The sequence below is a fragment of the Schistocerca gregaria genome, chromosome 6, assembly GCF_023897955.1.
Source record: "Schistocerca gregaria isolate iqSchGreg1 chromosome 6, iqSchGreg1.2, whole genome shotgun sequence".
Lineage (NCBI taxonomy): Eukaryota > Metazoa > Arthropoda > Insecta > Orthoptera > Acrididae > Schistocerca > Schistocerca gregaria.
In genome coordinates, this window is record NC_064925.1 from 251,133,731 (window position 1) to 251,260,725 (window position 126,995).

The 126,995-nt window shown below is 42.8% G+C and overlaps 1 protein-coding gene across 1 annotated transcript; it reads left to right on the plus strand.

Moving 5' to 3' along the window:
• Nucleotides 1–24,687: 24,687 nt before the first annotated feature.
• LOC126278817 (photoreceptor outer segment membrane glycoprotein 2-like) lies at nt 24,688–119,564 on the plus strand. Its single transcript, XM_049979091.1, has 4 exons — nt 24,688–24,878; nt 47,280–47,569; nt 57,702–57,841; nt 119,358–119,564. The coding sequence occupies exons 1-4, from the start codon at nt 24,688–24,690 to the stop codon at nt 119,433–119,435; spliced, it is 699 nt and encodes a 232-aa protein (XP_049835048.1). The 3' UTR covers nt 119,436–119,564.
• The last annotated feature ends 7,431 nt before the right edge of the window (nt 119,565–126,995 follow it).

A 126,995-nucleotide genomic window follows, 5' to 3' on the forward strand; every position in this document is an offset into this window, starting at 1 on the left:
TCCAATTTTTTAAGTAGTAAATTGTGGTCTGTCACATCAAAAGCTTTTGCAAGGTCCAGAAATATTGCTGATACATGCTCTTTCTGGTCTATTGCAGTCAAGGCTTTGTTAACAAAGTCAAAAATGGAAGTTACTGTTGATTTGAGTTTTCTGAACCTGTGTTGGGTATTTGACACAAAATTATTTTTTTCTATGAATGAAATCAGTCTATTGTAAAAATAAATAAATAAATAAAATAAAATAAAAATTTTAAAATTTTTTTCCAGTATTTTAGAAAATCAAACAGCAGAGCTATTGGTCTCTAGTTCCTTTCATTTGTCTTGCCTCTCTTCCTGGAAAGATGTTGAGGAAATAGGATACAGTTGCAGGTAAACAACTAGAATTCTCTCAGATACAGATTTATTAGCACTTTGCTTCCACACAGATACAAGTCCAGTGGCAAATTGCCGTTAGCGGCCAACATGAGTGGGAGAAATAAGGGCAGAATCAGGGAGGTTCACCTGAGGCTCAATGAAGGCTGGTTTCACTCGGTTGAGTGAGACCGTGGTTACAGACTCTTTTATGAGGAGATCCATGTTATTCTCGGAGCGTTTGACGACCTTCTAAGGACCTGTGTAGGGTGCCTGAAGCGGGTCTTTGATTGAGTCATCTCTGAGAAACAAGTACTCACAAGAGTCTAGCGTGCACGGTATGTACACACGCTGAAATGTATGAGTAGCCGGATGTGGCGGCTGAATTTTGCTGCAGTGCAAGCGCACTCACTCCAGAAGTGAAGGGAGTTCTGAGGGTCATGGAAGTGGGTGGGAGTGACTAATTCTCTGGGCAAAACCAGAGGTTGCCATACACAAACTCGGCTATGGAACCCTTGAGATCTTCCTTGAAAGTCGCACGAAGGCCAAGAGGCACGAAGGACAGTGCTTCTGTCCATAGTGAGTCATGGCAACGCAAGGCAGACTTTAAGATGCGATGCTATCGCTCGACAAGCCCATTGCCTTCGGGGTCCCCCAACATCAGTTCTGAAGTGTCTTATGGCCTTGTAAACTGCAAGTAATGCTCTGTTGAATGCTGAGTATTTCTTCTGCGTGTTGTTTAGCTTTTTTGAGAAAAACGGCAGAGGGTCGTAAATCATTGTATGTCTGACTCAGTACTGCGCCAACAGCATTGTCACTAGTGTCAGTAGTGATAAACATTGTGGCATCCGCACGTGGGTGAGGAATAGTGGCAGCGAAGGCCAACAGCTGTTTGAGTTTGTTAAATGCCTCGTCCACGTCTGGTGTCCATGGGACCTGGTGGATGCCAGAAGTTTGTGGGCTAACGAGAGCATCTATGAGAGGAGCCTGCACTGCAGAAGCGGCTGGCAAATGTTTATGGTAATAATTAACTGTTCCAATGAACCTGCATATTTCCCTATAGGTCTGGTGGTGTGGCAATCTCAAGAACAGGCTTGATCTTGTGCTGCGGTGGTGTCAGACTGTCCGACAACACAACATAACTTAGGAAAGTGACAGATGACTGGTGCAATTGAGTCCTTTTATTGTTCAGTTCAATACCAGCAGCTGCTAAAATATCTGCCACGACTTGAACATGCTCCTCATTCTGATCCAAAGTAGAAGCAAAAACCAATATGTCGTCCATGTATATGAAACAAAAGTCTAGATGGGATAAAGTTTGATTGATGAAATGCTGCCACATTTTGCGGGGCGTTTTTCAACCCAAACGGCATAAATTTGTATTGAAACAGCCCGAAGGGAGTGGTTATGGCAGTCTTTTCAATATCCTCTGGAGCCATAGGAATCTGATGAAATGCATGCTTACAATACAAAACAGAGAAGTACTTTGAACCTGCGAGCGCATGATTGAAGTCCGCAATGTATGGGACCGGGTATTTATCAATGATGGTGCGGGCATTTAAATGCCTATAGTGTTCGACCATATGCCAAGTACCATCTTTCTTTTGGTCAAACAGGATAGGACTAGCCCAGCAACTGGAAGAAGGTTCAGTTATTCCCTTTTGCATTAGATCATCTAATTGTTCTTTTGCAATTTTCATAAATTCCGGCTTGAGGCGGCGTGGGTGTTGCGATATGGGCGGCCCATCGGTTTGGCGTAACCAATGATCTGTGCTATTTGTGACTACTGCAATATGTGGTGTGGCACGACAGCCAGATGTTCATGAAGCAGAGCAGGCAGCACCAGACAAGCGTGTGGTGTCAGAAAGCTTCTTAGTTCAGTCACGTCCAGAATGCAGTGCATGGAGCTCACGTTGTCTGGGGGAGTATGCTCTGTCGGCGGCACATAAACGTTCATTTACTGGCCTATCTTCATATGCAGAGATTGCAGTCTGGACAGGCAAAGGCAGCTTTTCTGTCCAGATTTCTGTGAGCGTGTCATCAGGCATCATTTACTCATCGACGAGAAGATGGATGCACTGCCACAGCTGGGTCGGAGACCTGTCGCCAAGACGCTCTTCGTAGATGAGCTGTCACACATTTTTTCTCCTAGTTTTCAAGACGCGCTCCAGTATCGTCTGTTTTGCCACAGCATACTTCCCTGATAGGGGGGGTGCTTTGATCAGATCATAAATTAAACAGACACAGTCGTGAAAATGGTTCATGAGGCAGGCAAAGCATGCGTCGTCGTCCAAAGCACAGACATTGAATGTTTGCTCAACCATGTTAAACCACAACTCTGGGTGAGTGGGTTTGAAGTCTGGTAGTTTCTGCAGATCCGGCACTGCAGTCACTGCGGAGGTGCGCCTATTTCTTCAGACGGAAGGAGAGCATGCAGAAGATAGTGAGTCTGAATTATTGGCGTCCCATAATGCTGGTATCGCCAAATTCACTTGATGCTGGGGAGGCGACTGAGAAGTGACAGATGCTCGAAAAGTGTGAGGATCGTAGTCGAAATGTGCATTCTCATTGACGTGATAGCTCGGAGAGAAGCCACAAGTTCATAAGTACGGTGGTGAGTGTCCATTATGCACACTGTATTCACTCGACCGTAAGTGGTTGGGCTGGTTGTAAATGTCCGGGTAATTACTGTCCAGCATAGAATTGTTGACTTGATTAGAAGCAACACAAGGATCCCACACATGTCCACTAGGATGCACACTTGGTGTGATATTTGCTGTTTGGTGAGCATTGAGCACCTGTTGACTAGCCGGTTCGGAAGGATACACATGTGGCCGGAACTGATTTGAGTTTGAATTTACTACTGGATTTTCCAAAGTAGCAAAACTTTGCTGGACACCACGAACTGTATTGAATTGTGCGTTCGACACAGGAGTAGGAATGCTCTGAACAACACTCTGTGGAGAACATGTGGAAAGGTCTAGGCTAACAATGCCAGAGTCCGCGATCGTTGTCAGTTGCAAGAAACTGGCGGCACTCGATGAATTCCACTGCATGTTCGGACTGAAGGATTCCGAAGAGTCTTGCGACATGTCCACTACAATGGCAGGAGTGCTGGAGAGATGTTGCTGAAACCCGGGTGGCGGTGAGTGCTGAAAGGCCATTGTCTGAAGCTGAACAACGGCCCTCATGATCGCGAAGAAGCCTGACGCGGTAGGCGCATAAATAACCTTCGGGCAGTAACTCAGACATGTATTACACATCATTTTGTTGGACAAGACAGATGCAAGAAACAAACAAGGCAAGCAATAAAACTAAGTACAAAAGCAAATAAAATTTCTGCAATGCCCATCTGAAAACACTGATTAGCAAAAGTACTATAAGAGACACTATTAAAGCAAGTAAACACACCCCTGCAAAGGAAAGGCAATGTGGAATTAAGGGGCCAGCAAAACACAAAAACCCACGAAAAGGAAACAGAGAATCTGTGGTGGCTGTCGGCCCTGGGTTCTTTTAATACTCGTCACCAATGTTGTATCCTGCGTACTTGCCAAATATTGGGTGCCTAGGAAACCTGCTTTCTCAGATCACTAGACAACAATTCAAGCAAATTGTACTGATGAATTTTATTAGAGAAAATAAATGGCAATACTCAACTTTGAGAAGTTCATAGATGTGTCTCAAGCAAAGGGTGACATGTAATGTAATCAGTGTCCTTCAGTATAACAATGTCAATACAGTTGAAGTAATATAGTGGATGCCTCTATCCATGACACTGATCTTGACACTTCTGTAGAAGTAGACCATGACCAGTCGGGAGCGGCAATTATGTTCTCTTTGCCTAGATGCCACTGCTGTTGCATTGTCATCCTAGAGAAGAGTCGGTCAGCGTGCTATTGGTGACATCTTCTTCACAGCCCTCTCTGCTCTAATGTTCCCGACTGGCGCCCCAGCACTTGACTTTACGCCAGAACAAATACGCTCATATCTATGAGGGAATAATACATCTTAAAACTGATTTTGATCAGTCACCTACAGGACAGAAATCTTACTTCACATCTTGAAGTGGTGTCCACTGTTCCATAGCAATCATCTGTATGATGCAACTATGTGAAGACATCAATTACTGTTTTCCCCAAAACAACAATTGTCTAATGACAAGACCATCAAAAACAATTGCAATAACTGGCATTTATTGTGGTTTGGACTATATTATAAGTAAAAATGTAATACACAACAAAATAACAGACTCGAATCGAAATCATATATGTTTGACAACTGCTTCTACTCCATATAATTTTTTAAAAATGTGTACAATATGCATACATGGGCATATTTCACTGCAGTTCAGTGTAAATCACTTTGCATAAAAAAGAATTGCTGGTAACAAAGACAAGTGTAGAAGACTATCATAAAAATTGTCAGTGCTTTATCAAATTTTTGATGTCAGCAGGCATTCTGAGTTCAAACTAATTCGTTTGACTTTACAGTGGTAGAACATATTTATGATCCAATATAATGCTGACTGATAACATCAAAAACCACTGATATCTTGACAGGTAACCCTCCCTCTCATTTTAAGGCATATTCTAATTCATGTCTTGAAAATGACAGAGGTCTACTTGTCGAAATATTGGAGTTTTTGATGAGTTTAGCTGACTGCATTCTCGTGAGTAATTAGAACATACAAGACGCTGGGAAAAGCTTAACTTCTCCTTGGGCAATGTATTGAACATTATAGTTTGAATACTTCATATGCGACATATTCCTAATCAATAAAAGCTAAGAAGTACACAAGGAAGTACACAATTGATATGCTGACAAAAATGTTTATAAACTGTTGTTGTTGTTGTTGTTGTGTGGTGGTCTTCAGTCCTCAGACTGGTTTGATGCAGCTCTCCATGCTACTCTATCCTGTGCAAGCTTCTTCATCTCCCAGTACCTACTGCAACCTACATCCTTCTGAATCTGCTTAGTGTATTCATCTCTTGGTCTCCCTCTACGATTTTTACCCTCCACACTGCGCTCCAGTTCTAAATTGGTGATCCCTATATCCCTCAGAACATGTCCTAACAACCGATCTCTTCTTCTGGTCAAGTTGTGCCACAAACTTCTCTTTTCCCAAATCCTATTAAATACTTCCTCATCAGTTATGTGATCTACCCATCTAATCTTCAGCATTCTTCTGTAGCACCACATTTCGAAAGCTTCTATTCTCTTTTGTCCAAACTATTTATCGTCCATGTTTCACTTCCATACATGGCTACACTCCATACAAATACTTTCAAAAATGACTTCCTGACACTTAAATCTATACTCAATGTTAACAAATTTCTCTTCTTCAGAAACACTTTTTTTGCCATTGCCAGTCTACATTTTATATCCTCTCTACTTCGACGATCATCAGTTATTTTGCTCCCCAAATAGCAAAACTCCTTTACTACTTTAAGTGTCTCATTTCCTAATCTAATTCCCTCAGCATCACCCGACTTAATTCGTCTACATTCCATTATCCTTGTTTTGCTTTTGTTGATGTTCATCTTATATCTTCCTTTCAAGACGCTATCCATTCCATTCAACTGCTCTTCCAAGTCCTTTGCTGTCGCTGACAGAATTACAATGTCATCGGCGAACCTCAAAGTTCTTATTTCTTCTCCATGGATTTTAATACCTACTCTGAATTTTTCTTTTGTTTCCTTTACTGCTTGCTCAATATACAGATTGAATAACATCGGGGAGAGGCTACAACCTTGTCTTACTCCCTTCCCAACCAATGCTTCCCTTTCATGTCCCTAGACTCTTATAACTGCCATCTGGTTTCTGTACAAATTGTAAATAGCCTTTCGCTCCCTGTATTTTACCCCTGCCACCTTTAGAATTTGAAAGAGAGTATTCCAGTCAACATTGTCAAAAGCTTTCTCTAAGTCTACAAATGCTATAAACATAGGTTTGCCTTTCCTTATTCTTTCTTCTAACATAAGTCGGAAGGTTAGTATTGCCTCACGTGTTCCAACATTTCTGCGGAATCCAAACTGATCTTCCCCAAGGTCCGCTTCTACCAGTTTTTCCATTTGTCTGTAAAGAATTCGTGTTAGTATTTTGCAGCTGTGGCTTATTAAACTGATTGTTCAGTAATTTTCACATCTGTCAACACCTGCTTTCTTTGGGATTGGAGTTATTATATTCTTCTTGAAATCTGAGGGTATTTTGCCTGTTTCATACATCTTGCTCACCAGATGGTAGAGTGTTGTCAGGACTGGCTCTCCCAAGGCCATCAGTAGTTCCAATGGAATGTTGTCTACTCTTGGGGCCTTGTTTCAACTCAGGTCTTTCAGTACTCTGTCAAACTCTTCACGCAGTATCGTATCTCCCATTTCATCTTCATCTTCATCCTTTTCCATTTCCATAATATTGTCTTCAAGTACATCGCCCCTCTATAGAACGTCTATATACCCCTTCCACCTTTCTGCTTTCCCTTCTTTGCTTAGAACTGGGTTTCCATCTGAGCTCTTGATGTTCATACAAGTGGTTCTCTTATCTCCAAAGGTCTCTTTAATTTTCCTGTAAGCAGTATCTATCTTACCCCTCGTGAGATAAGCCTCTACATCCTTACATTTGTCCTCTTGCCATCCCTGCTTAGCCATTTTGCACTTCCTGTCGATCTCATTTTTGAGACGTTTGTATTCCTTTTTGCCTGCTTCATTTACTGCATTTTTATATTTTCTCCTTTCATCAATTAAATTCAATATTTCTTCTGTTACCCAAGGATTTCAACTAGCCCTCATCTTTTTACCTACTTGATTCTCTGCTGCCTTCACTACTTCATCCTTCAAAGCTACCCATTCTTCTTCTACTGTATTTCTTTCCCCCATTCCTGTCAATTGTTCCCTTATGCTCTCCCTGAAACTCTGTACAACCTCTGGTTTAGTCAGTTTGTCCAAGTTCCATCTGCTTAAATTCCCACCTTTTTGCATTTTCTTCAGTTTTAATCTACAGGTCATAACCAACAGATTGTGGTCAGAGTCCACATCTGCCCCTGGAAATGTCTTACTATTTAAAACCTGCTTCCTAAATCTCTGTTTTACCGTTATATAATCTGTCTGATTCTTCCATGTATGTTTATAAACTATGAGTATTTAAAACCAAGAAAGGTTTTATGTTACTTTGTTTCAGAGTCTACATCCTAATACCATCTGCTCTCCAAGTCCATATTTGAAACATCTGAGTGATTGTAAATTTAGGATGATATGTTCAACAATTTTATCCATCTTCACCTTCCTGTCAAAGTTTTATTTCTGGAACTTTTCAGCATGCAGTACACAATGTGGCCACGCTGATGGGGATGCTCTCTATTGCTTCATGCAGAGACATTTCTGTTATCGTGAATGTGCCCCCCCCCCCTCCCCCCCCCCCCCCCCCCCCCCCCCCCCCCACATAGCTTGTAACCTGTGCACAAATTAATTCTGTCAGATTATACTGACAATGATATGTGGATAGACACAAAACTGTATGACCACATTTACATGCAAGAAAGTCAAATTTGTTCATTCTGTTGTGACTTTTATGACATAACAAGCTGCAAACATTCAGCATGTGTCTGGCTTATATTGTCTAGAATATTTTTATTTTTCAGCCAGAGCACAATATCCTCTTTCCCAATGCTTGTACTTGGTATTTTCTCTGTAAAAGTTGAATGATAACTGGCTTGATAAATACAATGACTGACTCCAAAGCAAGATATGGTAGGAACTGTTCAGTTTACTCTCAGGAACCAAATCAGAAGAAGAGCCAGCATGCAGAATAAGTATCTGAGAACCTTCTCCTATGGGAATTTTGAATCCACTCATTTTCCAGCAGGTATTCAAGAAAAGATTCTGCTTCATCAATATAATACACGGTAAAACTACCTCCTCCTCTTGTACTGTTCATCTTTACAAGAGACATGGTTTGTGCTGCTTCCATATCACCTCTTCCAATTAAAAACTCTCTTTTTTCAACATTTTTGAAACCAATGTCTTTTAAAATTCTTTGCATTGATGAAGCACTACCTTGAAGCCAGTTTGCTCAGACATAATTGTAACAAGTTTTTGTGATGATGGGTATATCCTTTTCACATAAAATTTCAAACACAGAGCACTTTAAAATATAGTTGTCAAGACTATCTATGTGCGTAACAGTTGTCTTGTGATTTTGATGCTTTCCAGGTGGCACAAAAACAAATTTTCATGTTTTGTGCAGCTATGACACTTCTGTTTACTATTCTCTGTACAGTTCTCTTACTGACACGTGCTCCTGTAGTTTGTTCTTCATTCTTCATAATGTCAAAAATAGAAGTCTTGCTCTCAGATTCACATTTGAAAAAGTTATAAATGCAGGACATAAACCTCCACATCTATTAGTGAAGTATCTACATCTACATCTACACGATTACTCTGCAATTCACAATTAAATGCCTGGTGGAGTGTTCATCAAGCCACTTTCAAGCTATTTCTCTACTGTTCCACTCTCGAACAGTGCGCAGGAAATATAAGCACTTTAATCTTCCCATGTGAGCTCTAATTTATCTTATTTTAGTAAGATGATCATTCCTCTCTATGCAGGTGGACGCCAACAAAGTATTTTCTCAATGGGAGGAGAAAGTTGATGACTCAAATTTCATGAGAAGATCCTGACATAACGAAAAATGTCTTTGTTTTGATGATTTCCACCCCAATTCTCATATCATATCCATGGTAGTCTCTCCCCATTTCGCAACAATACAAAACAAGCTGCACTTTTTTGAACTTTTCTGATCAATCCTATCTCCTGCGGATCCCACACCAGGCAGTAATATTCTGGAAGAGGGCAGAAAAGCATGGTGCAAGTAGTCTCTTTAGTATACCTGTTGCATTTTCTAAGTGTTCTATGAATAAATCACAGTCTTTGATTTGCTTTCCACATAACATCCATGTGATTGACACATTTAAAGTTATCCATAATTGTAATCCCTAAGTATTTAATTGAATTTACAGTCTTTAAAATTGTGTGTTTTTCCTGTAAACTAAAATTTAGCAGATTTCTTTTAATACTCATCTGGATCACTTCAGACTTTTCATTAATTACTCAATTGCCACTTTTCTCACGATACACATATCTGGTCTAAATTTTTTGTAATTTGCTTTAATCATTTTATCTCTTTATAAGATGGTAAATCACAGCATCATCTGAAAACAGTCTAAGACAGCTGCTCAGATTGTCTCCTAAATTGTTTATCACATCAGGAACAGCAGAAAGCCTTCAACACTTTCTTGCAAACCCCGGAATAACTTCCGTTTTACTTATGAACTTATGATTTTTTGTTGATTACTATATACTGTGACCTTCCCTGATAGGGAACTGCAACTAAGACAATACTCCATAGGAACGCAATTTAATTAAAGTTCCTTGTGAAGAACTTCACATTTGTTGCTGTCACCTGACATATTTGTTTCGAAAACATACTAAAACGTTTACACATACACATTCATGGTTATACTGCTACAAAAAAGTAACATTGACATCTAAATGAATAATTTGGTTGCTCTGTGAATGAAACTGCATTGCCGTGAAATACGGCAACAGGGCAGCATGTGGGAGAGAGATTCTCACAGTCTAATTTGTAACTTGTGGCTAGCCACTCAGAGAGAGAATAAAACTTATTGGCTGCTAGCAGATAATGTGGGGGATGTACAGAACAGATGAAAATAGGGCCACCTTCCTACATGATGCGAACAATAGCATCACTGGCCACAGTCTTATCCGTGACTCGAGTATTGTTATATGTATCGAGTTCTTGTAAAATAAAGAGTGTTGTGTACTCCATACCACTGTGTCATATATCATTCACTGCCACTATATACCAGAGTCCTACATCTGCAAATTATGTGAGCTGCCATCGTACGAAATGGCAGTTACAACCTAAAAAATATGAGACTCTTTGAGTTGAATTTTTGTAGAAAGCAGAAGTCAACAGTCAATGCAATTGTGGCAGGGGATCCCCAACTGCAGATCTCACTGTCACATTTCTTGGAACTGACGCCAACAATCTATGGAACATGTTGTCTTTGCCAAAAATGCTGATTCATTGTCATTTGAATCCAATTGATCAATGAAATACATGTTTCAGTGTTATTAAGATAACTGAATTACCAGGACCTTTGAACTTTCAAAACTTCAATCAGAGTGTCACAAACTGCTGGAACTGTTCAAGATATGGCTTGCTTTGAAATTTGGAATAGCCTAAACATGTAATGCTTTGACAGAAATCTCTTGTTGTCAAAAACTGAAGAGTAACAGCAAGTCTCCACTTACTTTTATGAAATTCGTATATTTCTTTGAAAGACCTGGTACCATCATATTCATCTAAGTTTGAAAATTGGACTACTGGTGCATCATGGAGTACACATGGCATGTCATTCCCACCACATCTTCTCTAGTAGTATATCTTTGTCCATCAAGCATGATTACAAGAGGCAGTCGAAAAGTTTATTGTCGGATATAGTTACCGTGATGCTTCAAACACCACCACCTACTTATGTTGTTGCCCTTTGTGGATATGCAAGTCAACTTTTGCAGCTCCAGCTTTGTTAGTTTTGCCACTAGGATGCACTGTATTCCACAGTGTAAGCAAAATGGTGAATATTGAATCAAGAACTTGCTGTGATTGAATACCTTCATTTGAAGGAAATGATGTCCAAGGAAATTGTGGAGGACATGCAGAATACACTTAAGGACAGTGCTCCATCTTATGCAACAGTGAAAAACTGGATGTCCGACTTCAAACATGGAAGAACGAGTGTAGATTTGCCAAGGAGTGGAAGGCCTGTCACTGTTGCCATTGATGAAACAGTGACTGCAATTAATGAAACAATTCTGCAGGATTGTCAAAAAACATTGCAGCTCATTGAAACCACATTTGAAGTCTTCCATGAGTTGTTGTGAATTTTTTGGAAATGCAGAACGTTTTATCTGAATGTGGATCAGATATGAGAGTGTATGCAGTTTGTGAAGAAATCATCTGCCAATTTGAAGTGGATGAAGACAGCTCTCTTGCAAGGTATGTGACAATGGTTGAAATGTAGGTTCACCACTTTGATCCTGAGACAAAATAACAGTCACAACAATGGAAACATCCTTCATGCCCTACTCCAAAAAAATTCCGGATGCAAAAATCAGTCAATAAGTTGATGGCATTGGTCTTCTGGGATGCAGAAGGGCTAATTATAGTGGATTACTTGCAAAAGTGGGTAACTATCAATGTATCTTACTATTGTATCCTACTGCACCATGTGAGAGAAGAGATAAAGAAAAAAAGATGCAGAAAATTGGCCCACAGAGTTCTTTTGCATCAGGACAAGACACCAGTGTACAAAGCCCTCGCAGGGCTGCAAATTATGTGTGACTGTGGGTTCAGATTGTTACATAATCCTCTGCATTCTCCAGATTTGACTCCATCAGACATTTTTCCTTTCCCCAAACCTAAAAAAGACCTCAAAGGATGATGATCTGACAATGACGATGCTGTGAATTATGGTTGGACTCGAAATAGAAGACCTTTTTCTTGAATGGTTTACAGAAGTTATTTGAGTGTGCCCACAAGTGTATTAGTGCACAAGGGTGTTACATTGAAAAATAAATTGGTATTATGAAATTTCTGTCACTATTTGTGTGTTAGGCTAGAAACCTTATGCCCTACTTGTGCATCTCTTTCTTTGTCTGTTTACATTGTCAAGTATTATTAATAAAGCACCATATATCACTAATTTATCCTCTTCACTTGCCATTACATAGCTCTTAATGTGAATACAAATTGTGAAACATTTGCCAGTAGCTCAGCACACCAGTTGTTATGAACGTGTATGTAGAAATGTTTGTCACTAATGTAGATAGGAACATGAATAACAAACATAACAGCAAACATCTTGCAGACTTAGTTGGAAACAATGTTGCAAACAGAAATGTGTTTTTCAACTCAGTGTAAATGCAATTTAACACACACAAAATTACTTAGATAGATGGCATACACAACTTCCTTTACTTTAAGATTAACCACAGTTTTTAATTTAGCATAAATGGTTATTAATGACAAAATTAGATTGTGTTCTTGAGTTTGCCTATGTTTTCACTGAGTCAAAATATTTGAACATGTATGTTGCTGTAGTTGCTGAAGAACATTTTCAATATGGTTGATTACTACAGTGTTTCTGTCAATAAATTTAAACACTTTCTTGTAGTCTACAGCTAGGCAATAAAATATCTTATTTTTACCAGCACTATGGTATGAAGAATGAAATTACATGTGGCTTTCCCACTCGTTCTCCAATGGTGTGTCCTACAACTTCAATAACTGATGCAGGTGATGGGTAGAAATGCCAGGTTACAATTTTTGGCTCTCTTGACACTTATGCTCTTTATCTCACACTCTACACTGACCCCCCTGTGGGTCTGGTGGTTAGAATAGGCTCGAGGTATTCCTGCCTGTTGTATGAGGTGACTAAAAGGAGATCCCCTTTTTTTGGCATTTATGTGATGGTCTCCTGTAGGGCATTGACCTCCATTCTTCAAAATTTTCCCGAAGAGTGAGCCAACTGGGAAAGGGCACCTTACAAGGTGCATCGCATCCATCATGCATTGAGATCTTTAGCCCACTTTCTCATCGTCACATTGCAGTCCTCCCCTTTCTCCATCTCTTGGGGGAGGACACCTTCCTGGGTGCGTTTTCCACCATGCACTATGCAGTGTCGATTTCTGCGTTGACGATGACCATGGACTTCTTTGCACCTGATATTCAGCACGGTAGCCAGTCCATTGTGGTGGGGCGACCATGCACCCTGTTGGTTGTAGGCCCCTGACCACACAGGGCTTGCTCTGCTGATGCCTGCGCCTTTAACTCCCTATATATGCCAAGGGGTAGATGCCCATTCCCCTGGGGCATCAGGACTCCCAGTAATTGCCATCCTGCCAGGTGGCCTTTGCTGCAGTTGAGTGGCACCTGTGGGGAGGGCTCCTGGTCGGAGTGGGTGGCATCAGGGTGGATGACACATGATGAAGCATAGTCCATCATCTCTTGTTGGTGGTGAAACACCAGCAGTCTCTAAGTGATCACATGCTCAATTCAACGCACAGAAGTATCACCCCAAATCATTCTCCTCCCTGGCCACACCATGGGAGGAACATCAGGCTAAGGATGGCAGCAGATCTTATTCACCCCGGTACCTTGTATGTTCGAGAGCTGATGGGGAATCTTTCATGATGATGAAGCCTCAGTTTTTTGTTGAGCATTTAGAGTACAAGTTCAGGGAGGTGGAGGGCTCGTCCAAAATGAGATCTGTGTCAGTCTTGATCAAAATAGCATCCTCTGCCCAGTCACAGGAGTTACTCACTTGTGACAAGCTGGGGGATGTTTCTGTAAGCATCACGCTGCATAAGAGCTTAAATATGGTCCAGGGTATCATATTTCACAGAAACCTTCTTTCGCAGTCCTATGATGAGCTGCGCGCCAATTTAGAGCGGCGAGGTGTACATTTCATCCAGCGTGTCCACCGGGGTCCGAAGGATAATCAGGTTGCCATCGGTGCCTTCATCTTGGCCTTTGAGGGTGATACATTGCCCAAGAAGGTCAAGGTGATGGTCTACCGATATGATGTAAAGCCCTATATCCCTCCCCTATTGCAGAGCTTTAAGTGCTGGAAGTTCAGCTATATGTCTTCCCACTGTACTTCCAATGCCACATGCTGAGATTGCAGATGCCCATCACATCCCAATACTCCATGTGCCCCGCTCCCATCTGTGTCAACTTCGAAGAGCACCATTCACCTTGCTCGCCTGACTGCAGTATTCTCCAGAAAGAAAGGAAAATCATGGAGTACAATACCCCACCTACTTCAGGAGCAACACTCCCCCCTCCCCCCAATCATTGGGGACGTCCGTCCCCACTTCTAAGTTAGAGAACCATAAGTCTTCTTCGGATTCTCTCTCTAGGAAGGGGTCCCTTGGGTCACTCTCTTCCCAGGTTTCTTCATGTGGGAAAGACAACAACCGCCAGTGGCTGAAGAGCCCAAAAGCAACTGGTTGTAGGGCTTCATGCCTAACCTCAGTCCCAGAGACTGAGCCAGTGAAGTCCTCCCAGCCAGGGAAGCCTGAGGAGCGTTGAAAAAAATAAAAAAAGAAGACCCCCAAGACCATGGAAATTGTAGTGGCACCCACACTACCGATACCTACAAACTCTGCAGCTGAGGATGGGGTGGAGATTTTGGCGTCTGCTGAGGACCTAGATCTCGCCAGACCCTCAGACACAATGGATATAGACTGCTCAGGCAATAAATTGGTGGCAGCAGGTGATTCTGAGGTGTAAACTGCCTCATTTAATTTTACATGCTTTCCCAGTCTTACGATGTCATCCTCCAGTGGAATTGCAACGGTTTTTTCCACAGCCTGGCTGAGCTACGGCAACTGTTAAGCTTTACACCTACTAACTGCATTGCCCTCCAGGAAACCTGGTTCCCAGCAATGCGGACCCCTGCCCTCCGCAGCTATAAGGGATATTACAGGAACCTTAGCAACTATAATCAAGTGATAGATTGAGTTTATTTTTATGTCCTACACTCGGTCTGTAGTGAACATGTGCCCCTTCAAACCCCTCTTGAAACTGTGGCTACCAGAATAAGGACGACACAGGAAATAACTGTCTGCAATGTATATCTTCCTCCAGATGGTGCAGTACCCTTAATGTATTAGCTGTAAAGATTGATCAGCTCCCTAAACCTTTCCTACTTCTGGGAGATTTTAATGCTCATAACACCTTGTGGGGTGGTACCATGCTTACTGGCTGAGGCAGAGATGTCGAAACTTTACTGTTGCAATTTGACCTCTGCCTCTTAAATACGGGGGCTGCCACGCATTTCAGTGTGGCTCATGGTAGTTACTCTGCCATTGATTTATCAATTTGCAGCCCAGGACTTCTCCCACCTATCCACTGAAGAGCACATTACGACCTGTGTGGCAGTGACTACTTTCCCAACTTCCTGCCATTGCCCCAGATGGGCCTGCCTGCCTGCCTGCCCAGATGGACTTTGAACAAGGCAGACTGGGGAATTTTCACCTCTTCTGTCACTGCTGAATCTCCCCCACCCGGTAACATCGATGTGATGGTTGAGCAGGTAACTAGCACAATTGTTTGTGCTGCAGGAAATGCGATCCCTCACTCTTTAGGGTGACTGAGACGTAAGGCAGTCCCTTGGTTGTCGCCAGAAGTCGCTGAAGCAATTAAGGAGTGTCAGTGAGCTCTACAGCGGCATAAGCGGCACGCTTCCCTGGAGCACCTCATAGCTTTTAAACGGCTCCATGCCTGTGTTCGATACCTTATCAAACAGTGGAAGAAGGAGTGTTGGGAGAGATACATCTCCACCATTGGGTGCCACACATTACCTTCCCAAGTCTGGGCAAAGATCAAACGTCTTTTCGGGTACTAGGCGCCAACAGCTGTCTCTGGTGTTACCATAAATGGCAAGTTATGTACTGATGCAAACGCGACTGCTGAGCACTTTGCTCAGAACTCTTCATCGGAGAATTAACCCCTTGCCTTTCGCTCACTCAAAGGAAGGGAACATTCTCTCATTCACTACATGCCGCAGTGAATCCTATAACGCCCCAGTAGCAGAGTGGGAGCTCCTCAGTGCCCTTGCATATTGCCCCGACACAGCTCCTGGGTCTGATCGCATCCACAGTTAGATGATTAAACATCTCTCATCTGACTACAAGTGACATCTTCTCGTCATCTTCAACCGGATCCGGTGCGATGGTGTCGTTCCATCACAATGGCGGGAAAGCACCATCACTCTGGTGCTCAGACCCGGTAAAAACCCACTTGATGTGGATAGCTATCGGCCTGTCAGCCTCACCAATGTTCTTTGTAAGCTGCTGGAACATATGGTATGTTGGCGGTTGGAGTGGGTCTTGGAGTCACGTGGCTTGCAGGCTCCATGTCGCGGAGGCTTCCGCCAGGGTCACTCTACCACTGATAATCTTGTGTTCATCGAGTCTGCCATCCAAAAAGCCTTTTCCAGATGGCAACACCTGATTTCCTTCTTTTTTGACTTACATAAAGCATACAATATGATATGGCGTCGTCTTATCCTTGCCACATTGTATGAGTGGGATCTCCGGGGACCACTCCCGATTTTTATCCAAAACTTCCTGGTACTCCGTACTTTCTGTGTCAAATTATGGTGACTCCCATAGTTCCATCCATATCCAGGAGAGGGCTCTGTATTGAGTGTCTTTCTACTTTTAGTGGCCATTAACGGTCTAGCAGCAGCTGTCGGGCCCTCTGTCTCACCTTCTCTGTATGCAGACAACTTCTGCATTTCGTACTGCTGCTCTAGTGCTGTTGTTGCTGGACGGCACCTCCAGGGAGCCATCCACAAGGCACAATCATGGGCTCTTGCCCACAGCTTCCAGTTTTCAGCCGCAAAGTCGTGTGTCATGCACTTTTGTCGACATCATACCGTTCATTCGTAACCCACACTTTACCTTAATGATGATCCACTCACTGTAGTGGAGACATATCAATTCCTAGGACTGGATTTTGATGCTTGATTGACTTGGCTCCCTCATCTTCGTCAGCTTATGCAGAAGTGCTGGCAGCACCTCAGTGCCCTCTGTTGCCTGAGCAACACAAATTGGGGTGCAGATCGTTGTTTGCTGCTGCAGCCCTACAGAGCCCTTGTCCAATCCTGAACTGACTATGGGAGTGTGGTTTATGGTTTGGCAGTACCTACACCATTGCATTTACTCAACCCTGTGCATCACTGTGGTGTTCAATTAGCAACAGGAACTTCTAGGACGAGGCCGGTGACCAGCATACTAGTGGAGGATGGTGTCTCTCCACTGCAGATCAGATGTGTGCAATTGTTCACCAGTTATGCAGCACACATTCATAGTTCCCCTGAGCATCCAGACTACCGTCTTCTTTTCCCGCACCCACGGCATTCCATCTCCTGCATCGGCGGCCCAGATTAGGGCTAACGATTGCGGTTCATGTGTGGTCCCTTCCCTCAGAACTGGAGTCCTTCCCTTTACCATCTCTACTTGCGGTCCGTTCACGTATGCCTCCGTGGTGTACGCCTCAGCTGCAGCTTCATCTGGGCGCTTTGTATGGCCCTAAGGACTTTGTTAACCCTGCTGCTCTCCGCTGTCACTTTCTCTTGATTCTTGATGTGTTCCGGGGCTCTAAAGTGGTTTACACCGACAGCTCAATGACAGATGGTCAAGTAGGCTTTGCATATGTTCATGGAGGACATATTCAGCAGTGCGCCTTGCCAGTTGGCTGCAGTGTTTTCACAGCAGAGCTGGCTGTCATATCTCGTGCTCATGAGTACATCTGCTCACACCCTGGCACGTCATTTCTCTGGTGTATTGACTCATTGAGCAGCCTGCAAGCTATCAACCAATGCTACCCTGGCCACCATCTGGTAGTGTCCATTCAGGGGTCCGTCTATGTCCTGGAACAGTCCCACCATTCCATGGTGTTTTTGAGGACTCCAGGACATGTCAGAATCCCCAGCAATGAACTTGCCGACAGGCTGGCCAAACAGGTGATAGGCATCTCCAAAGCTGACCTTCATTCTGTCTTACACCTCAGGGTTTTCCAGCTTTGGGAGACGGAATGGCATAACAGCATGCACAACAAACTGTGTGTCATTAAGGAGACTATGAATGTGTGGAAGTCTTCCATGCAGGCCTCTCACAGGAAATCAGTTGCCCTCTGCTGGCTCTGCATGGTTACCTACTCGTCATGAGGACTGACCTCAGTGTCATTGTGGCTCCCAAATGACAGTCATCCACCTCTTGCTGGACCGCCCACTTTTAGCCGCTCAACTTTTAACTTTCCCAGCACCCTGCCTTCGGTGTTGGGCAACAATGCCTCCAAAGCAGCTTTAGTTTTATGTTTTATCTGTGATAGTGGGTTTTATACTTCTAAGTAGGTTTTAGCACATATCCATTGTCCCTCTGTGTCCTCCATCCTAGTGCTTTTAGGGTGGAGGTTTTAATGTGTTGCAGAGTGGCTGGCTTTCCCTTTTTATTCTTGTGGTTGACCAGCCACTGTAATCTGCTTTTATGTTTTACTCTCTTCTGTTTCTAGTGTCTCTCTGTTGTTTTCTTGTCCTCTTTTGTTCCTTTTAGTGTTCGTTGCCTTCTCTTCTTTCTTGTGGCTTTTCTTTTCTTTCTGTTTTGTGCATTTTATTCTCACACTTGTGGCATTGTTTTATTAGGAACAAGGGACCAATGACCTCGTAGTTTGGTCCCTTCTCCTGCCTTTAAACCAACCAACCAAACAACCAAGCAACCAACTCTAATGTGGGTTTAATCATTATGGATTACTGTGTGATATATGTCAATTAATATGCCTCCACCATTTATGTGCATACTATCTTTCTTTAATATGTTCCATCTGAAATTAAATATTTCTCTTCTGTTTATTTCCAGATTCACTCAATTTTTATTCAAAATATTATGAATACATTACTATGGTTAATAAGTGAGAGTAGTTTTCTTTCTCTGATTGTATGGCTATGTGTGCACTTATATAGCAAATACTGTAGATACAGATTTGTTTCTGGGTTGGTTCCAGCTTGAGCAATCACAAGGTTTTCTTCTTTTCTCCCAGACATGTTTTGCTGAAGTTGCATCATCATCAGAGTTGTATTCTTTGGCTGTAACTTCAGCAAAAAAATAAAACATTGTGTTTGTTCAAGGTGTAACCCATTCAAACCCAATTTTTATTTTTAAGCAAATGCAGCCACTGGAGTGAGCTTCTAACTCAAGATGAACAGTGGATATTCATCCATGCCTCTGTCATTTTGTATGTATAACTTGTAGGAAGAACTACAGAGGAGGTTCTCCAAATTTTTTAAAGAAAAAAACCTTTCATCTATATGCCACACCTGAAAAGTCCAAGAAAGAGGTTCCCAGTATTTTACATGAGACCACCTGCAAATATGCCAGGTGTACACCATAGTTTAAGTCTGATATGATTGGTATTTCCCAAGTGTCTCTTTTACTTTCTAATATTGGAACAGTCAGTAATAAGCAGTTCTTCCCTCTGTGCAAGCTATAAAGTAAATATGCCTTATCACATTAATTTATATTCCTATGTCATAACAACAAACATACCAGAACTCCTAACAAGTTGTGGACTTTACAAGAGACCACCTAAGTCCCAATGTGTGAAGCAAGTCATATTGGCTCAGGCTTTGTATCAGTAACAGTAAGCTTTTTATGTTTCTTGTTATGGAGCATGAAAAAGCATCTCAATGGCACACAAACACTTTAGATGTAGTGGACATAATTTTAAGTGAGCCATGAGCTTCAGTAAAACAGCTTGAAATTTATTAACTGTGGCCAACACAGCTTCCTTCTGTTTGTGATCATTTGCTACCAGATACAATTAAACAGGCATTTGAAAGAATTAAGAAACCTAAATTTTTTTGATCTTATCTTAGAATCTGAAAAGGTGAGATATGATCTGTCACTTATTAGTTGTTGTTGTTGTTGTTGTTGTTGTGGTCTTCAGTCCTGAGACTGGCTTGATGCAGCTCTCCATGCTAATCTATCCTGTGCAAGCTCCTTCATCTCCCAGTACCTACTGCAACCTACATCCTTCTGAATCTGCTTAGTGTATTCATCTCTTGGTCTCCCTCTACGATTTTTACCATCCACACTGCCCTCCAATGCTAAATTTGTGATCCCTTGATGCCTCAGGGCATGTCCTACCAACCGATCCCTTCTTCTAGTCAAGTTGTGCCACAAACTTCTCTTCTCCCCAATCCTATTCAATACCTCCTCATTACTTACGTGATCTACCCACCTAATCTTCAACATTCTTCTGTTGCACCACATTTCGAAAGCTTCTATTCTCTTCTTGTCCAAACTATTTATTGTCCATGTTTCATTTCCATACATGGCTACACTCCATACAAATACTTTCAGAAAGGACTTCCTGTCACTTAAATCGATACCCAATGTTAACAAATTTCTCTTCTTGAGAAACGCTTTCCTTGCCATTGCCAGTCTACATTTTATATCCTCTCTACTTCGACCATCATCAGTTATTTTGCTCCCCAAATAGCAAAACTCCTTTACTACTTTAAGGGTCTCATTTCCTAATCTAATTCCCTCAGCATCACCCGACTACATTGCATTATCCTTGTTTTGCTTTTGTTGATGTTCAACTTATACCCTCCTTTCAAGACACTGTCCATTCCTTTCAACTGCTCTTCCACATACTTTGCCGTCTCTGACAGAATTGTAATGCCATCGGCGAACCTCAAAGTTTTCATTTCTTCTCCGTGGATTTAAATATCTACTCCGAATTTTTCTTTTGCTTCTACTGCTTGCTCACTATACAGATTGAATAACATCGGGGAGAGGCTACAACCTTGTCTCACTCGCTTCCCAACCACTGCTTCCCTTTCATGTCTCTCGACTCTTATAACTGCCATCTGGTTTCTGTACAAATTGTAAATAGCCTTTCGCTCCCTGTATTTTACCCCTGCCACCTTTAAAATTTGAAAGAGAGTATTCCAGTCAACATTGTCAAAAGCTTTCTCTAAGTCTACAAGAAATGTAGGTTTGCCTTTTCTTAATCTTTCTTCTAAGATAAGTCGTAAGGTCAGTATTGCCTCACATGTTCCAACATTTCTACGGAATCCAAACTGATCTTGCCCGAGGTCAGCTTCTACCAGTTTTTCCATTTGTCTGTAAAGTGTTAGTATTTTGCAGCTGTGGCTTATTAAACTGATTGTTCAGTAATTTTCACATCTGTCAACACCTGCTTTCTTTGGGATTGGAGTTATTATATTCTTCTTGAAATCTGAGGGTATTTTGCCTGTTTCATACATCTTGCTCACCAGATGGTAGAGTGTTGTCAGGACTGGCTCTCCCAAGGCCGTCAGTAGTTCCAATGGAATGTTGTCTACTCTAGGGGCCTTGTTTCAACTCAGGTCTTTCAGTACTCTGTCAAACTCTTCACGCAGTATTGTATCTCCCATTTCATCTTCATCTTCATCCTTTTCCATTTCCATAAAATTGTCTTCAAGTACATCACCCCTCTATAGACCCTCTATATACCCCTTCCACCTTTCTGCTTTCCCTTCTTTGGTTAGAACTGGGTTTCCATCTGAGCTCTTGATGTTCATACAAGTGGTTCTCTTGTCTCCAAAGGTCTCTTTAATTTTCCTGTAGGCTGTATCTATCTTACCCCTAGTGAGATAAGCCTCTACATCCTTACGTTTGTCCTCTTGCCATGCCTGCTTAGCCATTTTGCACTTCCTATCGATCTCATTTTTGAGACGTTTGTATTCCTTTTTGCCTGCTTCATTTACTGCATTTTTATATTTTCTCCTTTCATCAATTAAATTCAATATTTCTTCTGTTACCCAAGGATTTCTACTAGCCCTCATCTTTTTACCTACTTGATCCTCTGCTACCTTCACTACTTCATCCTTCAGAGCTACCCATTCTTCTTCTACTGTATTTCTTTCCCACATTCCTATCAATTGTTCCCTTATGCTCTCCCTGAAACTCTGTACAACCTCTGGTTTAGTCAGTTTATCCAGGTCCCATCTCCTTAAGTTCCCACCTTTTTGCAATTTCTTCAGTTTTAATCTACAGTTCATAACCAATAGATTGTGGTCAGAGTCCACATTTGCCCCTGCAAATGCCCTACAATTTAAAACCTGGTTCCTAAATCTCTGTCTTACCATTATATAATCTATTTGATACCTTTTAGTATCTCCAGGATTCTTCCATGTATACAACCTTCTTTTATGATTCTTGAACCAAGTGTTAGCTATAATTAAGTTATGCTCTGTGCAAAATTCTACCAGACGGCTTCCTCTTTCGTTTCTTAGCCCCAATCCATATTCACCTACTATGTTTCCTTCTCTCCCTTTTCCTACAGTCAAATTCCAGTCACCCATGACTATCAATTTTTTGTCTCCCTTCACTACCTGATTAATTGCTTTTATTTCATCATACATTTCTTCAATTTCTTCATCATCTGCAGAGCTAGTTGGCATATAAACTTGTACTACTGTAGTAGGCATGGGCTTTGTGTATGTCTTGGCCACAATAATACGTTCACTATGCTGTTTGTAGTAGATTACCGGCACTCCTATTTTTTTTATTCATTATTAAACCTACTCCTGCATTACCCCTATTTGATTTTGTATTTATAACCCTGCCTGTATTCACCTGACCAGAAGTCTTGTTCCCCCTGCCACCGAACTTCATTAATTCCCACTATATCTAACTTTAACCTATCCATTTCCTTTTCTAAATTTTCTAACCTACCTGCCTGATTAAGGGATCTGACATTCAACGCTCCGACCCGTAGAATGCCAGTTTTCTTTCTCCTGATAACGACGTCCTCCTGAGTAGTCCCCACCCGGAGATCCGAATGGGGGACTATTTTACCTCCGGAATATTTTACCCAAGAGGATGCCATCATCATTTAATCATACAGTAAAGCTGCATGCCCTCGGGAAAAATTACGGCTGTAGTTTCCCCTTGCTTTCAGCCGTTCGCAGTACCAGCACAGCAAGGCCGTTTTGGTTAATGTTACAAGGCCAGATCAGTCAATCATCCAGACTGTTGCCCCTGCAACTACTGAAAAGGCTGCTGTCCCTCTTCAGGAACCACACGTTTGTTTGGCTTCTCAACAGATACCCCTCTGTTGTGGTTGCACCTATGGTGTGGCTATCTGTATCGTTGAGGCACGCAAGCCTCCCCACCAACGGCAAGGTCCATGGTTCATGGGGGGCACTAATTAGTATCAGGCAGTAAAGGAGACTAATGGTAGTTAAATTGGCTGTGCATTACTGAGATCTGAGCTTACTGAGCTCTCTCCCATAAATATTGCACTGGAGATCACAAACAGCAAAAGTAAATTAGAAAACACCATTGAATACTATACCTCCACTCATAAATCTGTAATAAAATAACACAAATAAATCCTCCTTTCAAAGTATTACAACTGTTGTAGGATGAGATTGCTGACTGTTGTCCATTTCGAAAGCACCTGCACTACAAGTTTGAATTCATTCTTGACTTTCACTTTGAACTAAATATAGATAAAAAAATTTAAATCTATCTGTAGTACCATGCCAGTGTTATGGCAGTGGACAGTATATAATAAAGTAAGGATTGGAAATTCTTTAATATAATGTTAGAGAGCTGGTTTATATTTTATTATTTAGAAATTCGGAATTTGATTTTGTTGCCATTTATTTTTCAAATTTTTATATAAATCCTTCGTGTGTCCCTGTTTAAACTACAGAGTACCTCAGGTTCGTTGTTAGTAATTCTGAGCCTTTGTCCAGAATCTTCCTGAGATTGGATTACAGCAGATATATTCTACAATTACAATGTGCATCACACAGTCACATTCTACGCATCCCTCTCTACTAATCCCATGTGGGTAATGGAGATGTAGTCTTCATCAAGATGCCTTGCCACAAACAATGAGGAACAACAATAAATGCTTGCCTCCAGACTGCATTATGGCCACACTTAAGTGACAGTGTAATTTTATTCATTGATGTCCATGTGTGTGTGTCGGTGTGCATGCAGAAGAGCCTTTTGATGTGGCACATGCTATAGCTCAATGCTTCCCCAGTAACCGTATCTTACAAAGTTTTTAAGATAGAAAAGCCATGAGCTGCTCTCTACATGTTGATATGCAGCCAACAAAGAAGACTAATATATTATCTTTAATTAATGTCACTGGGTAAGTATTGAGTGGAATTCAAGTAATGGAAGAAATAAAAGCAACCACTAGCCATACAATTGATTAGCAAGTCTATGGAAACAGTTGATAATTTCATTTGAAAACTTTGGACTGAAATTGATGGTAAGAGCATATTGTACATTGTAAACAAAAAATGGTACAATGAATGAATAAATATAAAGATACATAGAATGTTATTCTTAAAACGAGAATAAGATCAAGAACCTGAAGACCAAAACTTACTCTGAAGTTTTGTGTTTCTTGTTTTTTCTTCTTCTCCTCCTCCTCCTCCTCCTCCTCCTCCTCTTATCCTCTCTCCCATTTTAAAATTTTTTTATAAATTGATATCAGCAGTTGTAATATGTATGAAACCTTATATTGCTTTCAAAAGATCGTGTTTCTACACTAATAACGACATGTTAATACAGGCAGCATTGTGGCCGTGACATGATCCTTTGGTCATGTACATCTGCACTGCTGGCAGTCTTACAGATTACCATCTCTGTGGCAGCCCCAGCTTGCTCCTCAGAAATGCGCAATCAGTTGCCCAGCTCACTTCACAATGGTATGATGAATTATCTGAGTGATCTTGAGTGGAAACAAATACTGGATAGTTTGCAGCAAGGATTGTGTTGCTGTGGTGCTAACAAATATGCAGATTGGCTCCACACACCATGGATACATGTTGATTTTCTGCGTGAAAACTCGCATACTGTTCTAAGGTGAGAAATATGTTAAATAATCTGGTCACTAAAAGCAAAATTATTATTAAATATAGATAAATACTTAACAAGCACTAACAGAGGGAAACTTGTACACATGGTGGTCCATTGATCGTGACTGAGGCAAATATCTCGCAAAATAAGCGACAAACGAAAAAACTACAAAGAACAAAACTTGTCTAGCTTGAAGGGGAAAACCAGATGGTACTATGGTTAGCCCACTAGATGGTGCTGCCACTGGTCAAACGGATATCAACTGGGTTTTTTAAAAATAGGAACCCCCCTTTTTTATTACATATTCGTGTAGTATGTAGAGAAATGTTTTATGTGGACCACTTTTTTCGCTTTGTGATAGATGGTGCTGTAATAGTCACAAACATATAGCTCACAATTTTAGACGAACAGTTCGTAACAGGTAGGTTTTTTAAATTAAAATACAGAATGCAGGTACGTTTGAACATTTTATTTTGGTTGTTCCAATGTGGTACATGTACGTTTGTGAACTTATCATTTCTGAGAATGCATGCGGTTACAGTGTGATTACCTGTAAATACCACATTAATGCATTAAATGCTCAAAATGATGTCCATCAACCTCAATACATTTTTCAATATGTGTAACGACATTCCTCTCAACAGCGAGTAGTCCACCTTCCATAATGTTTGCACATGCATTCACAATGCGCTATCGCATGTTGTCAGACGTTGCCGGTGGATCACAATAGCAAATATCCTTCAACTTTCCCCACAGAAAGAAATCTGGGGACACCAGATCCAGTGAACATGCGAGCCATGGTATGGTGCTTCGACAATCAATCCACCTCATGTAATGTGCTATTCAATACCGCTTCAACCGCACATGATCTATGTGCCGGACATCCATCATGTTTGAAGTACATCGCCATTCTGTCATGCAGTGAAACATCTTGTAGTAACATCAGTAGAACATTATGTAGAAAATCAGCATACATTGTACCATTTAGATTGCCATCAATAAAATGGGGGCCAATTATCCTTCCTCCCATAATGCCGCATCATACATTAACCCGACAAAGTCACTGATGTTCCACATGTCACAACCATCATGGATTTTCCATTGCCCAATAGTGCATATTATGCCGGCTTATGTTACCGCTGATGGTGAATGACGCTTTGTTGCTAAATAGAATGCGTGCAAAAAATCTGTCACAGTCCCGTAATTTCTCTTGTGCCCAGTGGCAGAACTGTACCCAACATTCAAAGTTGTCGCCATGCAATTCCTGGTGCATAGAAATATGGTGTGGGTGCAATCGATCTTGTTGTAGCATTCTCAACACTGACGGTTTTTAGATTCCCGATTTTCACGCAATTTGTCTGCTACTGATGTGCGGATTAGGCATGTCAGCAGCTAAAACACCTACTTGGGCATCATCATTTGTTGCAGGTCATGGCTGACATTTCATATCTGTCTGAACACTTACTGTTTCCTTAAATAATGTAACTACCTAGCGAATGGTCCGGACACTTGGATGATGTCGTCCAGGATACCGAGCAGCATACATAGCACATGCCCGTTGGGTATTTTGATCACAATAGCCATACACCAACACAATATCAACCTTTTCCGTAATTGGTAAGCGGTCCATTTTAACACGGGTAATGTATCACAAAGCAAATACCATCCGCACTGGCGGAATGTTACGTGATACCACGTACTTATACGTTTGTGACTATTACAGCGCGCCTTCTATCACAAAGCAAAAAAATTTGTCCGACTAAAATATTCATATTTCTGTACGTACTACACAAACATGTGACAAAACATGGGGGTTCCTATTTTAAAAAATGCAGTTGATATTCGTTTGACCTATGGTAGTGCCATCTAGTGGTCCAACCATAGTGCCATCTGGTTTCCCCCTTCAAGCTAGACGAGTTTAGTTTTTTTGTTTGATGCTTATTTCATGAGATATTTGGCCTGGTCACTATCAATGGACCACCCTGTATATTGATTCACAAAGATATATGGTTTTAGAAAAATATCCTCATTTTTAAATAATATTCCTTTATCTTCCAAAAGAGGGGTAATGGTTCAAGGAAATATTTCTAATTAATCTGTGATTTTACATACAAGGTGTCCAGGCTAGTGATATACAAAAATATTTGTTTATGTTTCAGTGCCTATTAAGGTTTATAATTTTATATGTCCAACACTGAACACAGGAGCTAAAACATTTTTTTGCATGTTGATATAGTTCAGTGTGGACACTGTTTGTAGCTCGACAGATATCGAAATGGTACTCCACCCCTTGCCACTTGTTCATAAGCATTACAGGAGTTGTGGCTTCTACTTGTTGTCTTAAATGTACTAGACCTCAAACCTTTGTTCTGTAAATGATGCCTTGATAAATCCATATGCACTGAAATCCCATGGAGTCTGATGCAAGACCAAGTGAGTCAGGCAATGGGAGGCCAGTCATTCTACCAACACAACACTCAAGAAACATCTCATGGAGAAATGTGGTAACAACCCCATGATGGTGGGTGGGTGTGAGCAGCATCCTACTGGAAAATGACATTGGGGACCATCTGCGGAACTGCCCTGATGCAAACATGTTGACATGAGTGTGGCCCATCAATAGGGCACATGCACCACTCAATTCAGCGCTGTTCATGAAATAGTGGAGATCACATTTTGGAGAGTGTCTCTATTAACTGTGTATTTATCTAACAACATGAAATGTTGAGTGCTTTCATCATAAGGATTTGTTTGTGTATATGGTGTGGGTTCCTGTAGTCATGTCCTAGTTCATGAACCACGGGCAACGTATGAGTGGCCAAGTAAGTGGTCCTGACAGTCGGGATACTAGTTACTTTGGAAGAAGGCTGGGCATCTCAGACATATTCTGAGTCATGCTCACCTTTGTGCTCATACGGCAAAGACTACCAAATCCACCGGTTAGTCCCTCAACTGTTAGGGATAAAACCCAATGGGACTCGGGACAAGTAAGGCTAGCAACCTGCGTCCCTGGTACTTTAAATATGATGCTGGCAACAATCAGAGCAAAATGCCTCGGACCTTTGGAGGTGACGGAGTCCCACCTCTAACTGACAAACCAGAGACTCCTAAGATACGACTTGGTAAACAAATAGTAATGAGATGGGGAGCTATTAATATCAATGGGGGCTACTCAGGGGAGAAGGTAGAGCTGGCAGAGGCTGCAAGTAAGATGGGGCTGGACGTTTTAGCTGTTAGTGACATTCGGGTAAGGGGTGAGGAAGAAGAGGAAGTGGGAGAATACAAGGTCTACCTGTCATGAGTCAAAGCAGGAATAGCACAATGGGGTGTAGGGCTTTACATCAGGAAAGAAATGGAACCCAGCGTAGTTGCAATAAGGTATGTAAACGAATGGCTGATGTGGATAGATTTGACAGTGTCTAGCAAGAAAATTAGGATTGTGTCAGTATATTCGCATTGTGAAGGGATAGATCAAGATAAGATGGATAGTTTTTATGAGGCACTCAGTGATGTAGTTGTTAGAGTAAAGGAAAAGGACAGTGTTCTGCTCATGGGTGATTTTAACGCCAGGATTGGAAATTGAACAGAAGGGTATGAAAAGGTTATAGGTAAATTTGGAGAGGATATGGAGGCCAACAGGAACGGGAAACAACTCCTGGATTTCTGTGCCAGTATGGGCTTAGTAATCAGAAACTCCTTTTTTAAACATAAGAACATTCACCGGTATTCTTGGGAAGGCAGGGGAACCAGATCTGTCATTGACTATATAATAACAGATCAGGAATTCAGGAAGGCTGTGAGGGACACACGTGTATTCAGGGGATTCTTTGATGACACTGATCATTATTTAATCTGCAGTGAAATTGGGATTGTGAGACCGAAAGTGCAGGAGGTCAGGTCCATATGTAGGAGGATAAGAGTGGAGAAACTTCAGGATAAGGAAATCAGGCACAAGTACATGACAGCGATCTCAGAAAGGTACCAGTTAGTTGAATGTAGACAATTACAGTCGTTGGAAAAGGAATGGACAAGGTACAGGGACACAGTATTAGAAGTGGCTAAAGAATGTCTTGGAACAGTAGTGTGTAAAGGTAGGATGAAGCAAACAGCTTGGTGGAATGACACAGTCAAGGAAGCCTGTAAAAGGAAAAAGAAGGCGTATCAAAAATGGCTACATACTAGAGCTCAGGTAGGCAGAGAAAGTTATGTTGAAGAAAGAAACAAAGCCAAACAGATAATTGCAGCATTCAAGAAGAAATCTTGGGAAGACTTTGGAAACAGATTGGAGACAATGGGTCAAGCTGCTGGAAAACCATTCTGGAGTGTAATTAGCAGTCTTCGAAAGGGAGGTAAGAAGGAAATGACAAGTATTTTGGACAGGTCAAGAAAACTGCTGGCGAATCCTGTGGATGCCTTGGGCAGATGGAGGGAATCTTTTGAAGAGTTGCTCAATGTAGGTGAAAATACGATCAGTAATATATCAGATTTCGAGGTAGAATGGGATAGGAATGATGATAGAAATAGGATCACATTTGAGGAAGTGGAGAAAATGGTCAATAGATTGCAGTGCAGTAAAGCAGCTGGGGTGGATGAAATTAAGTCAGACCTCATCAAATACAGTGGAATGACAGGTCTTAAATGGCTACACAGGATAATTGAAATGGCCTGGGAGTCGGGACAGGTTCCATCAGACTGGACAAAAGCAGTAATCACACCAGTCTTTAAACATGGAAACAGAAAAGATTGCAACAACTACAGAGGTATCTCTTTAATCACCATTGTGGGTAAAATCTTCTCATGTATTGTTGAAAGGAAAGTGCGAGTATTAGTTGAGGACCAATTGGATGAAAATCAGTGTGGGTTTAGGCCTCTTAGAGGTTGTCAGGACCAGAGCTTTAGCTTACGGCAAATAATGGAGAAGTGTTATGAGTGGAACAGGGAATTGTATCTATGCTTTATAGATCTAGAAAAGGCATATGACCGGGTTCCTAGGAGGATGTTATTGTCTGTTCTACAAGATTATGGAATAGGAGGCAAACTTTTGCAAGTACTTAAAGGTCTTTACATGGATAGTCAGGCAGCAGTTAGCGTTGACGGTAAATTGAGTTCATGGTTCATAGTAGTTTCAGGGATAAGACAAGGCTGCAACCTGTCTCCACTGTTGTTCATATTATTTATGGATCATATGTTGAAAACAATAGACTGGCTGGGTGAGATTAAGATATGTGAACACAAAATAAGCAGTCTTGCATATGCAGATGACTTAGTTGTGATGGCAGATTCAATTGAAAGTTTGCAAAGTAATATTTCAGAGCTAAATCAGGAATGTAAGGACTTTGGTATGAAGATTAGCATCTCCAAAATGAAAGTAATGTCAGTGGGAAAGAAATATAAACGGATTGAATGCCAAATAGCAGGAACAAAGTTAGAACAGGTGGACAGTTTCAAGTACTTAGGATGCATATTCTCACAGGATGGCAACATAGTGAAAGAACTGGAAGCGAGGTGTAGCAGAGCTAATGCAGTGAGCGCTCAGCTACGATCTAATCTCTTCTGCAAGAAGGAAGTCAGTACCAAGACTAAGTTATCTGTGCACCATTCAATCTTTTGACCAACTTTGTTGTATGGGAGCGAAATCTGGGTGGATTCAGATTACCTTATCAATAAGGTTGAGGTTACAGATATGAAAGTAGCTAGGATGATTGCAGGTACTAGTAGATGAGAACAATGGCAGGAGGGTGTCCACAATGAGGAAATCAAAGAAAAGCTGGGAATGAACACTATAGATGTAGCAGTCAGGGCGAACAGGCTTAGATGCTGGGGTCATGTTACACGCATGGGAGAAGCAAGGTTACCCAAGAGACTCATGGGTTCAGCATTAGAGGGTAGGAGGAGTCGGGGCAGACCACGGAGAAGGTACCTGGATTCGGTTAAGAATGATACTGAAGTAATAGGTTTAACATCAGAAGAGGCACCAATGTTAGCACTGAATAGGGGAACATGGAGGAGTTTTGTAAGGAGGCTATGCTCCAGACTGAATGCTGAAAGGCATAATCAGTCTTAAATGATGATGATGATGATACCTCTAACCCAGACACCCTGCATTCCTTTCAGTGATATTTTTCCCAGACAGTGAATCACTGATTTCAGAAGCTAACACTGTTGTGACTTTCTGTCTGCACCTGTTTGTGCCTCTGCTTAAATTGAAGTTTTTTTCCATCTATAACTAGCAGTATAAAGTTTGGTGAATGAAAAGCTAAACACTGATTTCCTCCTGTGAATTTGCTGCTTTAGTTTATTAATTATGACAGCAAGACATTTTCTGTGAGAAATGAGATAATATTATCTCAGTCTTCTATAATACCTCCCCCCCCCCCCCCCCCCCTCCTGCTCTCCCTCACCCAAGGGGGCTCACAATTCTTTTGTGAGTATGTACATGATGAGCATGGCCTCAATCTACTGCAGTACTTCTTCCTTTCCTGTACTTCAGGTGTGAACTGTAGGACAGATTCATTGTTGACAACCAGACTTTCTTATTATTTTAGTCAACTCATGTTTCATCCCCACACCTGGGTTTGATTTCAACATTTCAAAATTTTAACAGAAGTGCAGCCTTTGCAGGGTAGGTCACCCTGTATCAATCACGATAGCCAGTTGTCAAGTACCTGTCTGGTGATAGCCCTCCCCCCCCCCCCCCCCCCTCCTTACCTGTTACCTTACCACACGTGCTGACCATTTGGGAGGCATCAGGACTCTGGGCAATGGCCATCATGCCAGGTGGCCATTGCTCTAGCTACATGGCAGCTGAGGGGGCAACACTTAACCAAAGAAAGCAGTATCATGGCAGATGTCTTGCACAGTGAAAGATCCAAGTTATTATTTGATAGCTTTGAGGCTGTGGCAGTCTCTCCAGACGAATATGAATTATTCAGCACAGATTGCTAAGACCCCAAGAACTCTGCCTTCTTGATTGCTCCATTTGAGGAAAGCAAAATCATTCAAACTGCAGAAACTACTCCCTGGTTTGCACATGAATTGATAAAGTGTCCCATCTATCTACTAAGATGATACCAAAAATGTATGTTGAGAAATTTCTTTCCTCAGTAAAATTAATGAAAACAGTAAATCCTACTGAGTCCCAAGTATCACTCTCTGCCAAGAAACTTGATGACATACCTGTCACTGCCATGCCACATAAGAGCCTTAGCATGATACAGGATTTCATTTATCATTGGACTTAATGCTACAGATGATGATGGTTATTCCAAATCTCAGAGAGATGGAACATCCACTTTGTATGTCATGTATGTTGAAGGGCACCAGACAATAAAGTTGGCACCAAAAAATTCATCCTCACTTTTGGGGGAGGGGGGGGGGGGGGGGGGCACTTGCTTCCTAAGAAAGTTAAAATCATGGTCTACCAATGTGATGAGAAACCTTGTTTCCCCACTTCTGATGCTGCACTTTAAATACCAATGGTTTTGGCCATTGTCTTCCTGTTGTATGAATAATGCAGTTTATGAAGACTGGTCTGCTACTTTATAACAAAAAAATCAGCATGTGAGCAACCACCATTCTTCGGATGTTGCTGAGACGATCACCTTCCCAGTTCTCTAAGTGTGCTGTCTTAATTATGGAACATAAAATGCAGGAACTTATGGCCTCTGGTCACCTCTCATATTTTAAAGCCAGAAAAAATGTGAGCTCTTACACCTTACCCCAATGGTATTGAACTATGCCACTACTATGGCTACATCATTGGCATTAGTAGCTTGAGTACTTACCCCCCTTCATTCACTCGATGTCAACCTCAAGTAGATGTGCAAGTAAGTTAGCCTATGGGGGAGAAATGCCTGGTCCAATTGTGATTCCTACAGCACAGTCCTTGGGGACCTCCCCACACATTGCTGAAGGTGCTTTACCCAACTATGAGGCACATTTTAGGGAGCCACCTTTCTGAAAATCCTGTCATACTCCCTTACCAGCTACTGATTCCCTTTTATGTCCTTTGGCTCTCATATCTGCACTCTGGTTTCTGTGCAAGTTGTAGATAACATATGCTCCCTGCATTTTGTACCTCCTATCCCAAGAATTTCAAATAGGGCATTCCAGTCCAGAGTCAAAAGCTTTTTGTAAACAAACATTATAAATATAGATTTGCCTTTTTGCAGTCTATCTTCTAAGATATGTTGAAGGATCAGTATTGCCTCTTGGGTTCCTACATTTGTCTGGAATCTGACTGTTCTTCCCTGAAGTTGGATTTTGCTAGTTTTCCTATTGTTCTGCAAATAATTCGAGTCAATATTTTTCAACCATGACTTATTAAACTGATGATCCAATAATATTCACACCTATCAACACCAGACTGTTTTGGAATAGATAGTATTACATTTGTCTTGAAGTCTGAGGGCATTTTGTGCGTCTCTTATATCTTGCCTACCAGATAGAATAGTTTTTTGTCATGTCTGACTTTTCCAAGCATCTCAGTAATTACAAAAACATGTCATTTACTACTGAGGCCTTGTTTTGTCTTTGATCTTTCAGTACTCTGTCAAATTCTTCTTGCAGTATCATATGTCCCATCCCGTGATCATCTATTTCCTTTCGTTTATTGTCTTCAAGTTGGGTCCCCTTGTTTAAACCCTCTTATCTATTCATTCCACCCTTCAGGCTTTCCTTCTTTGTTTAGTACCAGCTTACAATCTGAGCTGTTAATATTGATACAAGTGTTTCTCTTCTCTGCAAAGGCCTCTTCAGTTTTGCCATTTGCAGAATCAACCTTTTCCATAGTTGTGCATGTTCTGCACCCTTATATTTGTTCTCTAACAATTCCTGTCTATCTAATTTTTAGACATCTTATTCCTTTTTGCTTGCTTCATGCATTGCATTTTTATATTTAACCCTTCGTCAGTTAAGGCCAGTATCTCTTGTGTTACCCAGAGATTGCTAATGTGCCCTCTTTTTTTTTATCCTCACCTTGCTTCAATATTTCTTCTTTCAAAGCTAACCATTCCTCTTCTGTCTTATTCCCTTGCCCTGTTTCAGTCAATTGTTGTCTAAAGATAGTTTTAAAACTCTCAGCAATCTCTGGTTCTTTCATTTTAATCAGGTTCATCTTCTTGATTTTCTACCTTTTTGCAATTTTTTGAGTTTTGAACTGCAGTTCATAGCTAATAAATTATGGTCAAAATCTGTATCTGCCAAATTCTACAGGTGGCTCCCCCATTATTCCTCACACCCATTCCACTACTATCTTTCTTTTTCATCCTTATCCTACTACCGAATTCTAATTACAATTAAATTTCTGAGTAATTTCTTTTATTGTATCTTACATTCTTTTAATCTCTTCATTATCTCTGTAGCTAGTAGATATTTAAATCTTTATGACTCTGGTGGATGTTGGCTTTATGTCTGTCTATGCAGGATAATGCCTTCATTATGCTGCTCATAATAGCTTGCACACATTTCTATTTTCTTATATATTATTACACACAGTCCTTAATTATGCATGTTTGATCTTGTATTTATAAACCCTAAACTCACCTAACCAGAAAACTTGTACTTCCAGCCACCACACTTCCATAGTTCTCACTGTATCTAACTTATCAACTTATCCATTTCACTTTTTAAAATCTGTTACCTACCTGTCATATTATAGGTTCCAACATTACATGATCCAATCCACAGATTACCATATTTGTTTTTCCTGGTGCTAAATTCTTCCCAACCGTAGATTCAGATGGGGAGCAATTTAACCTCCAGAATATTTTGTCTAAGTGGACATCATTATTGTAAGCCATATGGTAGATTTGTGTGTCCTTGTGAAATATAATGACTGTAGTTTCCCCTTGTCTTCAGCCATTTGCAGTATCAGTATAGCGAGGCTGCTGTAACAGAATATTTGAGTTTAGGTAGTAACAAGACTCTGTTGAATTACACAACAACCAACCCAAACAACAGCCTCCAGCACTCTGAAGTTGATTAATATTCCTCTCTCAGCAAATGACAATAAGAAAACAAATAAAAAAGACCTTTCCTGGAAACATTTACTTTCTAATCTTAAAAGAAGCTCTAATTAAACTGGTTACCTTTAACCCAAAAAATCATATGAAATTAGAGTATGGTAGGAAGTAAACACAGTGGAGTTGGGAGTGGGTCGGTAGTGAAGGTACTGGGGCTAGGCATGTGATGTATATGTGTTGGAGCCAGTGAGGAGTGGAAAACGGTGAAGATGATGTGAGAACTTGAATTGGAAGGGGATGATAGGTTGGAGGAAGAGGAAACTATTGGGTGGAGGACAGTGGGTTACTGGAGATTGAGACTAGGATGGTTAAGGGAGTGTAGAATCTTTTACGAGGATAATTCTAGTCTGTGTAGTTTGGAGAAGCTGTTGATGGAGCGAATGATTGAGGTTGCCTGGGTTGTGAAGCAGCCATTGAAATTGAGCATGTTATCCTCAGGTGAAAGTTATCCCACCAGGTGGTTCACTTTATTCTTGGAAACAGTCTGACAGTGGCCATTCATCCTGTTGGACAGCTGGTTGGCAGCCACACCAACATCAAAAGCTCTGTATTGTTTGCAGCAGAGCTGGTATGTGAAATGGCTGCTTTTGCAGGTGGCTCGGCCACTGATGTAGTAAGCCTGTGGCAGAACTCCTTTGTAGCTGTTTCTAGGCGTGTATGAGGTCTGTATGCAGACTAGGTATGTGGGGTAGTACCTGTCAGTTAAGGTCAATGTGAAACCTTCAGGATACTGGAGAATGGACTTCTTGTCGCTGCATATAAATCATCCATGGGTAGCCTGTTTGGGAGGGATTTTTTCATATGGAAGAGGTGGCAGCTATCAACAACCAGGCACTGTTGGTAGTTTGTGAGTTTAGTGTGAACAGAGGTGTGGGTGTGGTTATAAGAGAGGTGAATGTTAACGTCCAGTGAGGTGGCAAGCTGGGCTGAGGAGAACCAGATGAATTGGATGGGAGAGAAGGTGTTAAGGTTGTGAAGGAATGTGTGCTTTCTGTATGTATTTGTACTGTAGCTCAAGAAAGGATTACTTTGGAATCTAGGAACTTTTCTTTCTCTTTTATGTGTGCTTGTCAACAACTCAATGCTTCTGCTTTTCAGCAGTTGGTCTCCTTCACTCCCAATTTGTTTTAAAATAATTATAGTTTTGGATTTAAAAAAGTTAATGAAATACAGCAAGACCAAAGTTCAACTGAAAGTTTCTTAATATACTGCAGGGAAAAAAGTGATTTCCCTACTTACAGTCAGTGTTGAACATTATCAATCATTACATTATTATTAAGTATTCCACATCAACAAAATTGGAGATAAATCAGGATTTTAACAATTAAGTAGCCAGACAATTCAAATTGGCATGTGATGCTTTCTACAGCTGATTCAATCACACTGCATTCAGAACTCTTACAACACAAAATTGGGTAAGCTGCTTATGCAGCAGTTAAATTAAACTTCACCCAATTCGTTCACACATTTGGTCAAAGCACACAAGGCACTACATTTAACTAGGTTTCTGATCTCAGTCTTAAAAAAGCACAAAATAACATAGTTTTTATAGATCATGCATAGTAACAAAAGAAAATCATTATACGAGCTGCCTCTGTTCTTATAATTTTTGCATTTCACCCCGAACTCCATCCACAACTCCCTGTTTGCTTAACTGTCATTGCTTCTTCCACTCTGCATTCTTATCTTGATTGCATGTATCTGTTGTTTATTTCACCTCATCTGTCAGCTGGTGCTGCTCTCCAGTGGCAAAATGGTAATTATCCAGGCACATTGTACAAATTTATTATTCCATTTCACCCTGTTGGCTAACATTACAAGACCAAGTCAGTCACTGATCCACACTGTTTCATCTGCAATTACCGTATTTACCCGAATATAAGCCGCACTTTTTTCCGGTTTTGGTAACCCAAAAAACAGCGTGCGGCTTAGAATTGAGTGCAAAGCAAGCGGAGGTTCTGAAAAATGTTGGTAGGTGCCGCCACAATTAACTTCTACCGACGTATATATGTAGCGCTCGTGGAGGTATTATACCTCCATGGTAGCGCTACACAGGCATGCTTTGTAGGCACAAAGATAAGTACTGGCGCCAAAACCCTCTGCGTCAGTAAAAAAAAGGTGGAAAACGAGCTTTTTTTCTCCGCCCCGAGTTTCGACCACTGCATTTTCATACATTATCCAAAGAAGTAAATACCAATTCCGTATTGATCATCTTCGAATGTAGCAGAATTTCAATGTACTACGAAAATCCGACTGGCAAGACTGTTTGGAATGTTTGTCAATATGGCCAACTCTACGTTTTGAATTTTTTCCTACCTGTGAGAGGAGATGGTTGCTAATAGGAACCTGATGAAATGTGAATCACATACAGTATTCTCTTCACCATAAGAATAATACGAATATAAACATTTTGCCATGTATTCTTTCGTGTTTGCTGCTATCTCATTTAAATCCTGTCTGCCTAATAAACTACGAAACTAGAGTGAGACAACAGCAAACGCGGAAGAATATACGTATCGTGTCATGTTTATATTCGTATTATTCTTATGCCTAATAGTGATACAGTCAGAAATGAAGCAAGGCAATTGACTAGATTTTTAAATCTAAGATGACTCTTTATTTCTGTGCAGAATTTGATGTACTAAAGAAGCGGCCGCAAAGATTTTCAAACGGAGAAAAATTTTCGCCTAACTCTCGTTCAGAACATTTTCTATCATACGCAGTCTATTATTTGTTTCTTGTTGATCATTATCAAAGAAAGCAGCAGTGTAATTAACAACAAATAGCAGTCTCTTGCCATTGTTTCGCTAATGAGACGATTCCTCCCTCCCCCCTCCCCCCCCCCCCCTCTCTCTCTCTCTCTCTCTCTCTCTCTCTCTTTTAACTGTAAGCGGCGGTTGCGCGCAGAAAAGCAAGCCATGCCGCGAGCGGCGACAGGCCGTAAACACGCACTATGAGAATGCGACAAACAATGCATGACACAGTACAGTAATGCATTTTCAACTTAGAGTGACGTAAACACCTATAACAAAGAAAACGGCACTTATCAGATCAAAGCAAAATAAGCAATCGATTCGTACCAGACGAAGCACGTGGAAAAGGAAGGGTACCCTTATAAATACGGAAGGAGCGCCTGACGCAAGCAATGGCTACCTGGTAAAGCTTATCTGCTAAGCTTACGACTCGCACCAAACTACTGTAGCTGTATCGTCATTCATTCGACCTAAATAGTCTCTCATATTACAATGGACCAACTTTGTTTCGATTTGGAGGTGCGGCCTAAAACTATTCTATCCCTTGAATTTCGAGTCTCAAATTTCAGGTGCGGCTTAGATTCGAGTGCGGCTTAGATTCGAGTAAATACGGTACTTAAAAGACTGCTGCCCCTTATCAGGGTCCACTGGTCAGTCCAGCCTTTTCACATATATCGCACCAATAAGGTTGCACCTATCGTACAGGCATTTGTAACATAGAGTTACACTAACCACCCCACCCTGGCAAGGTCAACAGTTTGTGAAGTTAAAGTGGTTCTCATTATTGGTGATGAAACCTTAACTCTAAATGAAAAGTTAGTTCATGCATTCCAGATCCCCCCAACTGCCTTTTTTTTTTTTTTTTTAATGTATTTGTTTATTGTGAGACATGTCACAAGTTCTTCGTTGATTAAAACAGCTGATGGGTAACTGGAAAAACCCAACAGCAGTGATGAGATTTTCTACTATTTGAGTTAATAATATGTACTGAATCATTATTTTCATCAGCGCACAAGTACTGACATTTGTTAGTGGATTTGACATGTACAGAGTAGCTAGAGAGCATTCAGTGAGATGGAAATCAACATTAAGCTAAGTGTCATGAAATTCATGTGATTTCTAGGTGAATGTTATTGTGGTCATAAGCCAAGACTTTCTAGGAAGTTCTGCTGCCTCATAGATCCAAAACGTGAAAGCTTTGCCAATGTATCAGAGATGTTTTCAGGATTACTGGTGTTGGATGCAAGGAAAGCCCTTTGCAAGTTATCTCTTATAACATCCTTGAAGTTTGTATTACATGCCCATGTAACAAAAATCAAGGAGGATGCAAACACCTATCATGAAAGTCTTCTTTGTATACCAGTAATATTGTTAGAAAAAGAATAATTCTGTTTCCCATGGCAATACTTTGATTTATCCATATGTCAGCCCTTCAAAAGGTTTAATGGTGAGAATAACTGTATTTCAGTTGGGAGGGTGCATGCTGTAAAGGACTGGCATTGGGTTGCTGTTACTCAGAAGCAGAGATGATGGGAAATGCCGATGTGGAGGGAGATTCATTATTGCCGATTAACAAGGTTTAATTGAACAAATTGCTTTCTCCTATCTTCTAAGGTCACAACAGGAAAAACATCAGCTACTATTTTTTCAGCCCTGAAAGTGAGATCCTTGACATACAATGATTATGAGTCTTATTCTCTGTAATGTTCCAGATCAGATCTAGGGGACCTAGATCTTCCTGGTATGGCAGCACTCAGAGGGAAACTAATACTTTTTCAAGCAAAAGTTTATCTTTGGTATCAACAGTGTGAGATTGGTGCTTTTTAATCAATACAAAACTCACTTTTCTTAGGTCTGGTCCATAACATATATGTGATTTTTAGACAGCCTTGACTTTATTTCACTTTTTAACAAATTAGAGGAATGTGGTTTATTCTCTTCTGACTATAATACAGTGTGTTATTTATGATAATAACTTTACTTCCACGATGTGATCATGGAATAAACTGAGTCTCTATATCATTTTTAAATTATTTGCTTTTGTTCTATGAATGCCTGTCTGAAGTTTTACCTTATGAATCATACATGAAGTAATGAATTGAGAATGAAATCCATGTCACTGCTATCATGCCAAATGAATGTTGGCTGCACTCTAGTTTATCAGTACTCCCCATACATTCTGACTTTTATCAGGATAAATGCACATTTTGCTATGTTGTTGTTGTTGTGGTCTTCAGTCCTGAGACTGGTTTGATGCAGCTCTCCATGCTACCCTATCCTGTGCAAGCTTATCCATCTCCCAGTACTTATTGCATCATACATCCTTCTGAATCTGCTTAGTGTATTCATCTTTTGCTCTCCCTCTATGATTTTTACCCTCCACACTGCCCTCCGATGCTAAATTTGTGATCCCTTGATGCCTCAGAATATGTCCTACCAAGCGGTCCCTTCTTCTTGCCAAGTAGCGCCACAAACTCCTCTTCTCCCCAATTCTATTCAATACCTCCTCATTAGTTATGTGATCTACCCATCTAATCTTCAGCATTCTTCTGTAGCACCACATTTCGAAAGCTTCTATTCTCTTCTTGTCCAAACTATTTATCATCCATGTTTCATTTCCATACATGGCTACACTCCATACGAATACTTTCAGAAACCACTTCCTGACACTTAAATCTCTACTCGATGTTACCAAATTTCTCTTCTTCAGAAACGCTTTCCTTGCCATTGCCAGTATACATTTTATATCTTCTCTACTTCGACCATCATCACTTATTTTTCTCCCCAAATAGCATAACTCCTTTACTACTTTATGTATCTCATTTCCTAATTTAATTCCCTCAGCATCACCCGACTTAATTCGACTACATTCCATTATCCTCGTTCTGCTTTCGTTGATGTTCATCTTGTACCCTCCTTTCAAGATACTGTCCATTCCATTTAACTGCTCTTCGAAGTCCTTTGCTGTCTCTGACAGAATTACAATGTCACCGGCGAACATCAAAGTTTTTATTTCTTCTCCATGGATTTTAATACATACTCGGAATTTTTCTTTTGTTTCCTTTACTGCTTGCTCAATATACAGATTGAATAACATCGGGGAGAGGCTACAACACTGTCTCACTCCCTTCCCAACCACTGCTTCCCTTTCATGCCCCTCGACTCTTATAACTGCCATCTGGTTTCAGGACAAATTGTAAATAGCCTTTCGCTCCCTGTATTTTATCCCTGCCACCTTTAGAATTTGAAAGAGAGTATTTCAGTCAACATTGTCAAAAGCTTTCTCTAAGTCTACAAGAAATGTAGGTTTGCCTTACCTTAATCTTTCTTCTAAGATAAGTCGTAAGGTCAGTATTGCTTCATGTGTTACAATATTTCTACAGAATCCAAACTGATCTTCCCCGAGGTCAGCATCTACCAGTTTTTCCATTCATCTGTAAAGAATTCGTGTTAGTATTTTGCAGCTGTGACTTATTAAATTAATAGTTCTGTAATTTCACATCTGTCAACACCTGCTTTCTTTGGAATTACTAGCACGGAAAACACCAATAATGGCACTGACGTCCATTTCATTGCCCGATGATGGTGGCTGCTGCAGCATTTGGCAGGCAGGCAATGCAAGTAGGGGGTTGGTTTGCCGCACTGTCCCCTCCCCCTCTTGTGAGAGGCCATAGGGCTGGACAGGGGACGATGTATCCAAAGCAACATCCTCATTGAGGTCAGAGTTGGCACTAGAAGCATCAGTGGGGGCATTGGAGATAATGGCTGCACAGGATCCAGCAATATAAGCAGCAGTGGCTGTGGCATAAGGTGCAGTGGGGGCTGCACAGGCAATGGCATTCGAGGACTGTGGACGGAGGCAGGGACCCCAGACAGTGATCTGCCAGGCAGCAGTTACCACTGACCACTGTGGCATGAAGATGTGGACAGGACCGTCTGCGACACAAGAACAGGCATTGCCAGTGGTGCTGGTGGGGGGATGGGGAAGGGGGGGGGGGGGGGAGAGGAAGGCGATGGCCCTCCGGAACAGACATTGACATGTGTGGCTGTAACTGGTTGAAGTGTCAGGTTGTCTGCCCATCAGGAATGTGGGCAATGCACAGGTACTGGCCCCAGCAATACTTGAAGATGTCAGGAGCCCGGTTCAGCATGTGACTGAAACCATTAGCCCAGACAGACGCACCCAGCTGGAACAGTCGCAGGGCTGATGGTGCTGGTGGATGTGGCATTGGATGCAGGAGGTGAAGGAGTGTTCATTTTTGGTGTCCGTGTAGCAGCTCTGATGGCTCTTGTCACCTACCAGAGTGAAACGGTATGAACTCAAAAAAATGGTCTTAAGCAGCTTCAGGGGACCTGGTTGACACATACTTCTGCATATTAGTTATAAACATCTGAACCATGCTTTTCGTGTCACCATTAGATTGAGAATGAAACAGGAGAGGTGTGAGATGACGAACACCACTAGCCTGAGAAAAATATGCATACAACTGGGGGCCATTATCAGTAACCACAGTATATGGAAGTCCATCAATTGCAAAAATCTTAGACAGTACTGAAATAATGGCCGCCATGGACATGGAAAAACAATGTGCCATGTAGGGAAACTTGGAACAGTCATCCTCTGCAATAAGCCAATACTGATTTAGAAAGGACCCAGCAAAATCAACATATAGAGCTCCCATGGACACTGCAGCATCGGTCAGCGGGAAACAGACACCCACAGATAGGTCTGTTGCTGAACACAATGAGTGCAAGCGGCTATATGGCACATAATATCCCCATCTATGCCCAACAATTAAATATGCCTGTAGGCCAAAGCTTTGATGTGAGAGATCCCCCAGTGACCAAAATGAACAAGCCCAGTACAAGGCAGCAAGAATCACAACCTAAGGAGCAGTGTCCTCCACAGCTAACAGAAGAACCCCATCAAACTCAGAAATGTGGTGCTGGAGAGACCAGTAACTATGCAAGGGATCCTAGGTGCAGCCTGGTGGTTTTTCCAGCCAATCATGCTGCAGTAAAGAGAGTGCCCGACTAAGTACAGGACCCACAGCAACGGCCTATGCAGTCGTGGTATCAGTGATGGGAAAACCATCAACCGCATTCTGCTTCTCAACACCTAAATAGAAACAAGGCAACTCATCCTGATTGAATGCCAGGTTCTGTCCAATCAGAAGGCAACATAAGGCATTGGCATTGGTGTGTTGCACCATCGGCTGGTATGGCATCTGATAATGATAACGGGAGACGAAGAAAACCCGCCAGTGCAAACGAAGCACTGCCTTGTCTCTCACCGAAGCCAAAGGGTTACAAAGAGCAACCAACAGCTTATGATATGTGATTAAATGGAACTTAGAACCATATAGGAAGACGTAAAATTTCCTGAGGGTGAATGTAATCAAGAAAAACTACCAGGAGAATGGAAAATAGCTCTGATTTGTCCAATACATAAGAAGGTTGACAAACTGAAATGTGACAACTATCGAGGAATCGCCCTGCTTATCGTCTGCTATAAGATCCTGTCCAATTACCTCATACACAGAATTCAGCCAGTGGCAGAATCGGTGATTGGGGAGTACCAGGGAGGTTTCTGGCCAGGACGGTCAACAGTAGATAACATCTTCAGTCTCCGGCAGCTCACTGAGAAACTGGGTGAATATGGTAAAGATTTGCATATTTTATTCGTTGATTTTAAGAAGGCCTATGATTGCATACATCGCAAGAGCCTGCTCAACTGTTTAAGGGAGTTTGGTATAGCAGAGAAACTCATCAATCTGATAAAGATCTGTCTGAACGAAACACATGCAAAGGTGAAGATGGGAAATCGTGTAACTGAGGAATTTGAAATTGTAACAGGACTCAAGCAAGGAGATGGGTTGTCCCCTATCCTGTTCAACTTTGCCCTCGAGAAGATCGTACGCAATACCTTCCAAGAGAATGAAGGGATTGAAATCGAAGGAAAGAGACTAGCATACTTAGCCTATGCAGATGACATCTGTTTACTCTCTAGGTCGGAAGAGGAGTTGGAGCAAATGACCAAAGCACTAAAGGAGGCTGCCAGCAAATTTGGGCTAAACATAAACGAAGCTAAGACAGAGTACCTCGTTATGACGTGTGGTCATTGTAAGACTGCTGATCATCTGGGGACCATTCATACAAGAGAGTGCAAGAATTCAAATACCTAGAGGCACTTATCACTGAGAACTCGTCATGTGAAGCAGAGATCAATGCCAGAATACAAGCAGGAAACCGATCTTACCACAGCCTAGCAGAACTGCTTCAGTCCAAATCTCTCTCCAGACAGTTCAAGATTCAACTGTACAAAACCATGATCCAGCCTGTTGTTCTATATGGCTGTGAGACGTGTAGTATCCGGAAACAGGGCTTCCATAAGCTCCTTGTTTTTGAGAGAAAAGTGCTTTGGAAGATCTTTGGTCCGGTTCTGGATGCAGATACAGGGGAATGGAGGATCAGATACAACCAAGAGCTTGATGAACTATACCAGCAGCCCAACATAGCAGGAACTGTCAAAGCCAAACAAATGCAGTGGGCCAGCCATGTGGCCCGGATGGAGGATCACAGATGGCCTCAGAGGTTCCTGGATTTCACACCTACAGGAAAGAGACCGCCAGGGAGACCCAAGAAGTGTTGGAGGGATGAACTCCATGAAGATTTAAAACAAATGTCAATAGATGTGGACAAATGGCAGATAGCAGCAATGGACAGAATACAGTGTAGGAGGAAACTTGTAGTTGCGTGCGGTCCACTGGGCTTGATCACGTAGTAGTAGTAGTAGTAGTAGTAGTAGTAGTAGTGGAATGTAATCACCAATGTCTTCTTTTTAATCTGAGAATATTGCTGATGAGTGGGAGTTAAAGTCTTAGAAACGCAAGCAGTGAGTTGTTCAGACCTGTCCATGTATTTGTGGTCCATCACTGTGCCAAGACCCTGTTGAGAGGCATTAGTAGCCAAAACAAAATGATGATCCAGATGAAAAGTGATCAGACATGGAGCAGATTGAAGCTTAGATGTAAGCAAAGTGAATGCTCGGTCACAAGAGGACGAACAGAGAAAAGGCACATGCTGGGGCTGAGCAACAATGGATGCATCTGGCAAAAGCTTATGGTAGTATGCAACTATACCTAGAGGTGCCTACAATTCCTCAATAGAGGTTGGCTGTGGCAAAGCTGCAGTTATGTCAACATGGTGATGTAGTGACCTGACCTTCATGTAAGAAACCTCAAAACCTAGGTACTCAGTTGATGGCTGCAAAAACTGATATTTTGCAAGATTGCACTTGAGATCCACAGACTGCAAAACAGAAAACAATGATTGAAGATTCCTAAGGTAGTCTTTGGTGAAAGAATTCAAAACAGTGATATCATCAAGGTAATTGGTGCAGACAGGGCAAAGGCTCTCAGATGTTTTAAAAAATGCTGAGAAGTTGTGGGCACAATAGTGATTCCAAAAGGCAAATGTTGATATTGGTGCAGGCCGAAAGGTGTATTGACAATGAGAAGGTGCCTAGTGACCTCTTCCATGGGAAGCTGGAAATATGTTTGTGAAGCTTGGAAAAGTAGTGGCCACCTGACAATTTTGTGAGCACCTCGTCAAGGCAGGGCAAATGGTATGTATCTATCACAGACTGTGTGTTAACAGTAATACTGAAGTCATCACAAAGGTGAAGCTTACCCATCAGCTTCTTCATGATGACCAGTGGTGTAGCCCATTCACTGAAGTAAATAGGCTGAAAACCAGTAGCACAACTGAACCCAGCGGAAAACAGAGATGAAAACTTAAAGCAGAGAGACTCCAGTTGTTGATATGGAACTTGATCTAACACTAAATTTACCTTACAGCAATGGAGAAACCAAAAGTGTTAAACACATCTAACCCGAACAGGTCTGCATTATGGAAATGATCCTCAACAAGAAGGGTGAAAGGACAAGCAACAGACTTGTAAGAGACATGATTGGAGAACTGACCTAGGTTTGGAATCTGTTGTTTATAGCAGCTAACCAACTTCCGTGAAACCTGTGTGAGGGGAGGGGAGCCCAAGTCAAACAATTTGTTTGGAGAAACAGTCATTGTAGAGATACAGTTTTGTATCAATTGATACTGCTGTGTCCACTACATTTGGAGAGGAGTTACACTTTGATGCAATGTGGCCATTATCCACTGTGAGGAACAACTTAGACCATTTGAAAGTGGAATATGACTGTACAGTACTACTTTCTGTGTGTCAGTGTTTATTTTTTTTCTTAATAGTAAAAATGTTTTTCTGCTTAATGAATGAAGTTTAATAGCATCACTTGCAGAAGTTGGTCAACAAAATAAAGATATTTTCAGTATATATTTTGGAATGAAGAATTATAATAAAGTGATCAAGATTCTTAAGTTTTATATATAGCTGGAAGAAGATATATGGAGTAAGAAACTCCATGGTTGCAGTAAGATATCTTAGTAGGGTCCTGAGATTTTCAAGAGAGCTGCTTCATATATTCTGTTCAATCAAATATCCCATTAGTATCTGGCAACCACCACAATAGTGCACCTCTTATGTGTTGTCATGATGTAATCATCAACTTCAAAGAAATGAATAGTCAGTGATGCAAATGAAATTATACCTGTGGCTATTTTGGACATACCTATAAAAATATATTGGGAATGTATCTGGATCACCTTTAAAATATTGTTTTGTGTGACAGATGGTATATGTGCATTAACTTGAGTATCATAAAGTTCCTATAGTTGCGCAGTAAAGTGCATTTTCAATTTAGAATATAAACAAAAGAAAGTAAACATGTGACTGGTGTACTTGGATTAAATTTAGTTGGAACAGTGAAGCTTCGTCCTTTAAATAGTACAAATAAGTAATTAGGGAATGGGACCTCAGAGGAAAAAAGTCCTAACACTTTTGGCTTTTGGGTTGCAAGAAGTTTGTGGGATGGACATTTTGATTGAGGGGGGGACTTCTGAATTAAATAATATTACTGAGGTAAGGTTTGCAGAAGATGATTTTTTTTTCTAAAGGATGGACTGCAGTTGATTTTGGGTGGTGTTTAACAGTTAAGATCTTGCCTGTGGCTGATTCAGAGTTACAACAAATTTTCATTGACCTCATTACCCCTCCTTCTTATCCTTTCTTGTATTGTATATTTACTTTATCTGGTCAAATAATTATTTTATTCTTTTTCATTTATTTATTTTTATCAGTGCTATTCCAGCCATTGGCATTTAAACATGTAGCAGTGATTAGACCTTCTTGTTTGGTTGCAAGCATTATAAATATTCTTCTTTGCTTTTATTTTGAATAGTATCTCTGTATTAAGTAATATTACTGAGCCCCTACCCGAGAGAGTTTTAATCAGCTAATATGGTATGGATACTCTTGCTTACCAATCAGATTTCAGATATGTAGACTTTGTGATACCAATATGAAAAGAGAAACTAATATCAGAAGCGAATCTCACTGTAATTATAACAATACTATAAGATAGTAAGACTGTTGATAATTAATGTTGGCATATTTTTTTCATCATTATATGCATGACTTTTAGTAATTACACCATCTTTCTGTCATATATTCACTCTGCTTCATCTTAATACCCAAGCCCTGGACTCATTTTCAGGAGGACTGGGTCTCAGCCATCAATTCTGATTTACAGATACATGAGAGTGGATGGTCGTGCTCTACCACCTGTGCTGCCATGGTCATGCTGCAATCCGTTTTCTCTCACACCGTGTCTCCATGATCCCTTGCAGCAGCAGCGGTCACTTTCTGTGTGGCGTGATACTCCCCAGACAGCAATTGACACAGTATTTGAAAAAGGCTGCCTTGATCTTATTTTGCAGCCAATGGTTGCATTACTTACTGCCATACCAATTGTCAATGGCTGCTGTATTGTCCTCCAGGTCAGAGGTCAGCACTTCACACATTTTATTTTATAACACTTAATTGTATGAGGAAATTTATTGGTAACTAGTCTAGCAATGAAGGAATCTACATTACATATTTTCATTCTTGACACACTTCGCTGATTAGATTTGAGTCACATTAAGTGAGGTACCACAGACGAAGGTAAGTTTTTGGGCACCACATTTATTTTTTTTCTTTTGCTGATGAAGGCTTTGGCCAAAAGCTTTGTGTAAGTGTCTTTTACATGTGCCTGTCTGCAACTAATGTTTCTTCTTTACGGTAAGTAGCAATCTATCTTTTCCTACACTGTTAAAATGCCTACCTGGAGTTTCCATTGTTTGATATTTAATGTTGGCATATTTTTTTCATCATTATATCCATGACTTTTAGTAATTACACCACCTTTCACATTTCTGTCATATATTCACTCTGCTTCATCTCAATACCCAAGCCCTGGACTCATTTTCAGGAGGACTGGATCGCAGTTATTTGTCTGGTCATCCAGATTTTTTTATGCTTTTGCTACATCATTAACAATCAACACTAATCTTCCTTCCTTTTTCTTGCTCTATTCCTTGACTCCATATTTTATATTTATCATGTAGTATAGGTAAGGTTGTCAAGTGTCATAAACTTTATGTAAAAACTAGTGTAATGAATATCTTTCCCAATGTTTCTGCTTTTTCAGTCCATTTTTTTAAATATAAAATGCTTCTGCATGCACATTGAACAAATTAAATGGTATTTCACTGAATTTTTAAAAGTGACTGTTACAATAACACACGCTTGTAAACCTACATTTACCAAATTTATATATAGATCATTTGATTTATGCAAGTACATGTTCAAGACACTACCCGCCAGGTTAGCCGAGAGCACTATGCGCTGCTTCCTGGACTCAGGTAGGTGCGCCGGCCCTGGATCGAATCCACACGGTGGATTACCAATGTCAACCAGTGTGCCAGCCAGCCTGGATGTGGTTTTTAGGCAGTTTTCTACATCCCACAAGGTGAATACCAGGCTGGTCCCCACATTCAGGCTCAGCTAAATGGTTTGTAGATATCTGAACACGTTTGCACTATTCCATGGCTTACACTAGACGCAGACAGCAGAGGTACATTAATTCCATTCCAGGGGTACAGGATGACGGTACAAAACGTGTCTTCTTTCAATTAAAAAAAAAAAAATATATATATATATATATATATATATATATATATATATATATATATATATATATATATATATATATATATATACCTTACCTTCCAGAACAGATGTTCATTCACATGATACCAGATATAAAAACACTCTTGATGTAGACTTTACTAGGCTGTCTAAGGTCCAAAGTAGCTTTAAACAAACAGGATTAAAATTATATAACAAGTTACCACCATCACTGAAAGACCTACAAGGTGATGCCTTCAAGAAGCAGCTGCACAAATTGTTAGCTGATAAATGTATCTATGATGTAAAGGAATTGGAATGTAGTAGAGAGTGAGAGTAACTATGATGTAAAGGAATTTGAATGTAGTAGAGAGTAACTATAATGTTAAGGAATTGGAATGTAGTAGAGAGTAACTATGATGTTAAGGAATTATAATGTAGAGAATAATTCCTCATCCTCATGTACTGTAATCTGAATGTACATAGTTTCCCAATTTTAGATTCACTATCAAATGTAATGTCAAAACTGTCTATTTCAACAAATGTTGGATAATGACAAGAAATCAATAAGTAAATAAATAAATAACATTAACCTTGCCAAATCCGATCCTAACCATGCCGACCTTGCGTAAGTACAGGTCAAAGGCATCAGCAAAAGAAGATGTTCAAAATACTGCGTGATTCTATAAAAGTAGATTCAGACTGTGCAGCAGACACTTTAAAAAATTGTAACTGAGAAACATTTTATATCACTAAGTAACATGTTATAATAACAAAATAATCAATTTTTGACAAAATAAGGTAATTGAATAGATAAAAAAGTCTGATAATTGGAGAGAAAAGCAGAGTTATTCTTAGTCTGGGAGGCAGTGGTGAAGACTGTAGAAAGTTAAAGAGGCTGGCCAAGCTTGGTTTGTAGGACAGGAATGATAGTTGATGGTGTGGCTGTTTAGGGAGCTGTGGAGGGGCAGGAAGAGAAACACCACTGTTAAGGTGAGCAGATTTTTCTATCTATCCAGTTATCTTAAGTAACTTGTTATATAATTTTCTTCCAGCACATTTTCCCTAGGAACTTTTTCACGTGAAACTGACCCCATATCCCACTGTTAAACACCTAAGCCAACTTTTATGGTTCATCAGAAGTTCTGTTTATTGTTTGGTGTTTAGCTATTTTGAGTTGAACGCCTTAGGCACTGGTACAGGTATCAGTTGACACCTGTATGTCTTCCCATTTTTCATCCTTAGTCTTCCTGCATATTGACTAACACTTGTTGAATTTGTCATATGATATTTTTAGACAGTCTTCCATTTTTTGTATGAATCTATTTTCAATATTTTGTTAGCTTCTGTTACTGACTGACTCTAATTTCTTCCTTATTTGCACTGCTGGCCATTAAGATGCCAACAACATGAGTGTGGATTGCAGATCGCAACTAATGACAAATTGGCATGAAGTACTACATGCAAATGGTTAGCATTTCTGCACAACCACACAAAGTAGGTAGGAATAATGCAATCTACATTATATATACAGGGTGGTCAGAAACAGGCTGAAAAGCTTGTAAGAGCATTGCAGAGGAGATTGTGCTGAGAAATAATCATTAATATAATAGAGGGAAACATTCCACGTGGGAAAAATACATACAAAAAAACAAAGCTGCTTTAATTATTAAGACAGAGATCAGTATGTTGCACCATTTCTGACCTATTTAGCATCAAGTCAGCCAATCTGACTGTTGTGTGTGCAGATTCAAGCACTTGCACGTGTGGGTCTGTGAGTTACCACTTATTTGTATGCTCATTACCATTCAAAATATGCCTTTTTTGAAAACTGTGGTTGTTCAGTTTGAGGAAACCAAATGAAGAACAAGTATACTGACACTGTCTCTGGCAGGTTGCTTGAATTTGTGTGTGTGACAACTGGATTGGCTAACTTCAATAATAAATAATGCAGAAACGGGACAACATATAGAATTTTTTCATAACAATTATTTCCCAGTACAACCGCACCTGTAACATCCTCACAAGCTTTTTAGACTGTTTTTGACCACCATTTGGAGAATGGAAATCAATAACGGGCTAAGTGCCAAAAGACTTATTCCGAATTATTCAATTTTTTGGTTTGAAAAAAAATATTGGAATGAAAAAACCTCAACAATATTTGTTATTTGTTTTCTACACTAAGAGTCACAAAAGTATTGCAGTTTTTAAGATCCTTTCCTTTTATCAATGAAAATAAATATTTTATTCCGAAAAGCGCATAACGTGCTAAATGCTGTACTGGTATCAGCAAAGACAGGGTAAGTGCTGACGAAAGAAATCTCAAGCATTTATCAGTTTTGTTAATAATACATGTTTTACAGATACACTATCCTGTAATTAAATCATTTTACTCCATCTTTTACTTTTATACAGCGCAAAGCAAATTTTAAATAACTGTTCAAAAAATGTTATATTAGCCATTTTCAAATCTTTTTTCTTTGCACCTGATAAGTTGTTTTTACACTGTTGTGATTGCAACACGAAATTCATTACTATATCAGTGGTAATTGCTTTCTTGAAAATCTTGTAGGTGCTTCAATCTTCAAGCTTGTTAAACGTTGTTCTCATCTTGATGACACCAGGCACAACTTTTTTTCACTTGAATCCAACTACACTTGGAAATATTTGCTTTCGTTGTGTTAGTATGTTTATCAGTTGCTTTTTAAAATATAAAAATAAAAACATCCTTAGGCTGGAGCATAGTAAAACAAGAGGATTGTAGGTGTCACATTCTCCACAAGTTTTACAATATCCTTCGGTACTTGAAGCTCTGACATTCTTCTGGCCTCTTACATTTTTCAGCCTGGGCAAAATTTGTGTCACACTCTGCAAAAAATTACAATGCTTTGTAGCACTTAGCTTGGCTTAGCCTCACCAGTAGGCAGGTGCATACTGCTCATGCTATCTTTCAGGTCTTTTATGCACTGCTAAATTAGATTAGATTGATTAGATTTGCTTTCATTCCAATTGATCTGTAGTGAGGAAGTCCTCCAGGATGTAGAACATGTCATAAAAACAATAATACATGACAAATATATACAACTCAAATAAATAAGCTAATGTACAATTCCACATGTCCCAAGTGGAATGATCGTCATTTTTTTAAATGAACACTATATGAAAGAGTCATTTTACATACAATAATGCACTGAATTTAAAACAAAAATGTTTTTTTATGTATAAGGTAATAAACATGTAATAGAACTACTATAATACTTAATTACAATGAACACATTATTGCACTGAAATGGTGCAGAAGTTAGATTGTAATTACACTCTCTCTCTCTCTCTCTCTCTCTCTCTCTCTCTCTCTCTTACAATGAAGACATTACTGCATTGAAATTGTGCAGAAGTTAAATTGCACTTACACAAATCAGTTGGTTCTACTGAGAAATTCATCAATGGAGTAGAAGGACTTGGTCACCAATAAATCCTTTAGGCTTCTCGTAAACTGAATTTCATTGGTTGTTAAGCTTTTTATGGCTGCTGGCAAGTTATTGAAAATGTGTGTTCCTGAATATGGCATACCTTTTTGTACAAGAGTAAGTGACTTTAAATGCTTGTGAAGATTATTCTTATTTCTAGTATTGATTCCAAGAATTGAGCTGTTGGTTTGAAAAAATGACATATTTTTAATAAAAAATTTCATTAAGGAATACATATATTAGGAAGCAGTAGTTAGTATCCCTAGTTCCCTAAACAGGTTTCTGCACGATGTTCTTGAGTTCACACACCATGTAACTCTTACTGCATGTTTTTGTGCCCAGAAAACTTTAGCTTGGCTTGATTAATTACCCCCAAAAAATAATCCCATATGACATTATGGAATGAAAGTAAGCACAGTGTGCTAGCTTTTTCATTTTTATATCAACTATGTCTGACACAATTTGCATTGCAAATTGAGATTTGTTAAGATGCTTCAGCAGTTCTGTGATGTGTTCCTCCCAGTTAAATTTATTATCAAGCTGTAATCCCAAGAATTTAACATTGTCCACTTCTTCTATCTGCTTGTCATCGTATGTAAGGCATATACTCTTGGGACACCCCATACAAGTTCTGAACTGCATGTAGTGTGTTTTTTCAAAGTATAGTGACAAAGAATTGGCTAGGAACTAGTGATTAATGTCCTCAAATATTTTATTAGCCTATCTTTCTAAGACTACACTTGATTTGCTATTTATTGCAATGTTTGTATCATCAGCAAACAATACAAACTTGGCATCTGGTAATGTTACTGATGAAAGGTCATTAATATACAAAAGAAAAAGTAAGAGCCCTAAAATGGAACCTTGTGGGACCTCACATGTAATTAGTTCTCAGTTGGATGATGCCTAATAGCTTAATACATGTCTCTTTCCTAATAACACCCTTTGTTTCCTGCCAGAGATATAAGATTTGAACCATTTCACAGCATTTCCTGTTACACCATAATACTCTAATTTACTTGAAAGGATATTGTGATTTACACAGTCAAATGCCTTTGGCAGATCACAAAATGTACCAGTTGCCTGCAATTTTTTTTGTGTAATCAATTAAGCACATGTGATTCTTCAGTTTCTCCCTGCGTATTTGATAATCAAAATATCCACAGGTGTACTGCCGGTCTACAGTGTCCAACGGGCACAATATTTCGGCGAACATACATGTCGCCATCATCAGGTGAACTGATGCACTGAGCTCCTGTGAATGTGCCAGTACGGAGATCCATACGCTATGGCTGCTCAGAGGGAACTGAGTTCGGTCGCGGCGGCAGCCGATTTAAATACCCTCCACCCGCAGTGCACTCACTCCGCCGTCCGCGCTCCATGCCACGGTCGCGCGGTGGAACAGATTGCAACAGCATCTGAGATGACATCGGTGTGATGGCTCTGTCTGCCGTGGTCGTCACAACTGTATGTTTGCTCGATTTCCTCTTGATTAACCCAATTGCTGGTTCCCAAGCCTTGCTAAGATTATAGCCACATTCACGGTTTATGAGGTCGTCATTGGTGTGAATTTCGATGGCCTCTCTAACAACGCTGTCCCAGTATCTCAACGTCTGCACTAGAATCCTCGTGTGTTCGTACTCCATAGCGTGATTTCCCAACAAACAATGTTCAGCGACCGCCGACTTGCTCGGATACATCAGTCGAGTGTGCCTCTGGTGTTCACGGCATCGATCCTTGGCGGTACGCATCATCTGACCAATATATGATTTGCCACATTGACACGGAATCTGTTACACGCCAGCCTTCCTCAAACCGAGGTCATCTTTGGCGCTCCCCATCAGTGCACGAGTTTTATTCAGAGGACAAAACACAGTTCCGCCCCAGTGTTTCTTCAAAATGTGGGCAATTTTCCCCAAGAGTGCGCCTGTATACGGAATAAACACAGTGCCTACCTCCTCCCTTGCGATTTCATCCATCCCCATAGGTTGTGCTGTAGTGGTTGGGCAGAGAGCACGTTGAATCTGCCACTCTGAGTACCCATTTGTTCGAAATACAGTTCTCAGATGTTCCAATTCCTGGGGTAGACTCTCTGGGTATGGAATGAAAGTAAGCATAGTATGCTAGCTTTTTCATTTTTATATCCCCTATGTCTGACACAATTTGCATTGCAAATTGAGATTTGTTAAGACGCTTCAGCAGTTCTGTGGTGTGTTCCTCCCAGTTGAGAGATAGTGTGCGCCCTATGTACCAGAGTTTTAAGCACCCCATTCCTCTGTGAAGGGTGGTGGTAGCTGTCTGCGTGCAGTGACGAACGTGTTGTCCATGTAACGGAAAAAGCAAGTAGGTTTTCATTCGGATGACGACAGGGCTTCCTCCTCGAAGTTCTCCATGCACAAACTCGCCACCACTGGTGAGAGGGGGCTACCCATGGCGACTCCCTCCATTTGTTTGTAGTATTCTCCATTAAAAAGAAAATATGTGGAAGTCAAGACATGACTAAAAAGTTCAGTGGTCTTCTCATCAAACTTCTGACTAATCAATTCTAGTGACTCTTGCAGGGGTACCCTCGTAAACAAGGAAACAACGTCAAAACTCACCATGGTATCTGACTCATCCAACCTGAAGCTATCGAGGTGTTTAACAAAATCCACGGGATTACGGATGTGAAGAGGGCATTTATCTATATAAGGACTTAATATTCCTGTCATGTATTTGGCCAACAAATATGTAAGTGCCCTGATGTTGCTGACAATGGGGCACAATGGTACCCTCTCTTTGTGAACCTTCCGGAGTCCATACAGTCTAGGCGGTACCGGACCTTGGGGTAACAATTTCTTAGCGTCACCCTCCGGTAAATCTGTGTCCTTGAGAACCGACCTCGTCTTGTTCTCCACCTTCTTTGTAGGGTCAATGCTGATCTTCTGGTAGGAATCATCATTTACCAGGCTCTGCATCTTATCAGTGTAGTCCTTATAGGAGACAACAACTGTAGTATTGCCTTTGTCAGCCGGTAAGACAACAATTTCAGAGCGCTCCCTCAGATCATGAATGGCCACCCTCTCTTTACTGGTGATATTTGACTTCATCGGCTTGGATTTCGTCAATGCACGACAAGTTTCACGACATATTTCCTCAACTGATTCAGGCTGAAGTCGAGCTACAACCTGTTCAATAGCACTAACAATTTCTGCGACCGGAGTGAACTTGGGGGTGGGAGCGATGTTGAGACCTTTCTGCAAAACCGAGACTACTGCATCATCACTCAACACCATGCCACTCAAATTGATGACAGTCTTGCACGGAACCTGCAGAGATGGTTTGTCAAAGAGATGTGAGAACTTAGCTGTTTGACGTCCCATTGCCTTCTTATGGGAGGAATCAGCTGTAACCCAGGTGACACCATCAATGCAGTCCCAGGAAAAAGAAGTGAAATTACCTGCCAGTTGCAACTGGCAGATGTACAGCAGATTAAAGTTAAAAAGGGGCTAACTCAGCCACAAATTCAGTGTAGAATCTTATAGGAATCCATTTGGCCCTCTAGCTTTGCCCTGTTTTAATGATTTTAGCTATGTGTCAACACCTCTGACATTGGCATCTATTTCACTCATCTTTTCATTGGTATGAGGATTAAACTGGAGCTATACATCTGTATCTACTTTACAAAGGAACATTTAAAAACAGGCTTAAGCATTTTTGCTTTTGCTTTGCTACCCCCAATTTCAGTTCTTGCCTCATTTGCGAGTGACTGGACGCTAACTTTGGTGTTACTATCAGTCTTTATCTGCACTAGAATTTCTTGGGGCTTCATGAAAGACCATTTGACAAAATTCTATTATGATAATGAAGGCTTCACACATTTCTCATTGGTCTTTTGAGTTTCATTTAACATCTCTATCTACAACCCTCTACTTTGTTTTACATCTATTTTGCAGTAGTCTCTGTTTATTTAGGAATTTATTTACAGTGACTGTACAACATGGTGGATCCCTGCCCATCATGAACTATTCTACTAGGTACGTATCTGTCCAGTGCATGTTCAATTATACCTAAAAACTTGAGGCATAGTTTCCCTGTCATTGGCTGAAAGTGTTCTAGTTCCTTACTGAGATGTGACACTGCTGCTAGTTTTCTGCGCATTAGATCTTTCTCCTTGTTTCAGTTGGCCATTGTTTTTTCATAATCATTGTTGCTATAATTTACTCCTGGTCACTTATACCAGTTTAGATGTGAACATCATCAAAGAGGTTAGGTTCATTAGTTGCTGTTGGATCTGATATATTTTCATCATGAATGGGTTTCCGTACCATCTGCTCTAGATAGTTTTCAGAGGAAGCATTTAATAATGTTTCACAAGATGTCTTCTCATGCCCACTGCTAAAAGGATTGTAATTATCCCATTTGACTGTTGGATTATTAAAATTTCCTCCAATGATTACAGTATGGTGTGAAACTTATGTACTAGTGAACCTAGGTTTTCTCCAAGTTTTTGGTTACATCAGGAGATGAGTTTCCTGGCGGTTGATGGAAGGACTCAGTTATGTCTGTTACTATAGGTTATCCATCTTGTGCTGACTACAACCTAATTAAAGTGAATCTAGCTAAGAGCTGCCTCTTTAAGGACACTAGTTTGCTTTACTAGAATCAGAGGGAGTGAAACTGTGTAGTAAGCCCTGTTTGAGTGTAGGCAGTAGTAAACTGGAGCCACTGTTGTTTTCATCTCTCTGTTCAAACCAAATGGACTTCCTACTTGGTGACTAAATTCCACATCTACAGTTAAGCAGGTAGACTGAGGTGGGTAATTGCATGGCCACCTCATGTGCCAGGCGTGACAATTCTTGGTTTTTAGTTCTTGGGATGTAAGAAAGGTAGAAACATACATATTTTTACAAAACAGGCATGTGAGTCTTAAGAGTAATTGTAAAGTCCTTAGTGAAGCACACTACATTTTACATACTACTATAGTTGGAGTCACAAATGATGGCAAGTGAGTTTAGGCGTATTCTACGCACCTATGTCACTCATTCTTCAACACCCAGTGAGCATTCAACCATGATCTGAATGCTCTGCTCTGAATGTCATAGAAAGTGTGAACATTAAACATGATCGTAAGAGTTACTTGGAGAATTTTTATTCCATTTGTTGTGAGTTATCTTCACTGATGGTGGTGGTAAGTGACATCTATGTAAGCAAGCGAGAAACATAATTTACAGGATACATGCTTTGTTCAGGCGTAAAGGACACATATACATTTACTGCAACTGTTGCTTGAAATTGGCAATAATTAGTCCCTGTTGGTGCCTTGATTTGTGTGAACCTCCATCATTTGTGAGTTGGTACTATAGTAGCGTGCTGTTAACTATCTTAATGACTGACTAATTTCATTTTTTTTAACTAATGCAGAATAATGTAAGTATTTGTTTCTTAATGCATCTATATATTGTTTATTAATAGTTCCAAATACTTTATTAATAAATGAATTATGTATCAGTTTATTACAGCCATCCTGCTGCGATACATTTACACTTCAGCAAGGAATAGTGTTTTAGTTGGAGATCCAGGTGGTAAAGCTTATGGATGGATATTTGGCAGAGGAGATTGCCATTTTGCCCTAGGGTCAAGTTTAATGGAAATTGATAAGGTGAAAAATATGTACAACTCTTGCTAATTATTAGATGACTTAACATAGAAATAATAAGTACACTATTTACATCTTTATTCACACTGAAGGTATGTAAAATGGACTTAGATTAGATGCAGATGTCAAAAATTGATCACTCTTTGAAGAGATATCAGAGTCCAAGTGATAAACAGAGTACATTTTGTTTTGGAAAAATCAGTTTATCTTCCTCAGTTATTGAAGAAATAGTGGAAGACTGAAGATTATCTCTCCTGTACAGTTGGGGCATTGAGTTATCAACAGGCTTGTAAACAAGACTGAAAATGTTACTGAATTCCCATACAGTGTTCTACTTCAGAGCTAACAAGTTCCACCAGAGTTCAGGCAATGTACAGGCAGTAACTTTAAATATGGCTCTCTATCATCAGTAGAGGTGGCTGTACACTTTCACACCTCCCACAACTTGGCCAAAAACCACCTGAGTTGACTGATTCCATATGAAAACAAGATGCAAATACCTCAACAAAACTCCAGGCACAAGGCAACATACTAAAAACCACCTGTTCTGTATTGCACACTTATTTAAAGGTTCATCCTGACCACTATTCATAATTCTCACATAATTTCATACAAAAACTTATGATAAAACATGTAGAAAACCTTTGCAGTCAGTTTGAAACCTCTTAAAAATCATTTATGTATATTTAAACAATTTTAAACAAATCTCAGACACATGAATTGCCACATCCAGCATTCAAGTCAGTGACCTAGACCTATTTTATAAATCAGCTCTAATTGAATATACAAAGTTATTGGAATATTTAAGATGGAAACTGCTGCTGATAAAATCATTTGTGTATCTTTGGAGCATTCCACAGTTATGCTCTATTTACATAAATAAACTAAATTGTTTATAACATTTTTATTGCTTTAATTGGAAAAGTATTGTGTTCATTATGTTGCAGGTATTATCCTCTTTCGTCTGCGGTATCACAAGTGTGACTATCGTAATGGGTTCAGTTATTACGATTTATAATAAACTTTTTAACTATTAATGCTTCAAACATGGCTCTACATTCAAAGACCTCACCATATTACCACAGTTCCAATGCTGTCATTAGTTTTTCTCCAGCATGTTTGTAATGCATTTTATGTATTTTAATTAAAATCATATTAGTGATGATATTTCAAGTCACAGGCCCCACCATCTTCCCTCATCTGTGACTATGCCACTGGAACAGACACCTATTTCCGTCTGGCAAAAACCCCAATGACCACTGGGTCTTGTGGCTTGCTAGCTGCCTTTACCTGCACTCAGCTCACCTGTCATAATCCATCTGACAGCTGGACACCACAAGAAACATTCACACTGTCTCGCAGCTGACCTATCAGATTCAGTCCACCCTGTGGTAATTGAACCAGTTGCTGAGATGATGGGCTGGTGACATAAGTAAAGAGCCTGATACGCAAAGCAAGGGAAACTGACCACTCTGAGGGAGGGGGTGGTAATGTGGCACTGGTTAGTCTGTTCTGGTGCAGGCAGGCAAATTTACAGTGAAGTGGAGGAATGGCTGGGAGTGTGAAGTATAAAATGTAGGATGAGAGAGACTTCAGAAAGAAGAGTATGAGTGTAGACTAATGGAGTGAAGTGTGAGGCATGGGACACAGATGGGATGATGTGAGACAGGTGCTACTAGAGATTGTAGCCAAGAGAACTGCATTGGCAGGGGATGTACTGTAAGGACTTAATTCAGAAAAGCTAGTATTGGGGAAGTAGGAGGGGAGAGAGGAGAGATCCAGATGCCCTTGATTGTAAAAAAACCCACTGAAGGAGAGTATGGTGTGCTCTACAGCACGTTCTGCCAATGGGCAGTCTGGCCACATTTGCTGGTGGCTGGTGGCTGTTTAGGTCCACAGAAAAAGCTTTGCAGAAGTTGGTATATAACATAACTGCTTTCACGTGTGTTCCTGCCACCAAAAGGGCACTATTAACCTTTGAAGGGACTGGAATAAAATTTGGTGGGCAACTAGATAGGACAGGTCTTGCTGCTACTGTGTCTTCAGCAGGAATACAACCCATCTGACAAAGGGAGCATGGAGTGGATGTGTTATAAGGATCAACCAGTATATTTCATGTATTAAGTAGGAGGATTGGTGAAAAGGTTTTCTTGTTTCAGCGCACAATGGAAGGTAATTGGAAACCTGGAAGAATATGTGGTCAGGTTTTTCCAGTCCAAGGTGGCGTTAGGTAATGAGGGAGGTGCTCTTTTGCAGTTGCTTCATGGGCTGATTGGAGGTTTAGAAGATTGATAGATTGTGAGCCACCAGAGAGGTGGATCTGAATGTCCAGGAAGAGAACCTGTTGAAACATATAGTAGAGAAGATGCAGTGGCTGTGTATTGGCTGTGTCCAGATCTTGAAGACAACATTCATGACCAAGTGGTTTAGAAACCAAGGTGGGCACTTACAGTGAATATGAAGATGAATTAGAGGAAGAACTTCTACTCATATCCTTAGGCCCATCTGAGAACTTCCTCTCCCCCCCCCCCCCCCCCCCAAATCAATCCCTCACTTTCCTCCTAATTCCTTCTTCACACCTGCCTTCTGTGTACTCCCCAAAATCCATAAACCTAACCTGGATGCATCATTGTAACTGTGCTACTGTGAGAAGAATCTCAGTTCTTGCTGATTGATGGCTCCAACCCAAGCCAGCACGGTAGCTCAGCATGTTCGGTCAGAGGGTTAGGTGCCCTCTGTAATAAAAAAAAAAAAACTGAGTTAATCGATCAATGACAAACTTAAATGGGTGTCTTACGATGTCCACCCTGAGCAGATGCAACGAACAATATCGAAAAAATTTATTTACAAAAAAAAAAAGAAAGAAAATGCCACCTGAATCCTTGATTGACACCATCTGACTTGGTACCATTAAGCACTACCTCTCCCAGCATTTTGCTAGTTCCAAACCCACAAATCTAGTCCTTTCATAACTGACCAACTATTCTCTAGCTGGCTACTGCTTCTCCTTAGGGGGGATGTAGACAAACAAATCTGTGGCTTGCCCATGGGCACCTGCATGGCTCTGCCATATGCCAACCTGTTTCTGTGACATGCGTAGGAAACCTTCTTACCCACTCCAGACTCAAAGACCACTTTCTGTTTCAGTTTCTTTGATGATATCTTCATGGTCTGGACTCATTCTTCTATAGCCTAAACACATCTCCAAAAAGGAGACACAAATTTGAGACACATTAAAAATTTTTGATTTTGTAAAAAGTATGTTAATTATATGTAATAAATGCAAAATATCGTTTTAATTTGTTACAAAAATATATTAATTTATATTTTATTAGCACCAAGATGAATTTTCTTCAGCATGTCTGTATTCTTCAATAGCATATGAAAAAAGTCAACACAAGTTTTATCCTTTTGTGTAGTATTGTAACATAGTGTAATACTACCTAGCACACTATACAGTCAAATATAATTTCTTATTTCATGCATACAGATGATGGTAGAGACCTGTTTTGAACTTTGCTAACAATAGAGTCTCTTTGTCAAACAGTTTCACCAATTTAACTAAACTAATAATAAAACATACTGATACAGGTGAAAAAAATCTAATTCATGATTAATTATCCTGAAAATCTGGAAGAAATAAGTATCATGAATTACCTTTGGAAAAATTCAGGACAGAGCCATAAAAATCATGACTGTCAAAAACAGAATGGATGGTCGCCTTACTCTCCTATCCATTTTATCTGAGATCAGCATGTCACCTGCCTCCACCTACCTCCATGTTAACTTCCACTTCTCCAATGACTCTGTAAAAACCTCTGTCCGTATGAAGCCCACTAACCAATAGCAGTGTCTCCACTTCAATTGCTGCCATCCCATTCATACTAAAATGCCTCTCCCGTACCATCTGGATGCTCCTGGAAGACACATCATTAGTGTCTAACCGAATGTCTTAACACAGGCATTACTATCCAAACCATTTCATGTACACACTCAGTCATAATTCTCCAACCAGACCCCAAAACAACTGTAGAGGACTACCTCCTTCATTACCTCAGACTGAAAAAACTTAACCACATCTTACAACATGGATTCGATTACCAATAAGATATATCCTTCACACTACCCACCACACCTCCTAAAGGCCAACTAGGTGTTAGTTCAACACACACACACACACACACGCACACACACACACACACACACACACACACACACACACACACACACACACACACACACACACACACACACACACACACACACACACACACACAGTTCGACAGTTGCCACCCATTCCATATGGCCTAGCCACCTGTGGCCGTTGCAGCTGTAGTGATGAGCAGTCTCTCTCGAAATATACTGAGGGTCTCACTGAGGCCTTCACTGACCGTAATTACCCTCCCAACTTTGTGCAAAAACAGATCTCACATGCCTTGTCTTTTCAGTCACCCAGAAGTCCCATCGTCTGAACCCAGAGGAGCATTTCCCTCATGTCTCAGTACCACACAGGACTGGAGCTACTGAATTACATTCTTCATCAGGGATTCAACTACCTCTGGTCATGACCAAAATGGGAAACATCCCTCCTACAGTGGTTTCCACCACCAACCAAACCAACGCAATATCCTCGTCCATCACTACACAACCCCTACTCCCAGCCCCTTGCCTCATGGCTCATAAGCCTGTTATACATCTAGATACCAGTCCCAGACATACTCCCACTACCACCGACTCCAGTCTGGTCACAAACATCACCTATCCCATCAAAGGCAGAGCTACTTGTGAAACCAGTCATGATCTATAAGTTAAGCTGCAATCACTGTGATGCTTTCTACATGGGCATGTTTGTCCACAAGAATGGCCACTGACAAACTGTGGTCAAGAAACAGCTGGACCAACCCGATTCTGAGCACACTGCTTAACATGATGTTTTTCATTTCTGTGACTGCTTCACAGCCTGTGCCATCTGGATACTTGGCACCAACAACAGCTTTTCTGAATTGTGTGGCTGGGAACTCTCCCTGCAATATATCCTATGTTCCTGTAACCCTACTGGCCTCAACCAGTGTTAGTCAGTGTCCTCACCCATCTAGCCCTTTCTCTGTTCCCAATCCAACACATCCTCAGTCTTTTTACTTCTCTTCCTTTCTGATACTCCCCCTCCCTCCTCTTTGTCCTCTGTCTGATCTCTTGACTGCACTTAGCTGCCCTACCCTCTCTCTATCTTGTTCCTGTACATCCTCACAAGAAGCACTTTACTGTCCTCCAACCTTACTCTGCTATCCCTCCCCCTCTCCACCACAGCCTCATTCTTACCTCCACCATCCAGTAGCTTCTCCCGTCATGTGCTTCTCCTCACAGTCTGGCTTGAGCTGCCAGAGACTGTGGTCATGCATGTGTGAGTTGTGTGTGTGTGTTGTCTATTTTTGACAAAGGCCTTGTTGGCTGAAAGTTTATTGTGTGACAGTCTTTTTGTTGTGCCTATATGTGAGTCAGCATCTCCACTGTATGTTGAGTGGCAACCATTCTTTTCATAATATTGTTGCAGTGAATCATGAATTTTCCATTTTCTCAAAAAGACACATATTACAGTGTTTCAAACAAACAGAAATGAATTCTTTTGTCCATGGTTACTGAAACAAGTGTTCCACAACTTTCCTTCTCTAATATAGTTACAAATAGTTTATTGTAGTCCAATGACAATTAATTATTACTGTGGTTTCTAGCAACAGCTTCAGTTTGTTAATTCATATCAAGACTCGTTGCTTGTCCCTGAAAGTTTTCCTTTGTTGTTCGATATGCAGAACATGAAGGAAAAATGATTACAATCTTTTACTTTGTACATTACAAATGTTTAAATTTTTCTTTAAAAATGCAGTGAATATTCTGTTGAATGTTTTACTTTGCCTCAAATCATAATCCAATTTCTCGATGCATATGTACTAAGAAGTTGTTATTGTAGTTCAGTTGTCAGAAAGTTTGACTCAGTAGTTATACCAGTACTGTTCCAGGTAATTGGGTATCATCCTTTAAGCTGTTATTATGCTACTTTCCATGTGTGTGTGTATGTGACCTGCCCTTATGTTTTAACCTTCTAAAATCAGTCCCTCTCTTCCATAAGGAAGGAACTACTAATTCTGAAAAGCAAGGAAGGCGTCACTTCTAATTCTGTATATATGTGTCAACAGTAATGCACACTTCATCTCAAGAAGGTCACTACCGGCAGGAAATTTTGCCTCATAATTTATTAATAAGTGTATGTAGTATTCTGTAACATGCCAATATGGAAAAAGTGAAAAAATATGAATCCTTTCTTGAAAGACAAAATTTTTGCTTTTGGCCTCAAAAAATTACTTGATTGTGACTCCTGCTCAATAAATAATAATAAGTTTCTTTTCAAATTTCCTTTTTCAAATGACAAAATTCTGTTATAAGATGTGGTATTTATTTTATAAAATATTTATAATCTAGTTTGAGAAGAATTTCATCAAAACAGAAGACTGAGGTACCCCATACAAGAAATTGGTGAGAATCAAATCAATTGTGTAACCATTTTCTACCATTTACATAAAACAATCCAAGACATTCAAGTCTGCAGAGAGGTAAACATCAACTTTGATCACTATTCAATTAGAATGAAATTGAAATTTACCCCAAAGAAAATACAAAAGAAAGATGCATACCATAAAAAATTCAACAGAAGCTAACATGAGGAAACCAACATTCAAGAAGAATGAAAAACAAAAACAAAAAAAACCATGCTAACATCTGGCAAAAATCCCAAGCCAAAATAACATATAGAAGGACAAAGAATTAACTCAACTTAAGAAGAACTCCAGACACTCCTGGTGAGATTAAAAATGTGAAAAAACTGCTGGAGGAACTCAAAGAAACTTTCCTTAAGTATAACTGCAATAAGACACCATAAAATAAACAACACTTCTGCGAGACCAGGAAACAAGTGACAAAAAGCATTAGACAAACCAAGAGGAAATATGTGAAGGAACAACTGGGCTTCATCAATGAAAATGTTTGTAAATATGACAGGTTTGATTTCTATAGAACTTTTTCAGCAATAAACTGAGGATATTCCTCTCAAAATTTCTTTCAAAAAATCAGATGGAAAACCAATCTTGGCCAATCATGAAAATGGTTGGAAACTTGCTCGATATTTTTCTCAACAACAACCTAGAACTACTCTCAATATTCTCTAAGGAAATCACCACTTTCACCCACACTGAATCCCTACCACCCCCACAAGAACAGATTCACAGGCATATCCTCAAACTCAGAAATAATGGAGCTTTGAGAGAAGATGGTATCATTCCAGAATGTTGAAAAATCTTGAACCTAATGCTCTCAGAGAACTCATGAAAATCAGCAAATCATGGCAGACAGTTGGCAGACAGAAAAATTTCCTAAAGACTGGAAATGCACCTTAATTTGCCCACTGTAAAAAGAGGCAGTGAAATGGATTTATATAACAATCAAGGGATCTCCCTTCTGCAAGTTACATACAAAATTCTTTCAGGAGCAACTCAACCACAAAACTGATAAATATCAAGCAGATTTCTGTGCCAGTCAAAATTGTATAGATGAAACATTCAATTTAAAAACAACATTAAAATACAAAGTGCTCAGGAACAGCCAAATCTTATGCTCTTTCTGGACTTTAAAAAGGTGCGTGATTCAGTCAGTTGGCAATCTCTCTCTGTTAACCTGGAAGAATAAGGACTCAACCCAAAAACCCTAAATCTCTTCAAACAAACACTTACCAACACAACCTTCAAAGTAAAGTTCATGGGTGAGGTGTCCGAACCCTTTCTGATCGGCAGGGTAAGTCTGTTTCTTATCCTCTTTAATCTGGTTTTTGACAAATTCATTTGAGAGTGGGAAACAAACTAAAAAACCAGACTTATTTGGAATACATACAACTTGGAAGGCCTAAAAATGACATCCAAATTTCTTGCCTAGATTTTGCATATAATCTGATAATACTGACAGATGATGAGATGACAGCTATTAAACAAACAGAAACGCTCAAGGAATGGGCTGAAAAAGTTGATTTCCACATACCCTTGAACCTACAGGAGCAGAGAAAATGGCACAGTAAATTCAGATGCAAAAGCAGAGGACAGCATACAGTAAAATCGTCAACATCTAAATCAAAAAATATATCTCAATACCCACTAAAATACGGCATAATAATGGAGTTGTCAATCATGAAGTCTTGTACAGAAGTGAAAACAGAAAAGTTGATTTGGAAGATATCCTAAAAGAAGAACACAAAGTTCTGAGAAAGATACTTGACCCCAAAAGAACAGAACATGGGCACAGACTACAATCCTGAAAAACAACTGAAGAACTGTTGAATATTGTGGAAGTCATAAGAAAAGAAGATTTAAATTTTATGGGCATATCCATAGACTCACAATGATAAGACACACTCATAAAATTGTAACGTGCATAGAACAACTCAAAACCATACCCTAGATAGCAAAGGTCAAAATGTATTTATAAAAGGCTCAAATGTGTGCATCAGAAATTTTCAACAAACAATCATACAGAGAAAGAATTAGCAAATGGGAAGCACTGCCAGAGAATGAAGTCACTGCCAAGCAAACCTCATGCATACATGACCTCCAACTGTATCATCTTGGGCTGGAATGCAACTATCATGTTGGATGCAAGCAGCTATCTGGAGGGGGCGGGGATGGTGAAGGGATAGTAGTGTACAGAGAGAGACAAACATTGTCTGTTGGTGTGTGCAGGGACTAGACTGCAAACGGGCACAGTGCCAGGAGGATGTGGGCCAGGGAGGTGGGGAAAAAATGAGTTAAAAAGGAGAGGAGCAGAGAAAGAGGGGTGGATGTGTAGACAGAGGGCTGCAAATAAACAGGGTGGCAAATGAGAAAGAGGAGGAGATGATAGAATAGATAGGGTGCTGTAGTCTTACTCTCCCACACATCACTCTTAAAATTCAGAGAGAGACAAACATTGTCTGTTGGTGTGTGCAGGGACTAGACTGCAAACGGGCACAGTGCCAGGAGGATGTGGGCCAGGGAGGTGGGGAAAAAAATGAGTAAAAAAGGAGAGGAGCAGAGAAAGAGGGGTGGATGTGTAGACAGAGGGCTGAAAATAAACAGGGTGGCAAATGAGAAAGAGGAGGAGATGATAGAATAGATAGGGTGCTGTAGTCTTACTCTCCCACACATCACTCTTAAAATTCAGAGAGAGACAAACATTGTCTGTTGGTGTGTGCAGGGACTAGACTGCAAACGGGCACAGTGCCAGGAGGATGTGGGCCAGGGAGGTGGGGAAAAAATGAGTAAAAAAGGAGAGGAGCAGAGAAAGAGGGGTGGATGTGTAGACAGAGGGCTGCAAATAAACAGGGTGGCAAATGAGAAAGAGGAGGAGATGATAGAATAGATAGGGTGCTGTAGTCTTACTCTCCCACACATCACTCTTAAAATTCAGAGAGAGACAAACATTGTCTGTTGGTGTGTGCAGGGACTAGACTGCAAACGGGCACAGTGCCAGGAGGATGTGGGCCAGGGAGGTGGGGAAAAAATGAGTAAAAAAGGAGAGGAGCAGAGAAAGAGGGGTGGATGTGTAGACAGAGGGCTGCAAATAAACAGGGTGGCAAATGAGAAAGAGGAGGAGATGATAGAATAGATAGGGTGCTGTAGTCTTACTCTCCCACACATCACTCTTAAAATTCAGAGAGAGACAAACATTGTCTGTTGGTGTGTGCAGGGACTAGACTGCAAACGGGCACAGTGCCAGGAGGATGTGGGCCAGGGAGGTGGGGAAAAAAATGAGTAAAAAAGGAGAGGAGCAGAGAAAGAGGGGTGGATGTGTAGACAGAGGGCTGCAAATAAACAGGGTGGCAAATGAGAAAGAGGAGGAGATGATAGAATAGATAGGGTGCTGTAGTCTTACTCTCCCACACATCACTCTTAAAATTCAGAGAGAGACAAACATTGTCTGTTGGTGTGTGCAGGGACTAGACTGCAAACGGGCACAGTGCCAGGAGGATGTGGGCCAGGGAGGTGGGGAAAAAATGAGTAAAAAAGGAGAGGAGCAGAGAAAGAGGGGTGGATGTGTAGACAGAGGGCTGCAAATAAACAGGGTGGCAAATGAGAAAGAGGAGGAGATGATAGAATAGATAGGGTGCTGTAGTCTTACTCTCCCACACATCACTCTTAAAATTCAGAGAGAGACAAACATTGTCTGTTGGTGTGTGCAGGGACTAGACTGCAAACGGGCACAGTGCCAGGAGGATGTGGGCCAGGGAGGTGGGGAAAAAATGAGTAAAAAAGGAGAGGAGCAGAGAAAGAGGGGTGGATGTGTAGACAGAGGGCTGCAAATAAACAGGGTGGCAAATGAGAAAGAGGAGGAGATGATAGAATAGATAGGGTGCTGTAGTCTTACTCTCCCACACATCACTCTTAAAATTCAGAGAGAGACAAACATTGTCTGTTGGTGTGTGCAGGGACTAGACTGCAAACGGGCACAGTGCCAGGAGGATGTGGGCCAGGGAGGTGGGGAAAAAATGAGTAAAAAAGGAGAGGAGCAGAGAAAGAGGGGTGGATGTGTAGACAGAGGGCTGCAAATAAACAGGGTGGCAAATGAGAAAGAGGAGGAGATGATAGAATAGATAGGGTGCTGTAGTCTTACTCTCCCACACATCACTCTTAAAATTCAGAGAGAGACAAACATTGTCTGTTGGTGTGTGCAGGGACTAGACTGCAAACGGGCACAGTGCCAGGAGGATGTGGGCCAGGGAGGTGGGGAAAAAAATGAGTAAAAAAGGAGAGGAGCAGAGAAAGAGGGGTGGATGTATAGACACAGGGCTGCAAATAAACAGGGTGGCAAATGAGAAAGAGGAGGAGATGATAGAATAGATAGGGTGCTGTAGTCTTACTCTCCCACACATCACTCTTAAAATTCAGAGAGAGACAAACATTGTCTGTTGGTGTGTGCAGGGACTAGACTGCAAACGGGCACAGTGCCAGGAGGATGTGGGCCAGGGAGGTGGGGAAAAAATGAGTAAAAAAGGAGAGGAGCAGAGAAAGAGGGGTGGATGTGTAGACAGAGGGCTGCAAATAAACAGGGTGGCAAATGAGAAAGAGGAGGAGATGATAGAATAGATAGGGTGCTGTAGTCTTACTCTCCCACACATCACTCTTAAAATTCAGAGAGAGACAAACATTGTCTGTTGGTGTGTGCAGGGACTAGACTGCAAACGGGCACAGTGCCAGGAGGATGTGGGCCAGGGAGGTGGGGAAAAAAATGAGTAAAAAAGGAGAGGAGCAGAGAAAGAGGGGTGGATGTGTAGACAGAGGGCTGCAAATAAACAGGGTGGCAAATGAGAAAGAGGAGGAGATGATAGAATAGATAGGGTGCTGTAGTCTTACTCTCCCACACATCACTCTTAAAATTCAGAGAGAGACAAACATTGTCTGTTGGTGTGTACAGGGACTAGACTGCAAGCGGGCACAGTGCCAGGAGGATGTGGGCCAGGGAGGTGGGGAAAAAATGAGTAAAAAAGGAGAGGAGCAGAGAAAGAGGGGTGGATGTGTAGACAGAGGGCTGCAAATAAACAGGGTGGCAAATGAGAAAGAGGAGGAGATGATAGAATAGATAGGGTGCTGTAGTCTTACTCTCCCACACATCACTCTTAAAATTCAGAGAGAGACAAACATTGTCTGTTGGTGTGTGCAGGGACTAGACTGCAAACGGGCACAGTGCCAGGAGGATGTGGGCCAGGGAGGTGGGGAAAAAATGAGTATAAAAGGAGAGGAGCAGAGAAAGAGGGGTGGATGTGTAGACAGAGGGCTGCAAATAAACAGGGTGGCAAATGAGAAAGAGGAGGAGATGATAGAATAGATAGGGTGCTGTAGTCTTACTCTCCCACACATCACTCTTAAAATTCAGAGAGAGACAAACATTGTCTGTTGGTGTGTGCAGGGACTAGACTGCAAACGGGCACAGTGCCAGGAGGATGTGGGCCAGGGAGGTGGGGAAAAAATGAGTAAAAAAGGAGAGGAGCAGAGAAAGAGGGGTGGATGTGTAGACAGAGGGCTGCAAATAAACAGGGTGGCAAATGAGAAAGAGGAGGAGATGATAGAATAGATAGGGTGCTGTAGTCTTACTCTCCCAGCAACACTCTTAAAATTCAGAGAGAGACAAACATTGTCTGTTGGTGTGTGCAGGGACTAGACTGCAAACGGGCACAGTGCCAGGAGGATGTGGGCCAGGGAGGTGGGGAAAAAAATGAGTAAAAAAGGAGAGGAGCAGAGAAAGAGGGGTGGATGTGTAGACAGAGGGCTGCAAATAAACAGGGTGGCAAATGAGAAAGAGGAGGAGATGATAGAATAGATAGGGTGCTGTAGTCTTACTCTCCCACACATCACTCTTAAAATTCAGAGAGAGACAAACATTGTCTGTTGGTGTGTGCAGGGACTAGACTGCGAACGGGCACAGTGCCAGGAGGATGTGGGCCAGGGAGGTGGGGAAAAAATGAGTAAAAAAGGAGAGGAGCAGAGAAAGAGGGGTGGATGTGTAGACAGAGGGCTGCAAATAAACAGGGTGGCAAATGAGAAAGAGGAGGAGATGATAGAATAGATAGGGTGCTGTAGTCTTACTCTCCCACACATCACTCTTAAAATTCAGAGAGAGACAAACATTGTCTGTTGGTGTGTGCAGGGACTAGACTGCAAACAGGCACAGTGCCAGGAGGATGTGGGCCAGGGAGGTGGGGAAAAAATGAGTAAAAAAGGAGAGGAGCAGAGAAAGAGGGGTGGATGTGTAGACAGAGGGCTGCAAATAAACAGGGTGGCAAATGAGAAAGAGGAGGAGATGATAGAATAGATAGGGTGCTGTAGTCTTACTCTCCCACACATCACTCTTAAAATTCAGAGAGAGACAAACATTGTCTGTTGGTGTGTGCAGGGACTAGACTGCAAACGGGCACAGTGCCAGGAGGATGTGGGCCAGGGAGGTGGGGAAAAAATGAGTAGAAAAGGAGAGGAGCAGAGAAAGAGGGGTGGATGTGTAGACAGAGGGCTGCAAATAAACAGGGTGGCAAATGAGAAAGAGGAGGAGATGATAGAATAGATAGGGTGCTGTAGTCTTACTCTCCCACACATCACTCTTAAAATTCAGAGAGAGACAAACATTGTCTGTTGGTGTGTGCAGGGACTAGACTGCAAACGGGCACAGTGCCAGGAGGATGTGGGCCAGGGAGGTGGGGAAAAAAATGAGTAAAAAAGGAGAGGAGCAGAGAAAGAGGGGTGGATGTGTAGACAGAGGGCTGCAAATAAACAGGGTGGCAAATGAGAAAGAGGAGGAGATGATAGAATAGATAGGGTGCTGTAGTCTTACTCTCCCACACATCACTCTTAAAATTCAGAGAGAGACAAACATTGTCTGTTGGTGTGTACAGGGACTAGACTGCAAACGGGCACAGTGCCAGGAGGATGTGGGCCAGGGAGGTGGGGAAAAAATGAGTAAAAAAGGAGAGGAGCAGAGAAAGAGGGGTGGATGTGTAGACAGAGGGCTGCAAATATACAGGGTGGCAAATGAGAAAGAGGAGGAGATGATAGAATAGATAGGGTGCTGTAGACTTACTCTCCCACACATCACTCTTAAAATTCAGAGAGAGACAAACATTGTCTGTTGGTGTGTGCAGGGACTAGACTGCAAACGGGCACAGTGCCAGGAGGATGTGGCCAGGGAGGTGGGGAAAAAATGAGTAAAAAAGGAGAGGAGCAGAGAAAGAGGGGTGGATGTGTAGACAGAGGGCTGCAAATAAACAGGGTGGCAAATGAGAAAGAGGAGGAGATGATAGAATAGATAGGGTGCTGTAGTCTTACTCTCCCACACATCACTCTTAAAATTCAGAGAGAGACAAACATTGTCTGTTGGTGTGTGCAGGGACTAGACTGCAAACGGGCACAGTGCCAGGAGGATGTGGGCCAGGGAGGTGGGGAAAAAATGAGTAAAAAAGGAGAGGAGCAGAGAAAGAGGGGTGGATGTGTAGACAGAGGGCTGCAAATAAACAGGGTGGCAAATGAGAAAGAGGAGGAGATGATTGAATAGATAGGGTGCTGTAGTCTTACTGTCCCACACATCACTCTTAAAATTCAGAGAGAGACAAACATTGTCTGTTGGTGTGTACAGGGACTAGACTGCAAACGGGCACAGTGCCAGGAGGATGTGGGCCAGAGAGGTGGGGAAAAAATGAGTAAAAAAAGGAGAGGAGCAGAGAAAGAGGGGTGGATGTGTAGACAGAGGGCTGCAAATAAACAGGGTGGCAAATGAGAAAGAGGAGGAGATGATAGAATAGATAGGGTGCTGTAGTCTTACTCTCCCACACATCACTCTTAAAATTCAGAGAGAGACAAACATTGTCTGTTGGTGTGTGCAGGGACTAGACTGCAAACGGGCACAGTGCCAGGAGGATACGGGCCAGGGAGGTGGGGAAAAAAATGAGTAAAAAAGGAGAGGAGCAGAGAAAGAGGGGTGGATGTGTAGACAGAGGGCTGCAAATAAACAGGGTGGCAAATGAGAAAGAGGAGGAGATGATAGAATAGATAGGGTGCTGTAGTCTTACTCTCCCACACATCACTCTTAAAATTCAGAGAGAGACAAACATTGTCTGTTGGTGTGTGCAGGGACTAGACTGCAAACGGGCACAGTGCCAGGAGGATGTGGGCCAGGGAGGTGGGGAAAAAATGAGTAAAAAAGGAGAGGAGCAGAGAAAGAGGGGTGGATGTGTAGACAGAGGGCTGCAAATAAACAGGGTGGCAAATGAGAAAGAGGAGGAGATGATAGAATAGATAGGGTGCTGTAGTCTTACTCTCCCACACATCACTCTTAAAATTCAGAAAGAGACAAACATTGTCTGTTGGTGTGTACAGGGACTAGACTGCAAATGGGCACAGTGCCAGGAGGATGTGGGCCAGGGAGGTGGGGAAAAAATGAGTAAAAAAGGAGAGGAGCAGAGAAAGAGGGGTGGATGTGTAGACAGAGGGCTGCAAATAAACAGGGTGGCAAATGAGAAAGAGGAGGAGATTATAGAATAGATAGGGTGCTGTAGTCTTACTCTCCCACACATCACTCTTAAAATTCAGAGAGAGACAAACATTGTCTGTTGGTGTGTGCATGGACTAGACTGCAAACGGGCACAGTGCCAGGAGGATGTGGGCCAGGGAGGTGGGGAAAAAATGAGTAAAAAAGGAGAGGAGCAGAGAAAGAGGGGTGGATGTGTAGACAGAGGGCTGCAAATAAACAGGGTGGCAAATGAGAAAGAGGAGGAGATGATAGAATAGATAGGGTGCTGTAGTCTTACTCTCCCAACAACACTCTTAAAATTCAGAGAGAGACAAACATTGTCTGTTGGTGTGTGCAGGGACTAGACTGCAAACGGGCACAGTGCCAGGAGGATGTGGGCCAGGGAGGTGGGGAAAAAAATGAGTAAAAAAGGAGAGGAGCAGAGAAAGAGGGGTGGATGTGTAGACAGAGGGCTGCAAATAAACAGGGTGGCAAATGAGAAAGAGGAGGAGATGATAGAATAGATAGGGTGCTGTAGTCTTACTCTCCCACACATCACTCTTAAAATTCAGAGAGAGACAAACATTGTCTGTTGGTGTGTGCAGGGACTAGACTGCAAACGGGCACAGTGCCAGGAGGATGTGGGCCAGGGAGGTGGGGAAAAAATGAGTAAAAAAGGAGAGGAGCAGAGAAAGAGGGGTGGATGTGTAGACAGAGGGCTGCAAATAAACAGGGTGGCAAATGAGAAAGAGGAGGAGATGATAGAATAGATAGGGTGCTGTAGTCTTACTCTCCCACACATCACTCTTAAAATCCAGAGAGAGACAAACATTGTCTGTTGGTGTGTGCAGGGACTAGACTGCAAACGGGCACAGTGCCAGGAGGATGTGGGCCAGGGAGGTGGGGAAAAAATGAGTAAAAAAGGAGAGGAGCAGAGAAAGAGGGGTGGATGTGTAGACAGAGGGCTGCAAATAAACAGGGTGGCAAATGAGAAAGAGGAGGAGATGATAGAATAGATAGGGTGCTGTAGTCTTACTCTCCCACACATCACTCTTAAAATTCAGAGAGAGACAAACATTGTCTGTTGGTGTGTGCAGGGACTAGACTGCAAACGGGCACAGTGCCAGGAGGATGTGGGCCAGGGAGGTGGGGAAAAAAATGAGTAAAAAAGGAGAGGAGCAGAGAAAGAGGGGTGGATGTGTAGACAGAGGGCTGCAAATAAACAGGGTGGCAAATGAGAAAGAGGAGGAGATGATAGAATAGATAGGGTGCTGTAGTCTTACTCTCCCAACAACACTCTTAAAATTCAGAGAGAGACAAACATTGTCTGTTGGTGTGTGCAGGGACTAGACTGCAAACGGGCACAGTGCCAGGAGGATGTGGGCCAGGGAGGTGGGGAAAAAAATGAGTAAAAAAGGAGAGGAGCAGAGAAAGAGGGGTGGATGTGTAGACAGAGGGCTGCAAATAAACAGGGTGGCAAATGAGAAAGAGGAGGAGATGATAGAATAGATAGGGTGCTGTAGTCTTACTCTCCCACACATCACTCTTAAAATTCAGAGAGAGACAAACATTGTCTGTTGGTGTGTGCAGGGACTAGACTGCAAACGGGCACAGTGCCAGGAGGATGTGGGCCAGGGAGGTGGGGAAAAAATGAGTAAAAAAGGAGAGGAGCAGAGAAAGAGGGGTGGATGTGTAGACAGAGGGCTGCAAATAAACAGGGTGGCAAATGAGAAAGAGGAGGAGATGATAGAATAGATAGGGTGCTGTAGTCTTACTCTCCCACACATCACTCTTAAAATCCAGAGAGAGACAAACATTGTCTGTTGGTGTGTGCAGGGACTAGACTGCAAACGGGCACAGTGCCAGGAGGATGTGGGCCAGGGAGGTGGGGAAAAAATGAGTAAAAAAGGAGAGGAGCAGAGAAAGAGGGGTGGATGTGTAGACAGAGGGCTGCAAATAAACAGGGTGGCAAATGAGAAAGAGGAGGAGATGATAGAATAGATAGGGTGCTGTAGTCTTACTCTCCCACACATCACTCTTAAAATTCAGAGAGAGACAAACATTGTCTGTTGGTGTGTGCAGGGACTAGACTGCAAACGGGCACAGTGCCAGGAGGATGTGGGCCAGGGAGGTGGGGAAAAAATGAGTAAAAAAGGAGAGGAGCAGAGAAAGAGGGGTGGATGTGTAGACAGAGGGCTGCAAATAAACAGGGTGGCAAATGAGAAAGAGGAGGAGATGATAGAATAGATAGGGTGCTGTAGTCTTACTCTCCCACACATCACTCTTAAAATTCAGAGAGAGACAAACATTGTCTGTTGGTGTGTGCAGGGACTAGACTGCAAACGGGCACAGTGCCAGGAGGATGTGGGCCAGGGAGGTGGGGAAAAAAATGAGTAAAAAAGGAGAGGAGCAGAGAAAGAGGGGTGGATGTGTAGACAGAGGGCTGCAAATAAACAGGGTGGCAAATGAGAAAGAGGAGGAGATGATAGAATAGATAGGGTGCTGTAGTCCTACTCTCCCACACATCACTCTTAAAATTCAGAGAGAGACAAACATTGTCTGTTGGTGTGTGCAGGGACTAGACTGCAAACGGGCACAGTGCCAGGAGGATGTGGGCCAGGGAGGTGGGGAAAAAATGAGTAAAAAAGGAGAGGAGCAGAGAAAGAGGGGTGGATGTGTAGACAGAGGGCTGCAAATAAACAGGGTGGCAAATGAGAAAGAGGAGGAGATGATAGAATAGATAGGGTGCTGTAGTCTTACTCTCCCACACATCACTCTTAAAATTCAGAGAGAGACAAACATTGTCTGTTGGTGTGTGCAGGGACTAGACTGCAAACGGGCACAGTGCCAGGAGGATGTGGGCCAGGGAGGTGGGGAAAAAAATGAGTAAAAAAGGAGAGGAGCAGAGAAAGAGGGGTGGATGTGTAGACAGAGGGCTGCAAATAAAAAGGGTGGCAAATGAGAAAGAGGAGGAGATGATAGAATAGATAGGGTGCTGTAGTCTTACTCTCCCACACATCACTCTTAAAATTCAGAGAGAGGCAAACATTGTCTGTTGGTGTGTGCAGGGACTAGACTGCAAACGGGCACAGTGCCAGGAGGATGTGGGCCAGGGAGGTGGGGAAAAAATGAGTAAAAAAGGAGAGGAGCAGAGAAAGAGGGGTGGATGTGTAGACAGAGGGCTGCAAATAAACAGGGTGGCAAATGAGAAATAGGAGGAGATGATAGAATAGATAGGGTGCTGTAGTCTTACTCTCCCACACATCACTCTTAAAATTCAGAGAGAGACAAACATTGTCTGTTGGTGTGTGCAGGGACTAGACTGCAAACGGGCACAGTGCCAGGAGGATGTGGGCCAGGGAGGTGGGGAAAAAATGAGTAGAAAAGGAGAGGAGCAGAGAAAGAGGGGTGGATGTGTAGACAGAGGGCTGCAAATAAACAGGGTGGCAAATGAGAAAGAGGAGGAGATGATAGAATAGATAGGGTGCTGTAGTCTTACTCTCCCACACATCACTCTTAAAATTCAGAGAGAGACAAACATTGTTTGTTGGTGTGTGCAGGGACTAGACTGCAAACGGGCACAGTACCAGGAGGATGTGGGCCAGGGAGGTGGGGAAAAAAATGAGTAAAAAAGGAGAGGAGCAGAGAAAGAGGGATGGATGTGTAGACAGAGGGCTGCAAATAAACAGGGTGGCAAATGAGAAAGAGGAGGAGATGATAGAATAGATAGGGTGCTGTAGTCCTACTCTCCCGCACATCACTCTTAAAATTCAGAGAGAGACGAACATTGTCTGTTGGTGTGTGCAGGGACTAGACTGCAAACGGGCACAGGGCCAGGAGGATGTGGGCCAGGGAGGTGGGGAAAAAATGAGTAAAAAAGGAGAGGAGCAGAGAAAGAGGGGTGGATGTGTAGACAGAGGGCTGCAAATAAACAGGGTGGCAAATGAGAAAGAGGAGGAGATGATAGAATAGATAGGGTGCTGTAGTCTTACTCTCCCACACATCACTCTTAAAATTCAGAGAGAGACAAACATTGTCTGTTGGTGTGTGCAGGGACTAGACTGCAAACGGTCACAGTGCCAGGAGGATGTGGGCCAGGGAGGTGGGAAAAAAATGAGTAAAAAAGGAGAGGAGCAGAGAAAGAGGGGTGGATGTGTAGACAGAGGGCTGCAAATAAACAGGGTGGCAAATGAGAAAGAGGAGGAGATGATAGAATAGATAGGGTGCTGTAGTCTTACTCTCCCACACATCACTCTTAAAATTCAGAGAGAGACAAACATTGTCTGTTGGTGTGTGCAGGGACTAGACTGCAAACGGGCACAGTGTCAGGAGGATGTGGGCCAGGGAGGTGGGGAAAAAATGAGTAAAAAAGGAGAGGAGCAGAGAAAGAGGGGTGGATGTGTAGACAGAGGGCTGCAAATAAACAGGGTGGCAAATGAGAAAGAGGAGGAGATGATAGAATAGATAGGGTGCTGTAGTCTTACTCTCCCACACATCACTCTTAAAATTCAGAGAGAGACAAACATTGTCTGTTGGTGTGTGCAGGGACTAGACTGCAAACGGGCACAGTGCCAGGAGGATGTGGGCCAGGGAGGTGGGGAAAAAAATGAGTAAAAAAGGAGAGGAGCAGAGAAAGAGGGGTGGATGTGTAGACAGAGGGCTGCAAATAAACAGGGTGGCAAATGAGAAAGAGGAGGAGATGATAGAATAGATAGGGTGCTGTAGTCTTACTCTCCCACACATCACTCTTAAAATTCAGAGAGAGACAAACATTGTCTGTTGGTGTGTACAGGGACTAGACTGCAAACGGGCACAGTGCCAGGAGGATGTGGGCCAGTGGGTGGGGAAAAAATGAGTAAAAAAGGAGAGGAGCAGAGAAAGAGGGGTGGATGTGTAGACAGAGGGCTGCAAATAAACAGGGTGGCAAATGAGAAAGAGGAGGAGATGATAGAATAGATAGGGTGCTGTAGTCTTACTCTCCCACACATCACTCTTAAAATTCAGAGAGAGACAAACATTGTGTGTTGGTGTGTGCAGGGACTAGACTGCAAACGGGCACAGTGCCAGGAGGTTGTGGGCCAGGGAGGTGGGGAAAAAATGAGTAAAAAAAGGAGAGGAGCAGAGAAAGAGGGGTGGATGTGTAGACAGAGGGCTGCAAATAAACAGGGTGGCAAATGAGAAAGAGGAGGAGATGATAGAATAGATAGGGTGCTGTAGTCTTACTCTCCCACACATCACTCTTAAAATTCAGAGAGAGACAAACATTGTCTGTTGGTGTGTGCAGGGACTAGACTGCAAACGGGCACAGTGCCAGGAGGATGTGGGCCAGGGAGGTGGGGAAAAAAATGAGTAAAAAAGGAGAGGAGCAGAGAAAGAGGGGTGGATGTGTAGACAGAGGGCTGCAAATAAACAGGGTGGCAAATGAGAAAGAGGAGGAGATGATAGAATAGATAGGGTGCTGTAGTCTTACTCTCCCACACATCACTCTTAAAATTCAGAGAGAGACAAACATTGTTGGTGTGTGCAGGGACTAGACTGCAAACGGGCACAGTGCCAGGAGGATGTGGGCCAGGGAGGTGTGGAAAAAATGAGTAAAAAAGGAGAGGAGCAGAGAAAGAGGGGTGGATGTGTAGACAGAGGGCTGCAAATAAACAGGGTGGCAAATGAGAAAGAGGAGGAGATGATAGAATAGATAGGGTGCTGTAGTCTTACTCTCCCACACATCACTCTTAAAATTCAGAGAGAGACAAACATTGTCTGTTGGTGTGTGCAGGGACTAGACTGCAAACGGGCACAGTGCCAGGAGGATGTGGGCCAGGGAGGTGGGGAAATAATGAGTAAAAAAGGAGAGGAGCAGAGAAAGAGGGGTGGATGTGTAGACAGAGGGCTGCAAATAAACAGGGTGGCAAATGAGAAAGAGGAGGAGATGATAGAATAGATAGGGTGCTGTAGCCTTACTCTCCCACACATCACTCTTAAAATTCAGAGAGAGACAAACATTGTCTGTTGGTGTGTGCAGGGACTAGACTGCAAACGGGCACAGTGCCAGGAGGATGTGGGCCAGGGAGGTGGGGAAAAAATGAGTAAAAAAGGAGAGGAGCAGAGAAAGAGGGGTGGATGTGTAGACAGAGGGCTGCAAATAAACAGGGTGGCAAATGAGAAAGAGGAGGAGATGATAGAATAGATAGGGTGCTGTAGTCTTACTCTCCCACACATCACTCTTAAAATTCAGAGAGAGACAAACATTGTCTGTTGGTGTGTGCAGGGACTAGACTGCAAACGGGCACAGTGCCAGGAGGATGTGGGCCAGGGAAGTGGGGAAAAATGAGTAAAAAAGGAGAGGAGCAGAGAAAGAGGGGTGGATGTGTAGACAGAGGGCTGCAAATAAACAGGGTGGCAGAGAAAGAGGAGGAGATGATAGAATAGATAGGGTGCAGTAGTCTTACTCTCCCACACATCACTCTTGAAATTCAGAGAGAGACAAACGTTGTCTGTTGGTGTGTGCAGGGACTAGACTGCAAACGGGCACAGTGCCAGGAGGATGTGGGCCAGGGAGGTGGGGAAAAAAATGAGTAAAAAAGGAGAGGAGCAGAGAAAGAGGGGTGGATGTGTAGACAGAGGGCTGCAAATAAACAGGGTGGCAAATGAGAAAGAGGAGGAGATGATAGAATAGATAGGGTGCTGTAGTCTTACTCTCCCACACATCACTCTTAAAATTCAGAGAGAGACAAACATTGTCTGTTGGTGTGTGCAGGGACTAGACTGCAAACGGGCACAGTGCCAGGAGGATGTGGGCCAGGGAGGTGGGGAAAAAATGAGTAAAAAAGGAGAGGAGCAGAGAAAGAGGGGTGGATGTGTAGACAGAGGGCTGCAAATAAACAGGGTGGCAAATAAGAAAGAGGAGGAGATGATAGAATAGATAGGGTGCTGTAGTCTTACTCTCCCACACATCACTCTTAAAATTCAGAGAGAGACAAACATTGTCTGTTGGTGTGTGCAGGGACTAGACTGCAAACGGGCACAGTGCCAGGAGGATGTGGGCCAGGGAGGTGGGGAAAAAATGAGTAAAAAAGGAGAGGAGCAGAGAAAGAGGGGTGGATGTGTAGACAGAGGGCTGCAAATAAACAGGGTGGCAAATGAGAAAGAGGAGGAGATGATAGAATAGATAGGGTGCTGTAGTCTTACTCTCCCACACATCACTCTTAAAATTCAGAGAGAGACAAACATTGTCTGTTGGTGTGTGCAGGGACTAGACTGCAAACGGGCACAGTGCCAGGAGGATGTGGGCCAGGGAGGTGGGGAAAAAATGAGTAAAAAAGGAGAGGAGCAGAGAAAGAGGGGTGGATGTGTAGACAGAGGGCTGCAAATAAACAGGGTGGCAAATGAGAAAGAGGAGGAGATGATAGAATAGATAGGGTGCTGTAGTCTTACTCTCCCACACATCACTCTTAAAATTCAGAGAGAGACAAACATTGTCTGTTGGTGTGTGCAGGGACTAGACTGCAAACGGGCACAGTGCCAGGAGGATGTGGGCCAGGGAGGTGGGGAAAAAAATGAGTAAAAAAGGAGAGGAGCAGAGAAAGAGGGGTGGATGTGTAGACAGAGGGCTGCAAATAAACAGGGTGGCAAATGAGAAAGAGGAGGAGATGATAGAATAGATAGGGTGCCGTAGTCTTACTCTCCCACACATCACTCTTAAAATTCAGAGAGAGACAAACATTGTCTGTTGGTGTGTGCAGGGACTAGACTGCAAACGGGCACAGTGCCAGGAGGATGTGGGCCAGGGAGGTGGGGAAAAAATGAGTAAAAAAGGAGAGGAGCAGAGAAAGAGGGGTGGATGTGTAGACAGAGGGCTGCAAATAAACAGGGTGGCAAATGAGAAAGAGGAGGAGATTATAGAATAGATAGGGTGCTGTAGTCTTACTCTCCCACACATCACTCTTAAAATTCAGAGAGAGACAAACATTGTCTGTTGGTGTGTACAGGGACTAGACTGCAAATGTGCACAGTGCCAGGAGGATGTGGGCCAGGGAGGTGGGGAAAAAATGAGTAAAAAAGGAGAGGAGCAGAGAAAGAGGGGTGGATGTGTAGACAGAGGGCTGCAAATAAACAGGGTGGCAAATGAGAAAGAGGAGGAGATGATAGAATAGATAGGGTGCTGTAGTCTTACTCTCCCACACATCACTCTTAAAATTCAGAGAGAGACAAACATTGTTTGTTGGTGTGTGCAGGGACTAGACTGCAAACGGGCACAGTACCAGGAGGATGTGGGCCAGGGAGGTGGGGAAAAAAATGAGTAAAAAAGGAGAGGAGCAGAGAAAGAGGGGTGGATGTGTAGACAGAGGGCTGCAAATAAACAGGGTGGCAAATGAGAAAGAGGAGGAGATGATAGAATAGATAGGGTGCTGTAGTCCTACTCTCCCACACATCACTCTTAAAATTCAGAGAGAGACAAACATTGTCTGTTGGTGTGTGCAGGGACTAGACTGCAAACGGGCACAGGGCGAGGAGGATGTGGGCCAGGGAGGTGGGGAAAAAATGAGTAAAAAAGGAGAGGAGCAGAGAAAGAGGGGTGGATGTGTAGACAGAGGGCTGCAAATAAACAGGGTGGCAAATGAGAAAGAGGAGGAGATGATAGAATAGATAGGGTGCTGTAGTCTTACTCTCCCACACATCACTCTTAAAATTCAGAGAGAGACAAACATTGTCTGTTGGTGTGTGCAGGGACTAGACTGCAAACGGGCACAGTGCCAGGAGGATGTGGGCCAGGGAGGTGGGGAAAAAATGAGTAAAAAAGGAGAGGAGCAGAGAAAGAGGGGTGGATGTGTAGACAGAGGGCTGCAAATAAACAGGGTGGCAAATGAGAAAGAGGAGGAGATGATAGAATAGATAGGGTGCTGTAGTCTTACTCTCCCACACATCACTCTTAAAATTCAGAGAGAGACAAACATTGTCTGTTGGTGTGTGCAGGGACTAGACTGCAAACGGGCACAGTGCCAGGAGGATGTGGGCCAGGGAGGTGGGGAAAAAATGAGTAAAAAAGGAGAGGAGCAGAGAAAGAGGGGTGGATGTGTAGACAGAGGGCTGCAAATAAACAGGGTGGCAAATGAGAAAGAGGAGGAGATGATAGAATAGATAGGGTGCTGTAGTCCTACTCTCCCACACATCACTCTTAAAATTCAGAGAGAGACAAACATTGTCTGTTGGTGTGTGCAGGGACTAGACTGCAAACGGGCACAAGTGCCAGGAGGATGTGGGCCAGGGAGGTGGGGAAAAAATGAGTAAAAAAGGAGAGGAGCAGAGAAAGAGGGGTGGATGTGTAGACAGAGGGCTGCAAATAAACAGGGTGGCAAATGAGAAAGAGGAGGAGATGATAGAATAGATAGGGTGCTGTAGTCTTACTCTCCCACACATCACTCTTAAAATTCAGAGACAAACATTGTCTGTTGGTGTGTGCAGGGACTAGACTGCAAACGGGCACAGTGCCAGGAGGATGTGGGCCAGGGAGGTGGGGAAAAAATGAGTAAAAAAGGAGAGGAGCAGAGAAAGAGGGGTGGATGTGTAGACAGAGGGCTGCAAATAAACAGGGTGGCAAATGAGAAAGAGGAGGAGATGATAGAATAGATAGGGTGCTGTAGTCTTACTCTCCCACACATCACTCTTAAAATTCAGAGAGAGACAAACATTGTCTGTTGGTGTGTGCAGGGACTAGACTGCAAACGGGCACAGTGCCAGGAGGATGTGGGCCAGGGAGGTGGGGAAAAAATGAGTAAAAAAGGAGAGGAGCAGAGAAAGAGGGGTGGATGTGTAGACAGAGGGCTGCAAATAAACAGGGTGGCAAATGAGAAAGAGGAGGAGATGATAGAATAGATAGGGTGCTGTAGTCTTACTCTCCCACACATCACTCTTAAAATTCAGAGAGAGACAAACATTGTCTGTTGGTGTGTGCAGGGACTAGACTGCAAACGGGCACAGTGCCAGGAGGATGTGGGCCACGGAGGTGGGGAAAAAGTGAGTAAAAAAGGAGAGGAGCAGAGAAAGAGGGGTGGATGTGTAGACAGAGGGCTGCAAATAAACAGGGTGGCAAATGAGAAAGAGGAGGAGATGATAGAATAGATAGGGTGCTGTAGTCTTACTCTCCCACACATCACTCTTAAAATTCAGAGAGAGACAAACATTGTCTGTTGGTGTGTGCAGGGACTAGACTGCAAACGGGCACAGTGCCAGGAGGATGTGGGCCAGGGAGGTGGGGAAAAAATGAGTAAAAAAGGAGAGGAGCGGAGAAAGAGGGGTGGATGTGTAGACAGAGGGCTGCAAATAAACAGGGTGGCAAATGAGAAAGAGGAGGAGATGATAGAATAGATAGGGTGCTGTAGTCTTACTCTCCCACACATCACTCTTAAAATTCAGAGAGAGACAAACATTGTCTGTTGGTGTGTGCAGGGACTAGACTGCAAACGGGCACAGTGCCAGGAGGATGTGGGCCAGGGAGGTGGGGAAAAAATGAGTAAAAAAGGAGAGGAGCAGAGAAAGAGGGGTGGATGTGTAGACAGAGGGCTGCAAATAAACAGGGTGGCAAATGAGAAAGAGGAGGAAATGATAGAATAGATAGGGTGCTGTAGTCCTACTCTCCCACACATCACTCTTAAAATTCAGAGAGAGACAAACATTGTCTGTTGGTGTGTGCAGGGACTAGACTGCAAACGGGCACAGGGCCAGGAGGATGTGGGCCAGGGAGGTGGGGAAAAAATGAGTAAAAAAGGAGAGGAGCAGAGAAAGAGGGGTGGATGTGTAGACAGAGGGCTGCAAATAAACAGGGTGGCAAATGAGAAAGAGGAGGAGATGATAGAATAGATAGGGTGCTGTAGTCTTACTCTCCCACACATCACTCTTAAAATTCAGAGAGAGACAAACATTGTCTGTTGGTGTGTGCAGGGACTAGACTGCAAACGGGCACAGTGCCAGGAGGATGTGGGCCAGGGAAGTGGGGAAAAATGAGTAAAAAAGGAGAGGAGCAGAGAAAGAGGGGTGGATGTGTAGACAGAGGGCTGCAAATAAACAGGGTGGCAAATGAGAAAGAGGAGGAGATGATAGAATAGATAGGGTGCTGTAGTCTTACTCTCCCACACATCACTCTTGAAATTCAGAGAGAGACAAACATTGTCTGTTGGTGTGTGCAGGGACTAGACTGCAAACGGGCACAGTGCCAGGAGGATGTGGGCCAGGGAGGTGGGGAAAAAATGAGTAAAAAAGGAGAGGAGCAGAGAAAGAGGGGTGGATGTGTAGACAGAGGGCTGCAAATAAACAGGGTGGCAGAGAAAGAGGAGGAGATGATAGAATAGATAGGGTGCTGTAGTCTTACTCTCCCACACATCACTCTTAAAATTCATAGAGAGACAAACATTGTCTGTTGGTGTGTGCAGGGACTAGACTGCAAACGGGCACAGTGCCAGGAGGATGTGGGCCAGGGAGGTGGGGAAAAAATGAGTAAAAAAGGAGAGGAGCAGAGAAAGAGGGGTGGATGTGTAGACAGAGGGCTGCAAATAAACAGGGTGGCAAATGAGAAAGAGGAGGAGATGATAGAATAGATAGGGTGCTGTAGTCTTACTCTCCCACACATCACTCTTAAAATTCAGAGAGAGACAAACATTGTCTGTTGGTGTGTGCAGGGACTAGACTGCAAACGGGCACAGTGCCAGGAGGATGTGGGCCAGGGAGGTGGGGAAAAAATGAGTAAAAAAGGAGAGGAGCAGAGAAAGAGGGGTGGATGTGTAGACAGAGGGCTGCAAATAAACAGGGTGGCAAATAAGAAAGAGGAGGAGATGATAGAATAGATAGGGTGCTGTAGTCTTACTCTCCCACACATCACTCTTAAAATTCAGAGAGAGACAAACATTGTCTGTTGGTGTGTGCAGGGACTAGACTGCAAACGGGCACAGTGCCAGGAGGATGTGGGCCAGGGAGGTGGGGAAAAAATGAGTAAAAAAGGAGAGGAGCAGAGAAAGAGGGGTGGATGTGTAGACAGAGGGCTGCAAATAAACAGGGTGGCAAATGAGAAAGAGGAGGAGATGATAGAATAGATAGGGTGCTGTAGTCTTACTCTCCCACACATCACTCTTAAAATTCAGAGAGAGACAAACATTGTCTGTTGGTGTGTGCAGGGACTAGACTGCAAACGGGCACAGTGCCAGGAGGATGTGGGCCAGGGAGGTGGGGAAAAAATGAGTAAAAAAGGAGAGGAGCAGAGAAAGAGGGGTGGATGTGTAGACAGAGGGCTGCAAATAAATATGGTGGCAAATGAGAAAGAAGAGGAAATGATAGAATAGATAGGGTGCTGTAGTCCTACTCTCCCACACATCACTCTTAAAATTCAGAGAGAGACAAACATTGTCTGTTGGTGTGTGCAGGGACTAGACTGCAAACGGGCACAGTGCCAGGAGGATGTGGGCCAGGGAGGTGGGGAAAAAATGAGTAAAAAAGGAGAGGAGCAGAGAAAGAGGGGTGGATGTGTAGACAGAGGGCTGCAAATAAACAGGGTGGCAAATGAGAAAGAGGAGGAGATGATAGAATAGATAGGGTGCTGTAGTCTTACTCTCCCACACATCACTCTTAAAATTCAGAGAGAGACAAACATTGTCTGTTGGTGTGTGCAGGGACTAGACTGCAAACGGGCACAGTGCCAGGAGGATGTGGGCCAGGGAGGTGGGGAAAAAAATGAGTAAAAAAGGAGAGGAGCAGAGAAAGAGGGGTGGATGTGTAGACAGAGGGCTGCAAATAAACAGGGTGGCAAATGAGAAAGAGGAGGAGATGATAGAATAGATAGGGTGCTGTAGTCTTACTCTCCCACACATCACTCTTAAAATTCAGAGAGAGACAAACATTGTCTGTTTGTGTGTGCAGGGACTAGACTGCAAACGGGCACAGTTCCAGGAGGATGTGGGCCAGGGAGGTGGGGAAAAAATGAGTAAAAAAGGAGAGGAGCAGAGAAAGAGGGGTGGATGTGTAGACAGAGGGCTGCAAATAAACAGGGTGGCAAATGAGAAAGAGGAGGAGATGATAGAATAGATAGGGTGCTGTAGTCTTACTCTCCCACACATCACTCTTAAAATTCAGAGAGAGACAAACATTGTTTGTTGGTGTGTGCAGGGACTAGACTGCAAACGGGCACAGTACCAGGAGGATGTTGGCCAGGGAGGTGGGGAAAAAAATGAGTAAAAAAGGAGAGGAGCAGAGAAAGAGGGGTGGATGTGTAGACAGAGGGCTGCAAATAAACAGGGTGGCAAATGAGAAAGAGGAGGAGATGATAGAATAGATAGGGTGCTGTAGTCTTACTCTCCCACACATCACTCTTAAAATTCAGAGAGAGACAAACATTGTTTGTTGGTGTGTGCAGGGACTAGACTGCAAACGGGCACAGTACCAGGAGGATGTGGGCCAGGGAGGTGGGGAAAAAAATGAGTAAAAAAGGAGAGGAGCAGAGAAAGAGGGGTGGATGTGTAGACAGAGGGCTGCAAATAAACAGGGTGGCAAATGAGAAAGAGGAGGAGATGATAGAATAGATAGGGTGCTGTAGTCTTACTCTCCCACACATCACTCTTAAAATTCAGAGAGAGACAAACATTGTCTGTTGGTGTGTGCAGGGACTAGACTGCAAACGGGCACAGGGCCAGGAGGATGTGGGCCAGGGAGGTGGGGAAAAAATGAGTAAAAAAGGAGAGGAGCAGAGAAAGAGGGGTGGATGTGTAGACAGAGGGCTGCAAATAAACAGGGTGGCAAATGAGAAAGAGGAGGAGATGATAGAATAGATAGGGTGCTGTAGTCTTACTCTCCCACACATCACTCTTAAAATTCAGAGAGAGACAAACATTGTCTGTTGGTGTGTGCAGGGACTAGACTGCAAACGGGCACAGTGCCAGGAGGATGTGGGCCAGGGAGGTGGGGAAAAAATGAGTAAAAAAGGAGAGGAGCAGAGAAAGAGGGGTGGATGTGTAGACAGAGGGCTGCAAATAAACAGGGTGGCAAATGAGAAAGAGGAGGAGATGATAGAATAGATAGGGTGCTGTAGTCTTACTCTCCCACACATCACTCTTAAAATTCAGAGAGAGACAAACATTGTCTGTTGGTGTGTGCATGGACTAGACTGCAAACGGGCACAGTGCCAGGAGGATGTGGGCCAGGGAGGTGGGGAAAAAATGAGTAAAAAAGGAGAGGAGCAGAGAAAGAGGGGTGGATGTGTAGACAGAGGGCTGCAAATAAACAGGGTGGCAAATGAGAAAGAGGAGGAGATGATAGAATAGATAGGGTGCTGTAGTCTTACTCTCCCAACAACACTCTTAAAATTCAGAGAGAGACAAACATTGTCTGTTGGTGTGTGCAGGGACTAGACTGCAAACGGGCACAGTGCCAGGAGGATGTGGGCCAGGGAGGTGGGGAAAAAAATGAGTAAAAAAGGAGAGGAGCAGAGAAAGAGGGGTGGATGTGTAGACAGAGGGCTGCAAATAAACAGGGTGGCAAATGAGAAAGAGGAGGAGATGATAGAATAGATAGGGTGCTGTAGTCTTACTCTCCCACACATCACTCTTAAAATTCAGAGAGAGACAAACATTGTCTGTTGGTGTGTGCAGGGACTAGACTGCAAACGGGCACAGTGCCAGGAGGATGTGGGCCAGGGAGGTGGGGAAAAAATGAGTAAAAAAGGAGAGGAGCAGAGAAAGAGGGGTGGATGTGTAGACAGAGGGCTGCAAATAAACAGGGTGGCAAATGAGAAAGAGGAGGAGATGATAGAATAGATAGGGTGCTGTAGTCTTACTCTCCCACACATCACTCTTAAAATTCAGAGAGAGACAAACATTGTCTGTTGGTGTGTGCAGGGACTAGACTGCAAACGGGCACAGTGCCAGGAGGATGTGGGCCAGGGAGGTGGGGAAAAAATGAGTAAAAAAGGAGAGGAGCAGAGAAAGAGGGGTGGATGTGTAGACAGAGGGCTGCAAATAAACAGGGTGGCAAATGAGAAAGAGGAGGAGATGATAGAATAGATAGGGTGCTGTAGTCTTACTCTCCCACACATCACTCTTAAAATTCAGAGAGAGACAAACATTGTCTGTTGGTGTGTGCAGGGACTAGACTGCAAACGGGCACAGTGCCAGGAGGATGTGGGCCAGGGAGGTGGGGAAAAAAATGAGTAAAAAAGGAGAGGAGCAGAGAAAGAGGGGTGGATGTGTAGACAGAGGGCTGCAAATAAACAGGGTGGCAAATGAGAAAGAGGAGGAGATGATAGAATAGATAGGGTGCTGTAGTCTTACTCTCCCACACATCACTCTTAAAATTCAGAGAGAGACAAACATTGTCTGTTGGTGTGTGCAGGGACTAGACTGCAAACGGGCACAGTGCCAGGAGGATGTGGGCCTGGGAGGTGGGGAAAAAATGAGTAAAAAAGGAGAGGAGCAGAGAAAGAGGGGTGGATGTGTAGACAGAGGGCTGCAAATAAACAGGGTGGCAAATGAGAAAGAGGAGGAGATGATAGAATAGATAGGGTGCTGTAGTCTTACTCTCCCACACATCACTCTTAAAATTCAGAGAGAGACAAACATTGTCTGTTGGTGTGTGCAGGGACTAGACTGCAAACGGGCACAGTGCCAGGAGGATGTGGGCCAGGGAGGTGGGGAAAAAATGAGTAAAAAAGGAGAGGAGCAGAGAAAGAGGGGTGGATGTGTAGACAGAGGGCTGCAAATAAACAGGGTGGCAAATGAGAAAGAGGAGGAGATGATAGAATAGATAGGGTGCTGTAGTCCTACTCTCCCACACATCACTCTTAAAATTCAGAGAGAGACAAACATTGTCTGTTGGTGTGTGCAGGGACTAGACTGCAAACGGGCACAGGGCCAGGAGGATGTGGGCCAGGGAGGTGGGGAAAAAATGAGTAAAAAAGGAGAGGAGCAGAGAAAGAGGGGTGGATGTGTAGACAGAGGGCTGCAAATAAACAGGGTGGCAAATGAGAAAGAGGAGGAGATGATAGAATAGATAGGGTGCTGTAGTCTTACTCTCTCACACATCACTCTTAAAATTCAGAGAGACAAACATTGTCTGTTGGTGTGTGCAGGGACTAGACTGCAAACGGGCACAGTGCCAGGAGGATGTGGGCCAGGGAGGTGGGGAAAAAAATGAGTAAAAAAGGAGAGGAGCAGAGAAAGAGGGGTGGATGTGTAGACAGAGGGCTGCAAATAAACAGGGTGGCAAATGAGAAAGAGGAGGAGATGATAGAATAGATAGGGTGCTGTAGTCTTACTCTCCCACACATCACTCTTAAAATTCAGAGAGAGGCAAACATTGTCTGTTGGTGTGTGCAGGGACTAGACTGCAAACGGGCACAGTGCCAGGAGGATGTGGGCCAGGGAGGTGGGGAAAAAATGAGTAAAAAAGGAGAGGAGCAGAGAAAGAGGGGTGGATGTGTAGACAGAGGGCTGCAAATAAACAGGGTGGCAAATGAGAAAGAGGAGGAGATGATAGAATAGATAGGGTGCTGTAGTCTTACTCTCCCACACATCACTCTTAAAATTCAGAGAGAGACAAACATTGTCTGTTGGTGTGTACAGGGACTAGACTGCAAATGGGCACAGTGCCAGGAGGATGTGGGCCAGGGAGGTGGGGAAAAAATGAGTAAAAAAGGAGAGGAGCAGAGAAAGAGGGGTGGATGTGTAGACAGAGGGCTGCAAATAAACAGGGTGGCAAATGAGAAAGAGGAGGAGATGATAGAATAGATAGGGTGCTGTAGTCTTACTCTCCCACACATCACTCTTAAAATTCAGAGAGAGACAAACATTGTCTGTTGGTGTGTGCAGGGACTAGACTGCAAACGGGCACAGTGCCAGGAGGATGTGGGCCAGGGAGGTGGGGAAAAAATGAGTAAAAAAGGAGAGGAGCAGAGAAAGAGGGGTGGATGTGTAGACAGAGGGCTGCAAATAAACAGGGTGGCAAATGAGAAAGAGGAGGAGATGATAGAATAGATAGGGTGCTGTAGTCTTACTCTCCCACACATCACTCTTAAAATTCAGAGAGAGACAAACATTGTTTGTTGGTGTGTGCAGGGACTAGACTGCAAACGGGCACAGTACCAGGAGGATGTGGGCCAGGGAGGTGGGGAAAAAAATGAGTAAAAAAGGAGAGGAGCAGAGAAAGAGGGATGGATGTGTAGACAGAGGGCTGCAAATAAACAGGGTGGCAAATGAGAAAGAGGAGGAGATGATAGAATAGATAGGGTGCTGTAGTCCTACTCTCCCACACATCACTCTTAAAATTCAGAGAGAGACAAACATTGTCTGTTGGTGTGTGCAGGGACTAGACTGCAAACGGGCACAGGGCCAGGAGGATGTGGGCCAGGGAGGTGGAAAAAAATGAGTAAAAAAGGAGAGGAGCAGAGAAAGAGGGGTGGATGTGTAGACAGAGGGCTGCAAATAAACAGGGTGGCAAATGAGAAAGAGGAGGAGATGATAGAATAGATAGGGTGCTGTAGTCTTACTCTCCCACACATCACTCTTAAAATTCAGAGAGAGACAAACATTGTCTGTTGGTGTGTGCAGGGACTAGACTGCAAACGGTCACAGTGCCAGGAGGATGTGGGCCAGGGAGGTGGGAAAAAAATGAGTAAAAAAGGAGAGGAGCAGAGAAAGAGGGGTGGATGTGTAGACAGAGGGCTGCAAATAAACAGGGTGGCAAATGAGAAAGAGGAGGAGATGATAGAATAGATAGGGTGCTGTAGTCTTACTCTCCCACACATCACTCTTAAAATCCAGAGAGAGACAAACATTGTCTGTTGGTGTGTGCAGGGACTAGACTGCAAACGGGCACAGGGCCAGGAGGATGGGGGCCAGGGAGGTGGGGAAAAAATGAGTAAAAAAGGAGAGGAGCAGAGAAAGAGGGGTGGATGTGTAGACAGAGGGCTGCAAATAAACAGGGTGGCAAATGAGAAAGAGGAGGAGATGATAGAATAGATAGGGTGCTGTAGTCTTACTCTCCCACACATCACTCTTAAAATTCAGAGAGAGACAAACATTGTCTGTTGGTGTGTGCAGGGACTAGACTGCAAACGGGCACAGTGCCAGGAGGATGTGGGCCAGGGAGGTGGGGAAAAAAATGAGTAAAAAAGGAGAGGAGCAGAGAAAGAGGGGTGGATGTGTAGACAGAGGGCTGCAAATAAACAGGGTGGCAAATGAGAAAGAGGAGGAGATGATAGAATAGATAGGGTGCTGTAGTCTTACTCTCCCACACATCACTCTTAAAATTCAGAGAGAGACAAACATTGTCTGTTGGTGTGTGCAGGGACTAGACTGCAAACAGGCACAGTGCCAGGAGGATGTGGCCAGGGAGGTGGGGAAAAAATGAGTAAAAAAAGGAGAGGAGCAGAGAAAGAGGGGTGGATGTGTAGACAGAGGGCTGCAAATAAACAGGGTGGCAAATGAGAAAGAGGAGGAGATGATAGAATAGATAGGGTGCTGTAGTCTTACTCTCCCACACATCACTCTTAAAATTCAGAGAGAGACAAACATTGTCTGTTGGTGTGTGCAGGGACTAGACTGCAAACGGGCACAGTGCCAGGAGGATGTGGGCCAGGGAGGTGGGGAAAAAAATGAGTAAAAAAGGAGAGGAGCAGAGAAAGAGGGGTGGATGTGTAGACAGAGGGCTGCAAATAAACAGGGTGGCAAATGAGAAAGAGGAGGAGATGATAGAATAGATAGGGTGCTGTAGTCTTACTCTCCCACACATCACTCTTAAAATTCAGAGAGAGACAAACATTGTTGGTGTGTGCAGGGACTAGACTGCAAACGGGCACAGTGCCAGGAGGATGTGGGCCAGGGAGGTGTGGAAAAAATGAGTAAAAAAGGAGAGGAGCAGAGAAAGAGGGGTGGATGTGTAGACAGAGGGCTGCAAATAAACAGGGTGGCAAATGAGAAAGAGGAGGAGATGATAGAATAGATAGGGTGCTGTAGTCTTACTCTCCCACACATCACTCTTAAAATTCAGAGAGAGACAAACATTGTCTGTTGGTGTGTGCAGGGACTAGACTGCAAACGGGCACAGTGCCAGGAGGATGTGGGCCAGGGAGGTGGGGAAATAATGAGTAAAAAAGGAGAGGAGCAGAGAAAGAGGGGTGGATGTGTAGACAGAGGGCTGCAAATAAACAGGGTGGCAAATGAGAAAGAGGAGGAGATGATAGAATAGATAGGGTGCTGTAGCCTTACTCTCCCACACATCACTCTTAAAATTCAGAGAGAGACAAACATTGTCTGTTGGTGTGTGCAGGGACTAGACTGCAAACGGGCACAGTGCCAGGAGGATGTGGGCCAGGGAGGTGGGGAAAAAATGAGTAAAAAAGGAGAGGAGCAGAGAAAGAGGGGTGGATGTGTAGACAGAGGGCTGCAAATAAACAGGGTGGCAAATGAGAAAGAGGAGGAGATGATAGAATAGATAGGGTGCTGTAGTCTTACTCTCCCACACATCACTCTTAAAATTCAGAGAGAGACAAACATTGTCTGTTGGTGTGTGCAGGGACTAGACTGCAAACGGGCACAGTGCCAGGAGGATGTGGGCCAGGGAAGTGGGGAAAAAATGAGTAAAAAAGGAGAGGAGCAGAGAAAGAGGGGTGGATGTGTAGACAGAGGGCTGCAAATAAACAGGGTGGCAGAGAAAGAGGAGGAGATGATAGAATAGATAGGGTGCTGTAGTCTTACTCTCCCACACATCACTCTTGAAATTCAGAGAGAGACAAACGTTGTCTGTTGGTGTGTGCAGGGACTAGACTGCAAACGGGCACAGTGCCAGGAGGATGTGGGCCAGGGAGGTGGGGAAAAAATGAGTAAAAAAGGAGAGGAGCAGAGAAAGAGGGGTGGATGTGTAGACAGAGGGCTGCAAATAAACAGGGTGGCAAATAAGAAAGAGGAGGAGATGATAGAATAGATAGGGTGCTGTAGTCTTACTCTCCCACACATCACTCTTAAAATTCAGAGAGAGACAAACATTGTCTGTTGGTGTGTGCAGGGACTAGACTGCAAACGGGCACAGTGCCAGGAGGATGTGGGCCAGGGAGGTGGGGAAAAAATGAGTAAAAAAGGAGAGGAGCAGAGAAAGAGGGGTGGATGTGTAGACAGAGGGCTGCAAATAAACAGGGTGGCAAATGAGAAAGAGGAGGAGATGATAGAATAGATAGGGTGCTGTAGTCTTACTCTCCCACACATCACTCTTAAAATTCAGAGAGAGACAAACATTGTCTGTTGGTGTGTGCAGGGACTAGACTGCAAACGGGCACAGTGCCAGGAGGATGTGGGCCAGGGAGGTGGGGAAAAAATGAGTAAAAAAGGAGAGGAGCAGAGAAAGAGGGGTGGATGTGTAGACAGAGGGCTGCAAATAAACAGGGTGGCAAATGAGAAAGAGGAGGAGATGATAGAATAGATAGGGTGCTGTAGTCTTACTCTCCCACACATCACTCTTAAAATTCAGAGAGAGACAAACATTGTCTGTTGGTGTGTGCAGGGACTAGACTGCAAACGGGCACAGTGCCAGGAGGATGTGGGCCAGGGAGGTGGGGAAAAAATGAGTAAAAAAGGAGAGGAGCAGAGAAAGAGGGGTGGATGTGTAGACAGAGGGCTGCAAATAAACAGGGTGGCAAATGAGAAAGAAGAGGAAATGATAGAATAGATAGGGTGCTGTAGTCCTACTCTCCCACACATCACTCTTAAAATTCAGAGAGAGACAAACATTGTCTGTTGGTGTGTGCAGGGACTAGACTACAAACGGGCACAGTGCCAGGAGGATGTGGGCCAGGGAGGTGGGGAAAAAATGAGTAAAAAAGGAGAGGAGCAGAGAAAGAGGGGTGGATGTGTAGACAGAGGGCTGCAAATAAACAGGGTGGCAAATGAGAAAGAGGAGGAGATGATAGAATAGATAGGGTGCTGTAGTCTTACTCTCCCACACATCACTCTTAAAATTCAGAGAGAGACAAACATTGTCTGTTGGTGTGTACTGGGACTAGACTGCAAATGGGCACAGTGCCAGGAGAATGTGGGCCAGGGAGGTGGGGAAAAAATGAGTAAAAAAGGAGAGGAGCAGAGAAAGAGGGGTGGATGTGTAGACAGAGGGCTGCAAATAAACAGGGTGGCAAATGAGAAAGAGGAGGAGATGATAGAATAGATAGGGTGCTGTAGTCTTACTCTCCCACACATCACTCTTAAAATTCAGAGAGAGACAAACATTGTTTGTTGGTGTGTGCAGGGACTAGACTGCAAACGGGCACAGTACCAGGAGGATGTGGGCCAGGGAGGTGTGGAAAAAAATGAGTAAAAAAGGAGAGGAGCAGAGAAAGAGGGGTGGATGTGTAGACAGAGGGCTGCAAATAAACAGGGTGGCAAATGAGAAAGAGGAGGAGATGATAGAATAGATAGGGTGCTGTAGTCCTACTCTCCCACACATCACTCTTAAAATTCAGAGAGAGACAAACATTGTGTGTTGGTGTGTGCAGGGACTAGACTGCAAACGGGCACAGGGCCAGGAGGATGTGGGCCAGGGAGGTGGGGAAAAAATGAGTAAAAAAGGAGAGGAGCAGAGAAAGAGGGGTGGATGTGTAGACAGAGGGCTGCAAATAAACAGGGTGGCAAATGAGAAAGAGGAGGAGATGATAGAATAGATAGGGTGCTGTAGTCTTACTCTCCCACACATCACTCTTAAAATTCAGAGAGAGACAAACATTGTCTGTTGGTGTGTGCAGGGACTAGACTGCAAACGGGCACAGTGCCAGGAGGATGTGGGCCAGGGAGGTGGGGAAAAAATGAGTAAAAAAGGAGAGGAGCAGAGAAAGAGGGGTGGATGTGTAGACAGAGGGCTGCAAATAAACAGGGTGGCAGAGAAAGAGGAGGAGATGATAGAATAGATAGGGTGCTGTAGTCTTACTCTCCCACACATCACTCTTGAAATTCAGAGAGAGACAAACGTTGTCTGTTGGTGTGTGCAGGGACTAGACTGCAAACGGGCACAGTGCCAGGAGGATGTGGGCCAGGGAGGTGGGGAAAAAATGAGTAAAAAAGGAGAGGAGCAGAGAAAGAGGGGTGGATGTGTAGACAGAGGGCTGCAAATAAACAGGGTGGCAAATGAGAAAGAGGAGGAGATGATAGAATAGATAGGGTGCTGTAGTCTTACTCTCCCACACATCACTCTTAAAATTCAGAGAGAGACAAACATTGTCTGTTGGTGTGTGCAGGGACTAGACTGCAAACGGGCACAGTGCCAGGAGGATGTGGGCCAGGGAGGTGGGGAAAAAATGAGTAAAAAAGGAGAGGAGCAGAGAAAGAGGGGTGGATGTGTAGACAGAGGGCTGCAAATAAACAGGGTGGCAAATGAGAAAGAGGAGGAGATGATAGAATAGATAGGGTGCTGTAGTCTTACTCTCCCACACATCACTCTTAAAATTCAGAGAGAGACAAACATTGTCTGTTGGTGTGTGCAGGGACTAGACTGCAAACGGGCACAGTGCCAGGAGGATGTGGGCCAGGGAAGTGGGGAAAAAATGAGTAAAAAAGGAGAGGAGCAGAGAAAGAGGGGTGGATGTGTAGACAGAGGGCTGCAAATAAACAGGGTGGCAAATGAGAAAGAGGAGGAGATGATAGAATAGATAGGGTGCTGTAGTCTTACTCTCCCACACATCACTCTTGAAATTCAGAGAGAGACAAACATTGTCTGTTGGTGTGTGCAGGGACTAGACTGCAAACGGGCACAGTGCCAGGAGGATGTGGGCCAGGGAGGTGGGGAAAAAATGAGTAAAAAAGGAGAGGAGCAGAGAAAGAGGGGTGGATGTGTAGACAGAGGGCTGCAAATAAACAGGGTGGCAAATGAGAAAGAGGAGGAGATGATAGAATAGATAGGGTGCTGTAGTCTTACTCTCCCACACATCACTCTTAAAATTCAGAGAGAGACAAACATTGTCTGTTGGTGTGTGCAGGGACTAGACTGCAAACGGGCACAGTGCCAGGAGGATGTGGGCCACGGAGGTGGGGAAAAAGTGAGTAAAAAAGGAGAGGAGCAGAGAAAGAGGGGTGGATGTGTAGACAGAGGGCTGCAAATAAACAGGGTGGCAAATAAGAAAGAGGAGGAGATGATAGAATAGATAGGGTGCTGTAGTCTTACTCTCCCACACATCACTCTTAAAATTCAGAGAGAGACAAACATTGTCTGTTGGTGTGTGCAGGGACTAGACTGCAAACGGGCACAGTGCCAGGAGGATGTGGGCCAGGGAGGTGGGGAAAAAATGAGTAAAAAAGGAGAGGAGCAGAGAAAGAGGGGTGGATGTGTAGACAGAGGGCTGCAAATAAACAGGGTGGCAAATGAGAAAGAGGAGGAGATGATAGAATAGATAGGGTGCTGTAGTCTTACTCTCCCACACATCACTCTTAAAATTCAGAGAGAGACAAACATTGTCTGTTGGTGTGTGCAGGGACTAGACTGCAAACGGGCACAGTGCCAGGAGGATGTGGGCCAGGGAGGTGGGGAAAAAATGAGTAAAAAAGGAGAGGAGCAGAGAAAGAGGGGTGGATGTGTAGACAGAGGGCTGCAAATAAACAGGGTGGCAAATGAGAAAGAGGAGGAAATGATAGAATAGATAGGGTGCTGTAGTCCTACTCTCCCACACATCACTCTTAAAATTCAGAGAGAGACAAACATTGTCTGTTGGTGTGTGCAGGGACTAGACTGCAAACAGGCACAGGGCCAGGAGGATGTGGGCCAGGGAGGTGGGGAAAAAATGAGTAAAAAAGGAGAGGAGCAGAGAAAGAGGGGTGGATGTGTAGACAGAGGGCTGCAAATAAACAGGGTGGCAAATGAGAAAGAGGAGGAGATGATAGAATAGATAGGGTGCTGTAGTCTTACTCTCCCACACATCACTCTTAAAATTCAGAGAGAGACAAACATTGTCTGTTGGTGTGTGCAGGGACTAGACTGCAAACGGGCACAGTGCCAGGAGGATGTGGGCCAGGGAAGTGGGGAAAAATGAGTAAAAAAGGAGAGGAGCAGAGAAAGAGGGGTGGATGTGTAGACAGAGGGCTGCAAATAAACAGGGTGGCAAATGAGAAAGAGGAGGAGATGATAGAATAGATAGGGTGCTGTAGTCTTACTCTCCCACACATCACTCTTGAAATTCAGAGAGAGACAAACGTTGTCTGTTGGTGTGTGCAGGGACTAGACTGCAAACGGGCACAGTGCCAGGAGGATGTGGGCCAGGGAGGTGGGGAAAAAATGAGTAAAAAAGGAGAGGAGCAGAGAAAGAGGGGTGGATGTGTAGACAGAGGGCTGCAAATAAACAGGGTGGCAAATGAGAAAGAGGAGGAGATGATAGAATAGATAGGGTGCTGTAGTCTTACTCTCCCACACATCACTCTTAAAATTCATAGAGAGACAAACATTGTCTGTTGGTGTGTGCAGGGACTAGACTGCAAACGGGCACAGTGCCAGGAGGATGTGGGCCAGGGAGGTGGGGAAAAAATGAGTAAAAAAGGAGAGGAGCAGAGAAAGAGGGGTGGATGTGTAGACAGAGGGCTGCAAATAAACAGGGTGGCAAATAAGAAAGAGGAGGAGATGATAGAATAGATAGGGTGCTGTAGTCTTACTCTCCCACACATCACTCTTAAAATTCAGAGAGAGACAAACATTGTCTGTTGGTGTGTGCAGGGACTAGACTGCAAACGGGCACAGTGCCAGGAGGATGTGGGCCAGGGAGGTGGAAAAAAAATGAGTAAAAAAGGAGAGGAGCAGAGAAAGAGGGGTGGATGTGTAGACAGAGGGCTGCAAATAAACAGGGTGGCAAATGAGAAAGAGGAGGAGATGATAGAATAGATAGGGTGCTGTAGTCTTACTCTCCCACACATCACTCTTAAAATTCAGAGAGAGACAAACATTGTCTGTTGGTGTGTGCAGGGACTAGACTGCATACGGGCACAGTGCCAGGAGGATGTGGGCCAGGGAGGTGGGGAAAAAATGAGTAAAAAAGGAGAGGAGCAGAGAAAGAGGGGTGGATGTGTAGACAGAGGGCTGCAAATAAACAGGGTGGCAAATGAGAAAGAAGAGGAAATGATAGAATAGATAGGGTGCTGTAGTCCTACTCTCCCACACATCACTCTTAAAATTCAGAGAGAGACAAACATTGTCTGTTGGTGTGTGCAGGGACTAGATTGCAAACGGGCACAGTGCCAGGAGGATGTGGGCCAGGGAGGTGGGGAAAAAATGAGTAAAAAAGGAGAGGAGCAGAGAAAGAGGGGTGGATGTGTAGACAGAGGGCTGCAAATAAACAGGGTGGCAAATGAGAAAGAGGAGGAGATGATAGAATAGATAGGGTGCTGTAGTCTTACTCTCCCACACATCACTCTTAAAATTCAGAGAGAGACAAACATTGTCTGTTGGTGTGTGCAGGGACTAGACTGCAAACGGGCACAGTGCCAGGAGGATGTGGGCCAGGGAGGTGGGGAAAAAAATGAGTAAAAAAGGAGAGGAGCAGAGAAAGAGGGGTGGATGTGTAGACAGAGGGCTGCAAATAAACAGGGTGGCAAATGAGAAAGAGGAGGAGATGATAGAATAGATAGGGTGCTGTAGTCTTACTCTCCCACACATCACTCTTAAAATTCAGAGAGAGACAAACATTGTCTGTTGGTGTGTGCAGGGACTAGACTGCAAACGGGCACAGTGCCAGGAGGATGTGGGCCAGGGAGGTGGGGAAAAAATGAGTAAAAAAGGAGAGGAGCAGAGAAAGAGGGGTGTATGTGTAGACAGAGGGCTGCAAATAAACAGGGTGGCAAATGAGAAAGAGGAGGAGATGATAGAATAGATAGGGTGCTGTAGTCTTACTCTCCCACACATCACTCTTAAAATTCAGAGAGAGACAAACATTGTTTGTTGGTGTGTGCAGGGACTAGACTGCAAACGGGCACAGTACCAGGAGGATGTGGGCCAGGGAGTTGGGGAAAAAATGAGTAAAAAAGGAGAGGAGCAGAGAAAGAGGGGTGGATGTGTAGACAGAGGGCTGCAAATAAACAGGGTGGCAAATGAGAAAGAGGAGGAGATGATAGAATAGATAGGGTGCTGTAGTCTTACTCTCCCACACATCACTCTTAAAATTCAGAGAGAGACAAACATTGTTTGTTGGTGTGTGCAGGGACTAGACTGCAAACGGGCACAGTACCAGGAGGATGTGGGCCAGGGAGGTGGGGAAAAAAATGAGTAAAAAAGGAGAGGAGCAGAGAAAGAGGGGTGGATGTGTAGACAGAGGGCTGCAAGTAAACAGGGTGGCAAATGAGAAAGAGGAGGAGATGATAGAATAGATAGGGTGCTGTAGTCCTACTCTCCCACACATCACTCTTAAAATTCAGAGAGAGACAAACATTGTCTGTTGGTGTGTGCAGGGACTAGACTGCAAACGGGCACAGGGCCAGGAGGATTTGGGCCAGGGAGGTGGGGAAAAAATGAGTAAAAAAGGAGAGGAGCAGAGAAAGAGGGGTGGATGTGTAGACAGAGGGCTGCAAATAAACAGGGTGGCAAATGAGAAAGAGGAGGAGATGATAGAATAGATAGGGTGCTGTAGTCTTACTCTCCCACACATCACTCTTAAAATTCAGAGAGAGACAAACATTGTCTGTTGGTGTGTGCAGGGACTAGACTGCAAACGGGCACAGTGCCAGGAGGATGTGGGCCAGGGAGGTGGGGAAAAAATGAGTAAAAAAGGAGAGGAGCAGAGAAAGAGGGGTGGATGTGTAGACAGAGGGCTGCAAATAAACAGGGTGGCAAATGAGAAAGAGGAGGAGATGATAGAATAGATAGGGTGCTGTAGTCTTACTCTCCCACACATCACTCTTAAAATTCAGAGAGAGACAAACATTGTCTGTTGGTGTGTGCAGGGACTAGACTGCAAACGGGCACAGTGCCAGGAGGATGTGGGCCAGGGAGGTGGGGAAAAAATGAGTAAAAAAGGAGAGGAGCAGAGAAAGAGGGGTGGATGTGTAGACAGAGGGCTGCAAATAAACAGGGTGGCAAATGAGAAAGAGGAGGAGATGATAGAATAGATAGGGTGCTGTAGTCCTACTCTCCCACACATCACTCTTAAAATTCAGAGAGAGACAAACATTGTCTGTTGGTGTGTGCAGGGACTAGACTGCAAACGGGCACAGTGCCAGGAGGATGTGGGCCAGGGAGGTGGGGAAAAAATGAGTAAAAAAGGAGAGGAGCAGAGAAAGAGGGGTGGATGTGTAGACAGAGGGCTGCAAATAAACAGGGTGGCAAATGAGAAAGAGGAGGAGATGATAGAATAGATAGGGTGTTGTAGTCTTACTCTCCCACACATCACTCTTAAAATTCAGAGAGAGACAAACATTGTCTGTTGGTGTGTGCAGGGACTAGACTGCAAACGGGCACAGTGCCAGGAGGATGTGGACCAGGGAAGTGGGGAAAAAATGAGTAAAAAAGGAGAGGAGCAGAGAAAGAGGGGTGGATGTGTAGACAGAGGGCTGCAAATAAACAGGGTGGCAAATGAGAAAGAGGAGGAGATGATAGAATAGATAGGGTGCTGTAGTCTTACTCTCCCACACATCACTCTTGAAATTCAGAGAGAGACAAACATTGTCTGTTGGTGTGTGCAGGGACTAGACTGCAAACGGGCACAGTGCCAGGAGGATGTGGGCCAGGGAGGTGGGGAAAAAATGAGTAAAAAAGGAGAGGAGCAGAGAAAGAGGGGTGGATGTGTAGACAGAGGGCTGCAAATAAACAGGGTGGCAAATGAGAAAGAGGAGGAGATGATAGAATATATAGGGTGCTGTAGTCTTACTCTCCCACACATCACTCTTAAAATTCAGAGAGAGACAAACATTGTCTGTTGGTGTGTGCAGGGACTAGACTGCAAATGGGCACAGTGCCAGGAGGATGTGGGCCACGGAGGTGGGGAAAAAGTGAGTAAAAAAGGAGAGGAGCAGAGAAAGAGGGGTGGATGTGTAGACAGAGGGCTGCAAATAAACAGGGTGGCAAATAAGAAAGAGGAGGAGATGATAGAATAGATAGGGTGCTGTAGTCATACTCTCCCACACATCACTCTTAAAATTCAGAGAGAGACAAACATTGTCTGTTGGTGTGTGCAGGGACTAGACTGCAAACGGGCACAGTGCCAGGAGGATGTGGGCCAGGGAGGTGGGGAAAAAATGAGTAAAAAAGGAGAGGAGCAGAGAAAGAGGGGTGGATGTGTAGACAGAGGGCTGCAAATAAACAGGGTGGCAAATGAGAAAGAGGAGGAGATGATAGAATAGATAGGGTGCTGTAGTCTTACTCTCCCACACATCACTCTTAAAATTCAGAGAGAGACAAACATTGTCTGTTGGTGTGTGCAGGGACTAGACTGCAAACGGGCACAGTGCCAGGAGGATGTGGGCCATGGAGGTGGGGAAAAAATGAGTAAAAAAGGAGAGGAGCAGAGAAAGAGGGGTGGATGTGTAGACAGAGGGCTGCAAATAAACAGGGTGGCAAATGACAAAGAGGAGGAAATGATAGAATAGATAGGGTGCTGTAGTCCTACTCTCCCACACATCACTCTTAAAATTCAGAGAGAGACAAACATTGTCTGTTGGTGTGTGCAGGGACTAGACTGCAAACGGGCACAGGGCCAGGAGGATGTGGGCCAGGGAGGTTGGGGAAAAAATGAGTAAAAAAGGAGAGGAGCAGAGAAAGAGGGGTGGATGTGTAGACAGAGGGCTGCAAATAAACAGGGTGGCAAATGAGAAAGAGGAGGAGATGATAGAATAGATAGGGTGCTGTAGTCTTACTCTCCCACACATCACTCTTAAAATTCAGAGAGAGACAAACATTGTCTGTTGGTGTGTGCAGGGACTAGACTGCAAACGGGCACAGTGCCAGGAGGATGTGGGCCAGGGAAGTGGGGAAAAATGAGTAAAAAAGGAGAGGAGCAGAGAAAGAGGGGTGGATGTGTAGACAGAGGGCTGCAAATAAACAGGGTGGCAAATGAGAAAGAGGAGGAGATGACAGAATAGATAGGGTGCTGTAGTCTTACTCTCCCACACATCACTCTTGAAATTCAGAGAGAGACAAACATTGTCTGTTGGTGTGTGCAGGGACTAGACTGCAAACGGGCACAGTGCCAGGAGGATGTGGGCCAGGGAGGTGGGGAAAAAATGAGTAAAAAAGGAGAGGAGCAGAGAAAGAGGGGTGGATGTGTAGACAGAGGGCTGCAAATAAACAGGGTGGCAAATGAGAAAGAGGAGGAGATGATAGAATAGATAGGGTGCTGTAGTCTTACTCTCCCACACATCACTCTTAAAATTCAGAGAGAGACAAACATTGTCTGTTGGTGTGTGCAGGGACTAGACTGCAAACGGGCACAGTGCCAGGAGGATGTGGGCCAGGGAGGTGGGGAAAAAATGAGTAAAAAAGGAGAGGAGCAGAGAAAGAGGGGTGGATGTGTAGACAGAGGGCTGCAAATAAACAGGGTGGCAAATAAGAAAGAGGAGGAGATGATAGAATAGATAGGGTGCTGTAGTCTTACTCTCCCACACATCACTCTTAAAATTCGGAGAGAGACAAACATTGTCTGTTGGTGTGTGCAGGGACTAGACTGCAAACGGGCACAGTGCCAGGAGGATGTGGGCCAGGGAGGTGGGGAAAAAATGAGTAAAAAAGGAGAGGAGCAGAGAAAGAGGGGTGGATGTGTAGACAGAGGGCTGCAAATAAACAGGGTGGCAAATGAGAAAGAGGAGGAGATGATAGAATAGATAGGGTGCTGTAGTCTTACTCTCCCACACATCACTCTTAAAATTCAGAGAGAGACAAACATTGTCTGTTGGTGTGTGCAGGGACTAGACTGCAAACGGGCACAGTGCCAGGAGGATGTGGGCCAGGGAGGTGGGGAAAAAATGAGTAAAAAAGGAGAGGAGCAGAGAAAGAGGGGTGGATGTGTAGACAGAGGGCTGCAAATAAACAGGGTGGCAAATGAGAAAGAGGAGGAAATGATAGAATAGATAGGGTGCTGTAGTCCTACTCTCCCACACATCACTCTTAAAATTCAGAGAGAGACAAACATTGTCTGTTGGTGTGTGCAGGGACTAGACTGCAAACGGGCACAGGGCCAGGAGGATGTGGGCCAGGGAGGTGGGGAAAAAATGAGTAAAAAAGGAGAGGAGCAGAGAAAGAGGGGTGGATGTGTAGACAGAGGGCTGCAAATAAACAGGGTGGCAAATGAGAAAGAGGAGGAGATGATAGAATAGATAGGGTGCTGTAGTCTTACTCTCCCACACATCACTCTTAAAATTCAGAGAGAGACAAACATTGTCTGTTGGTGTGTGCAGGGACTAGACTGCAAACGGGCACAGTGCCAGGAGGATGTGGGCCAGGGAGGTGGGAAAAAAATGAGTAAAAAAGGAGAGGAGCAGAGAAAGAGGGGTGGATGTGTAGACAGAGGGCTGCAAATAAACAGGGTGGCAAATGAGAAAGAGGAGGAGATGATAGTATAGATAGGGTGCTGTAGTCTTACTCTCCCACACATCACTCTTAAAATTCAGAGAGAGACAAACATTGTCTGTTGGTGTGTGCAGGGACTAGACTGCAAACGGGCACAGTGCCAGGAGGATGTGGGCCAGGGAGGTGGGGAAAAAATGAGTAAAAAAGGAGAGGAGCAGAGAAAGAGGGGTGGATGTGTAGACAGAGGGCTGCAAATAAACAGGGTGGCAAATGAGAAAGAGGAGGAGATGATAGAATAGATAGGGTGCTGTAGTCTTACTCTCCCACACATCACTCTTAAAATTCAGAGAGAGACAAACATTGTCTGTTGGTGTGTACAGGGACTAGACTGCAAATGGGCACAGTGCCAGGAGGATGTGGGCCAGGGAGGTGGGGAAAAAATGAGTAAAAAAGGAGATGAGCAGAGAAAGAGGGGTGGATGTGTAGACAGAGGGCTGCAAATAAACAGGGTGGCAAATGAGAAAGAGGAGGAGATGATAGAATAGATAGGGTGCTGTAGTCTTACTCTCCCACACATCACTCTTAAAATTCAGAGAGAGACAAACATTGTCTGTTGGTGTGTGCAGGGACTAGACTGCAAACGGGCACAGTGCCAGGAGGATGTGGGCCAGGGAGGTGGGGAAAAAATGAGTAAAAAAGGAGAGGAGCAGAGAAAGAGGGGTGGATGTGTAGACAGAGGGCTGCAAATAAACAGGGTGGCAAATGAGAAAGAGGAGGAGATGATAGAATAGATAGGGTGCTGTAGTCTTACTCTCCCACACATCACTCTTAAAATTCAGAGAGAGACAAACATTGTTTGTTGGTGTGTGCAGGGACTAGACTGCAAACGGGCACAGTACCAGGAGGATGTGGGCCAGGGAGGTGGGGAAAAAAATGAGTAAAAAAGGAGAGGAGCAGAGAAAGAGGGGTGGATGTGTAGACAGAGGGCTGCAAATAAACAGGGTGGCAAATGAGAAAGAGGAGGAGATGATAGAATAGATAGGGTGCTGTAGTCCTACTCTCCCACACATCACTCTTAAAATTCAGAGAGAGACAAACATTGTGTGTTGGTGTGTGCAGGGACTAGACTGCAAACGGGCACAGGGCCAGGAGGATGTGGGCCAGGGAGGTGGGGAAAAAATGAGTAAAAAAGGAGAGGAGCAGAGAAAGAGGGGTGGATGTGTAGACAGAGGGCTGCAAATAAACAGGGTGGCAAATGAGAAAGAGGAGGAGATGATAGAATAGATAGGGTGCTGTAGTCTTACTCTCCCACACATCACTCTTAAAATTCAGAGAGAGACAAACATTGTCTGTTGGTGTGTGCAGGGACTAGACTGCAAACGGGCACAGTGCCAGGAGGATGTGGGCCAGGGAGGTGGGGAAAAAATGAGTAAAAAAGGAGAGGAGCAGAGAAAGAGGGGTGGATGTGTAGACAGAGGGCTGCAAATAAACAGGGTGGCAAATGAGAAAGAGGAGGAGATGATAGAATAAATAGGGTGCTGTAGTCTTACTCTCCCACACATCACTCTTAAAATTCAGAGAGAGAAAAACATTGTCTGTTGGTGTGTGCAGGGACTAGACTGCAAACGGGCACAGTGCCAGGAGGATGTGGGCCAGGGAGGTGGGGAAAAAATGAGTAAAAAAGGAGAGGAGCAGAGAAAGAGGGGTGGATGTGTAGACAGAGGGCTGCAAATAAACAGGGTGGCAAATGAGAAAGAGGAGGAGATGATAGAATAGATAGGGTGCTGTATTCTTACTCTCCCACACATCACTCTTAAAATTCAGAGAGAGACAAACATTGTCTGTTGGTGTGTGCAGGGACTAGACTGCAAACGGGCACAGTGCCAGGAGGATGTGGGCCAGGGAGGTGGAGAAAAAATGAGTAAAAAAGGAGAGGAGCAGAGAAAGAGGGGTGGATGTGTAGACAGAAGGCTGCAAATAAACAGGGTGGCAAATGAGAAAGAGGAGGAGATGATAGAATAGATAGGGTGCTGTAGTCTTACTCTCCCACACATCACTCTTAAAATTCAGAGAGAGACAAACATTGTCTGTTGGTGTGTGCAGGGACTAGACTGCAAACGGGCACAGTGCCAGGAGGATGTGGGCCAGGGAGGTGGGGAAAAAATGAGTAAAAAAGGAGAGGAGCAGAGAAAGAGGGGTGGATGTGTAGACAGAGGGCTGCAAATAAACAGGGTGGCAAATGAGAAAGAGGAGGAAATGATAGAATAGATAGGGTGCTGTAGTCCTACTCTCCCACACATCACTCTTAAAATTCAGAGAGAGACAAACATTGTCTGTTGGTGTGTGCAGGGACTAGACTGCAAATGGGCACAGGGCCAGGAGGATGTGGGCCAGGGAGGTGGGGAAAAAATGAGTAAAAAAGGAGAGGAGCAGAGAAAGAATGGTGGATGTGTAGACAGAGGGCTACAAATAAACAGGGTGGCAAATGAGAAAGAGGAGGAGATGATAGAATAGATAGGGTGCTGTAGTCTTACTCTCCCACACATCACTCTTAAAATTCAGAGAGAGACAAACATTGTCTGTTGGTGTGTGCAGGGACTAGACTGCAAATGGGCACAGTGCCAGGAGGATGTGGGCCAGGGAGGTGGGGAAAAAAATGAGTAAAAAAGGAGAGGAGCAGAGAAAGAGGGGTGGATGTGTAGACAGAGGGCTGCAAATAAACAGGGTGGCAAATGAGAAAGAGGAGGAGATGATAGAATAGATAGGGTGCTGTAGTCTTACTCTCCCACACATCACTCTTAAAATTCAGAGAGAGACAAACATTTTCTGTTGGTGTGTGCAGGGACTAGACTGCAAACGGGCACAGTGCCAGGAGGATGTGGCCAGGGAGGTGGGGAAAAAATGAGTAAAAAAGGAGAGGAGCAGAGAAAGAGGGGTGGATGTGTAGACAGAGGGCTGCAAATAAACAGGGTGGCAAATGAGAAAGAGGAGGAGATGATAGAATAGATAGGGTGCTGTAGTCTTACTCTCCCACACATCACTCTTAAAATTCAGAGAGAGACAAACATTGTCTGTTGGTGTGTGCAGGGACTAGACTGCAAACGGGCACAGTGCCAGGAGGATGTGGGCCAGGGAGGTGGGGAAAAAATGAGTAAAAAAGGAGAGGAGCAGAGAAAGAGGGGTGGATGTGTAGACAGAGGGCTGCAAATAAACAGGGTGGCAAATGAGAAAGAGGAGGAGATGATAGAATAAATAGGGTGCTGTAGTCTTACTCTCCCACACATCACTCTTAAAATTCAGAGAGAGACAAACATTGTCTGTTGGTGTGTGCAGGGACTAGACTGCAAACGGGCACAGTGCCAGGAGGATGTGGGCCAGGGAGGTGGGGAAAAAATGAGTAAAAAAGGAGAGGAGCAGAGAAAGAGGGGTGGATGTGTAGACAGAGGGCTGCAAATAAACAGGGTGGCAAATGAGAAAGAGGAGGAGATGATAGAATAGATAGGGTGCTGTAGTCTTACTCTCCCACACATCACTCTTAAAATTCAGAGAGAGACAAACATTGTCTGTTGGTGTGTGCAGGGACTAGACTGCAAACGGGCACAGTGCCAGGAGGATGTGGGCCAGGGAGGTGGAGAAAAAATGAGTAAAAAAGGAGAGGAGCAGAGAAAGAGGGGTGGATGTGTAGACAGAAGGCTGCAAATAAACAGGGTGGCAAATGAGAAAGAGGAGGAGATGATAGAATAGATAGGGTGCTGTAGTCTTACTCTCCCACACATCACTCTTAAAATTCAGAGAGAGACAAACATTGTCTGTTGGTGTGTGCAGGGACTAGACTGCAAACGGGCACAGTGCCAGGAGGATGTGGGCCAGGGAGGTGGGGAAAAAAATGAGTAAAAAAGGAGAGGAGCAGAGAAAGAGGGGTGGATGTGTAGACAGAGGGCTGCAAATAAACAGGGTGGCAAATGAGAAAGAGGAGGAGATGATAGAATAGATAGGGTGCTGTAGTCTCACTCTCCCACACATCACTCTTAAAATTCAGAGAGAGACAAACATTGTCTGTTGGTGTGTGCAGGGACTAGACTGCAAACGGGCACAGTGCCAGGAGGATGTGGGCCAGGGAGGTGGGGAAAAAATGAGTAAAAAAGGAGAGGAGCAGAGAAAGAGGGGTGGATGTGTAGACAGAGGGCTGCAAATAAACAGGGTGGCAAATGAGAAAGAGGAGGAGATGATAGAATAGATAGGGTGCTGTAGTCTTACTCTCCCACACATCACTCTTAAAATTCAGAGAGAGACAAACATTGTCTGTTGGTGTGTGCAGGGACTAGACTGCAAACGGGCACAGTGCCAGGAGGATGTGGGCCAGGGAGGTGGGGAAAAAATGAGTAAAAAAGGAGAGGAGCAGAGAAAGAGGGGTGGATGTGTAGACAGAGGGCTGCAAATAAACAGGGTGGCAAATGAGAAAGAGGAGGAGATGATAGAATAGATAGGGTGCTGTAGTCTTACTCTCCCACACATCACTCTTAAAATTCAGAGAGAGACAAACATTGTCTGTTGGTGTGTGCAGGGACTAGACTGCAAACGGGCACAGTGCCAGGAGGATGTGGGCCAGGGAGGTGGGGAAAAAATGAGTAAAAAAGGAGAGGAGCAGTGAAAGAGGGGTGGATGTGTAGACAGAGGGCTGCAAATAAACAGGGTGGCAAATGAGAAAGAGGAGGAGATGATAGAATAAATAGGGTGCTGTAGTCTTACTCTCCCACACATCACTCTTAAAATTCAGAGAGAGACAAACATTGTCTGTTGGTGTGTGCAGGGACTAGACTGCAAACGGGCACAGTGCCAGGAGGATGTGGGCCAGGGAGGTGGGGAAAAAATGAGTAAAAAAGGAGAGGAGCAGAGAAAGAGGGGTGGATGTGTAGACAGAGTGCTGCAAATAAACAGGGTGGCAAATGAGAAAGAGGAGGAGATGATAGAATAGATAGGGTGCTGTAGTCTTACTCTCCCACACATCACTCTTAATATTCAGAGAGAGACAAACATTGTCTGTTGGTGTGTGCAGGGACTAGACTGCAAACGGGCACAGTGCCAGGAGGATGTGGGCCAGGGAGGTGGGGAAAAAATGAGTAAAAAAGGAGAGGAGCAGAGAAAGAGGGGTGGATGTGTAGACAGAGGGCTGCAAATAAACAGGGTGGCAAATGAGAAAGAGGAGGAGATGATAGAATAGATAGGGTGCTGTAGTCTTACTCTCCCACACATCACTCTTAAAATTCTCTGTCTTCACACAAATTTTGAAAGCTATGAGAGATGTAGGATATACAAAATAATAACTTTTTACTTACTAACAAAGAGATAGAGGGGCTGGCCAGTACTTACCTCAGCTCAGTACAGCCGATGTAAACACAAAAAACAACCGAAAATTTAAGTTCCTAGCTTTCGGAATAAATGTAAATAACTTTTTACTTATCTCCATTATATCATTGCCATTATCGATGGCTCAAAGTCTTATCTAGGGGTACATTCTTGCAGCTGAAATTTCGATTTTGTAGGTTCTTGATGACTAGATAACTGACGAAGATTCGCCTGTATTATTCTTGAATTTTATTCTTTGTCTCATTTTTCAACATCACACCATTTTTACGTTTTCCACATTCAAGAAAAAACAATAATTACATTGTTGGTGACAAACTTAGAAGAGTCTATTTCCGTCAGAGACATGCCCACCACTACTTCCCTTCTGTGGTAATTACATTATTCCAAAGAGTTTACAAAGCAAAAGAGTTTACCAATTTTCTTTCCCAAAGAAGAATCTTTGCTAAAATATATCATTATTTTGTAAATCAACCTAGAAAAAAATAAGCATGAGCCTGTCCACAACTCAAGTTCCAATCAGATACAATTGCAATATTCAGGATAAATTCAGGTGAACAGTCATAGTTAGCTTTGAATGATGACGCAGTCCAGTAGCTTGAGAACCAAAATCAGAGTATGAAAAGAGACATGTATACATCCTATTATATTGCCCACACTAGTAAATGTCTTCTACACTAACCTATGTACATAAATATCTAGAAGATTCATTTATAAATAATAAAAAATAATACATGCTGATTTAAAGTTACATAATGATTGGAAAGATAATCCCCCTACATGCATTTATGCTGTCTTTAGCAGTCTTGGTTAACAGTTCACAAGTATCAGACGCAACTCACATTTCAGTCGACAGATGCTCAAATACGTTACCCAGCACCCACGATCTCTTGCAAGATGACTGGTCCAGCAGGGTACAGCCATACAGCAGCATGGGGAGTGGATCTGCCCACATCTTTCAGCTCCCTCCTTAGAATTATCATCACACACTCCAATGGATAGATAACTTCCTGTCTAACATTCACATCAAATGCTGAATCATTGTTTTCTGTGCTAAATAAGAAGACGCCTTCCAGGGCGCGTACCGGTCATGGCAGAGTCGCTGGAAAAAATGTGTAGAGGCCCAAGGACAGTACTTTGAAGAATTTTAAGTGTTTGTACTTTAAAAAAAAATAATTGCATTACTTTCGGAACGCACCCTGTATGTTATTCAGTACTTCCTTCGTGTCACACAAGATATGCTCTTCATCTTCATTTTACATAGTCATTTATATGGGATTTATGTCAGGTGCAACTAAAAAGTGTTCACGTGTGAAACATTAATAAATGAAGTTAAATGAAATGAAATGAATGGACTAATAAGTTATTACACAGAGATATGCTCAGATACTACTGCTAATCTTTACATTACAAATTATGAATATTTCCCCATTTCAAAACTGTTAAAATATCTTCTCAATTAGTCTCATGGCATATATATATATTAGCACAAATCATTTACAGAACACAACTTTATAGTTTCAGTAGATAAGACAAAACTTTAAAAATCACATCATCTTACATACTTAATTCTTGACAATAGATAGAAAGAACAATCAAACAAAAATTAGATACTTATGGATCATGTCCATATGCTTTCAGTTCAGTGATATTCATAATCCAAACAACTTCTTAGATTTTGGATACACAAGTCTGGATGCATTAGGATGTGGATTTTCAAGAACTTCGAATGGTCCAGTATAAATTTTGAAAAATTTCTTTATCTCATATGTCAACAGTTTAGATTTCTCTTTGGCTTTCACCAACACAAGATATCCTGCTTCAAAACTTAGAAAATCTACCTTTACCATCATGTCTCTGCTTTCTCCTATCCCCCTGTTGTGATAGTGCCACGACATTTAACAGTGCCGCCACGACAGTACGCGCAATGGCGATAGAGGCGCTCCGCAAATTGGCTGAGCGCGGAAGCACCACCTAGCTACAAACAGCACCAGCCGCATGTCACGGCAAGGCAGTCGAATATGAGAGACTGAGTTGTAATCATGTGATCAGCTATTGTTTCTAAGAGAGAGTGTGAATATCCACGCAATTATTGTGATTAAAGGTTATAACACTTTTTGGCGACGAGGTCAGGATATTTTCACTGCGTTGTGGATTTGCGTGTTCGTGACAGGGCAGACATGGAACAGCTTATGCAAGCGCTCATTGAACAACAAACACAGCTGACAGCTGCTATTCCGGCATTGTCGACGTCGCTTACTCATCGTCTGTTTTCCTCTTCTCCGCCTTCTTTCCCTCCTTACGACAAGGCCGCTGAAGACTGGGAGTATTATGAGAAGCATTTGTGGCAACACTTCTTGGCTTTCGGCGTTGTCGACGCTCCTATGTGTAAGTCGTTATTGCTATCTTGGATTTCCCCTCGAGTCTATCAGCTGCTATCTCAGTTAGCCCCTCTGCGGGAACCTGCCTTCCTGTCCTTCCAAGAAATGTGTGACTTATTGTCTGACTATTATCGAAAAAACACCCTCGTCGTTGCCGCCCGCGTGGCGTTCTACCAGTGTCGTAAACAGCCCCATCAATCTTACCGGGCTTGGGCGGCGGAACTACACAGTCTGAGTAGGAAATGTCAGTTTGTCACGGACACACATCACCAGTCTTATGCTGATTGAATGGTTAGGGATGCTATTCTACAGCTTGCTCCTGATAAAGAAGTTCGGCAATGTGCCCTACAACTGCCAAACCTGTCGTTGTCGGAAGTTCTAAGCATCGCTCAATCCTTTGAAGTGTCTCACGCTGCTGGCGCACAAATCGACACGTGGTGTGATGTAGGCGCTGTACAGTCAACTCTCGACACGGGAAATTTGCCTGTTTCACAGGAGAACGATGATGTGGCGGCGGTTCACTCGCGTCAACAACGTCGCATTGGGCCGCAACGCTCGCAGCGAAACCAGCAACCACAGAAGCCGGTTCGTTCCACACTTCCTTCTTGCCCCCGTTGTTTCGTACAGCACGACAGGGCAGCATGTCCAAAACGTTGGGCGACGTGTAATTAATGTAGGAAAAAAGGCCACATTGCTTCTGTGTGTCAGTCCCCTAAAGTTCCTGTTGACGAGGACGAGGCGTTGGACATGGATGTTCACTGTGTGCTTCCTCAAACAAACAAGTTGTTTGTTACTGTTCGTGTTCTGGATAAAGACATCCGCATGCAAGTGGACACTGGCTCTGCAGTAACTCTCATTAATTCTCGCACGTATTTGGCGTTGGGGCTCCCCTCCCTTGTCTCCAGTTACGCAAAATCTGAGGACTTATAATAAACAGAAAATTCCTATCATGGGCCAGTTTGATGCTTCCACTGCCTACAAGTCTGTTGTTCGGTCCCTCACGTTTTATGTGGTGGATCATGCGGGCACTGAAAACCTGTTCGGTTATGATGCTTTCCAGTTGTTCGGGTTCTCCATTGATGATGATGTGCACCTCATATCTGAGGATATTCCGTACCAACAGCTGGATGGATTGTGTTCTGAATTTTCGTCCGTGTTCTCTGCTGGTCTGGGTTGTGCCAAGGATTTTGAAGCCCACATTACTCTTAAACCTACGGCTCGCCCTAAGTTTTTCCGGGCACGCCCTATTCCGGTGGCGTTGCGTACACCTGTCAAGGTTGAGCTAGACAGGTTAACAGCTTCAGGGATTCTCCTTCCGGTTACCTCCAGCGAATGGGCATCGTCGATCATGGTGGTTTCTAAACCAAACGGGAGTCTGTGATTGTGTGGTGACTAAAGCCACTGTCAACGCTCAGAGCCTCATTGACACTTATCCTCTTCCCCGTCCTGAGGAGTTGTTTACCAAGCTCGCTGGGGGCCAGTTCTTTTCCAAACTTGACTTATCGGAGGCGTACCATCAGTTGCCGTTGGACGCTATTTCCAAGGAATTTCTCGTTATCAACACTCCTTGTGGTTTGTATCAGTACCAGCGATTACCATTTGGCGTCGCTAGCGCACCGGCCAGTTTTCAGCGGTTTTTGGAACAGCTCACGGCTTCCGTTCCCAGCTGCATAAACTATCTGGATGACATTGTTGTCACGGGAGCCTCCACTGAGGAGCACCTTCGTAATTTGCGTTCACTGTTTCGGGTTTTGCATTTCTTCTGGGTTGAGGTGCAATCTGGACAAGTCACAGTTCTTCCAACCCTCCATTGAGTATCTTGGTTCCCACTTGTCCCGTGAGGGTATACGTCCTCTCCGTCAGCATGTTGCGGCCATTAACGCTCTACCCCGGCCGTCTACGGTCAAAGAACTTCAGGCGTTTCTAGGCAAGATTGCTTATTATCACAAATTCATTCCATCCGCAGCAGCGGTAGCTTATCCTCTGCATCAGTTGTTACGCAAAAACATCCCCTTCTGTTGGTCCAACGGGTGTGAGCATGCTTTTGTCCACCTGAAGGCTCATTTGCAGTTGGCACCTTGTCTTGCCACATTCCGTCCGGGTCAGCACTTGGTTCTGGCGACTGACGCGTCACAGTATGGCCTAGGGGCTGTTCTCGCCCATCGGTATGAGGATGGGTCAGAACGACCCATTGCCTATGCTTCCAAGACCCTCAATGAGGCGCAACGGCGTTACTCTCAAATCGAAAAGGAGGCGCTCACTGTCATTTATGATCTAAAAAAGTTCAGCATTTTTTTGTATGGTTCTAAGTTTCACCTAATCACCGACCACAAACCGCTGGTCTCCCTCATCAGCCCATCGGCGTCGCTTCCGGATAAGGCAGGTCACCGCGTGCAACGTTGGGCCTTATACTTGTCTCATTTTCATTAAGAGATTCACTATCGCCCCACGGCCCAGCACGCCAATGCTGACACATTGTCGCATTTGCCAATGGGCCCTGACCCTGTTTTCGATCATGATAAACTCCTCTGTTTCCACATTGATGAGGAAGAACGTCGTGCGGTCGAGGGCTTTCCACTTACAGGTTCGCAGGTCGCGTCGGCTACTGCGCGGGACCTGGTCCTGCGTCGGGTGATTGGTTTTGTTCAACGAGATTGGCCGGACAGGACCAAGGGCCGGGCATCGGATCCCCTTCGCAACTACCATGCCTTGCGCCTTCGTCTGTCTGTTCGTGATGGTGTTGTTCTTCTGGCCACGGATGGCGCATCTCCACGGGTCATGGTGCCAGCCTCTCTTTGCAAAGATGTTCTCAAACTGTTGCACGAAGGCCATTGGGGTATTTCTCGGACTAAGTCCCTGGCCCGCAGGCACGTTTATTGGCCCGGTATTGATTCGGACATCGCCCATATGGTTGCTGCGTGTGGCCAGTGTGCTCAACAACTGGCTGCACCTCGTACAATGCCCTCTCCATGGCCTGATCCAGCTCAGCCATGGGAATGGGTGCACGCCGACTTTGCCGGCCCCTTCCTCGGTACTTATTGGCTACTGTTGATTGATGCCTTCTCGAAGTTTCCGTTTGTTGTTAGATGTCCGTCACCCACCACTGCGGCGACGACACTGGCTTTTTCCAAAATTTTTGCGCTAGAAGGTCTTCCATTCATGATCGTCACAGACAATGGCCCTCAGTTCTTTTCGCAGGCCTTCCGTGATTTTTGTACTGGACCAGGGATTCATCATGTTACAGTACCTCCCTTCCATCCACAATCGAATGGGGAGGTCGAGCGCCATGCCCGTACTTTCAAATGCCAGATGAAAAAATTCCTTAGTGATTTTTCCACAGATGATGCTCTGCTGCAATTTCTGAATTCTTATCGCTTCACGCCTCTGAGTGATCGCAGCCCTGCTGAACTCTTGCATGGCCGCCAACCGCGCACTCTACTGCACCTGCTTCACCCTGTCAGGCCTTGTACTGTGTCCCCTAGTGCGGGAAAATACTCGGTGGGCGCCGACGTGTGGGCACGAGGGTATGGATCTCGCCCTAAATGGATTCCAGGGGTGGTCAAGGCTCTTCGCAGCCGCCGGCTTTGTGAAATCCGTACGGGCGACAGCACGGTAGTTCGCCATTACGACCAGATGCGCCCACAACTGGTGGCCACGCCGGTGCCACCGCCCCATCCTTCGCCTCCACCAGCCCGAGACGCCAGTCCTGTCGCTGCTGCCGATATACCGTCCGTGTTGATGCAGCCGACGTCGCTGCCGCTTCCGAGTATGCCGGAACTGATTCCAGTCGCGACGCCGCCTTCTCTGGGACCCATCTCGCTGGAGCACACTCCCAGGTCCATGACATCTATGGATGCTGCTCTGGAGTTTTCACCCATCATCTCATCCAGGCAGCACATTCCACACACAAGCTTCCGTCCTGGACATTTTCGACCATACTCTCGTGTCGCTCCGCGGGATCTCCTCGGAGCCTCACAAGAGGCCATGGATTTCTCTGCACTGTCCATGTCTCCAAGGAAGTGAGTTTTTTTTCAAGGGGGGAAAAGTGTTATGATTGTGCCATGACATTTAACAGTGCCGCCACGACAGTACGCGCAAACGGCGATAGAGGCGCTCCACAAATCGGCTGAGTGCGGGAGCGCCACCTAGCTATGAACGGCGCCGGCCACATGTCACGGCACGGCAGTCGAATACAAGAGACTGAATTGTAATCATGTGATCAGCTATTGTTTCTAAAAGAGAGTGGGAATATCAATGCAATTATTGCGATTAAAGGTTATAACACCCCCTTTTTTCTCATCACCTTCCTCAGCCAATAGATAGAACTTTAAAACTACATGATCTTTTATACTAAATTCATGTATTCTCATAGTATTATAAATCTACAGATATAGTGAATATTTTCTTCTAGACTAGGTGTCATTACACATCCATGTTCATATATCTTGTCCTTTATACTAATTGTTGACAGTACTTGACATTTCACGTACTTGTTTTGCTTACCAGTGGCTCCTCTTATCTTTACAAGTGCAATGTACATTGTCACAAAATTTTTACTATGCTGGTTCTCATTTCTAAATTGTTCAGATATGTCACAAATTGGGCTACCTGTATCAATCAAACAATTCCCTTCCCACTGATCGATCTTAATCTTAATGTAAGGACATCTGAAATCTGAAATATCATCTCTGTTATTAGACACTTCATGTAAAGGATCACTTTCAGTTTCATCAAATGCTACATCTACACTGTTTTTGGAGGGTTTTATCAACTTTATTGGTATCATAGCATTACTTTGGTTACACATGTTGCCAGGTAAAGATTGAACACACTGAATGGCTTCCATAGGACAATTAACATCACTTACTACAGAAGGAATACAAAATACATTACTGTCAAAATTACACTTCCTACTTAGCTTCTGTCACATAAGGTTAACTAATCAAAGCTAACTTATTCTAGAATGCACATTTGTTTACGTTATCATCAATTTGGTGCCAAACAAATTTCAAAAAATTTTCACCTTTATTGTCTAGGCTTACAGATAACTCACCTTTACTGTTTGTACCATTACTCTGCATGACATTAATGAAAAACTACTTTGATTGCACTGGTATTCCATGAATCTCACTTGCATCATCACATACATCACTTACCTTATCTCTATTCACAAATAACTCTGAAACTTCATTATTATACTCCAGAAAAACTTAATATTCATCATCATCATATACTTCAAAAATTACTTAATCAATGACATCATAAACAACACAAGTCTCATCACTGTCAAAGTAACACTCGTCACCTACATTCATTTGCAATAAGCTATAAGTCTCAGACTTACCAACCTCGGTTATTTCACAGCTCTCATTCTCATCTACATCAAAAATACCACCTAATTCAGATCCAATATAGTCATTACCTGTTTCACATACATTAATAACACTGTTTTCTGACCAAAAGAAGAAATCGTTAGTACATACTACATCAAAATTCTCATTACTCTCACATTCTGTTTTGTTATTTGTATCCACATTATTATAATTAAATATAGTATTCCAAAACTTTTAATCAAAACATAAATTAGAAATCTGATGTTCATTCTGTTCAACTTCAAATACCTGTGCCACATTATTAATAGTATTATTATTGGTAACTGTACTTGCTGTGTTTCCTCACCCCAAAACTGTGGACCTTCATTGAGACGGACCACCATTTCCTGAATAGCTGTCTCTATGATTGTTTCTTCTATTATATTGACCATGGTTTTCCCCATTATTCCTCTTTTGCTGAAGTTCAAAATTTCTGTCTCTATCACCATTTTGATCCTGATTGAAATTACCATTGTCTCTGTTTCTGTTGTTGTTAGCACTGTGATCTCTATCATTTCAATTGTTATGGCACACGTTTCCTTCTACTGCCCTATCCAGCCTGTCTACATATCATAAAAACTGCTCTAGGCACTCATCAATCACACTGCAACCTTTCTGGTAATATCATTTTTAGCGAATCAGTTACTGTCATTTCCTCAAATGGTCTGTCGAGATATGCTAATTTCTCAAGCTGATTCTTACACAATTATTTCAGCATACTGTTATTCCTATAGTTTGGACCATTCAGAAATTCGCTTTTTATTCTCCCTTGATCAACTTCTTTTTTCCAGACTTTTTTATGTCTCACACTGACTTAAATTTAGATATACTCAAGACAGAGCTTCACCTTCAAGACATCTTTTAACAAATTTAATCTTTTGGTCATCACTTATGCCTGAAACAAAACTGTCTCTACAGTAGCGTAAAAAAATCCTCTGGATGTAAATTGTGTGATGGAAAACTTCTGATCGGAATGTTGGAACACACAATACCATTATTTGACTACAGATTGTTGTGAATGCAATTTTCCTGACCTACTGAAATTTTTTGATCTAAAACATTTACATTACTTCCCATACTGTTTTCAACATATAATTTTTTTTATCTAAACTGCTAAAGTTCTGTTTCATTACTTCTGCTATGGCTTTCTGTTCAACTCTGACATCGTCAACATTCTTTGCTTGTTGTGCAGATTGGGCCATGAACTCATTTTCCAAAACAATAAATTTATTTTCTTATATATCTGCTTTTTCATTCACACTTTTTAACCTATCTGACAAACCCATTTTTAGCTCTGAAGCCTGACTGTTAAGTTGGTCTATTTGGTATTGTACTCTGTCCATTTTGTCATTGTTTTCACTTTTCATTTCATTTAATTGTCCTTGTAGTGAAGTAGATTTTTTTGGTTAACTGATCATTAACTGCACTAAAGTTGCTATTGTTGTCTGTTTTTATTGTCATTGTCATTGTCGAAGTCTTGTCTAGGGGTACATTATCGCAGCTGAAATTTTGATTTTGTAGTTTCTTGATGACTAAATAACTGATGAAGATTTGCCTGTGTTATTCTTGAATTTTATCCTTTGTCATATCTTTGAACATCACACCGTATTTAGATTTTCCATATAAAAAAAGAAAAAAAAGAAAATATAATAAAAATAAAAAACCAAACAATAATTACACTGTTGGTGACAAACTTAGAAAATGTCTGCTTCCATCAGGTATGCCCACCACTACTTACTTTCTGTAATACATTATTCCAAAGAATGTACAAAGCAAAAGAGTTTATGAACTTTCTTTACCAAAGACGAATCTTCGCTAAAATATACCATTATTTTGTAAATCAATCTAGAAATAAATTTAATAATTTCTGTTAGATTGTGCAATTAATAATATGAATTTTAAGTATCCACAAATTTTGTGATTTCACGTATTTTTAAAAGAAGAATAATTTTAACTGTTAGCACATACCGATTGCAACAGATTAATTTCTGTTTTACACATTTTAGACTGAAGTATAATACATCATATACAAAATCATATAAATTCTTTTAGTGAAACAGCTGAGATAATTTTAACCTATGCAAGAGTCAATAGTATACATGGTATCAGTTACCTCTATAATAATAATAAAAAAGAAGTTAATGTTAAATGAGGGTGATTCATTATAGTGCACAGTTCAGAAAAGCTGGTGGTGGAGGGAAGGATCCAGGTGGCTTAGGTTATGCTCAACAGCATGTTATGCCACAGGGCGGTTATATTTACACTATATACAATATGTATACAAGTTGTCACCAGTATTTGAATACACTGAGGGCATGGCTTTTAGCAGGTATTATTGTATAAGAATGGATAAGAATATTTAATTGATTATGTAGGAGCACAAGGAGGCATGGAAAAATTCGACAAGAATATTTCTGATTCCAGGCCTGGGCAAATGGTTGCTGGACATCTACTTCATCTAAACAGGCACAAACAAAGAAATATACATAAAAATTATATTCAGACTTGCCTGTGTGCATGACCAAGTCTGATTTTTCTATCTTATAGTTTCAGTTACATCCAAGTTCTCAAACTATCAGTTAGTTTTCAAACTAACAGTCAGTTTTCTACTAGACAAGATTATTTAACAAGGGATATTGGAACCACTGGTCTCTTACCCTCAACACTACAAGTACATTGAGAGTAAAATGAGAAACAACACCAGTATAATATCAAACATACATTTTTATTATTACAGGTTCTAATTTTGTCAGAAATAACTATTCTTAAATGGAGCAGTGCTCCATGAAATCTATATGGTAAGACAATCTGACGTACAAATTTTGATAGATGTTAACTTTATACTTTTGTTTAACATTTTCGCAGAAAAGAGCTGCAAAGCAGAAACCCTCAGGAGACAGTGGTCAAGAAAGTAAGGAGATTGGTTCAACCCGGCATGAATGAAAGAAATTCTTCTGAAGTAATGAGTGTTCTCTGAGTGTATTGCAGGAGATTCATTGCATAGGCATATTTTGACAAAAATACCACCTTCATTACATTCTGAATAAAAGTTGGAGGCTTACTTATGGACAATACTCTTTCTTACATTTATGTAATGTATCTCATATTGTAAGAGGCTGTGTCATGTGTAAATGATAATCAGTACCAGTGAGTCAAACAAAATAAAAAGTTGTTCTTATTGCTAAAGGATTGTGATGACAACTCAGACATTTAATGTATGTATTACAATATATTACAATATTGAATATTCCAGAATGGATAGAATGTACTGAAAAGGAGAGCAACCGACCATTCATGTGCAGATGAACAGTTTAGAACATTGGCACACTTAAAGAACAGCTTTCATTTACTTCCAGTTTTAGTGAAAACAGCCATCCACACCAGCAAAGGCACCAAATCGTATATCTCCCCCTCTGTGACAACGCCAATTGTTATAGAGAGGTGTGAATGCATGCAGGGAGGTTTGGGGGCATCTAAGGCTAATTTCAAATGATTGAAATCTGATGCACATTTAGACATCTTAATATTCAACTAATAACTGATCACATGGGTGCACATTAATGCAGCGTTCACAGAAAAAGTCTCTAGACACAGATAAAAGTATTTTGACACACAGCTAGAAAATGCATGCATGTGTGTGCTGTTCAGTTGACTGTAAACTTATTCATGACCAGATGTATTTTATGTGCATTTCTGTTATTTTTCTTTGTTGGGCATGGTGAAAAATAAATGAAGCTGTAGGCAAGAATACTGACATTTAGGTACAGGGTAGAAAAAGGGCAGTATTTTTAAATGCAGCATCAGCATTGCAGAAAAATACAATTTTGGAATGATGAGCTTGGTAGGAATAGGTTTTGACCTTGTGTGAGAAAAAATTTATTATTAACAAGTACACTTTGGTTCATACCATAAGACCTGCATGTTCAAGTCTACTTTCATTAACAGAATAGTTGATGATGTGGGATGTCCATTGTGGGTAGTATTTATACTTGTGGGATTTCCTTTTAAGTTGTCCTTGTGTTTAAAACCATCTCTCATTCAAACATAGTTGTGAAGTATTACAATCACTTTTACAATGTGTTTGCCACAACCCACACTGATATCTAATGAAGAATGTGGTATTCTCTACTTATTAGACACTATACCAAAAGTCCACGCAACAGACCTACATGCTAAAATTAGCCGATTATTAAGTAACTTCTTTCCATAAACCAACTGCTTTCCACCATAGAGTTTCGTCAAATTTTCCATCACCCCAAATGCTTCATCACCTACAATCATATAAGAATGTGCCATGTCATGGTTCATTTTTTTTTTTTTTTTTTTTTTTTTTTTTTTGTACATCCAAAGATTTTTCAGTGAGTTTTTCTATAAAAATTCCAGAGCAGTTGTCTTTTCCATAAGTGCAATTGTCTACCCAGACAAAGCAATAGTCAGACATATAGTGCCAACAGTATTAGGAAAGAAAATGTTTATAAGTGAAGTATAAGGAACTTAAATGTTCCGAACTTTGTATTCTGACTTGTTAATCATCAACAGCTTTGGTGCAATGAGGAAACATTGCATACTTTTGAAATCCGTGAGATAGTCCAATCCATTTTTTTTCATCTGGATTAGAGTTATATTGGCTTTAAATTTCATTCAGATGTATTTGCATACTTTACAAATTACCTTTGATATAGTCAGTTTTCCAGTTATATATGAATAATGCAGCTCTGCCACCAACCACCCTCTTACAAGTATCTGAAAATGAAACAAACTATGAGTGAGTAGCTACAGGGACTAACATGTTCTACAACTCTTCATCTGAACTCTTTTCATACTCGATCACTCATTACAATCCATCAACATGCATTACATCTGAACGTAGCCTAATGGATTTTGTAGCATGGAAGGGGTAAGAGGCATGGGACAGGGAATGTGGAGGTAGGCATATATTGTTAGAGGGGGAGACAGCTGTCAGTAGACCGGTGAGCTGTTGATTATTACTGACAACAATCAAAAAACTGAATGGACAGAGTGTGAGGAAGAGTAAAAAGGGGGGAAGAGTGTCAAGACCAAAAGAGGATTTGGGCAGACATGCACTATAATAAAACAAAAGTGTTTAACATTTTATATCTGTTTTCTATTTCTTTAGGTCAGTAGTTGTTAAATTATGCACCTATAAAACTATATGATAATCTAACCATGTCAAAATGAAATTTTATCCACAATGGATAAGCTTAATATAAGTAACATATCCAACAGTGGAATTACTTGAAATTAATAAATTATCTCAAATAACTGTCAGATCAGGGTAAGGGACATCAAGTCAGATAAACTTTACCAACTAACCATAAATCAGAATTCCACATTTGGGGAGCTGTAACCACAAAACTGCAGCCAACAGTGAAGATCAACACCAATGAAAAGGTTTTCACAAGAATTTTTCAAGTCACAACAATATTTCACAAGACTCTAGTAATTTTTTAGAGGGTGAGTCAATCATTTCTTTGAGAATTACAACTTCAATCCCTTACAGTAAAAAATAATAAAACAAAAGTGTTTAAAATTTTATATCTGTTTTCTATTTGAACAATGTCTGGGTTTACAGTTTGTTGCCTATTCATCTATCTATGAACATTAGAAAAAATTAAAGCAAGTGGACTGTGGATTTCATTATTAAAAACATTACACTTTAACTAACTACATACTTAGCAGCTTACTACAGTGCTGTTTCTGTAGTGTAGCAGATTGTATTAATATATTAATAGGTTTATGGTACTGCTAGTGTAATTCATTTATATTAAAACTCAGAGAGCATTTCAAAAATCTGTAAAAGGTTTGGATGCACTGGAATTTTCATACAAACAACGAAATTTCTCGGACTGTAATATTGCCAAAGGGCATTGTACTGGATCCTGCAAATGTAGTAGTTATGAATTTTGCAACGCAACATACAAGAAATGGGTTAAGGCATTTCTCAGGTTCCACATCATCAAAGGGAATTGTCACCACTAGTTATATTAATTTTTTTGAAGAAAGATGCATTGTGGCTTTGGAATGCAGAACAACAGAATGTTTTTGCCAAAAGTAAAAAGCAACTGTCCAAAATAGTGATCTTACACCAGGCCTGTCCGAGATTTGCACTCTTGCAATGTATTCATGTATCACGAGCACAGCTAAGTCTGCTCAGTGCTCTCGCTTCACAATCACCATGTTACTCTGATCAAGTGTGTGAGTGAGATGGTTATTTGCTGAAGGCTGAACATGCAAGAAAATTAGGAAGACGTGTTTGCAACACAGTACATTTATTTTTAAGAGTCAAATACTGCATCATACTTTTATAAGTTAGTAATTTATCAAATGTGTTTATTTTCAACTTTATATTTTTCTGTGAAAGCAATAACTTTTATTACTTGTTTAAATTAATACATTAGGTGGCACTAACGAGGTGACCAGAACTACAAAAAGCTTTGCATGCAAACATTTAACATTATCTCATGAAGTTTATAAATTGACATCCATTTCTATTTTAGAATACATAATTTGTCTGGAGCTGCTATATGCTGCTACAAGTGCATATGAGTGTGGATGCGCGAAGAGCGATGCTGCCTTACCTGGGTATTTGAATCAATTTCCAACTGTATCAGAATGGGCTGGCTGCTGGAGGCAGCCTATGGGAGGGGTATGTGCCATCTGCCAAAGACTTCCATATATGTATGCACAAAACAGCTCTGACTGTCTCTCTCCATTTATCCAAGTTTGTATTGTGCACATCAGTTGTTCTGTCTTGTAGAGTCCCAAGATGCTATTCCTCTTTTTGTCAGAGTTATGAATAAAGCCATATTTGTGCCACTTGGATTGTTTTTGTGTATTACTCAGTTACTACACAATTGGTGATAGGTTTGGAATGGTTTCTGCATGTGCAATCTTTAAGTGTGGTTTCATCAGGTTTATTTATTATAGGCCCCATGCTACTGGCCAAGACTCAACAGCTTACTTTGGCTGTAATCACGTTGTCTGCATCCATTAACAGACATGGTACCATGCAATCACTCTAACCATCCAGTTTTTCTGCATATGATGATTCAGCCAAGGAATGTTGTTGTTGTTGTCTTCAGTCCTGAGACTGGTTTGATGCAGCTCTCCATGCTACTCTATCCTGTGCAAGCTGCTTCATCTCCCAGTACCTACTGCAACCTACATCCTTCTGAATCTGCTTAGTGTACTCATCTCTCGGTCTCCCTCTACCATTTTTACCCTCCACGCTGCCCTCCAATGCTAAATTTGTGATCCCTTGATGCCTCAAAACATGTCCTACCAACCGATCCCTTCTTCTAGTCAAGTTGTGCCACAAACTTCTCTTCTCCCCAATCCTATTCAATACCTCCTCATTAGTTACGTGATCTATCCACCTTATCTTCAGTGTTCTTCTGTAGTACCACATTTCAAAAGCTTCTATTCTCTTCTTGTCCAAACTAGTTATCGCCCATGTTTCACTTCCATACATGGCTACGCTCCAAACAAATACTTTCAGAAACGACATCCTGATACATAAATCTATATTCGATGTTAACAAATTTCTCTTCTTCAGAAACGCTTTCCTTGCCTTTGCCAGTCTACATTTTATATCCTCTCTACTTCGACCATCATCAGTTATTTTACTTCCTAAATAGCAAAACTCCTTTACTACTTTAAGTGTCTCATTTCCTAATCTAATTCCCTCAGCATCACCCAATTTAATTTGACTACATTCCATTATCCTCATTTTGCTTTTGTTGATGTTCATCTTATATCCTCCTTTCAAGACACTGTCCATTCCGTTCAACTGCTCTTCCAAGTCCTTTGCCATCTCTGACAGAATTACAATGTCATCGGCGAACCTCAAAGTTTTTACTTCGTCTCCATGAATTTTAATACTTACTCCAAATTTTTCTTTTGTTTCCTTTACTGCTTGCTCAATATACAGATTGAATAACATCGGGCAGAGGCTACAACCCTGTCTCACTCCTTTCCCAACCACTGCTTCCCTTTCATGCCCCTCGACTCTTATTACTGCCGTCTGGTTTCTGTACAAATTATAAATAGCCTTTCGCTCCCGGTATTTTACCCCTGCCACCTTTAGAATTTGAAAAAGAGTATTCCAGTCAACATTGTCAAAAGCTTTCTCTAAGTCTACAAATGCTAGAAACGTAGGTTTGCCTTTTCTTAATCTTTCTTCTAAGATAAGTCGTAAGGTCAGTATTGCCTCACGTGTTCCAACATTTCGACGGAATCCAAACTGATCCTCCCCGAGGTCTGCATCTACCAGTTTTTCCATTCGTCTGTAAAGAATTCGCGTTAGTATTTTGCAGCCGTGGCTTATTAAACTGATAGTTTGGTAATTTTCACATCTGTCAGCACCTGCTTTCTTTGGGATTGGAATTATTATATTCTTCTTGAAGTCTGAGGGTATTTCGCCTGTCTCATACATCTTGCTCACCAGCTGGTAGAGTTTTGTCATGACTGGCTCTCCCAAGGCCCTCAGTAGTTCTAATGGAATGTTGTCTACTCCGGGGGCCTTGTTTCGACTCAGGTCTTTCAGTGCTCTGTCAAACTCTTCACGCAGTATCGTATCTCCCATTTCATCTTCATCTACATCCTCTTCTATTTCCATAATATTGTCCTCAAGTACATCGCCCTTGTATAAGCCTTCTATATACTCCTTCCACCTTTCTGCCTTCCCTTCTTTGCTTAGAACTGGGCTGCCATCTGAGCTCTTGATATTCATACACGTGGTTCTCTTCTCTCCAAAGGTCTCTTTAATTTTCCTGTAGGCAGTATCTATCTTACCCCTAGTGAGATAAGCTTCTACATCCTTACATTTGTCCTCTAGCCATCCCTGTTTAGCCATTTTGCACTTCCTGTCGATCTCATTTTTGAGACGTTTGTATTCCTTTTTGCCTGCTTCATTTACTGCATTTTTATATTTTCTCCTTTCATCAATTAAATTCAATATTTCTTCTGTTACCCAAGGATTTCTAGCAGCCCTCGTCTTTGTACCTACTTTATCCTCTGCTGCCTTCACTACTACATCCCTCAGAGCTACCCATTCTTCTTCTACTGTAGTTCTTTCCCCTATTCCTGTCAATTGTTCCCTTATGCTCTCTCTGAAACTGTGTACAACCTCTGGTTCTTTCAGTTTATCCAGGTCCCATCTCCTTAATTTCTCACATTTTTGCAGTTTCTTCAGTTTTAATCTACAGGTCATAACCAATAGATTGTGGTCAGAGTCCACATCTGCCCCTGGAAATGTCTTACAACTTAAAACCTGGTTCCTAAATCTCTGTCTTACCATTATATAATCTATCTGATACCTTTTAGTATCTCCAGGGTTCTTCCACGTATACAGCCTTCTTTCATGATTCTTAAACCAAGTGTTAGCTATGATTAAGTTGTGCTCTGTGCAAAATTCTACTAGGCGACTTCCTCTTTCATTTCTTAGCCCCAATCCATATTCACCTACTATGTTTCCTTCTCTCCCTTTTCCTACACTCGAATTCCAGTCACCCATTACTATTAAATTTTCGTCTCCCTTCACTATCTGAATAATTTCTTTTATTTCATCGTACATTTCTTCAATTTCTTCATCATCTGCAGAGCTAGTTGGCATATAAACTTGTACTACTGTAGTAGGTGTGGGCTTCGTATCTATCTTGGCCACAATAATGCGTTCACTATGCTGTTTGTAGTAGCTTACCCGCATTCCTATTTTCCTATTCATTATTAAACCTACTCCTGCATTACCCCTATTATCTGTTTAACTCTGGACAAGGAATAGGAAACACAAAAAAGGGCTCAGACAGATTTTTTTGGCTTTTGGTCTAACAACTTGAATTTGTGCAAAGCTTTCTTCCTCTTGAGGATTCTACCTAAGGTGTATCAATTACTGTGTCAGCTTGCCCTTTTACAAGAACTGGTAACTCTAGTTATTGATCACATGTGCAGTTTATTGTCCAATTACTACAGCAAAAAACTGTGTCGTAGCAGCATGAGTTGAGTTCTACCAATGCTGCAAGAAACCAAACCAGTCATAAAGGCCTGGGCAGCCAAACTTCATGACCTTAGCTGTAAGTGTCAGTTTACTACTGATGCCCATAATGCCTCTTATGCAGACTCAGTAGTGCATGATGCAATTATCTGTTTAACTCTGGACAAGGAAGTGCACCAGAAGGCTTTACTTGTGAACTGTCCGCTTCCCTTCACCATCCCCACCTTCATTAGCAGGCTTTTGCAAATTACACAGTCTTTTGAAGTTTCTCGGGCAGCAGACGACCAAATGGTTGATGGTTGATGTGGCAGTAGTGTCACAACATATGCCCACTTTGACAACACATATCTTGCATGAAGAAGTGGTGGGCGTGGTGGTAAACATGTGGGCCCAGCGCTGAGTTGAACAAGGCTGGCCCAAGCAGCTGCAACCACCACAGCACCAGGTTTAGAATTCTCTGTTTCCTTATTGCCCTTCTGTTTTGTCCAGCA

Coding starts and splice junctions, on each gene's coding strand:
- LOC126278817 (XM_049979091.1), top strand. CDS start 24,688: ATGCGCAATCAGTTGCCCAGCTCACTTCACAATGGTATGATGAATTAT. Junction 47,570..57,701: donor TATTGTCCTCCAGGTCAGAG/GTCAGCACTTCA, acceptor AGTTTATTACAG/CCATCCTGCTGCGATACATT. Junction 57,842..119,357: donor GTTTAATGGAAATTGATAAG/GTGAAAAATATG, acceptor ACATTTTCGCAG/AAAAGAGCTGCAAAGCAGAA.